Raw genomic sequence first — 143,656 nt, forward strand, 5'->3', positions numbered from 1 at the left:
GGAATTCTTATTAAACTATATATAGATATAACAGCTGTAATTCTTTGTTGGGTTCTCTTTAGTACACACAGCTCGTAATGGCTGATCATGTTGGCAATTCTAAAATGAAACAACAACCAAATATATGACTTGTAGGAAGGTGCACGGAGAATGAGCAAGCTGATCAGCAAAGGCTTATAGTATGTTTTATTTAGTTGTTTATTTAGGGCACAATCCTATGTGTGTTGAAGTAGAAATGACTGAGCCCTACAACTCCCAGCATTCTGGAGCCAGACTTGCTGGCGTGAGACTGCTGGGAATTGTAGGACTTTTTTCTCTCTCTAAGCATGCATAGGAGTGAATCCTTAAAGCATTTTTATCTTGCTCCTCAGCTAAAAATAGCTCTCCAACAGCAGCTTATGTCCAATCAGAAAAAGAAAGACAGTCCTTAACCAATCTAAAAAGCTACGACAAGTTAGGAAAAAGGGAGGCAGGAAGAAGAAGAAGAAGGGGGGAAATTAAGTAGATTGTTAGCCGGGGGGGATTTAATATTAATATATTTTAGCATTATGCAGTGGAGGCTGGTGGCTCTGAAGTCAGTGAGCCGGTGAATCCGCTCCGAGTTCCAGTCAGAACTAATCAGAACTCTAAAGAAGCACCATTAGCTAGCTTCCACTGGTATGATATGGTTTTAAGTTCTGTTTTGTGAACCACCCAGAGAGAACTTTGGTTACTGGGCACTATAGAAAAGTAATAAATAAAATAAAAAACCATGATTTCATACTTTCAGCCATAATGATGAGGACTAGGACCTTCCTTTTCCAAATGAAATCCGTTCCCCCACAGGGTAAACCCCCAAACCTGGTGAGCCATGCACGAGTGCTCGGGAAGTGGTGTTGTGTGCTACCTTGCCGAGAGAAGAGCGCCCACCCAGTTCTTTTGTCACCCTTCTTTCGTTACCTCTGCCTTTCCTTCCTCTCTCTTGCTTGGAACAGATTCGACATGGCTGAGCTGAATGTCAACTCCTCTGCAGTGTCCTCACAAGCCCTCTCCTCTATTTAGTTCAGCTCCTGATCACCAGGATTAGGCCTTTCACAAGGCACCTGTCATCCTTGTGGGTGTGACTAAAAATTCCCCAGAGCCTTCGGTCTAAGCGATTTGGCTGAGTGCTGCGGAAGCTGCCCATGCCCTGAGTCTGTGTCCCTTTCTTCGCTTGCATCCAGGAGCCATCGGGTGATAAGGGCCCTGGACAGCAAGGGCATCAAATAGAATAGCATTTATTTATTTTATTTATTAATTAATTACATTTCTATACCGCCCAATAGCCGGAGCTCTCTGAGCGGTTCACAAAAATTAAAACCATTCAAAGTATAAAACAACAGTATAAAACCATAATATAAAATACAATATAAAAGCTCAACCAGACCAAAACAGCAGCAATGCAAAGTTACAACTTTAAAACACCAAGTTAAAATTTATTTATAGACTGTTAAAATGCTGGGAGAATAAAAAGGTCTTCACCTGGCGTCTAAAAGCATATAATGTAGGTGCCAAGCGAACCTCCTTAGGGAGCTCATTCCACAGCTGGGGTGCCATAGCAGAGAAGGCCCTCCTCCTGGTAGCCACCTGCCTCACTTCCTTTGGCAGGGGCTCGTGGAGAAGGACCCCTGAGGATGACCTTAGGGTCCAGGCAGGTACATATGGGAGGAGGCATTCCTTCAGATAGCCTGGCCCCAAGTCATTTAGGGCTTTAAATGTCAATACCAGCACTTCGAATCGGGCCCGGACCTGGACTGGCAGCCAATGAAGCTGGAAAAAGACTGGCGTGATGTGGTCTCGTCGGCCAGTCCCTGTTAGTAATCGTGCTGCCCTGTTTTGTACCAGTTGAAGTTTCCGGACCATTTTCAAAGGCAGCCCCACATATAACGCATTGCAGTAATCCAAACGAGAGGTTATCACAGAGCATGGATAACTGTAGCTAGGCTATCTCTGTCCAGATAAAGGCATAGTTGGTATATCAGCCTAAGCTGATAAAAGGTGCTCTTTGCCATTGAGTTCACCTGTGCCTCAAGTGACAGTTCTGGATCCAAGAGCACCCCCAAACTACAGACCCGATCCTTTAGGGAGAGTGCAACCCCGTCCAGGACAGGGCAAACATCACCTCGCCGGACAGATGAACCACCTGCTAACAGTACCTCCGTCTTGTCTGGATTGAGTCTCAGTTTATTAGCCCTCATCCATTCCATTACCGTGCCCAGGCGCTGGTTACATGTGATAACCAGTGCCTGGGTTCTACTGGTTATCATGAGAGTTGTTGAATGGTGTCGTGTTGGCTTTATAGCATGCAATATAGCATGCAATTTTGTAAACCGCCCAGAGAGCTTTGGCTATTGGGCAGTATAGAAATGCAACAAATAAATAAATAAATAAATAAATATTCCAGTGGATGCTGGTGCCTCTGATGTCACGGTGAATTTTCTCCGGGTTTCCGTCAGGACTCGAAAGGAACTATCCTTGGTGCCCCTTGGATAGCTCCCTTAGAGTTCTGGAAGAAATCCAGCGAGGATTCACCATCCCACTGAAATTGGAGCCACCAGCCTCCACTAGAATAAATAGGTTCATTTTTAAGTTAGTAGATTAATATAACCAGGTATCAGCTCATTTGGAGGATCGGTAAGGGCAGCAGGCCAAGCTAGAGTGACAGCGAGCAGCTTCTTTGTGACTCTCTGGCCCTGTTCTGAAGACGCCTTAAACTACCTGGGAGAAGAGAAAGGTCTTTGCCTGGTGCTGAAAAGATAAACAATGAAGGTGCCAGGTGAACCTCTTTGGGGAGTTCTTTCCGTGAGTGGCGTGCCACAACTCTCTCTTGTAGCCAGCCACCCTTTTAGCTTCCTTTGGAGGGCCTCTGAAGATGGCTTCTTTCTTCAGTTTTTTGGGGGCAGGATAGTTTTCCCTTTGGAGAGGGTGCACGAATCTTGATGACGGGGCTTGAGTTCAAATCCTAAGGAATGAGTCCGGAACCTCAAATGCCAAATGTCTTTTTTTTCCCCTGAAACAAAAATAAATGTGATAGATTCAAATGTTTGCAGTTTGTTCACGTTGAGTTGGAACACACCATCTCACTTCTCTTCTCATCCTGCCAGGCTACCCAAACACAACCCCCCAGGTCTGCCTGATGAGCCTGTCGCTCGGATACTTCATCTTTGACCTTTGCTGGTGCATTTCTTTCAAGAGCGAAGATGACCTCATGCTCTTCCACCACATGTTGAGCATCTCGGGCATGGTCATTGTGCTGGCCCTGGGCGAGTCTGCCACCGAAGTCAACGCCGTCACCTTCGTGAGTGAGATCACCAACCCTCTGCTGCAGATGCGATGGTTCCTACGGGACATGGGGCGCTACCACGGCTTTGTCGGGGATGTGGTGGATTCTCTGTTTGTGGTGCTCTTCCTGGGGCTACGGATCATTGGAGGAGCGTGGATCATGCACTCTGTGGTGACTTCACCCAGGACCATCTGGATGCTCAAATGTGGAGTCCTAGTTATGTACATGGTGTCCTTGGGATTTTTGCTGGATATCTACAATTTTGCCAGGAGGAAAGTAGTGAAGAAATATCACATACGGAGGAATGAAGGAACTGAAGGAAAGAACCCCAAGGCCAATGGACACCCGCCTGCATGTTAACTTGACCATCAAGTGGGACATCACGCCCAACCTAGCAATAAGCAAATGGAGCCACAGACCTTCAGAGCTCATTCCAGAATAAGGTGTCTTCAAGCCCAGGCTACCATCAGGCATGGACTGAATACTGGGCGGGTTTGCTTCTTGAAGAGAACTTGAGGAAAAGAATGGCAAAGCCATGGAGAAAATATTGATTTCTCCAGAAAGTCAAGTAGCCTGCAAACCTAATAGCAGGTGGACATCAAGAGGAATCACAATGAATTGTGGATTTGAGGCAAGGATTGCGTTGTGGCAAGTAAGTGTCAGACAGGGCAAGAGTAGGCTCTGGTCTGGTTCAGAGGTGACTGCAGGCAATTCCAGCAGGAGAGAGGAGAATGGAAAGGGGCCGTTGCTCAGTGGTTAGAGCACCTGCTTTGCATGCAGAAGGTTCCAGGTTCAATCACCAACATCTCCAGTTAGGACTATGAAAGAATCCTGCCTGAGACCCTGAAGAGCAATTGCTGCCAGTCAGTGTCAACGATACTGGGCTAAATGGACCCATGGTCTGACTCTGTATGTGGAAGTTTCCTATATTCCTATGTGATGCTACACTTTGGGTATTTATATCTGACATGGCCAATCCACACCTACTATCTACCAATCACAAGGGCTGATGTTGGCTAACTCTGGGTCCCTGTTGTCCCTGAAGAGGATGCAATTCTGGATTGCTTACAAGAAAAGCTCCTAGTATTAGATCCTGAGGTTGCAGGTTCAAGCACTAGATCCCTTAACAGGAGCAACATGATCTCCTGGACCTTTGGGGATGGAGGACTTGGGGTCTTCTGGGATTGCTGGTTCAAGCACTGGATCCCTTTACAGGAGCAACATGATGGTACACTGATGGTGCTATATACATAATCATCATCATCATCATCATCTCCTGGACCTTTGAGGATGGAGGACCTGGGGTCTTCTGATTCCACCAACTAGCCATATGTGTCTAATTGGATCATCTAATCTACATTTTCCATTTGAAAAAGCCACAGAGATTGAGATAATGATGTATTGTTCCTGGCTCTGTCGCTGGCATCACTGATGCATTCCTGGTTCATCCATCCAGTTTAGCATGTAGGGCTCCTACCATGGCCCAATCCTGCCACTGAAAAACTCTCAAGTCAAAAGGATGTGCCAGGCATCGAACTTGAGGCCACCATGCATGCTTTGTCCCTTTAGCTATAGCCCCAGCCCTGGCAACAGCACCTGGACTAATTTTAAACCAGCCAGCTCTAGTGCTGGCCCAGTCCAGGTTAGTCCAGTAGGGGATTTTAATTTTGCCTGCATCTGTTTGCAAATGGACTTATTCTCCCATTCCATGAGGGTAAATCCTTCTTCCTTTCGAGTTGGAGGTCCCTGAACACCCTTGCAGCTCAACCCCCCAAATACTGTCTAGCAACTAGCAGCTACATCACATTTTTGTTTTTACTCTAGGATAAGTGCAAGAGCTGTCATCCAGATCTGAAATGCCCCCCTCTTCCCCATGCTAGGGTCCTGTTCTGGATCCAAGGCCCCTGTGCCTACTCTAGAGTAAAAATGGGGAAAGCATATAACTGCTAGACACATATTGAAAGCAATGTCCATGGGGCCATATCAAGTGTAACTTCTTAGCAATGCAAACTCAGTGGGTTTGAACTCCCAGCTCTTGCTCCAAAAATGGACGTTAGCATTCCAGGAGGAAAGTGCTTCAGCTTTCCCTTTGCACTGCTACAAATTCCCGCTCGATGATGTCAAGGCAATGCTGGTGCTTCTCTTCACACTGAAGTCACTTGGGAATCTCCGCAATAACTATTTTCTCCAGACAGAATGGAGTAAAGGTTGCAGTTGTTGCGCTATCGATTTTGGCATGCTACTTTTTACAGGAGAGGGGTGTGGGGGGGGGGTTTACATTACTGTGTGCTGAATCTGTCATCCAGAACTCTCTCCTATGATCAGGGGGATAATTTGTCCTAATCTTGCTGTGCTCCAGAAAGCTGCCCTTGATCTTCCAGGGCTACACCTGAGACTGCTTGAAGATTTTAATGCAGCTGTAAAGTCAGCTTTCTTTGCAAGGTATTTCCAAATGCCTGCCTCGAGTTAGGTGACGGAATGCTGCCAGCAAGCGACTGGTGTTTTTGCTTCACCTTGGACTCTACCAGAGAAGAGACATGCATCAGTTCATGCATGTACAGGTAGATGACATACCTACCCTTCCCTACCTCACACTAACAGTTCAAAACTATGGCCCTTTTCAGACAACACACTAAACCAGCGTTCCTCAACCTGGGGCGCTCCAGATGTGTTGGACTGCATCTCCCAGAATGCCCCAGCCAGCAGAGCTGGCTGGGGCATTCTGGGAGTTGTAGTCCAACACATCTGGAGCGCCCCAGGTTGAGGAAGGCTGCACGAAACCATGCTGCTTAACCACAAAATGGTTAATATGCATTCCGTTAACCACTTTGTGATTAAGCAGCATGGTTTAGCGTGTTGCCTGAACGGGGCCTATGTATGTTGACTGGAAAGTCAATCCTGTTGATTTCAATTGGCCTTACTCCTAAGTGAGTATGCTGTAATAATTGTATTTATTTACTCGTTCATGTATTTATTAATAAATGCAAATCTTGATCTTCAGATATAAAAAGATCAGGTCAGTTTACAATGTTCTGTTAAGGCAATATCATAAAACAAATCAAAAACAAAGCACAGCCGTATAAATATAACCACAGATAATGCAGCATCAGGCCTGTAGCCAAGGGAGAGCTAGATTTTCTCTGCTCTTCCTAATCTTGTTTTTTTACAATCAAATAACTCAAAAATCAGTTTACATCTTTGTCTGCCCCGCTCTGCTTTTTTGATTACCCGCCCTCCCTATGCAAGGCTCATACCTGGAGCTCCAACTCCACTCACTTGCCACAAGGTACAACCTCCTAGCAGCCCTTACTCCCATGTTGATGACGAAGACCAAATCATGTTGCTTTTCAGCTCTGCAGTCCCAGGCAGCAATCAGATGAAGCTGAGAGATCTCTCTGGCAAGGAGGGACAAAGCAAAATTACTCACCACAATAGTCATTTAGTCTTCATGTCTCTTTAAAAAATTCACAGTGTTTCATTGTATCTTGTCTCCTTTTTCCTTACAACAGCCATGTAAGGTAGGCCATGTAAGCCTGTGTGCCCCAATTGCTGGGGAACATGGGTGGGAGGGTCCTGCTGCACCATGTCCTGGCTTTTTGGCCCCTGGTCGATGGCTGGTTGGCCACTGTGTGAACAGAGTGCTGGACTACATGTGACATGGACCCTTGATCTGATCCAGCATCAGGATATTTTTTATGTTCTTAAAAGAGTGGGGTGCATAAGCGAACTGCAGTTGCTATAAATGTAGCACGGCTCAGTACAAGCACTGAGTATCTCTTGTGATATATGTATATAATGCTCTATTTATATATTTATTGATATTTTCTTGCCTCCCAATTTGCTACACATGTGACAAATATTTTTAAAAGAACTCGATCTCTCTCAAACCAGCAATAAAAAAATACACTGGTTGCTCATCTAAAATAAATTCATTCCTAGACCTCCGGTGGGGGGTGGAGTGGATGTGCTTTGTTTCTTTAAATGTGCTTGTGTTTATTTGAATAAAATAATAATAATAATAATAATAATAATAATAATAATAATAATAATAATATCATCCCACCTTTTTTCCTCCAAGGAACCCAAGGCGGCATATCTAGGGGGATTCCACATGTCGTACTGAGGCTGCTTCCATGCGGCCCCAGTGCGACCCCAAAGCGATCGTGTAACTTGCCTGGCAAAGAGACGAGGAAGAGGCGTCCTTGCTGCCGCCGCCGCTGCCACCCACCTACCTCCTCGCCTGGCGAGGAGGTAGGTGGGTGGCAGCGGCGGCGGCCTCTTCCTCGTCTCTTTGCCAGGCAAGTTACACGATCGCTTTGGGGTCGCACGGAAGCAGCCTCAGTACGACGTGTGGAATCCCCCATAATCCTCCTCCTCTTCATTTTATCCTCACAACAACAACCCTGTGAGGTGGGTTGGGCTGAGAGTCTGTGACTGGCCCAAATTCACCCAGTGGGTTTCCATGGCCAAGTGGGGACTAGAACCCGGATCTCCCGACTCCCAGTCCAACTCTTCAGCCACCACACCACACTGGCTCCACTGCCTCTAGCAGACACCTTTACCTGCTATGTTTCTCTGTACTAGGCTGCAATTAAAGGCGTAGGAATAGAGCCAGGAAGCAAAGCAGTCAGTCCATTTCCTGCTGAGGAAGGCATTCAGCTATGTCAGGATTGTGCCGCCTTGGTAGTCATTCATGGGTTTGCATATAGAACAGTTCTGGTGACAGCCAATTGCTGTCATCAAGAAATCAAACCAGACATTATTGTCTCCAAACTGACTTACCCATTAGGGAAAATAAATCTAATTGTGCCTGACTTAAAATAAATCTAATTGTGTCTGAATGGGAAGACACCTTAAACCACAGCTTTAACCATAGTGGTTAAGCCAGAAAGCCTTAGTCACCATGGTTAAAGCCATGGTTTAAGGTGGTTTAAGGTGTCTTCTGAAAAGGGCCGTTAAGTGGCACAGCTGTAACTCTTCCCAACCTTTTCTAACTACGGCTCGAAAATCAGGAGCAGTGCTGTGGTTGGACATTTTGCACTGCAGGTGCTCATCTTGACAAGTCTCCATAGCCACGCCCTCAGTTCTTTGCATTACAACAGAGAACAATACATTGTTCGTTTCCTCCCAGCTGCTGTGGGGATTGCAGCTAAGCTCAGAAGAAGCAGGAGAGCATGAGTGAGGTGACTGAGGATGCGAATAAAAAGGTAGTGTTGGCCCTGTGAGCCCTGGCTGCAGCACACCACCCTGGTCAGGGCTGCATGCTCCAACTGTCTGAAAACATCTGGTCATCTGAAAGTAACTGGTATTTGAGTTATGATGGTCCTAAGCTGTCTACAGGTTTAGTTCACTACGTACAGGGGAATGATGCAGAGGAACATTCAAAGCGTCTCTCTCACATCTGCTGTATGACGTGTGCAGTCACCCAATCACCTCATGATTCTGCCACGTCATTTAGCTGCACATGTCGGCCAGCCCACGCAGAACAGCTTTCAGTCCTCATCTAAACATGCTCCAAGATTGCAGAATCCTGAATCAGGTTACAGGTGTGGGTGTGGGTGTGTGAGTGGGGGGTGGAGTGTTCCCTATATAAAAAAAGACACAAAGATCCCTCCGTTTTTAAAAGGTTGCAGCCTAGCCTGCTTTCTGCTAAGCTAATTTGTCCACTTGCAGGGAGGTTTTGTTGCAGATGTTGTTTTAAAGGTAAGGAAATATTCATAGATGTGATACTCTCCTGCCTACAGTCTAAAATGGAACAGTCTGCTCCACCACTTCAGGGCTCTACCACCTTTTGTTTTTTTTATCATTTATTTATTTATTTATTAATAAATAAATAATTAAAAAAAATTTAATGCATGTTTACTTAAGGCATCCATTCTTTCCTCTTCTAGGTGTTTTTTTCTCTATGTAGCTGGTCTACTCATGCAGCACAATGAGATTCCTGAGATGGCAGATTGCGTGAACTACTTCAGACTCCATTCCCCCCACACACACCATTAAAAAAAAAATCTCCCAGCAATAATAATAATAATAATAATAATAATAATAATAATAATAATAATGAACAGCATGACTTGGCAAAGCCTGTCATGTCTATGTAATAAAACCACCAGGAGCAAGAAAAGAGAGATGAGGATGAGGATGAGGATGGGGATGATAAAAATACATCAGGGAGAGGGCTGGGTTAGAACATTTGTTCTTGAAGTGCTAGATACAGAGGTGTTTATTTTGTTCATGGGGGGACGGACGGACATTCAAACATGTGATTTCCACCAGCTGCATCCTGAAGTGATACAGTCCATTCTGAGGACTGTAGCAGCACCTTTTTGACTCATCCTGTGTCACGTGTACATCAGTCCTTAAGTTGCTTCCTGAGTTGGACAGGGAGAGAACTGGAAGGTGTACACGTACTCAGTCCCACAACGTGACCCATGCCAATTTCTCTTTATTGTGGAACTTGTTTCTTAGAACAATCATGTGCCCATTATCGTAATGCATTTGCTCGCATCTAGCAAGGCACGTGGATGGCAAAGTTATGAATGTCTGAACTGTCAGAGTCTGGAGGTAATCACTGAGCCTGACTCATGGCGTGATCATGGCTAGTTTTTTCTGGAGGAGGCAGATTTATAACATTAGAGATAGATTAACGACAGAGTAATTTCAACATATGTTTAGAGCTAAACGCTTCAGCTTCCACCCTCATCAGTAGTTGTGATGTTAAATAAACACCAAGAAAGATGTCCTCCAGCTCCCAGCCAGACTTTCCACCCACCATTGGCACATTGATAGAATCAGGTTTTTCTTTTAACAGATGTACAAGAATTTTGTTCCACTTGTGCAAGTGCCAACACCCATTCGTGCAAGTTCAAATTTGCCCCAATCCCCCTAAAAGTAAACAAAACAACTGTTCCACAAGCCTGGGGAATCCATGAAACTTGGGGGCGAGGTGGGGGAGAGAGCCACAGGTTGGATTCATAGAAACACAAACACATTTGAATCTGGAGTTTTTCGACATCCTCAATTGAAATTTTTTGATGATCGACACACACACACCCCGTGACCCCTCCAGACTGCAACCATGGCTCTCGTCCTAAGATGGGCAGAGATAGCCCAGCTACAGTGATCCATGCTCTGATGACCTCTCGTTTGGATTACTGCAATGCGTTATACGTGGGGCTGCCTTTGAAAACGGTCCGGAAACTTCAGCTGGTACAAAACAGGGCAGCCCGTTTACTAACAGGGACTGGCTGGCGAGATCATATCACGCCAGTCCTTCTACAACTTCATTGGCTGCCAGTCCAGGTCCAGGCCCGATTCAAAGTGCTGGTATTAACATTCAAAGCCCTACACGGTTTGGGGCCAGGTTATTTGAAGGAACGCCTCCTCCCATATGTGCCTGCCCGGACCTTAAGATCATCCACAGGGGTCCTTCTCCGTGAGCCCCTGCCAAATGAAGTGGGGCAGGTGGCTACTAGGAGGAGGGCCTTCTCTGCTGTGGCACCCCAGCTGTAGAACGAGCTCCCCAGAGAGGTTCGTCTGGCGCCTACACTGTACTCTTTTCATCGCCAGCTGAAGACCTTTTTATTTTCTCAGTATTTTAACACCTAATTTTACTTAAATTTAAACTTTGTTATTTTAATCTCATATTTTAACCTATATTAATTTTTGCTGTGCAGTTTTATTCTGGTTGTGCTTTTTATATTGTATTTTGTATGTGTGTTTTAAATTTGTTGGTTGTTTTTATGCTCTTCACGGTTTTAATTTTTGTGAACCGCCCAGAGAGCTTCGGCTTTTGGGTGGTATAAAAATGTAATAAATAAATAAATAAGTTAGGCAGATGTCCTTCCAGGAACACCTGTAAAGGTAAAGAGAGGCTCCTCCAGGTACAGATCCTCCCCCCCCCCCGCGCCCCACATGCACCGGGCGCGCAGCTCCCTTCCCAAGTGCGCCGCTTTCACCCCGCCTCCTCTGGAGGTGTCCGCCCCCCCCCGCCCCTTATCTGAGCCATCTCCGCTCATTTTTCTTAGTCCAGATTTTATCGGGGGGAGGGGGAGCTTTCCTTCTCCTCCTTTCCCTAATCGTTACGCGCGCGGACGGGTGTGTGTGTGTGTGTGTGTGTCCAATTCCTCCTCCTCTCCCAGGCTCGTGCGCCCCGCCTGGGGTCGCCAAGGCCCCGGCCCCGGCCCCGCTGCGATCTGTCCTCCCGACCAGCAGGTGACCCTAAGCCGCCTTCCTCCCCTCCGCCCTCCCGCTGCCATCGGCGCCGCCTGGAGCTCGGCGATCTTCCTAAGCGAGAGACGCCTCGTTGCCAGGGGGCGGAGGAGCCCGGGGCGGGGGGGGATCCCGCCCGCGCGCCCGCGGCCAGGCTGGCGCTTCGGTGGCGCTCCGGAGCAGGTAACCTCTCCAAGAGCGCACGCGGCTCCCCAAAGCGCACGAGCCCGCTCGGCTGGGGAGGGGGCGCACGCGGGGCGGGGCGGGCTCGCGGGTTCCGGGCTGGCGGGGGGCGAGCAGGGCTGCGCGTCGCCTCCGCGGGGGCGCGTTTGGGGGGCGGAGCGGAGCGGGGCGCGCCGTGGCCGCCCGGGCGTGGAAAGCGAGCAGCCCCGCGGGGCGCAGCCCGGGATCCGCTCTCACGCGCAGCAGCGGGCTGCAGCCCCTTCGACGCGCGGCTCCACGCACGTGCGAAGCGAGCCACGACATCGCCCAGGTCTAGAGTTCAGGGGAAGGGCAGGAGCCCTTCTCCGGACTTCGGGCCATCGGGCGCTCGCTTGGCAGTTCTGCTTTTCTTCCCTCTCGGAGAGGCCCCCTTCGCCAGGCTCGCCTCCGCCGCCTCCTGACTGAAATGGGGTCCCAGGTTCGATCCCGGGTATCTCCAGGTGGAAGGACTCGGGCAACAGGGTGGAAAGAAAGGAGCGTTTCTCCCTGAGGACCATGGAGAAGTACTGGCAGGCGGAGAGTAAAAATAAATCAGTCCTGATCTCCGTGGACCAATGGTTTGATCCACTGGAAGGCAGCGAGGGAGGGAGGGAGGGAGGGAGGGAGGGAGGGAGGGGGGGGGGGAGAGAGAGAGAGAGAGAGAGAGAGAGAGAGAGAGAGAGAGAGAGAGAGAGAGAGAGAGAGAGAGAGAGATTCCATATCTGACTGCTTTTCTGAAAATGCATCCCAGGGGCAGGGGCATGGTTCCCAAGTTTTGCAGAGAGAAAGAAAATGTGCAGTTATTAATTTGACCAGTGTCCTGTTCCTCCCCTTCTGCTGCGTAAGCTGCTCACTGCTGCTGCAGCTTCTTTAAAAGGTTTGGGTTCCCCCAAATCTCAGCAATCGGGTTTCCAGTAAAATATATAACCTGGACTACTTTACTAGCACTTCCATGCGGTTGTTCCCAGTGGTAGAAGCATTTCACCTTGTGTGGCAGATGTCTTCTGTTTCTGGCTCGGGGCTCACTTGAGTAAGAGTGACTTCTCCAAGCCATGCAGCGATTCTGAGGCTAAGCAAGGATTTTGAATGAAGGTGCCCAGGGATGCCATCTAGCCAGGATTTCTTGGCCAGTTGCCAGAAATGGAGGGAGCAAAGCTGGAGGTGTGTGTGTGTGTGTGTGGAATCCATCTGAGCTGTTAATGTGCATTTCTTTGCTGTCACAATTTATTTATTTATTTATTGCATTTCTATACAGCTCAATAGCTGGAGCTCTCTGGGCGGTTCACAAAAATTAAAACCATTCAAAGTATAAAACAACAGTATAAAATCATAATATAAAATACAATATAAAAGCTCAACCAGATCAAAACAGCCGCAATGCAAAATTACAAATTTAAAACACCAAGTTAAAATTTATTTACAGACTGTTAAAATGCTGGGAGAATAAAAAGGTCTTCACCTGGCGTCTAAAAGCATATAATGTAGGTGCCAAGAGAACCTCCTTAGGGAGCTCATTCCACAGCCGGGGTGCCACAGCAGAGAAGGCCCTCCTCCTGGTAGCCCCCTGCCTCACTTCCTTTGGTAGGGGCTCGCGGAGAAGGACCCCTGAGGATGACCTTAGGGTCCGGGCAGGTGCATGGGAGGAGGCATTCCTTCAGATAGCCTGGCTCCAAACCGTTTAGGTCTTTAAATGTTAATACCAGCACTTCGAATCGGGCCAGACCTGGACTGGCAGCCAATGAAGCTGGAAAAGGACTGGCATGAAGTGGTCTCGTTGGCCAGTCCCTGTTAGTAACCGGGCACTTGTGCACTAAAATATCTTACAGGGAAATGACAAGTAAGGTCTGCAATATTTTCTTGCAGATTTATAAATGTTGCAGCCTATCCTCACGTGGTCTTGTTCAGGGTTCCAATCCTGGAACTCTGTTTCACCCTGCCCTTTTCCAACAGACATTCAGGATTCTGTAGCTGCTGAACATACTCAGTTCTCAGGCTGGTGGAGCGGGACTGGGGACAGGGCAGTGGCCCAATGTTGTGTTTTCAAAGGGGCTGGCACTCACTACCTGAGTTCGCTATTAGAGGGAGTGATTAGTGGCAAGGGGTCCTGCACATGAGCCATGCAGTTGCTTGCAAAATCAGGGAGATTTAACCCTTTCTCCTCTTGTTCCCTTTCCCATCACAGAATGGTGGTCACCATAGTACTCCGAGTGGCCTTCAGCCTGATTGGCTGGTTCTCCCTCTACAGCTGGTCTTGCCACTGGTACAAGAACCGCACCTACGAGTGGAGCTGCCGACTGGTTACTCTGACTCACGGGGTCTTTGCCACCTGCCTCTCGGGTTACATCTGTTTCATTGATGGCCCGTGGCCTATGTCTTATCCAGGTATGCTATAACCATTCTGCCTTGGACTGGATGTTGGTTTGCACTCAAAGGCAACTCGCAACTTCCGTTAGGGATTATTAGGAAAGGGACTCATAATAAAACAGCCAGTATCACAATATGGCTATTTCAATGCGTGGTGCAGCCACACTTAGGATATTGGGCCTAGATGCCCCATTTTGAAAATGATGCATCAGAGGTGGGAAGGTATGAAGATGAGTGTTCCAGATGAGCAGGGGGCTGAAGCGTGGTCCCTCTGGGAAAAGGCTAAAGGCACAATCCTAGGCATGTTTACACCAAAAAAAGTCCTATGACTCCTAGTATCCCCCAGCCACCCTACAAAAGTTGTTGGACTTTTTTCTGTCTAAACATGCACAAGATTGCACCTTAACAGGGGGAAGGGGAACACATGATGGAGATTTATAAAACAATTATGTATATTGGATCAAGGTAATGTTGCACTGAGATATTAAAAGAATTCATGCACATTAATGTATGCATTTAGCTTAGTACATTTGTGAATTAGTAACACCTTGCTAAATTCAATAGTATATTGATGTACATGGGGTTGGACCCAGACTTAGTAATGCTTAGAGTAGGCCCATTGAAATCAATGGGGCACAAGCAAACTATGAAAAATAAGCAAGTCATGTAAATTTTCTCAATGTGCATTCCTGCTAGACATGACCAAATCCAGCTCTTTTCTTTGACATTTGTTTTCTCTGTGCATAAGTCTCCTTCTGCTTGTTGTTTTAAACGGGGGGGGGGGGAGGGATTTAAACTCTGCTGCTACCCCACGTGAGCTGTACCACATGAATCTGCTGACTGTGCGGCTTGCCTCTTGGGTCAGGAGCAGGAATTGACACCTTCTGCATTGTGCCCCTCTTGAAGCTACTTGTTGCTGGTCATATGGGCTGAGTGGAGGTTGACTTCATAGAATCATAGAATCGTAGAGGTGGAAGGGGCCTCTGAGGCTATCGAGTCCAACCCCCTGCTCAATGCAGGAATCCACCCTAAAGCATCCCTGACAGATGCTTGTCCAGCTGCCTCTTGAAGGCCTCTAGTGTGGGAGAGACCACAACCTCCCTAGGTAACTGATTCCATTGTCGTACGTAACTGATTCCATTACCTCCCTAGGTAACTGATTCCACTTGATTTGGGCCTTTCCTTTCAGGGTCTCCAAATACCACGCTCCAGGTCCATGCGCTGTGTATGAGCTTGGGCTATTTCCTCTTTGATCTGGGCTGGTGCGTCTACTTCCAGGCAGAAGGGGTGTTGATGTTGGCCCATCACACCGTCAGCATTCTGGGCATCACGGTCTCCATTGCCCTGGGCGAGTCAGCTGCGGAAGTCAACGGCGTCATCTTTGGCAGCGAGATCACCAACCCGCTCCTGCAGGCCCGCTGGTTTCTCCGGGAGAAGGGTCTCTATCCCGGTTTCACAGGAGACGTGGTGGATTTCCTCTTCATCGTACTCTTTGCTGGGGTGAGGATCGGCGTTGGGGCTTGGCTGATGTTCTGCGTCTTGGTGTCGCCCAATCCCAAGTGGTACGTCAAGATGGGCGGCGTGATCATGTATGCGGTCTCTTGCATTTTCATGGTGAGCATCTGCCGATTTGCCCGGCGGAAAAGCATAAAGAAGTATCACGCCTGGAAGAGCTGGTGGAGCAAAGAGAGGAACTTGAATGCCAACGGATTCTTGAAGAACCATTGACGCCAAGCCAGGCTGGGTCCGTGTTCCTGATCTGGCAGTGAATGTTTCCCAGGGCTTGGCCCCCAAGACCATATCTGAAAGAAGAGCCACATTGGAGCAAAGAGCCGGCGTGGTGTAGTTGGTTAGATCACTGGAAAAGAACTGGGGAGACCCACTCTGCCCCCAAGCTCGCTGGATGACCTTGGGCCAATCGTGTTCTCTTAGCCTAACCTACCTCGCAGGGTTGTTGTAGGAGTAACATGGGGAGACTCACATTGATGCTGCCCTGCGCTTCTTGGAGGCAGGATGGGATACAAATGTGATAGGTCGACAGGCAGTATCTCGTGCTGCTGGACTGGAGCAGATTTTATTCCTGTCTTAACTTGAGTGACGTTTACATGGTGGCACGTGCTGGGACTGCTAACGCAAAGCACATTCAGTAAGAGAAAAGGGCTTTGCTTACAAAATTAAATCTGTTTGAATCCCCAAGCGTGTGAGTGCATAGAAGAGGGGTGCAAAAGCTCTTTCGCCCCTCAGGGCCAAATCCCATTCCAGAGACATTCTCGGGGGCTGCGTCGCACTGGTGGGTAGGGCCGAAGGCAAGAGGAGCCGGGCCATAATAAAAAAATAATTTAAAAAATGCCAGCATATTGGAGCTTAAAGCTCTCACAGCCGGTAACTGAGCCCAGGAGAGACGTTTCTTCCATTTAGAATGGGGGAAAGAACAGGCCAACGCCGGGATACCAGCAAATGATCAGCAAAGAAAGGCTGCCTGAGGAGCTCCAGAGGGCCTGAGATACAGCACCGTTGCTCTAGAATATGCCTAAGTGGTCACGCAGCAATTAATTGGGTTTGGTTTTGAAGATAATGTCTGGAACACCCCCTTGGAATTCCGGGTAGGGTTATCCCTCTAGGACAGCCTTCCTCAACCTGGGGCGCTCCAGATGTGTTGGACTGCATCTCCCAGAATGCCCCAGCCAGCTGGCTGGGGCATTCTGGGAGTTGTAGTCCAACACATCTGGAGCGCCCCAGGTTGAGGAAGGCTGCTCTAGGAGGTTCTTATTTTCTCACAGCTTGATGTTTTCATTTCGATTACTATTTATTATATACATTGATATTATATATATTGAGATCAGTGTTAAGGCGTTGCTGGTAGTTGGGTGGGTGTTCCTCCATCGCCAGTCCTGAGCTTTCCTCGTCCAGCTTTTCTGATGCCTCTGAGCTGCAGCGGACCCTAGCTTGGCCAGCACTGGTCCCAGTGTGTCTTTGAACAGCATCACTCGTGGGGCAGGACTGAGAATGTGTCTACATTTCTTGCCCTTGGGCACAGGGTCTCCCAGTTAGTGTGCTGAGCAAACCATCCCTGGGGGTCCAAGCACGGTGGGTCTTGAGGACTGCAGCAGCAGGAATCTCAATTGCCCAGGACTCACTGAGTTAGAAACGGACTTAGGAGTTAGAACTGGTAGGAGCCTCTTGGGTTGTAGTCGATCTCTGTGGAAGGAAAGGTATTCCACGTGTCCTGTCTGATGTCGTAAAGCCAGGGCAGCCCACCTGCCCTCTCCACCACCCTTGGGAATTTGTATGGCTGTATTATTATAGAATATATCTGGTGGAGACTATCAACACCGATTTCAGTGGGGCTGTGAATTCATAATGGGTTTCAGTCAGAACTGTAAAGGATCAATCCAAAGTGCCAACCCTTACCCCCCAAAATGGGCTCAGGACCTTGGATAGCTCCTTCAGAGTTCTGTCTGGTTCTGACTGAAACCCAGAATGGATTCACAGCCCCACTCAAATCAGAGCCACCAGCCTCCGCTGAATATATCATATATCTTTTTAAGGATGAACCTGGTAGCTCCTACTGAGAATCTCAGCTTCATTTTAAATATGAAAGGAGCAAGTTTAGTCTGATCTCTCTTCTACTTATGCAGAGGGAAATCAGAGACAAAAACGTAAGCAATTTCTTATGCTAGAAGTGAAGGAACCAGGTTTTCCTTAATGTTGGCCTGAGTTCTTGCTTCTGCCTTGTGTTTTCTTTATCCACAGATGGGACTTCCTCATACAAGAGAGTTGCTGGTCTTTGCCCCCACCAACCTGAACAAAGCAAATCTAGGCTCTCCCAACCCCTAAAGCCCGAAAAGTAAATGCAATAATCATTGTGTGCGTTTGTGAAGTTTATTTACTTATTTATTTAGACTATTCCTAGACCCCCCCTTTAAGGGCAAAAGCTCTGCAAAAGCAGCTTACATAATCAAATCCCATACTATCATAAAACAGCAAAATGCATAAAATCAAGTTATGCAAGTCTGGATGGAGCTCTTTGTTAAGTTTTGGTGTCTCGGTACATTGTGTGTTGAGGGTTTTTAAAAGCATAGATCTCCCCCCACCCCCCCCCCAAAAAAAACACACCTCCCCACCCTGCCCCCAGAGTCTGTGAGATCTATGTACATTAGAGGCATGCAGGATGGAGGTCAACGTGCACAAGGAAAAGGCTGAGCCAAGTTCTTAACTTGACATAATCACTAATCCACTGGCTCAGAGAGGTCACTTGAGCTACTCTGATGCTTTGGAGTGGCAGGACTGAATCTGTGACGTCTGGTTGCTGCCTCCCCTAGATAAGAACAGCCCAAGTGTGGCCAGGTGCAAGAGAGCAATCTTGCAAACATAGAATCATAGAATAGCAGAGTTGGAAGGGGCCTACAAGGCCATCGAGTCCAACCCCCTGCTCAATGCAGGAATCCACCTTAAAGCATCCCTGACAGATGCTTGTCCAGCTGCCTCTTGAAGGCCTCTACTGTGGGAGAGCCCACAACCTCACCAGGCAACTGATTCCATTGTCGTACTGCTCTAACAGTCAGGAAGTTTTTCCTGATGTCCAGCTGGAATCTGGCTTCCTTTAACTTGAGCCCGTTATTCCGTGTCCTGCACTCTGGGAGGATCGAGAAGAGATCCTGGCCCTCCTCTGTGTGACAACCTTTTAAGTCTTTGAAGAGTGCTCTCATGTCGCCCCTCAATCTTCTCTTCTCCAGGCTAAACATGCCCAGTTCTTTCAGTCTCTCTTCATAGGGCTTTGTTTCCAGACCCCTGATCATCCTGGTTGCCCTCCTCTGAACCCGCTCCAGCTTGTCTGCGTCCTTCTTGAAGTGTGGTGCCCAGAACTGGACGCAATACTCTAGATGAGGCCTAACCAGGGCCGAATAGAGAGGAACCAGGACCTCACATGATTTGGAAGCTGTACTTCTATTAATGCAGCCCAAAATCGCATTTGCCTTTCTTGCAGCCATATCACACTGTTGGCTCATATTCAGCTTGTGATCTACCACAATTCCAAGATCCTTCTCATCAGGACTCTGCACTCACTGCCATTGTTCCTGAAGGGCAGGTAGACCACAGATATGGCACAGGGAGCCACGAGACACGGAACGAAGGCCGCTTTACCCTGCAAGTCAGGGATGGAACATTTGCGCATAGGCTACAAGACTGTGCTCAAGACAGACAGGGAAGGAGGGAAGAATTAAGCAGCACGGCAAGCAAGCAGGCTTTGGATCCTAAAAGGACACAAAGGCTAAACTGCAACAGACCATTCTACACTGTTTAGAGCATTCACAATTTTAAGAACACGCAAGATGGAAGAATAAGGAGTTTGGCAAATGAAAAAGAGGTGTTTTGTTGTTTTTAAAGCATGGCTGGATGGGGAATGCTAGGCGTTGTAGGGTTTTTTTTTCTGTCTAAACATGCATATGAATGCATCTGGAGAAGGCAATCCTCTGATCCCTGGGCGAGTGTCCCAGGGAACATAGGATGGCTTAGAACACCTCTCTGAGGTCGGAGACAACACTCTGAACTCGGAAGAGGGAGTTGGAGATTATTATTATTATTATTATTTATTTATTTATTTATATAGCACCAACAATGTACTTGGTGCTGTACAAAATATACAAATAAAACAGCGATACCCTGCCTAGAGGCTTACAATCTAAAATCACATTAAAACATATGAAGGGGGGGGGAAGAGGTTCACAAAGCAGAAATAAGAGAATAATCATAGTAATAAGAACAGTAGATCAAGCTAAAATACCAAAAGCTATTGAAAACAAATGAGTTTTCAAACACGTTTTAAAATCTACAATGGATCCACCCCCTTGCAGTTGCTACAGAAAGTATTGCACCGGCTGCCTTCAGAGGTTGGAAAAACAACCTCGGAGGATGAGGAAAGGGTCGTTCCAGTGGGCAAGGAGAAGAGGAGACCAAAGAGACCAGAATGCTCCAGCCTTCTTCCTTCCCCCTCCAAAGCTACATGGCTAGACAGGCTAAAAGCCCATCTAGCAAAATCAAGAAAGACAGAGGATAGGGAGGGGAAGATTGCCTCTGCTGCTCCTCCTACCCAGCTTGCTTCAGCCCTGCAAAGCATAGAAAATGTGGGAGCCTCTAAGTTCAGGGGTTTCCAAACGGCAAAGGTGCAATCAATAGGCCCTAGTGAATTCAGAGACCCAGGTAAGTATGTTTAGAATTGCAGGCATGATTAGTAGATTCACTTGCCTACGCCTAGCAGACTAGTATATTGGTGAGAAGGCTGAGTTAAAACATGTCTTTGACATGCTAGATTTCCAGAGACAAGGAGTTTGATTTAAATGGAGGAATGTTCAACTATTCGATGTAACTACTACCACCACTTGCAATCTGAAGTTGTATATTTCAGAACGAAGGTTGTCACATACTCTTTCGGGTCATGTAGTTTGGCTCTTACCCATGAAAGGATCCAATTCTATAAACAGAAAGCAAAGGATGGATCCCTCTTTAAAGGGATGGGTAGCGGTCAAAGGAGTTCATGCGTTCACTCTCCAAGAAAGGCTAACCCACACCATCTGGATACTGTGGGCTAAGGGTAACAAATACTATGTTTTGAATTACTGTGTAATAATCATTTAATGTTCCACCAGTGATGGGTGTAGCAGATTTGTATTATATTTTATAATATATATATAAAAAGAATTGATGTATGTTAGAATGTCATAGCGTGTGTGTATCTTTTCTCTACCTCAGTGGCATATATATTGTTGGAAGTCTATGATTATATCTGTGCTGGTTGGGTATGATGGGAGTTGTAGTTGGAAGGCACCAGGGAGAGGAAGGCCGGTCATGACTAGTAGCCAATGACAGCCATGGATTTGTCAATTCCTTCTATAAAGCCACCAGAGCTGGTGTGGCTATCCCATCCTTTGTAGCACCAAATTCCATAAATTAGTAGCATGTATGATGAATACTCTTGCCTGTCCTGGATTTATAGCCAATCAGGTTATATTCCCTTTAGTTCCAGCCTCTGATAATTTTGGTTGCTCTTTGCTACACCTTTCCCAGTTCTGCAATATCCCCTGTTTTAGATGGGATGCCCAGAGTCGTAAACAGTAGTCCAAATTTCCCACAGATTTATATAACAGTAGCATTCAATGAATCTGTGGCATGGCAATTGTGCAGTGCTCCACGTGGTTCCGAACTGTAGTGTGTGACTACAGCACTAACAGTGCAACCCCATGCAAGTGTACCGAGAAGTAAATCCCAATGGGTCCTATCCCCAGCTGGGGAAGGCAATGGCAAACCACCCCACTACAAAGTCTGCCAAGAAAACGTCAGCGAAAGCAGGGGGCCTTCTAGGAGTCAGCAATGACTCAAGTGCTTGCACGAGAGGTTCCTTTCTTTTCCTTCCTATCCCCAGATGTATCATCCCAATTTGACAAGGACAATGTACATATATGTTTTGCTTTCCTTAGGAACATAGGAAGCTGCCTTATACTGAGTCAGACCCTTGGTCCATCTAGCCCAGTACTGTCGACACTGACTGGCAGCAGCTTTCCAGGGTTTCAAGCAGGATTCTTCCCTAGCTCTACTTGGAGATTCCACAGATTGAACCAGGAACCTTCTGCATGCATGGCAGATGCTCTGCCACTGAGCTATGGTCCCTGGGTCTCCTTCTGGATCCAGTTCCCCCTACACAAACTGGATACATAGAGAGCCAATAGTCAACACACACACCATATTCAGTACTCTGGATTGTGTTGTTGTTGTTGTTATTATTATTATTATTATTATTATTTATTGTATTTTTATACCGCCCAATAGCCGAAGCTCCCTGGGTGGTTCACAAAAACTAAAACAATTCAAGGTGTAAAACAAACAGTATAAAAACATGATATAAAATACACATTAAAACGAATTAAAACACACCATACATGATTAAAACATCCTGAAAACATCCTAAAATTCCACTGGATAGGCCTGCTGGAATAGATCAGTCTTTATTGCTTTTTTAAATTCTAAAAGACTGTCAAGTTGACGAACCTCCTCCGGCAGGCCATTCCACAGTCTGGGAGCAGCGGAAGAGAAGGTCCTCTGGGTAACAGTTGTCAATCTAGTTTTTGGTAGCTGAAGTGGATTCTTCCCAGAGGACCTGAGTGTGCGGGGCGGATTGTACGGGAGAAGGTGATCCTGCAGGTAGCCTGGACCCAAACCATGTAGGGCTTTAAAGGTAATAACCAACACTTTGTACTTTGCCTGGAAACTAATCGGCAGCCAGTGAAGAGATTTTAAAACTGGTATAATGTGGTCACCCCTAGGTGTACCGGTGACCAACCTGGCTGCCATATTTTGGACTAATTGAAGTTTCCAGACTAGGCACAGAGGTAGCCCCATGTAGAGTGCATTACGGAAGTCGAGCCTTGAAGTTACCAGTGGTAACTACCATCTTTAGGTCTTCCGACTCTAGGAAGGGGTGCAGCTGGCGTATCAGCCGAAGCTGATAGTAGGCACTCCTGGCAGTCGCATCTATCTGGGCTGTCATTTGGAGCGACGGATCCAGAAGCACCCCCAAGCTGTGAACAGGATACTTGACAGGATGCAGCCTATGATTGCCTGTAGGATTTTAACAAACCTTTTCTACCATCAGCAACTATCACGGCGGCTGATGGCATTTACTTTTTTAAATCTTCTCTTTCAATTAACTATGGTCCACACACACACACACACACACACCATTGAATAGTGCATGGCATAATTGTATTTCCATTATACACAGGCTGATATTGTGCAGTGGCCAAGACTTTCTTTTCTTCTGACGGTGGCACAGACGAGGTTTCACAAACGGAACCTTTTTTTAAGTTTGGGAAGTCTAGAGAAATACCAGCAATGTCAGCAAGTCTTTTCCTTGGCTCCAAAGATGAGAGAACATTTAAAGTCTCATGAAAGCTCTAAGCATGCTCCTAGCCTCTCTATATTGCACGGTGGCGGTAGGGGCATGGAAAGGTAAAGACTGCTGCCATTTCCAAAGAACTCCAGTAACAGAGGACAAAATAATCTTTGGCAGATGTCTTTAATTTCTGCAAATCTTGCTACTTCAAACTTTTCAGTCTAGACAGGAATGTATGTTCTGTGTGTGTGTGTGTGTGTGTGTGTGCATGCATGAGAGAGAGGAAGAGGGGGGAGGGAGGGAGAGGAAGAGAGTGTGCAGGTGCAAAAAAGAGTGTTGAACTGGATTTGTGAAAGACAGGCATTACCATATCTATGAGTCTTCGCACCTGCATCCATTTTGGAGTAGGAGAGATTCTTTGCAGAGGGGCGGCATAGTTCATTGGAATGAGCATGAACAGCAGAGGTGCAAAGCCTCCGCCCCATGAGCCAAATCCACACACACTCACACACACACACACTCACACACACGACAAATAGTCAAGTTTAAAATGCCTCTCCTAGGCTTAGTTATCGGCAGCAAGAGCTAAAATATAGTTGCATCACTCCACCACACTGGCAATCTCATGGGTGTGTATAAATTCTCTAACCCAACAGAGATACAAAATACTAGTTTGAAGATAGGCAAAATATCGTCTTTGATGGAGACATACTAAAATAAATGACAGAGAATAGCCATTGAAATATTTCATTCAGAACTTTGCAGCTTAGGGTGCAGGTTCACAATCCTTATCTGCAGAGGTCACCAGTGAGGGAGGAAGCAGCAGCTAGGCACCTCTCCATCGTGCCTGGGTCCAGCTCCAGCTGAGAGCCCCCTCCCTCCTGCTACCAACTGTCTCTGCAGAGGCCACCAGTGAGGGAGGAAGCAGCAGCCAGGCACCTCTCCATCGTGCCTGGGTCCAGCTCCAGCTGAGAGCCTCCTCCCTCCTGCTGCTAACTGTCACTGCTGAACTTTGCAACTAAGAATGTAGTGCCTGAATTTGCTTTGCTTCCCCCCCCTCCTCCCTCCCAATCCCCTTTCCTTTTGTGTCATGTCTTTTAGATTATAAGCCTGTGGGCAGGGACTGTTAAGAAATATTTTTGTAAGCCGCCGTGACAGCCTTTTTTGGCTGAATGGCAGGATAAAAATGCTTAAATAAATAAATAAAATATATTGCCATTTTTTTTAAAAAAAGGGCCCTGACTCACTTTGCCTTCAGATCAGACCTGGCCAACCTAATTTTGGGAGAAGGCTTGTGTAAAGATGACTGCAAGTACTGTTTATTCAGCATTTGGAATGTTGGAGAATATTCTATGACATCACAGCAGTTTAGCCAACTGGAAGCAGGCAGGCAAGCAGAGTCTATTGCTATACGTATAAATTGTGCAAAACTGCCAGTTCAGCCTAGTCCTGCGAATGAAACCCATTTTTGGCAGCAAATAGCTTAACAATGATAGATTCTTGCATGAGGTAATGAAAGAGGTGAGGGTTGCCAATAGATTATCTGGCAAGCTGAAATAAATGGGCTAGCCTCCCTTGCAAACGGTTCTCGCTTCAGCCTATCAAGATACTTTTCTCTAGAGATCTAGAGAGATGCTGAAAAACTCAATAAAAAGTTTGCAGTCCTTTTGTCCTAAGTAATTACCAATCAATTTATCATTGGGAATTTGGATACTGCAACCATTCAGCTCAACAATTCTTCTTCACTAAGTCAATAAATTGAGTGTTGTTCCATTTCGTTAAGTGTCTGGGCGTCATTTCCATGAGAACTATAATAATAATAATAATAATACACATGCGCAAACATACTTTTTGTGTCCAAAACTATTGTCTGTTTTAAAGTCTAAACTATTTCCTGAGTTGATTATTTTGGCATACATTTTTATTTTTTTAAAGCTTTCTTAATAATTTAATGACCCAAGGGGGGGACGGACAGACCTAAACACTGCCTCTCACACACAAAGACAGAATTATTTCCCATCACCTACGTTTGTCTTTAGTCTATGAAGAAAGTGATCCACAGCTTCTAGGAATTTATAGATTCTAATTTACAGAGCCCCATATATGCTTACAGTGAGGAGCTGGAAGGCTGAGTAGAGAACATTCTGTGATTGCCAAAGAATCAACCATCAATCAGTCATTAAAGAACAACAATGTAGTCCTCATGGTCTACATTATATAGTTAGTGCTGGTGTGGGGCACCTGTAGCTTTAACTGTTGTGATGAAGGGGGAATTTCAACAGGTGCTGCATGCATTCAAACGCACCTGCTAAAATTCCCTTTTCTATAGAATTGTTAAATATACAGGATCCCTGTCCTCCTTTTCATATGGTCACCCTATTTATTTATTTATTTATTTATTTATTTATTTAAAACATTTATCTCCCGCCCTATATCACTAAGATCTCAGGGCGGCGTAGAGATAAAAACATACAGTATAAAACAATAAATATACACAGTTAAAAACAAATTAAGCGTGCAGTGCTATGTATGTTACTTCCAGCATTCCTCTTGTACGACTTTTTTCCTGTCTAAACATGGTTAGGATCACACCCTTATTTCCTTAGGGTGCAATCCTGTGCATGTTGGGAGCTGTAGGGCTTTTTTCTACCTAAACAGGCACACGATTGCACTCTTATTTATTTGGGGCACAATCCTATGAAAGTTTAGACAGGGAAAGAAAAGTCCTACAACTCCCAGCTGGCTGGGGAATGCTGGGAGTTATAGGACTCTTTTTTCCCTATCCCAACACACACAAGATTGCACTCTTATTTATTACGGGCACAATCCTATGAAAGTTTAGTCAGGGAAAGAAAAGTCCTACAACTCCCAGCTGGCTGGGGAATGCTGGGAGTTATAGGACTCTTTTTTCCCTATCCCAACACGCACAAGATTGCACTCTTATTTATTACGGGCACAATCCTATGAAAGTTTAGTCAGGGAAAGAAAAGTCCTATAACTCCCAGCTGGCTGGGGAATGCTGGGAGTTATAGGACTCTTTTTTTTCTTATCCCAATACGCACAAGATTGCACTCTTATTTATTTGGAGCACAATCCTATGAAAGTTTAGACAGGGAAAGAAAAGTCCTACAACTCCCAGCTGGCTGGAAAATGCTGGGAGTTATAGGACTCTTTTTTTCCTATCCCAACACGCACAAGATTGCACTCTTATTTATTTAGGGCACAATCCTATGAAAGTTTAGACAGGGAAAGAAAAGTCCTACAACTCCCAGCTGGCTGGGGAATGCTAGGAGTTATAGGACTCCTTTTTTCCTATCCCAACACGCACAAGATTGCACTTCTATTTATTAAGGGCACAATCCTATGAAAGTTTAGACAGGGAAAGAAAAGTCCTACAACTCCCAGCATTCCCTAGCCAGCCATTGGCTGGGGAATGCTGGGAGTTGTAGGACTTTTCTTTCCTATCCCAACATTTATTTATTAATTGCATTTCTATGCCGCCCAATAGCCGGAGCTCTGGATGCATGGGATTGCGCCCTTATTTACCCAGGTTACAACCCCATGCATGTCTTAGCCAGGGGGAAGAAGAGGGGGGAACTCACCCAGGGCTGCAACTTGACGCTCCGTCCGGAAAGGGACTCCTTTTCTTTCCTCCCTCCCTTTTTCCCTACGGCGGCGGAGGCGGCGTGCTGTCACGCCAGGAGCGGTTCCAAAACGACGTGACGCGTCCCGGCGGAGGGATCTGGGGGGGGGGAAATGGGGCGAGAGGCGGGAGAGGGGGAGGAGCCAGGCGAATTCCTGAAGTAAAGAAGCAGGGAGGGAAGGAGGAGGAGGAGGAGGAGGAGGGAGGAAGAAGAAGAAGTCCCGGAACCGCCGGAAGTGGCCGAAGTTAGCCGAGCGGAGCCGAGCCCGGGCCTGCCGGCGGGGACCGTTGGCCTGAGGAGAATCTCGTCAGGTTCGGGGGCGCGGGTCGACGGGAAGCGGCGGCGGCGGCTTCGGGCCCTGAGGCGACGGCGAGGGGCGAGGAGCGGCCCTGAGGCGTTTGTTTTCTCCGCCTCACATTCCGTCGGCGGGAAGGCTCTTTTTGTGTGTGTGTGTGCGTGTGGTGCGTGTGTGTGTTTTCAGTCATCCCCTCAGGCGGGGCGGCCTCGGGGGCCCCCAAAAAGCGAGGTCCCGAACCGGGCCGAAGCGCCGCCTGTGCTCCTGCTTCCGCGGGACGGACGGAGGGACGGAGGGACGGACCCTGTCAGGACTTCTTGGCTGTGCGCAGAGGAAGATGAAGCACTTCGGGGCCTAGAGAGGCGGATCCGGGGCTCGGGAGGAAACAGCCCCCCCAAAAAACCCCACCCCCCAGCCTAGCTGTGGATTCCTCCTCCTCCTCCTCCTCCCCCCCCCGCTCCAGCAACACGACCAGAAGAGGGAGGGGCACGCACCCCCCACCCCCCCGAGGCGTGACCCCCAAAGTGGGCCACCCCAGCCCCTCATTTAACCCTCTTCTTCCTCCTCCTCCTCCTCCTAGACAGAAGCTGCTACTTTTTGCTGCACTTTTCAGCCCTTAAAAAAAAAAAAGTGAGTTGGGGGTGGTGTTTTTTTTTCTTTCCCCCCCCCCCCTATAAAAAGTGGGGGTTTGGCTTCTTTTTTTTCTGGCCCCCTCTCCTAAAGGTGCAAGGTGTGTTTCCCCCAAAGTGGGGTGGGGGGCTGTTCAAAAGGGGGCACCCTCCCTGCCCACCCCACACTTTCCCCACTTCCTTGACAGTCCAAGAAGGAGAGAGAGAAAGAGGGAGGAAGAAAAGGCCCTGCTTTCCTTCCCTCTAACAAGGCCCATAGGAAACAGTCCTTAAAAAGTGCGGGTGGGCCGGAATTGAGCTCGGGGGAGACAGTAATACCCCGTGTAAACCCGTAGAAGGTTTTCTGGCGCCTTGAAAAAAGGAGGCCGTAGTTCCAGCCTTGCAGGCGGTGGGGCCTTGGGAGGCATCTCCCAAGGGTGGGGAGTTGACTCCACAAAGAGTTTCTGAGTAGGGTTTTCCTGTCATCCCATGGGGTAGTAAGGGTAGAAGGAGGCCAGCAGCCCCCTTCCTCCCTGCCCCCCCATTTCTCTCTTTCTGTGGATGAGAATTGTGACTCCGCTGCTGCTTACCCTCTTCTTCGTCTGGAGTATCTTAATGACTTGAGAAGAGTTCTGGAGCTCTGATGACTGGACCCGAGGTTTGGAAATAACCTGAAGCAGATGTGTCCGTGTCTGACAGTTACCATCTTGTGCTAGTCGCCTCTGAGATGTGTGTTCCTGAGATCTGAGGCGGCAGCAGGCTTTTCAAAGGATTGAATCATGCATCTGAAGGCCTTCTCTGTTTTTTCCTGGAGGATTTTGGCCAGAAAGGGCTCCTTGTGGGTTTCCCTGAGCGTGCTCTGATATGGATCTTTTGGACGATTGGGAAGAACAACATTGCTGACGTTTTTAAGAGAATCTTTTTGGAGTAAAGCTGGATCCGGAACTTGGGTGTGTGTGTGTATGGGGAATTGACAATAACATACTTGAAATAACTAGTATGATGCAGATTGGCTAAAAACCCGTCTCCTTGCCAAGGGCTCCAATGAGTAGCACACAGCCCACAATCACGGACAGGTCAGTATGAAGAGCGTTTCTGTGCACCCTCTGCCCCAGTTTGACTACATGGAATTTGGTTGGATTTAAGATTTAATCTTGGGATAGTGTGAAAGGTGCAAAGGTTGACAGCTCTGAGTAAATGAGGTTGGAATGTACTTTTGGAATTGGCAAGCCCACGTTTGAACTGCTGATGATCGAACCATCTGGGTTAGGTTCGAAAAATGCTTTAGCCTAATATGGTTTTCAAGGGCACTATTCTGTTAGTCCAGATGTGCATTCTGGCATTCTCTTAGGGTGATAGGAGTTCCTGTTGGAAGTATGTCTTAACTTCAGCAAAGGTGTGGAGCTCGTACAAGATTACTGCATCTTAGGGTGCAAACATTTGTGGGTAAAAGTCATCCTGGGTGAAGTTGGAAAGCACATCTAATAAGACAGCTTATTTCTCAAATGGCACAGTGGTATTGTTCAGTCTCACAGTGTCTCAGTTTCTGAAAGCCATAGTACTTACAGTATTGTAATGGGTGGGTTCATATTTGGTTTTCAAGAACTGGAAAATGAAGTGTCTGTTGAGGTTGTTGCATACCCATATTGTTTTCTCCTCTTATTGTTTTGGATCCCATTACACTGCTACCACACCATTTTTCCTCCCAGCAACTGGTGGCTTAGTGATACTAGCAGTCTCAGAACCAAGGAGATGTTGTGTTCATCTGCAGAGGTGAGCAACCTGTGGCCCTGCAGGTATCGCTGGTCTGCAACACCTATAGCGCTTGATAACTGGCTATGCTGGCTGGGGCTGATGGGAGTTGGAGTCTAAAACATCAGCAAGACCAATGGTTGCCCACTTCTGAACTACAGGGTGGAATGTTTGAGTAAGTTGGGTTTAGATGACATGTGTTATTTTAAAGGTCTGATTCTTTACATTTGGTGGTAAAAAAGTAATAATAAAGCTGTCAGGAGCCATCATACATTAGTATTTTGAAGATTGGATACATCACCATAAAGAGAATGATGGGGAAAAATGCATTAAGCAGCTCTTATTCTCTGGCAAATATCTATTACTCTTTCTAATAAGAATAATGTTAGTTTGAATTTTGCCATCCAAGAACAAAGGTGTTACAAGAAATAAAGCAAAGTTTGATTCAAGTGTTTGGCCTTGTGATAGCTGCAACAGTCCAGAAGAGTTTATTTTGCAGATGAGTCATCAGGAATATATCCCAGCTCTCTTGGTTGTCTGAGAGATAATTTTCTGGATTCCAGATTTGGCTACAAAAACATTCTAAACGTGGTAGTTATTTACACTTCTAAAACGATGAGCTTGTTTTTTTTTTTAAAAGCCTCAGCTTAAATGAGAGGCGGACATACTTTATTCTATTTATCATAATTGGATTTTGAATATTGGGAGTTCTGAATGTACTTGGATATTGGGTTCAGTCTCCCAGAAAATAGTATGGAAAAATAATGTTTTTGTTTTCTTCTTTTTGTACAGCGCATGTGCCTCCAGCTCTGATTATTTTTCTACATAATCACTTTTTGGGGGGGTAGCAATTATAACATCAAAGTGCATAGGTTTCAGTAGCTCAGTGGACGACCTTTTGGGCTATTAGTTTATTTCATGTTCTAAAATGAATTTTAGGCAGCTAGTAACTAAACTATCTGAATTCCCCCCTCCCTCCCTCCCTTTCTCTAAGGTTAGAGAAAAAGCAAATGCTATTAAGTCAACCTGTGAATTAAAATCACACTTTTTTTGATAGCTTCAGCTATTTTATTTTGATTAACTGAATTCTTGTTGATGACTGCACATGTTGAGGGCTTTTAAGCATATGACAGGATGTAAAAAAAAGTTTTGTCGGACTACCTAACAATAGGGAATTAAAAATAGAGAATACTGTATCTCTGCCCCCTTTCATTCTACAGTTGAGACACTTGTAGATAGGGTTTCATCTGCTTATAATACTTTTCAGTATTGGATTGCAGCAAATTCAAACTGAGGAAGATATGCTCTCTATAAGCAGGACATCTCTGTTTTGTTGATCTTTCTAGTATTTTCCCCTACTTTCATTAATGTAAAGTGAGTTTTACTGCCCTTTCTATGTCTTTAGGAAGTCCATTCTACAGTTTAACTTTTTTCTTGTTATTTAGGACACAATTCTATACATGTTTAGATAGAAAAAGTTCTACAACTCCCAGTATTCTCTGGTCAGTATGGCTATCTGGGGAATGTTGGAAGTTGTAGGACATGTTTCTGTCTAAACATGCATAGGATTGCACCCTTAATGCTATTGCCCCTTGAGCCATATTTAATACATCTCCTCCACCCTATTTCTCAAGGGTATGAATTCTGTGTCTCTCTTAGCTTCTCTGTAATCTGTATGTATTCATATATATACCTTGATGACTTACTCCTTTGTAATCTTTTCCCTTTTTTCTCAGCTTATAAAAAGTTGTGCCTTTCACTGCAATCCTATTATTATTATTATTATTATTATTATTATTTATTTATTTATTTATTTATATAGCACCATCAATGTACATGGTGCTGTACAGATTACACAGTAAATAGCAAGACCCACACTTCTCTTAAAGTAACTCCTATTGGGGCTTACTTCTGAGTAGTCATCTCTAGAATTGCACTGTTAATGACTTCTAGGTCCGTTCTTGACTTCTGCTAAGTTGATGGGATGACTTAACATCTGGATTTTCATGACCATGATCTTGACAATTGAATAACAGAGAAAAGAGTACTTCTGTCCCAGTATGAAAGCAGGAAAGCTGGCGTTGGACATCCTCTATCATTCCATTAGATGGAAGTCAGAAATATTTAAGATGATCAGGGCTCTGGTATATTGTTTCACAGCAGCCTAGAAACATCTGAAAGTACCCACTTACTAATTGCAATCTAGTTAGTTGTACATCTTTTCATGAAATTTTGCTAATCTTCATTCATATTTTCCTGGCTTTCTAAAGAATAACGCAGAAAATCCTGGAGCAAGTTAGTGTCTACCTTTTTAGTAATTGATATCCATATTCTGTCAAATGAATTTGTTGTATTAAATAAATTCTTATAGTACTCAAGTTCTTGCTAACATGGCTACGAAATAGGGGTGCAGGAGGATTTATGCAATTACTTCCAAGGAACTTTTCATTTCTGCTTTCCCCCATCACTCAATGCTAAATAGACTGAAGTTATATACACACTTACCTTTGTGTAAATCCCATTGAACTCAGTGGGGTTTACTTCTGAGTAGACATGTATGGGATTGGCTTAGATGCGCTTCCCTTACCTTTTGAGCATGTGCCCATGTTGCAAGTGTGATATCTCAGTTGGCGGAAAGTACTGCTGCTGCTGAAGAGTGCAGCACAAATCAAATCAAAAATAAATAAATGTACCCCCCATTTATTTAAGATATTTATATTCCACTTTTCAGGTGAACCTCACAATGTGGTTCACACAAAAAACATCACAGCAGTATGTTTCTATAAATCAGCAAAGATAAGCCATGAAAGGGGGGGGGGGATGTTGAAAGCTAAATTATTCCTTTCCTCAGGGCAAGGTGGTTGTGAGATAGCCATGAGTTGGGAGAAGCCATTTCAGCTGGAAGACTGGGAGCTAAATAGTGGGCAGCTTACTAGACTGTTAAGTCTTTTCTTTGGTTAAGTAGCCCTGTGGTGACAATTGGATCCACCTTAGCCAGTGGTCAATGATAATTCAGGTTGTATTAGTATTGCTTGGTTCTTTTCTAAAAAGAAGGAACAAGCTATGTCTTCTTCTAGAGCAGCTTTCTCCCAAACTGGTGGCCTACAGATGGTTTGAATGATGACTCCTGGAATTCCTGACCATTGCCCATGCTGGCTGGGGCTGATGAGAATTGAAGTTCAAAACATCTGGAGGGCACTAGGTTGGAGAAGACTCTTCTAGAACATCTTATGTTTCTCCTTTAGCACCCCAGCCTAATGTGTGAAGCATCCAGCTGGGTGTTTAATTCACTGGCAGGGGGAAGTCTCAGGCTTGGCATTTCAAGTGGCAAGCCGTAGCCCTTTCCAGGCAAAGTTTCTGTTCTGACTTTGCATCAAACATTACAAAAAATGAGCCCATCTTTAATGAGGGGCTTGCTTTTGCTGCAACTCAAGCCAGAAATGAAGCAACGAGCAACTCTATATGTACAAAATACACCAGCTGGTAAGAGCATATACTTGTAGTAAAGCTGGATGTGTTGGTCATTGCTGTTGGTTAGAACTACCCGTATTTCTTCAATTGTAAGACGCCATCGATTGTAAGGCGCACAGTAATTTCAGTACCGCCAACAGGAAAAAAAACCCTAAGACACACCCGCAATTCTAAGACACACCCCATTTTTAGAGATGTTTATATGGGGGGAAAAGTGTGTCTTAGAATCGAAGAAATAGGGTAGACAGTTATCTACGGGCCTCCCATTTTATTCCTAGCAGATACTGGAGCTTGATTTTCTGGTTCTGAAGAAAGCTGTGGATGCTGAGGTAATTACTTGGGTGGAGACAGGATACTGCCGGCCAAATGTGTGTAATCCTTTCGTTGCACTGAACTTATTATGACATAAATTAGTAATGCTTACAGAGGACTGACTGGTTCAGGGCAGTAATGGATACTAAGGTATTTCTGTTCTATCCAGAACATCATCTTTGGATCTAGCCAAAGCCAGAAAGAAACTGATTAGGGAGTCCTCATATTTCAAATTGGCCAACATTCTGATGACGGAGAGGTGAGAACTTGACAATGGCTGCCAAAGCACTGAAGTGACTTTTCTTTTCTACCACCTCTTTGTATGTGAGAACTGCTTCATGATTCTTCTGAATTTTGTTAAAACCTATGGTTTTCTGGACAGGATTCTGTTAAAGCCCACAATTCCTCCATAATCTTTACCAACTAACAACCTTTTGTAAATAAAGAAGTTGAATTTTTACAAGGGTTGCATTGATGGTGACAGTTTACTTTGGTTTTGAAGTCGGAAACAGGACCAGAAGGGTTTTCAACAACAGTCTTTCCTGTGTTAAAAATTCAATTTGGGAAATACCACTGTAGCTGAGGGAGCCCTGGCTATCCAACATCCTTAGTGGTATTAAACTCTTTTGAGAATCCTGATCAAAAGGTGGGGTGGGGTATACATTTCCAAAATGAATATATAAAGCAAATGGTAACAGTATTATCAACTGGGAAATATGTATTCAGCAGTTTTACACAGCATATATTACTTTAAAAATTCTGATCAGTAGATCACTTTATCTGTTCAAGAGGTTGCTTTAATTTTTGCATTCTTTTGAAGAGTATTTTCCATTGCCTGGGAGCCCTGATAGGATGGAACAGTGGTAAATAAGGACACATTGTCTTTTTGTTTTGTTGTGTGAGGAGCAGCCTGTGTGCACACGAAAAGTTAAGCAATTGTATATTTGCTACTCCTCTGATTTGAAATAATGAGATCTGATAAAGAAAGTGTAGGAGGGGAGGTGCAAAGTTAAAAACAAGGCATCAGAACGTGAGAACTATGAACATACGCAAAGGAATGAAATGAATAAAATACAAAGGAAGGCACTATGTTTTAAATTCACAAATGGGAAGAAGCAGTGTTTACTTAGTGTATGTTATGAACACAAAGGTACAAAAAAAGAAGACAGGAAAAGGAAGTTGACTGTCTCATGTTTAGAATTAGTTTTTTGTTTTGCTTTTTGCATCTCCTGGGAACATCTGGCAAGATCCTGGCACCACGTAAATAACTCTTAGGAGTTTGGCTCATCACACTTGAGCTTCACTTTCAAGACACATAAATCTCCCCTTAAGTACTTGCTGCCATTTTTCATAACCAACCCCAGGCTATAATTCTGAAGTTATTCGTTCAATTTTAGTGTTTCTTCTTATTCAGTCTATAGCCTACCCTAATCCCAACAGCTCTACAGAAAACTGGACCATCCTGCCATCCCAATTCTTGGCCAGTAAATACGTGTCCTGAATTTGTTTGAATCAGAAAGATATGCAGCTTCCTTTTCTTGGCAAATAGTTGCATATTCCTATACTAGTGCTTGATTTAACTTTTGTCTCCTATAACTTTGTGTTTTGATGAGGAAGAAAAACTTTTACAGTTGACTCAATATAACATATGAGCATAGGAGAGCTAGTTGTGTAAACGATTCAGTTTTCCTGTCTGTACAGCCCGCTCAAGTTCATATCTCATATCTGTGTAATCTAATTTGTCTGGGACGTCATGTTTGTCAAGTGCCCTTCAGTGTTTGGCTATTGATTACCGAGGGATCGCTGTCTCTGTTAGAAACGTATTGTCCTCTTTAGGATTGCAACAGGATGTGCTGACTTGAGAGATGCACTTTAAGCCTCTGAACTTGTTTAAACAGCTCAGCAAAATTATGGCTTCTGTCTTATGATCTCATTGGGGGGATGTGGCGTGAAGTGCAAGGTGTGAATTAACTAGAAGGCCTCTTGGTGTGAATAAAGAAGTGGCATTATGTACAAACTGCCAAAGGGAGAACTACCTGGTTGTCTGCTTGTACCCACATGAATGAGGTGTGGCTTTGCCGGGGCAGTGCACTTAAAATAGTTTAATCTGTTCCTTAGCAAACTGTGTGCTCTAAAGAAATCTGGTTTATTTGAGCAATTTTCATTACGGCCATGTGTCTTGGTCTGGCCAAATAGTTCCTGTTTGTGTAGGAAACTAATCTCTAACTTGCTCTGTTCAGAGTCCTGGTTTGTCATGTCACGTGGTAGAGTATTTGGATGGCTTCCAGTGTTGAAAAATTAAAGCTGATGGTAGTCTGTGAGCAGTTTAGACATGTTTTTGTGGAATTAAGAATGAGCCAATATTCTAGAAGGTGCCTGGAGGGAGTGCTCTTGGAGTCTAGAGAGATAGAGAAGGGGCATTTGACCTTCGCAAGAGCACCAGATGTATTTCAGGAATAGGAGGGGGTTGTGTTTAGAAGACTGTGTGTGAATTGGAAGAAATTGCTTGATTGCAAGTTCATCCATGTGTCAGCTGTCAAAAGTAAAACAAACAGTAGTTCTTAGGAATGTATATATTCTTTATACTTTGATTGTTGCCCTTGGGGTCAGTTTTATGCTCACTGCCCAGAGAGAAATAGCATACCAGAAAGGAGTCAACCCATTCTTTTCCCTGGTATACTGACATGCAGGGGGACCCTCCATTCACTGTAACCATTAAGCACATTTTATTGTATACTCCTGTGTGAAGAGATCAAGTATCATCTCCTTGAATGTTTCTTCTCTGCTCTTGGTCCAACTATTGTGTTTCAAAGGTGGGTTACTGAAGCTACCAGAAAATGGGAAAGGACTGGTTAGATGTTAACAATCCAGCTACTTACAAGCATTGGTGAACAAGATAGACACGTTTACAGAGATTTTATTGTCAAGAAATAAGGGTGGCTTCAGTTGCAGGATGCTTAAGGGTTGTCTGAGTATGTAATCAATGACCAGAACAGTGGATGAAGGGTAGGATAATAAATTTAATTACTGTATTTTAGAAGAAGCATGGGGTGGAAAAGAGACAAATGGAAAGTGGTGTGTAGCATTTTGAGTTATTGAGTTAGTGGCATATTTTTTATTTTATTTTTTTTAAAAAGTTGATTCATGCAATGAGGCATAAAGAAAAATCTAAGGAAATTCATTTGCCTGAAGGCCTGGAACTAAATATGAATGCCAGGTTCAAACACAATGGAAGCACCTCAAATCTGCAAGTAGCTGTAAATCTGATGACCTGCTTCTGCAGTCTGTTGAAACAGTCAAGATGATAGGTTGTGGTTTGCCTTCTGCAGTCTTTGTGGTTTCAAAAGCAGAAGTGGGTCTTGTGGGTGATGATCTGATCACAGTTGGCACCACATGTGCTGTTGCTTCTATTTCCACTTCTATTGGCTCATTGAGAAAGGCATTAACTGAGGGTGGCTTTTATAGACTTGTCAAGGTATGTTTTTTAGACCACATTGAATTAAACTATCCAGAGCTCTGTCACTGAAGTTGTTGAAACTTCTTCTAGAGACAGACGTACCTACTCTACCGCTAAGCCAGAGGCCTGGATTGTCATTACAGTGATTTAGAGTAGGAATATAGAAAGCTGTTTTGGGAACATGAGTGGGAGGGTGCTTTTGTATTTATGTCCCACTTGTGAGTTTCTCATGGACAGCTGGTTGGCCACTGTGTGAACAGAATGCTGGATGAGATAGACCCATGCTCTGATGTTGACAATGGGAAAATGTTTTATTGTTGGATTATTTTAAAAGCAAATAGTGGGTAAGTTAATATCATGGGGATGTAACCTATATATCTTTGCTATAGTATAGAAGTAAAAAATACTCTCCAAAGTTAATATATGTTGAATGGAAATATTTTAGTGTTCAAGATAACATATAGGTATGAAAAATGATTTTTAGAAACTAATTATAAGTGCAACCTCCCTCCCCCACACACACGAGATGTAAGCCTTATCTACCACACACAAATGCTGTCTGCAGTTACCGTTTATGGTTGATGTACTGCAGAAGCTACCATATCCCTTGTAAATTACCCTTCACCCTCTTACTCCCAGGGTTCAAACACATCTTGATTGTAGCAAAATTTCTCTTTTTGTTGCAGAAGAGTAGCAGTTTGAGTCCAGCTTTGGAAATAAGTTTACAAAGTTACTAGCCCACATCTCTCTCTATCTTTCTATTTCTTTTTTACTAGCATGCCCTATATTAGCCATATTGTGACATATCACTAGCCTGCTGAAAAGAATGAAAACAAATCTGTTCCAGATTTTAGCTGTGGATAATACATTCCAAGTACTTACCTTTTATCTTGTACTCTGAATTTCTTCAGTTAATAGGAAAATGTCTGCAACCCCCCCCCCCCTCCCAAATAGGGTCTTTTACCTTGCCTAAAGTTCTACATGCTCTTTGGAAAAATCAGGAAACTATATTTTCAGTTTTGGGGTGGGAAGCTAGCAAAGATAGAGGAGCTCCCAGCTGTGATGATTCAGAGCTCAGCCATGGTGAAAAGTGAAAAGCTTTTTGGAGTTGTCTGAAATCCTTTTACAGGCTGACATCCTTTAGCACTTGGTGTTTTTCCTGATGTTTGCTGGCAGGTGTTGAGGAAATGTGGAGAAATGATATGTCGTAAAAGGTCCTATTTGGAGCAGCCCTACTCTTTTTCAGAAGTGTTCCTCGGTCACTGATAAAGTAGCAGATAATTAAACTTGGTTGAAAAAATAGCTGCAACAAGTTGTGAGTCACAGGCAGTTTGCTGTTCTCTCTGTTCTCATCTGGAAGACAGCCAGTTGACAAGAATCCCATTTCTGTCATCAGTACTTCCATAGCTGCTGGAAGCTCTTCATCAGGGCTGTTTATTTACTCCACTGACAAGAACATCAGGGTGCCTGAGAAGCACTTTTAAAAATTTCCCTCTACCTATCACTTGTTTGCATTGCAAGGAAATGGTTCTTTTAGCTCTACACAGTGTTTCCTGAGATTTTTAAACAGTGCTTAGTCTTTGGACCAGCTGCTAAGCAAATCGCATTGGAAGTTTGCAGAAGCTCACAATAATGTAAAAAGAAAAAGAAAAGGATTTTGCTCGCCTACTCTGCCAGAGTAGACAGTGCATCTTTTTAAAATTCACTTCATCAGTATATTCATTTTAATACTGAGGTTTTCCCCCCAATACATGGAATGGTAGCTGTGGGCTTCTTATTTAAATTGGATCGCTGATCAATTTAGTTTCATCCAGCTGTTGCAAATTAGCAAGGAGGACAAACAGAGCAAAGAAGCTAGCTGTCAATGAGGTAAAATATAGTTGAGCTATGGGTATGTGAATTGTGCAGTGAAGAGAGCGGGACTACTCTTTTCAAGGAAATGTTGTTGCTCTCTGCTCTCAAGCTACTGTAAATAGTCTTTAAGGGGAATAATAATTAGCTGTACTAAATTTGCTGGGAAATAAGTGGCTACCAATTCTGTGTATAGCTACGTTATTGGTATCTGGTATTAATCCAGGGGCTGGTAATGTGTCTGCATCTATCCATACACTAGATGGTGTGTGTGCGTCTGTGCATGTGCATGCACATGCATGTGTGCAGGGGCATCTCCGTGTTGGGGGTATTTTTGAAATTGTTAGATTGCAATATGCAGTTGATCTGTGAGTATGAGTTCTCTCAGGGATGTTGTGCAGACTTAAGAGAATTGTGCTGCTGTAACAGTTTCCTTACTATTTTGCTTTCTGGCACATTGAATATAAGCAGGAAGCATGACAGACCAAACACCCCTTGGTTCACATTTTATGGGTGGGGAGAAGGCTTCGAAAGTATTTGTGTAATTATGTATGGTACAACTAAATTGGCATCTTAGTAATCCTCCCTCACTTGTTTTGAAGCAGTTAATGCCTGGGATTTTGGTAAAAACATATTTAAATCCAAGTATTTGCTCAAATTTAGGAGGCGCCCCCTTCAGTTCTTATCTCCAAAATATTCAACCTAATCTAGATTCACTGAAGCTGAAAACTTCCTGATGTGAAGTTTAGTGAAAATCCATTAAAGATTAACAATGTTCCCTAAGTGTATGTGGTGTTGGTTGCATTTACAGTTTAAAAGAGTTTGGGGATTTTGCCCATTAATTCCTGTAGAAAATGGACCATGGACTATCTTTTATCTTCCTAGCTGATATCAAAAAGAGTTGTAATTCTAGAAGATCACTGTGTGTACCTTTTAGTTATAAAAGTGTGGTTGTGTTACATGGCAGACGCTATTTAGGTGTGATCAGCATATTAAGATAAGGGCAATGCAGGTAATGGTGATGATGAGGAGACAACAAGGTTCCTGATTTATTCTGGTATCCTTGGCTCTCATGGATGATCTGGACATCCGTAGAGATGGGTGACTTCCCTGGCTCATATTGGATTGGATTGGGAAATAAACTTAAGCTAGTTCTAGCACAATTGGACATAGCTCTACTTATTTTTCAAAGCTTGTTTGACTTTGGAAGTTCCTACCCCCTTCCCTTTAAAAAAGAATTATTCAATCACTGGGGTAAGATTGCAAGCTTCCTTATTCAAGTGTTCCATTATTGTTGGTTCTTCCTAGCTGTTTATCTAAAATCTCTATAGGTATTTGTGAATCTGGATCCACGGTAATTCACATCCATCAAGCTATAAAGTGAGGAGGACTCTGGCGGCTACTATTGCTTAAAGATGTAATTTTCCTCAGACCATTTTTGTTTTGCAAAACAAATTAATAATTTAAAAAAAAGGTTGCAAATGTTCCTTTCAGATAGTATTGATACAGAACCTTTGTTTCTACTGCAGTAATCTGATTATTTTTTCTGTTCAAGAAATCTCTTGAGGGATGGAGAAAGTTTCATTCCCAAATAAAACTGATTGCTGGCTTGCGGATCAACACTAGTGTTTATTTTATACACATGCCCCATCTTGTAAAGTGGAATTTTATATATTGATCTGTAGTGTGTAGTTGACATTTCTTAGTTTGTCACATTACCTATCAATTGCATTCAAAAGAACTAATTATCAAATAGTAACCAGCTGACTTTAGTTTGCTAAGTAGCAGAGAATTGTTGAATTGTTGAATAAATAATGGAAATGAGCACCTGGACAGTGTAATGGATATACAGTCAGACTCCTGGGTTTAAGAGTCCTAGTTGGAATTCCAGTTCTGCCATGGACTCAAGTGTTGCTGGGTCATGACTTGCCTTTCAATCTTTCCCTCTGTATAAAAGTAGCCCCACTGATGGGGATTTTCTGAAACATATTTGAAACAACAAATAGAGCGATAAAAAAAGTTAACCACAATGAGCTGTTAAACTATAACTCTTATCTCTCTTCCCCCCCCCCCCCCACTACTTGACTAGAGGCATGTTAGTGTCAAACATAACTTTAGGAAAGGAAATCAGCAGGCCTGGAAATGACTATTGATTATTTATTGGCTTGGAGGCAGTCTGGAATGATCAGTGTAGTAAAAAGTCAATAGCTTAATCAGTGACAAAAGACATGATTAATTTGAGGTGGTTGGGAATGAGAAGTTCTGTTGTGCTTCTCATACACTGGATTTAAACTTTGGGTGCTGGGTCTATATTTCTGCAACATTGAAGAGAATGAGTATTTGAAGCTGCTTTAGAGAATGGATCTTTGTGTTTTCAGAAGCTGGGAGAATGAAAAAAGGTATTGTTTTTGATTTTGCATCTGTCCATTCTGATATTGGGTATGTTTAAATCTAGACTGAAATGTCTAGATGTAGGCATTTTAAATACACTTGGAAGTAATTGGTCCATTCAGCAATGCCTTAGAGCAGTTATCTTCAACTGGTGGGGTCACGACCCAGAAGTGGTTCGCAAGATCAGTCCAGATGGGTCACTGCAAAGCTGTTGCTGCCATGTTGGACAACTGTAAAAATGGGTCCCATGTTGCAGGTTGGGAGTCTGAGGTGGATCTCGGGTCTGGACTAGTTGAAGACCACTGCCCTAGAGTGTGCTGGTCTGTTATGGAAGGTGGCACAGAATAGCTTGTGGGACTCATTCTAAAATGCATTTTGCTTGTCACAGTACTGGACTTGTTTTCCTATTGGATCCAAAAGTATTAGTACTGAATGAATTTATACTTTTCAAGTAGTTTATTCTGGGAAGATGCTACAGTTGTTTTAAGTGCTACCACTTGTATTCACCTTGCTTTCTATTTTTCCAAATATTTCAGTTGGTGGTTATTAAATGGAAATCTTAGTATGTAACTGTTGGTTTAGCCTTCCTGGCTTGTGAAACTTGTATTGGGACTACTAAAATACTTCAACCTTCCCTGGTCTGGAGTGCTTCTTTGCAAATAATGCAGCATTGGATTAAGTGATGCACAGGCAGTGCTGATATATTTTCAGCTCAGCAGCCTGTCTTGTAAGAGGCTTGGTATGATGACTTAATACTTGGCTAGATGAAATGTCTATATTGTTGGTGCTTTTTATTTATCTTGCTTATATACTGTTTTCCTTCATGGAGATCAGTATAGTATATATGGGGTTTCCCTAAGTTATTGACTGGTCACAAACCTGCCTAGATCCAGCAAAGTTGCTCCATCATGTTCTTTTCTTCTGTGTTCTTTGGCTGTGATATTTTTTTAAAAAAATGATATTGTATTTTTATACGCATTGCTGCTATTGTCTTGTTGCTTGGCTAAAATGTTGTAGATTTTAAGAGGGGCTTACAAATAGTGCTTTGAGTTGCCTCAAAGAATCCTCCGATTTTTTTGAGCTGTCTCTCCCCCTTATATTGGCAGTTTCTCTGTTATGTAACATTTAAATACAGCTGTTAATATCAACATAATGTCATGCATCTTGCCAGATGGTTTAGTAAATTAAAAGTAATCTCTAGCATTGTATGGCAGTGTGGATTAATTTTTTTAAAAAGGTTTATTTAAATCAAGTTTCCCTTTGATGCTTCATCATATATTTTCTAAATCAAGGGTAAACAACCTACATCCCTCCAGATGTTGTTGGACTCTCAACCCCCGCCAGCCTGGCCAGTGGTCAGGGAAGACAGGAGCTGGAGGCAGCAACATCTGGACAGCTGCAGGTTGCCCCCTTCCTCCTTATGTTCTCTATCCAAAACTTTGGTGCAGATCGGATTGAAAAAACAACCCATGCTAATTTACAAGTAAATCTGCAATCCTGTATCTAATTACTTGTGAGTAAATCCCATTGAGCGCAGTAGGATTTACTTCTGAGTAGACTTGCATTGTAAATAGAATACTGTTGCCTTCATTCTTACAGTCAAACTTTGCATCTCTTTGTCATGCTGCATTCAGTTTTCATGCTTTCCTTCCTTTTTTTTTACCTATGCAGGCAGTTTCTTAAAATATTTCCATATTGGGCCGGTCCTACAACCAGTACCAATGACAGTTTGTGAGGGCAAGTATGGGAGTACAGGGACTTGTGTACTGGACTATTTTGTCTTCTATTCTTCTTTTTAATGTTGCTCCTTTCTGCTTTACTCTGCCTTGATCCAGCCTCATCCTTGCAAAAATTGAGGAGCAAACAAAAATGAAATGCCCATAACTGATTGCTCAAAATAAGACCCGATGGTTACTAGATAGACTTAGAGCAGTTCGTTTTCATTAGGTAAGAATAAAATTCCTATATTTGATATGTAGACTGTAAATACTCATTTGATCAAAATGTTTCTTCATTTACATAGAAAAGCTTCAACTCAATGGCTAGGTTCACATGTCAAGCTAAACCGTGGTGGGTGGCAAGCTATGCTGGGTAGGTGGTTATGTAAACAACCTACTGTCTGTTAGATGATCAGGCAAAAAAAGCTACGCAGAGTAATTTATTTCACACACATCCCTCATCCCTCCTCCTCTTGTAGCCCTCCCGCTCAACTGGTCAGGTATCCCAGCTTCCTTTGCAATGGGAATAAAGATTGCTTGAGAAGAGAAGAGCAGCAGCAATATTTTTGGCTGCTCTTGCCAGGCAGGTGATCTCCGTAACCCATGCTAGTGTAACAGACAACACACTAATCCTAATCCACCATAGGGAAAATAACATTTACTGCAGACCATGGATCCTCAGGAAGCTTATTCAGGGGGAAATAACCCAACATGATGAGGGAAGAATATCCCACAGACAACACACTAACCCATCATTGGTTGTTCTGGAAAGTGAACAATCATGGGTTAGCATGTTGTGTGAACCCAGTCAATGTATCTGGCGGAGGAATTGATTCAGTTTCGAGATTGACTGTAGAACTATTATTCTTATAACAAAATTATGTAATATAAACCTAGTTTTATTTAAGAGAAACAAGGTATTTACATTTTTAAAAGGTAAAAGCATTTTTAAAATAAATTTTAAGTAGAATCCCCGCCTGTATTTTAATTTATGCTGCACTGATTGATTTCACAAAGAGAAAAAGATTTTTAATCCTACAGTTAAGAATGACACTTATTTGATTTCAGTGTGACTTAATTCTGAGTAAAGGATCAGTCTGCAAATCTCATCAGTAACACTAGAGAAATTCAAAACAAGATGCACATCTATTTTTAAATTTCCAGAACCTGTAAACAATGGTACCTTCATCTTTACTGGGAGACTGGAGCTTAATCCAGAGGTCTTCCAGTGTCACCTTGTGGAAATGACCTGACAGGAAGGAGTGAATCTACTGTAACACCATGTCACGCATCCCCATTTGAGCCAGGTGATACAGGAAGTTACAATGGTCAATAGCATTGATTCTCCCAGATCTCTTGTTCAACATTCCCTCGTTTATTTCCCAGTTTAGGTCATCCATCTGACAACCAAGGCAAACTTCAGTATCAGACATCTCCAGAAGCCAAATTGGAACGATTCTAAGTAATCAGTTTCATCCAAGAATATAAGCATAACTCAAGTTTATTTCTCTCATCATGTGTTGGAAAATCAATGTCTGATTCTGAATTTTTCGCTTTGAGAGTTGCAGGTTTGGAAGGTTGGCATGAGTGTTTTAAAAACTTCTCTTTCACATGTTCATTTATTTTGTGTGTCTGTATTTTAAATCATCTAGCAATTTATTTCATGATGCAGAAGATGGAGGAATCTGAGGTCACTGAAAAACAAGAGGACTTGGAGGCTGTATTGCACAAATGCTTTGCCACCAGTGTAGCAGAAAGAACATGTTGGGCAGATGCCTAGCTTGGCCAAAACACCTCAAAATACTTTGCATACTGCAGAATTTGAAATCACATTCCCATTATCAAATCTAAGGGTTCTGTTATATCTAGTCTGTCTTTAAGCATGGTAGCTTTAGCTGCTAGTTTGGTAATCCAGGCAGACATAGTGGCAATGATTCATCACTAATGTTACTGTTTCTTAAATCTTGGCTCTAAGAGTTTTGCAGAGTATCATTAACTGCAACAATATTAATTTGAAATACTACTTGAATAAAGCATTTTATTCATTCTGAAAGAGACTGGTCCCCCTCCCAATTTTCTCTGGAAAAATTGAGAAAAGTGGGAGGTGGAATCCTCCCTGCCTGTTTTCATATTACACACAGGAAATAGCTTACGTGGACATTTGCTAGATATTTGCCCTTCTAGCTATGCTTTTCCACCTTAGTCTGTTGGTGTGGAGTACTGAATGCTTATGTTTAAACTCTAATTCTTAAACTTTTATTCTAGAGTTAATATAGACCTCTTATCATGGCCTGATGCATTAAGAAGCTGAGCTTCTCCAAGGTTGCTTGGCAGTCTCAGGCTGCTCATATAGTAGTACTGATACAAATCCCTGCAGGAAAGAAACGAGAGGCTTTTTTTATGACCCAGCACTGTACTCAGTCACTAACTTTCAGCTTCCATCAGTGATGAGGCTTCTGTTCCTTGAGGACTTCTCCATATCCGTTGTGTAGAGCTCTGGGAAGCTGCTCATTTCCCATGCCTGGCTCCTTATTTGGGGTAAAGGTCTGTGCATTCCACATAAATATTTATCACATCTTGTTCTAACCAGCAGGAGAGCCGCTTTTGTTGTCATTTCAAGAAGCTCAGATTTGCTTGGTTTGTTCTTACAGGGGATCATGCCTCTAGTAAGTTAAAACAGGAAAGAGTTTCTTTATCTGCAAAGGTAGTGTGAAGAAAAGCAAAGGCAAAACTGTAAGTGCAAAGACTCCAGAACAGGGACAGCAAAGTGACAGGCAGGATACAAGGAATATGTTGAATCAGTTGACAGTTTTTATACATGATTTACTTAGATTTGAAGAAGTCCAGCAAAGCTGCCTTACTGTAAAATAGACTTCCCCAAGCTGGTGCCCTTAAATGATTTTGGACTTAAACTTCCAGAATTCCTGATCATTAGCTACGTTGATGGCAGATGATGGGAGTTGAAATCCAAAACATCTGGAGAGCCCCAGGTTGCAGAAGGCTGCTTCAAAGTATGATAGTGCATTTCTTTTGATTTGACAATCTGTTTGTAATCTGTTTTAACTATTTGACATTCTTTTGCTAAAATGCAAATATATATTTCATAAAAACAACTTCCCTCTAAGGTCATAGAAATTAAGGTAAACTGTATTTGCCATGAATGCTCCAGCCACTTAATTTGTTACCTAAGTGAACAAATTAAATTTGGGTTATCTTACACTTGCAATATTTTCTTTTTACTGCGTGATAAATGTATTGAAGAGTGCACAAACAATATTTAAAGTTACAGTTTCATTTGTGCCTATATTCTGCTCAGATTCCCATGTTTTTGAGCTCATCCATTTGCCTGCAGAGAGCTGCAACCTGGATTTTTGCTCCCGGATCCCTTAAGGGATGCCTTTAAATTGTATTCACTCAGATTTCTCCATCTGTTTGGTTTTCAGTCATGAGGAGTATAAACATCCATCATGTGGTACCTTGAAGTGTTTAGGATTCATGATGCAATAACATAGTGGGATGTTAGAAAGCTGCCAATTCAACACAATGCCTATGAAATACATAGCTCACAATGCATGTGGCCAGAGAGCCAGCGTGTTTACACTCCTCTGCAACACAGCTGTACCTGGAGTAGCCAGGAATTGAACATGAGACTTCTTGCATGCAGAGCATGTGTTCTCCCATAGTCTTGTTACCTGGTATGTTGATATTGAGTAGCAGGAAAGACATGTTTGTGTTGTTTCATAGCTTTCAAAATTGCAGTAACGAATCTGCAGTAACAATGCTGAGTTGCAAAGTCTTTTTGTGCAGACCTGAGCACTGCATTGTTTACTCCACAGGTAATTATGATTTGATAGTTTAGTTGATAAATGGGGTAGTACTAATGTGTTGGGAACTCTGTTAGCTTCCTGGGCTAGAAGATATTTTTGAAACCATTGCTTGCTTCAAGATAGTATAATCCGTCTTTCTGCATTGTACCCAAGGTACCTTGCACAAGTCACGACAATTAAAAGCACTAATCTAAATAACAATAGCCATAAAAATGTACAATAATACTAGATGGTTAAAAGTAGGCATGTGGGCTTTTAGGCTGCCTTTTTAAAATTAGTCTTGTTTTTAATGTCAATTCTTATGTTTTATCTACTGTGCTGCCTCACTTTCTGGTTTGAAATTGTTTAATTTGCTTGTGTAGCATTTTTGGGATGCTAGTTGCTTTGAGCACTATTTTATAGTGATAATTATTATTTAATAAATAAGAAATATAAATGTTTTACATCACCTAAAAGTCAAGGAGAAGTAACACTGGCAAGAGTTCCATTTAATCCTCAGATTCAACAAAAGGAAGTAACAATATACCTCCTTACATCAAGAGGAACTGAGGTGATTTGAGTAATCAATGCACTAGAGAAATGTAAAGAATGAAGAACAAATCTTCCAGAATTAGTTCAGGTTTTGTTCCTCATCATGATATCTGTGTCATATGGGAATGTGCATGAGATGAGGACGGGATCTTTCTAAAAAGCTCTAGGAGTGGAGAAGCTCCAACCCTCTTCTGACAGCCATCTGCTGTGGGTACCATATAATGAAGGTAGGTTAAGAGATATGATGCCTAGGGTTAATTAGTTTACCACTGAACTGAAATTTAAACCCAAGTCTCCTAGATTTGAGTTCAGTAAGCTGAAAAAATCTGTGTGCTTTTGCCATGGCAATGGGAGAATTTCAGACTGGATTAGACCCCTTATTATCAGCATCCTAGCAGCCATGGAATTCATACTTTACATAGTATAGTTGATGTTTCTAATTTATTTTTGCCTTGTGATAATTTAAGGAGTTTACATATTAATTGTCGGGTCTTCTACTTTGGCTTGGATACATGGCTTGTCTGTGATGTGGAGAGCAATGCTCTTGTTCTATTAATTGCTTCAGATTGCTTTTTATCTTTAACTGTTGCAGACTGTAGATGACATGATATTGGTCTTGTAAAATTTAGAAAGAGTGTAAAGAAACATTGTGCCCTCTTTCTCGTATTTGCTGTTGAACATGTCTATGTTCCACCCACTTCTCTTGTTCCTTAAAGCTGTGTCACAGAGGGTAGATTATTTCAGGAGAAAGTGACAAGAACGTTCCTCACCCCCTCTTGTAGTTTTGTTTCCGCTGTATTCAACTGTATGGATGCTTGTTAACAGAGCTCCAGCCATCGTGTTGCCTGGGGCATGGTTAGAGCCTTGGGAAGATTTACATTAATCAAACACAAACAGACAGTGTAGCGTGAAGAAATTTCTCTCCCGCCAGCACTGCTCACAATCCTAATTAGGTTTATTGGGGCAGAAAAAGAAAACAGCCCCTCCACCACTGCCCTCCTTCCCCAGGGCTGAATCAGTTGTGTTACTGGAAGAGCAGTGAGCTAGCTGCTCTCTCTGCTGACCTCCACTGTCCTCTCTTGTGAATCTTGTTGGTAATGTGGGTTATATTTGCTGGGAAGTCCTTGCAGGATCAGCACTCCAATGGGCAAAAAAAAAGCCTGTCAATGAAGGATTTTGGTAGTAACCCAGCAGAATTAGATGAGAAAGGTTCATGAGAAGGCTGAAAATCAGTCCAGTTGAACATGATGTAGACCTGAAGTAATAGCCAGGTGTAGCAGAGGCATCAGAGAGAAGATATTGGGCAGTGAGGAGCAATACTGGAGTTGGATGCAAGCTAGGAGATTCACCCAAGCAGGGGAGCCATAAACAGGCTGATCGGGAAATCTCATAAAAAGGAATAAAGTGACTGATAGGTGAAGAATTGCACATCCTCGTGGGTTAATGCTACAACACTATATCCACTTATCTGGGAGTAGGCCCCATTGAACTCAGTGGATATGGAGATATGTATAGGATTGTGCTCTTAAGTATGATAAGCAGTCGCTGGATTCAAGGATGCAGATTCAAGGTATTTCTCTGTGTCTTCTTCTCCAATCTATATCTCCATTTCTATACTTAAAGGTATGTTGGAAGCTATGATTTTGAGGGCGAAAACTCTAGTACCTGATTCCCTGTTGGTGTTAGTATATTTGCACAGTTATAAGGTCATACCTTGGTGTTTTTAACAATATGAAGCCTTTATTAAACTGGGAGGTACAGGAATGGCAGATCTGAAGACATGTTAACAATCACATAACCAATTATAGAACATGGATGGTATCACATCTGGGAAGTGAGAAATTAGGATATCCTGAGATGTGAACATGACACCCCACAAAAAAATTAAAAAAATAAAAATACTGCTCTCACTCATTTCATGATTTCAACATTAATGCATTCCTTGCTTACCCCTGCCTATTTTGTGAAAAGGCTGAATTCAGTTTTTAATTCAGTTGATCTCTAAGACCGCTTGAATGCTCAGATTTAAACACTCCTTACTAGTTCTGGTAGTAGTACTTTACAGAGGAATTATGTTGATGCTGTATGCTGCCTCTCCATTAGCAGCGCAGTGTTGAGTCTTCACTGTGATAATGGCTGGGAGGGAGGTATGAAGAAACTCCACCTCTTTTTGCCTATTTCCCAAGTGAACCGACCAAATGTCTGTTCAGGAATATTAGAAGAGCGTTTTTAAGCAGCCACCGAAACCAGATTTGGGATTTGGCCCTGATTGGAAATAGCCTTCGCTGGCTAATTTTGCCCACCCCTTTTCAATCCAGGTAATCTCTGGAAGTCTTTTGTTTCCTTGTTCTATGATGTGGTTGAAGGGATAAAAAAAATAGCTTCACTGGGTGCAGTATAATAAAAGGTGAAATGTTCTTTGATGGAAAACAATGGACAAGGGAATGTTATATGCAGCTGTGTTGAATTTGTGCATTTGCTCTTTTGTGGTCTAGCTCCTACTTTCTGAAAGCATATTTCAAGAAATCTGTGCTCAGCTTTGGTTTGAGAACAAAGGTTTTGGCAGCCAGAAAAGATGTCTTACATAGAGGAGGCAGGCAGCAACACTGTCCTTCTTGATACTGAGCTGAATGCAAACCTTCAGCCTGCTTTTCAAGAACCACCTTGGACAGCTTTTGTGATTTAGCTGTAGGTGAGACTGGGTAATATTCTATCAGTAGTTATTGTTCAATGCTTTCTAGATCATCCTTGTAGTGGCTCTGTATATACAGCCCCCTCCTTTCTCTCTGTCTCGTACATGCAGCAGTATAATAAGAAGAAAACGACTGTGCTTAACAACAAGGCAAATTAATATGAATGGATGGAAGGGATAGGGTTTTTTCTGTCTTTCTTTTACTGTCTATGATTTATTTAAATTTTTCACCTGTTTTTAAAGCAGACCAATGGGGCCATTTGACTGCTGGCAAGATCGTTGTGTTGGAATACTGTTGCTCTCCCCCCACCCCCTTCTTTAAAAAAAATAGGTTGGGGAGTTTGGCAGTTTGTATTCTGAAAAACATTGCTGCTTCAGAATACACACAACTAATTTGGAAGATTCAGCTGTCGTATTCTCAGCATTATTATGACATGTGTGGAGAAGCTGCTGTGAAGCTTTGTGAAAGGATGGCGAGTGTCTGTATCCATTTGCAATCACGTCTGTTAATATGGATGTTGGATTAGATGCAATGGGCGGGGGATTCTGTGAAACAATTTCCTTGAGGGGAAACTGCTACAAAGGAAGCCGTATTTTTCATAGGAAGACAGTGTTCTAGCTACTCCTGTCTTAGGGTGCAGCTGTGTAAAATATATTGTGCTTGACAAGACGAGGCTTTCCAAGCCTTCACCTTTCTCTGAACTCGGTGAAAGCTGGCAGCTTTTTGTGGTGAACAGGATTGGACCTTTTCATGTCAGTAGTGGTTTAGCAAAAATCTCTAGAAGCAAAAGCTCTGGATTATCTACATTCTTGCAGCAGAGATCTCTGAATATATATACCAGCAACCAAACGATTATATAATTAATCATGCGTTAACTTTAGGTTGTTTTACCCATGAATAGCCCAAAGTGTCTGGGTTTGCATGTCATGCAGCAGACAACCTGGCAACTCATGGGTTAATTAACCCACATTTTGCTGCCATTATGTGCAAACCTGGTCTTACTTTGGTACCTCAGTAATGTAGAAGGCCTGCCTGCTGAGTCTGACCAGAATGTTAAAATTCTCCAACTTATAAGACTGTTCTATAAAATGATATTATAGGGGAAAGGCTACTTTGATTGTAGTAGAGTCTCGTAATTTGTTATCCACTAAGGCTGGTCCTGGATACTAATCTGTACTGCCATATATTTTGCTGACAAGTTTACATACATCCCAACCATATGCTTGATCCAGGAAGCATTGGTGGTGGGTGTATCTAGTATCCTCCATAAGCCGGACTATCACTCAGTTTGTGATTATTATTCCTAATAATATAGTGGCTTCCTCTTACATATGCAGCAAGAGACGCAGGGAACAGAGAGAATGGAGATTCCACGAATTTATTCTGAGGATTCCTGCATTGAGTAGGGGATTGGACTTGATGGCCTTATAGGCCCCTTCCAACTCTACTATTCTATGATTCTATGAGGAACCTGTATTTTAGACACATTTATACAGTCCCAAATTTCTAAACCATGTTATATCTGAGATGAAAATGTAAGTTTACACACAAATGTTTTGAGTGCCAGGGAAATCAAATTCTTCTTTTCCCTCAGTCTTTGATTTTCTTATAGCTTTCATATTCTTCTGTGTTAAGAACCTATTTCTTGGTTCTTAACCAAGAACTAATCAGAAATATTTAAAGTTTTGAATTTTCTTTATTGTCAATTAAGAACATTTTTGTCAGAGCCTTTTGTAAACTATTTTAATGTGCGGTTGTGTTATTCTTGACTCTATGATCCCTGTTGTGTAGGTTGCCAAAAATCTTCAATAAACATCAAAGGCTGATCTGGATATGAGAAATCAGGATCCTTTCAATTAAGTATTAAAAAATTGAGAATCTGGACTTCAGCAGAAAAAAATGTTTTGTTCCCTGCGATTCTGTAATTATATTAATGTTTTAAAAATGAAGAAGATGAAAACATGATCTGGCCACTTCAGAACATGACCTGATAACCTTCCCGCTACTGTAGCACACACTATATGAGTCTTGCCCCCCAAGTGATTCAGAAACTGCAATTGGTCTAGAATTCAGCCACTACATTATTTTTTCTGTTATTAAACACAGGGAAGATATAGCACTGATTCTATGTCAGCTTCATTGGTTACTCGTTTGTTTCCAGGCTAATTTCAAGGTGCTGGTGCCTATCTTTTAAAATCCATTTATATTCTGGAGTCCGGATTCTTGAAAGAGTGTCTCTTCCTATATCCATCACAAGTAGTCTTCTTACAGCTTCATCTTCTGTCAGTTTGGATGCCACTGCACAGAGGATTTTTTTAAAAGTAGTTCCCACATTATTCAACACATGTGCTTATTAATGCCTGCCAGATTTGGGACCTTGGCCCTTCTAAGAAGGCTTTAAAAATCTGTTTGTTTAGAAAGTTAGCTAACATGCCTGTTTGATTTTATTGTGTGTTGTGTGTCTTGTTTCCCTGCTTAGTGTTTTGTTCAGGTAGTTTTATTAATGTTCCTATTGTATATTGCTGTTATTTCTGTCCTCTGCTTTTAAGAATTTTATTGGAAGACAGACTATACATTTGCTAAATAAAGAAGCAGTCTTGCTGTCCCGTCCCCCCAATAGATGCGTGCCCCTTCCATTCCTTCTCAAACTTCCATGTCCAAATTTATACAGAGATTTGGATTATAGTTGAAAGCTTTCTTTTGGGATTTTTACTCCAGGGTATGTCTCATTTTATGCAATGAAAATCAGCAGACAGATCAACAAATGCTGCAAATAGATATTTTTGGGGACTTTGATGCCTACATCACAGAACAAGTCTTTGGTCAGTATTGCTGTGCTGCCTGTTTTTTCGTTTTTGTTTTTTTAAAAACCCTGCCTTTTCTTCTACGGTACCATATTGTTCTGCTCAATTTTGTAGCTTATTTAAAAGAAAACATATACAGATTTATTCCTGTAATTTCAAATTAGTTTATACAGCAGTAGTTGTTGGGCTTGTTTATTACCTCATTCTTTGGGTGTCTACTGTCACAATATAGGTAAAAATACCTTGCCTGAATTGATGTCCACCAGTGGTGTATTACAACTGAATGTTTTGGTGGCATTATGCCCTCTTCGGAAACCTTATTGCATCTCAAACCTGTAATCAGTCTCTCTTATTTCTACAGGTGTTGCTTCAGGCCAAGACTCCTACAGAAGTTAGATTCGAGGTCTCATTTTAATTAGGAAATGCAAATGCAAGGCAGTATGTGAACAGTGCTCTGTTCCCATTAATTACAGACCTGCCTAAAGTAAGATTCCCATTTTACTGTGGGAACATGCACATTCAATTTCATTGTTGCTTTCTTGGCATTAAGGACTACCAATTACGAATGTTTTGTGACATCTTTGGTCGCTGCAGTCATGTCAAGAACCAATCTTAATTTGTTTGTTTGAACGTTACAATTTTTCTTTCTTGGAAGGCTTTTGTATATCCTTTTATGAACTGAATGGAACAGTGTGCATATTTTGTGTAGGTGCCCTCCCTGTCATAGCAGCCTGTGATTTACTGACCACTGGCTTGACTTTCTGATGAACTAGGAGAGGTTTAGGCTCTGAACCTATGTTTTCATACCGGCTTAATATATTGCCATCTGACAATATCTTTAACAAGGGATCTATTACCTTTCCCTCTATGGATTTTTGAAGCTGGGGGTTCCTTTTAATATGCTTGTTTCTAATTGTGGTATTTTCTTCTTTGTAAATAGACTGTAGGGGCATATGTCATTCAGGGCATTTGAGACCAGTCAATGGCTGATGCTCACTTTCTACTTTATGATTGTAAAGCTCGCCGAGTTGCACAATGCATACGGACTGCAAGTTGCAACCTATTACGTTTCTACTTTTAATAGAGATAAAAGACTACTGTCCTAAGGAATTGTAGGGCAAATAGTAGGAATATATTCCAGTTGTATGTATATTTTACTTAGGTCAGGGTATTGCAAAGTAGGGCCCTTCAGTCCTAGGACAGAACAGTCAGAATGCTTACATGGGAAAGAGATGTAGAGCTGGAGGGAATGGCCAAAAACAGTTGTGTTGGAAGGATTACAATGGGTCATGGACTTCATTTTGCAGTGGTAATTTCCAGCATTTCTCAGAATGGCTTGACAAGAAAGTGGATCATAATGGATTTGTCACAATCAACGAGAGAAATTCACTGAAAGCCTGGGGACAAGGTCGAATGGTGAAGGAGCCCTGCCCTCAGGATTTGTGATCACTTTCTCTACCCCAAACAGAGCAGGGTTAGGGAAACTTTTTTAGCTCAAGGCCTGGTTGCGACCTGGAAACTTTCTCATACACATCATGCTCTCTCTTTCCCTCTCCCTCCCCACACAAACTATTCATACACACCCATGTACCTGTCTCAGCCCCATTCCTCAACTGATCCATGCACATCAGTTGAGGAGGGGAGGTATTTTCTGAGCCCCTTCTCCATGCAGAACAGTTGGGGTGGTATTTTCATCCCCATGCAGAACAGTTGGGGTGGTATTTTCATCCCCATTTAATATTAAATTGTTACTGTTTTGAATTTTATTGTTATTATCTTCCTTAGTGGGTCGTTGAAAACCACTATTCTGAATAATGATTTTTATAGTGTAGGGTAGGGGGCACTGGGCATGCGTTTGTGGAACCAAGGGGGCAGTGACCTGAAAAAGTTTGGGAACCACTGGTTTAGAACTTCTGCTCTGTTTGTTCATAGAATTTGCGTTTAGTCTTGTTCTGAAGGGAACATTTTATCTGAAGAACTTGGCTGATTGCTTCAGGTTCAAGTTTTTAGATTTGACTATAAAACAGTAAGGGATTAAAACAACAACTGTGTTATTTAATATATTTAGGATGTTTCATATTGACAGATAACAGACAACAGCTGCGTCTTGGGCAGTAAAAACATAGAATCTAGAAACTTTTCAAAATGGGGACCTGTGGTACCATAGTGATTACAAGGCAGTAATGCATAAGTTATAGGGATATTTAGCCAGAGGGCATGTCTAGACCTAGGGACCGGAGGGCGAGGATCTCGTGATATGGTGATCGTGAGATCCTCCCCCTCGGTCTACACGTGGCATGCGACATCCTGGGAAGAAGATGACGTTGCGCCCGCCTTTTTGGATTTTTTTTTTGAAGATGGGCACTTGAGCACTCCAGCGAAAAGTGTGTTTTTTAAACAAGCAAACAAAACAAAAAACCCCTCCCGCTCCCCCCACCCCCACGGCTACTCGCAAGGAGGCGGGACGAAACCAGGATGGCGACCCACCCACACCTCCCGTGGTCTCGGGATCATCCTGAGACGTGGGAAAAGTTGGGATAAAAGTGGTGCCTGTTATCCTGGGGAAAGGGAGGGTGCGTCATGTAGATGCACAGGGATGATCCCGGGGCAATCCCCTGGATATTGCCCTGCCTAACCATGCCCAAAGTATTCAGATATAAACTAGTTCTTTTTCACTAATTCAGCAGGACTGCACTAGCTTATGGCCTTAGTTATAATGTACTCATTGTACTTCCCATTGGAGGTACGATAGAATTTTTTTTTAGCTCTTTTAAATGTATGTTTTAATTATGTGGTAAGTCACCTTGAGTCTCCCCACTTTTTTGTTTTTGTTTTGAGAAAGACATCTAAGAAATAAGAATACTAATATTAGGTGCTGGAAATGTTTGGCTGTAAAACATCATTCTTCCTAAGCAGGCAAAATTTCTGCAGCAACTAAAACCACTCACAAGGCTCTGGCTCCAGCGACAGAGTAGCACAATGGCCACATTGAGAGTAGCTGCTGGGGAAGCCCTCCTTCCTCACTGGCCCTGTAAATGCAGCTCTTTCTCTGTGAAAAGCCCTGACATCAGCTCTTGGAAAAATCTGAGGACTTGTGTCATGGAACAGTGCTGAGGAGCTTGCTTGGGCAGGGGCTGAATGGCTGGACTGTGGTTGAAACTTCAGTAGCAAGGCTTTTTACACTTCTACACACACACACACACACACACACACACACACACACACACACACACTCTTCAGCCTTCTTCTAACCCGGCTGCCAAGACAGATATTAATCTATGTGCTTGAAGGCTGGCTTTGAACAAGAGCAGCTCTGTACTTAGTTTCTAGCAATGCAGTTACAATGAATATAAATGTAAATAAAAACATCTTTGCTATTTTTGAATACCAAGGAGTTTTGGAATCTCTTGAAAGAGATCTGAAGCTTGGGGTGGGTTGCATAATGATGCAATTTCATGTGTAGACTTTGAACACAGCACCCAAAGCTGCACCATAGTGGCTGTGGGTTTAGTTCTCCCTAAAGAGTCACATAGAGCATTGATTACATGACGTGACAGTAGAGCTTGCAGCCCAGACTAGTCAGGATGATTAATGAGTAGGCACAGCCACCATGATTGCTTTCAGCCTCTACCGATATTACATGACTAGATTGGATTTGCAGTTAGAGTTACAGCATTTCCTTTCCATGCCGTTTCTTCTCAGTCATCTCAGATCAGATAAGCTGCAGAAAATATCAGGTAACAATAGTTTTGCCCTTTGTGGCAATGCTGGTGTACAAACCCACACCCTCCAATAATTGAAGGGCAAATTCATTGTAGTAGTTAGGGGCTCATATTTGATGTTCACAGGGGGTATCCATGCAGGAGATTATCCACAACTTTGAATTCAGTTTTGCTTGGTTTTTTTTATAGCTGTCTTGACTGTCTCTGCTACTTTAGTTCCGTGATAGTTATGGCAAACAGTGGTTATTCTTGATTTTCACTGAATTGTGCAGATGAGGAAAACGTATGAATTGGTTGGTACTTTGTTGTTTATTTTCAAAACTGAGAAGCACAGGCCAAAGTGTTCTTAGCAGCCCAAATGCTGAAATTCTTAATTACTTGCTTTTGCTTAATATTCTAGTAATATAATAATACTTGCTAATTTTTATTTTTTGTGAATGGCCCAAAGATCTTTGGCTATGGGGCGTTATAGAAATATAATAAATGAAATGAATGTAATGAAATATTCAGTCATGCCTACTATTGAATTTGATAATTCTGTGAAACCTGGAAAAGAACATTATAATTTGCTAAAGGTTCTGATTTTCTTAAATCATAAAGCTTGAATGTTATTGGTTTGAAGCCAGAGACTAGGTCTATTTGTAGAACTTCTAGAAATCTAAAGCAAATAATGCCACGCATGATTTTCTCATGAGTCACCTGTCAGCTGTGTCTGCTGGCTTCTACTGAAAATTATCTTGTTGCTTTGTGTAAATAAGTGTGCAAAAGGTGGCCATTTTCCCTAGGCTCACATGTAACAATCAATTTATTACCAAAAATAAAATAAAATCAGTTATCATTTTAATAGTAGTGGAATCTCTTTAGAAGGGAGCATTTCTTAGGGCAATGCTGTAGTGAGAGCAAGATGGATGAAATTGTACAAGTGTCTTCAGCTAACCAGCAAGTACAACAAACATTATCTAAGCAGCGTGAGAAGATGATCAGGATCTTACTTAAGGCAGGACATGTGTCCAGCTTGATTATATTCTTTTGGCCTTTCTGAGGACCAAGTAACAGATTATTTCTTCCCTCCAGTGCAGCAAACTTTCATAGAACCTTCTTTTCAGTGAATGGGCTAAGTGTCTTATAATACTGGATTGCATCGCAGCAGCGCATAGAAATACGAGTGATTCCCTGTGATCATGACCTACTGCCTGCCCTGCTTCCATTACCCTTCTCCTCCCCTTCCCTTGTGGGTGGGGGGAGAGAGGGACTGGAAAAGCTGGCTTGCAGCCCAGGAGCTTCCGGGAATCTATCCCAGAATCCCTTTGGAACAGTTCTCCCCTTGACACATGCAACATTGTTTGGAAACTGGCATTCTCATGTAAGAAAGACAAGAGTTTGGAGTTTATGCTCCCAGAATGGTATTTCTGAGTGTTTACCTCTGCAGGCTTCAGAACAAGTTTGCTCTCATTTCTGGCAGATGCTCTACTGCAACATTGGGGGCTTAGTATAAATGCTGGTTCTTGTTAAAGAAATCTTATCAGTTTTAGAACTGACTTGCTTGATTGTGTGATAATGTTCTACAGCTTGTAAATGACATTATGTAGGTAGATGTGTAGAATGAAGTGAGTCACCCAATTTATTCTGTGTGCAAATGCTTAAACATCTTTCTAATTGTTGTTTTAAATAGCTAAAGTCACAGTATGTCTGTTATTAAATTCCGATGTGCTAAACTTTGGGATAAATTAACTAGTCACTATAGTTTTTGGGTGTAGAGAAACTCCAAAGGAGTTACTGAGCTATGCTAGTCTTTTAACCTTGTGATTCAGATCTCTATATGTTTAATGCTATAGTACACTATTGGGGTGCCTGTGATTGTACTGCAATTAATACAGTATCTGGAGGAAGTGTTACTTATTCTCAGAAGCAATAAGAAATGAAATATTCCTACAACAGAAGCACTGCCTAGAGCAAAGGTTTATGGATGATGTGCAAGGAATTGGAAACATGTGGACACACAAAAGGGATAATGGAGTAGAAGTCTTCAGTGTTTTTTTAGTTACTTTTGGAGAACTGAAACACTTGTTCAACACCCCCTATAAAAAGATGGAGTAAAATGAATTATGAGGAACAAATTATGAATTTAAATGACATGTTACTTTTGAGTCATCAATCAACAATTTATGCTACACTAATTTTTTCCCCTTTTCCTTTTCAGGTTTCCCCTTAAAAAACCTACAAGGTAAGTTCTTGAGGATTTGACTACTTATATGTGATTATAATGAAAATAACTTTGGTTCTCCCCTGCCCCCGCAAAGACAAATGTGACCTTGGATACTGCTAGCTGATCTGGTCTATATCTAGAGTTCTGGTGACCAGGATGACTTATCTATAAGAGGAGGGAGCTGAATCATGTGTGCCTTGCCTATGTATGGGAACATTGCTTCCTCACACAGAAATAATTTGGAGACCCCAGCACATGGTAGTATAAAGCTGGAGTTGAGGCAAAGTATCACCCAGCATAAAATTCAGAAGCAAAACTGAGGTATTGTAAAATGTGGCCCCTACCCCTTGAGGGGGAAAAATCTGTGGGTGTTTGCACTCGTGATGATTACACCCATATTGTCCTATAGTGATGGAAGACAGAAAAGAGTAGCGCATTTATATAGTCAACATTTCCCCAGCCTTCCTATTGGTAGATGAGAAAGCTTAGGCAGCTGGGCAACTCTTTTGTGTTTTCTGGCACTGTAGAACAAAATGGCTGAGATTCACATGGCCGTGAACAATTTCAGAAGACAAAAGCATGAAGGTAAATATGGGGAGAGGTTGTCTTCGTGCATTTTTTAAATGAATTTCTTGTCCTTTTCTGAAGCGTCAGTTGCAACTTCAACGCCTGCTAAAAAGGTTGCAAAGATAGTAAAATAGTTTCAGTGCAGCTTTATGTAAAGCCATAGGTTTTTTGTTTCGTTCTTTAGAAATGTGGATAATATTCACCACAGATATAGAGAGCTCCTAGGCACATAGAATGACAGTGAAAATTTACCCCTTCACTGGACATAACAGGGAGGACTTGATCAGATTTCCTAGTCCTGCAGAGTTTACAGTTTTATAGACCTTTATGTTTTGTTGATATTCTTGCAAGTATTCAATCTATGGTTCTTTTTGTTGATATTCTTGTAAGTATTCAATCTATGGTTCTTTTTGTTTGGCTTAGGCATGGCAGCATTCTGAGCAGAGAGTCTCCAGCAGACAAGAAGCAGAAAGTTGAGCGCTGCATCAGTGCCCACGACTTCGACCCTACAGGTAGAATCCTCACAGCCACCCACACAACAATACACTGCTTCATAGCAAACCGCACATAGAATTTTTTTAAAGAATCCCCTAACTTTTTTCACTGATGTTACATTCAAAAGCTATGGATGGCTTCCTTTTTCACACTGCTTATATAATATTTTTAGATATCTCTTTTTCGTAAGTGGGGTTGCACAATATTCTTCATAGTTGTGCTCTTCTGTTGTGTACATCTGGACTTGTGTAGTTAGTGTTTTTGTTTTGTTTTAAGCCTAGTTAGAGAGAGGAAGTTATTGGGTATTTACTCAAATGGGTAGTAAATACCCATTTACTACCTGGTGGAAGCAGTGACTTAAAGCCATAGGGCCAAATTTACATGTGCTACATGTTTGAATCTCAAACATTTATTTTATTTATTTATTTATTTATTTATTTATTTATTTATTTACATTTATATACCGCCCCACAGCCGAAGCTCTCTGGGCGGTTTACAACATTTAAAAATAGTAAACATTAAAAGTATACAATTTAAAAACACACACACACACATAAAAACAGTATAAAAACAACAGTATCCATTTAAAAACAACAATTGTAGGGTCCATTAAAAACAAACTTAACGTTGTTAAATGCTGTTAAAATGCTGTTAAAAATGCCTGGGAGAAGAGAAAAGTCTTGACCTGGCGCCGAAAAGATAACAATGTTGGCGCCAGGCGAGCCTCATCGGGGAGATCATTCCACAGTCGGGGGGCCACCACTGAAAAGGCCCTCTCCCTTGTTGCCATCCTCCGAGCTTCCCTTGGAGTAGGCACTCGGAGGAGGACCTTAGATGTTGAGCGCAGTGTACGGGTAGGTTCATGTCGGGAGAGGCGTTCCATCAGGTATTGTGGTCCCAAGCCATGTAGGGCTTTATAGGTTAAGACCAGCACCTTGAATTGGGCTCGGAAACATATAGGCAGCCAATGCAAGCGGGCCAGAATCGGTGTTACATGCTCAAACCTCCCTGTTCCAGCTATCAATCTGGCCGCTGCATTTTGCACAAGCTGCAGCTTCCGGACCGTCTTCAAAGGCAGCCCCATGTAGAGGGCATTGCAGTAATCTAATTTGGAAGTTACCAGAGTATGGACAACTGAAGCTAGGTTATCCCTGTCCAGATAGGGGCGTAGCTGGGCCACCAACCGAAGTTGGTAGAAAGCACTCCGTGCCACCGAGGCCACCTGAGCCTCAAGTGACAAAGATGGTTCTAGGAGAACCCCCAAGCTACGAACCTGCTCCTTCAGGGGGAGTGCAACCCCATCCAGAACCGGTTGAACACCCCCCATCCGATCAGAGGAACCACCCACCAGCAGCATCTCAGTCTTGTCTGGATTGAGCTTCAGTTTATTTGCCCTCATCCAGTCCATTGTCGCAGCCAAGCACCGGTTCAGCACATCCACAGCCACACCTGATGAGGATGAAAAGGAGCAGTAGAGCTGCGTGTCGTCAGCGTACTGATGACAGCGCACTCCAAAACTCCGGATGACCGCACCCAACGGTTTCATGTACATGTTAAACAGCATGGGGGACAAGACCGATCCCTGCGGAACTCCATACTGAAGAGTCCACGGGGCCGAGCAATGTCCCCCAAGCACCACCTTCTGGAGCCGTCCTGCTAAGTAGGAGCGGAACCACTGCAATGCAGTGCCCCCCACTCCCAACTCAGCCAGACGTTCCAGAAGGATACCATGGTCGATGGTATCGAAAGCCGCTGAGAGATCAAGGAGAATCAACAAAGTCACACTCCCCCTGTCCTTCTCCCGACATAGGTCATCATACAGGGCGACCAAGGCTGTTTCCGTGCCAAAGCCGGGCCTGAAACCCGACTGAAATGGATCCAGATAATCAGTCTCATCCAAGAGTGTCTGGAGCTGGCCCGCCACCACCCGCTCAAGGACCTTGCCCAGGAATGGAACATTTGCTACCGGCCTGTAGTTACTAAGATTTTCCGGGTCCAAGGAAGTTTTCTTCAGGAGTGGTCTCACTACCGCCTCTTTCAGACGGTCTGGGACCACTCCCTCTCGTAGAGAGGCATTAATCACCTCCTTGGCCCAGCCGGCTGTTCCATCCCTACTAGCTTTTATTAGCCAAGAGGGGCAAGGATCCAGTACAGAGGTGGTTGCGCGGACCTGTCCAAGCACCTTGTCCACATCCTCGAGCTGTACCATTCTGGTTTGATTTGATTATCATCTCCTGAGGCTGCACTTTTGATTGGAGCAGTGGCATTGTGGGAGGAGCCTCCCCAGCACTGATGTTCCACTCAGAATTGGAGTCCCGTGCGGCTGCCTTTTGGAAACATTGAGAGATATGATCAGGTATCTTTTGTATATGGGCCCTAAAGCTTTAGGAAGCAATTATGTAAAAGAAGTGCAGTCTTCTGTTTTGCTGATACCAGGCTTGCTGATTTGGCATACCTGACAACTGCAAGCTGCATAAGGATTATGTTGGCATGTGTGTCCATATTTCCACTGTGCTAAGGAGCAGATAAATGACTTGCAGTTAGCACAGGTGACACAGTGCAGATGAAGGGTTGCTGAGGGTTTTGTTGTGCAAAACCCTGCACAAAGTTGTATCAGTCTTTCTCTCTTTTCCTGGTAATTCCTGCTTTAACTATTTTTTAGTACACGATTGTTCAAACGTCACTGTTTGGGCAGAAGTTTTCTGCCATTTCCTTCTTAATATCTAATGCTGAATGCTGACAGTAACAGGATGCACGGCTAGATCAGTCATTTTTTACTTAAGTACAGCCATTTCTGTGGAGCAAATATTAAACAGTGGGAGCTGAAGAATGGCCTTTTCAGTCTGCTGAGTGAAGTTGCACTCAAGCATTTTGTATTTTAAATACATTTTAACTGGACATGGATGTTCACTTTCTTTCTTTTTCCCTATACTTGTAGACCATCTGTGTTGCATTCCGAGTCTAGCGCTGTCTTGGAAATTAGTCTGCATGTGAAGGTTCCACCCACCCCAACCTACTAACCCAGTGACTGCTATGTGCTCCTAACTGTGTGACTGGCTTGCGGGTGAGCCTCTTGGCCCCATGTGGTGTGTTGCTTTTTGTCTGTGCACTTTGCTGTTTAGTCTATTATTCTCCAAGATCGTGCAACAGGTGAGAGCTGACTGAAGGCTGCAGAATGTGATATGCAACATTGCATATTTACAGAGGAGATCCAAATTACTGTGTTTGGACCAGATGGGTTATACCATCCCTTTTGTTAATACTTGCCCACGGGGTAGCTTGTTGGGCTTGAACTTGATGTATGCTGGGTAGTGTTTCATTTCCCCATTTGTAAAATGGAAAGAATACTTGTCTCACAGTTTGGTTAGGAGGGGTGGATGAAAAGTGGTACCTGTCTTCATCTCTAGAAATGGGGTGGGCTAGTTACATAAAAATGGACAGTAGTTCTTTACGGTGCCAAATAAATACAATTTAAAGGGGCATTGAAAACCGACTTATTTAAGTGGGATACAGCAACGAATAAATATTTATATTCTCTTTTGTGGAAGCCCAACGTGTTAATCTGCAACTATAGTATTCTGAGCGTTCAGGATCCTTTGACCTTTGTGTCCTAACTAGTGATGGCAGTCTGTTCAGGACAGCCATGAAACATCATGTGATTTCTGTCTTCTCGAAGGATATTGGGTAGCAGGGCTAGAAAACAAATATTTCCCCGCCAGCTAGATTCAAGACTTGCCCCTATTCCTGCTATGGCTGGGAACTCATTTCATAGAGCAACGTCAGTCTACATGGTACTTTACAAAGTAGGGCCTGCATGTTGATCATACATAGAACTTCTTCTTCAGTTCACTATTTGCTGTAGAAAAGAGGGAACTTGATTATGGTATCATTTTCTTCCAGAACCTTATAGTGTGCTGTTTACCTGTATAGTTCAAACCTCTGGTATTCACATTCTGATTTCAAATGTTATCACCTCTGTGTTTGCTCATACCTTGTTTTGTGTTTTGCATGAATTAACCCAATTATACAAATCATTCTGTTTTTTATGAATTTTTCTCCCTGTTGCTCTCCATATTTCCTATATCTCTTTCTCCTTTTCTCCTGCTTTCGTGCAGATAGCTCCTCCAGGAAGACAAAGTATAGCTCAGAGGAGAGTAGATCCGAGACATATGGTAAGCTGAAGCAGTTGCTGCAGCCTTGTGTCTTTGTTCAGTGTGCTCCATGCAGATGTTCCGTGTGCCCAAGGCCTCTGCCCTTTTCCTGCCATGCACGGCTTACTCTGCAGCAGGGGAAAGGACTCAGCTTTTAATGTGGCTTTAAATGTGCAAGCTTGCTGATAAATACTAACCATCCTGTAGCAAATGTCAGATGTCTTCTGTATTGTCTTCCATTCTCTGGGGGAAACCTTTCTTTGAGTTGGAGTCTTATCAGGAATCAGCAACTATTACCTAGATCAGTGGATATGGATCCTACAGGTTTTAGTACTGATGCAGGTGTGTTGGAACTGGCACAGTAACTTCACTTTCTCACTTCTTACCATCACTTGCTGAATTTTCCATAGTGATCTCTCCTTACTGTATGTAAGATGAAAAACTGATAGCATAGAACTGTGTAGCACGGTTCCGTGTGGCTTTGTAGCTGTAAATATCTTCCCTGAATTTCTGGCCTGCAGCTATTTGTCATGTGAATGAAAGGTTTAGTTTAATTTGGTAAACATGAAGTTGTAAGGTTCTTCCATATCAGAATTCCCAGTGCTTTCCCTGGATTCCCCCCCCCCAAAAAAATCCCCCCATAAGTCACTCTTTTTCAAGGGAAACAGAATGTGCTATAAGGCAGATACCTATTCTGTTTTGGCTCCACAAGCTCATTAAGTTTGTTATGCTAGGTTTGCACTGAACCTTCTAATGATAGACCCAGTATGGGGTGACTTCACATGTCATGCTAAACCACCTTGAGAATAAGTCACTGTGGGTTGGTTGTCTGTTGAACAGCCCATGTTACTCCCAAAAGATGATCAGGTGTGAAGTAGCTTGGCTTCTTTCCTCCCTCAGTCCTTCCATCTGCTCTCAGCATGTATCCCAGCTGCCTTTGCCACATAACCCCTCTCAGATCCTCATATTCCCAACAGCTGAGAGCTTCCCCCCTTCCCTGATTGCAATGTATCAAATCTATAAGCTGCAAAGCACAAAATCTCGGAGCCTTGTATTCCCTATGGAATCCAATCACTGTTCCTTTTCTGTGCAATTTTAATGTTGGCAATCCTCTCTTTTTCAAGGCCTTCAGGTTTGTGAAAAAGGGGTCAGTATTGTAGTTTAGCTTTCAGTCCTTCAAATTTGCACAAATGTTATCAGTATTTTTTTCCTTCGGACCTTTGTAAGTGCACAAGTGCACCTCATTCACATGGCTACAGTTTACATTCTTAAGTATGACAGCAGTTAGTACAGTATCCAAGTGCATTGGTATGACCTTTGCACATCTAGAAATGCCACTTGTCAATTTCCCCCTCATAATATCTTGAAATGCCAGCTGTCAAATACCTCCTCCACTTCAGCACTTCCCTTGACATCAAACTCTGAAAGGGGCAGCTGAACGAGATGGGAACGTTTGGTGTGGGTGTAATTACTGCGAGAGCACGTGGCACTTATTTCTGCTTTGCCAATTTAGCAATCAATGAAGCATGTGAATAAAATAGGAAAATATGCCTTGCTCCGGTCCTGTGAATGTGCACCACTTGTGCAGGACCGAAGAGGGGGAGAAATCAAACTCACCTGTGCAATTTTTAAGGACTCAAAAATAATTATTAAAAGGGCTGCCAACCTGAAAGGGACATTGCCAAGTGTCTATGCAGTATTGGTGAAGGGTGGACACTAACAGCAGAGGAGGAGGGTAGATGGCAGTGGAGACACTAGCAAGATTGCAAAGGATTTTTTTGCCATTTTTGCCAGGCTGCTCTCTTGGCATTTTAAACAATGCATGCTGAAGTGACTCCCTTTATTATTATTATTATTTATTTATATAGCACCATCAATGTACATGGTGCTGTACAGATTACACAGTAAATAGCAAGACCCTGCCGCATAGTTTGGATGTCACAACAAGCAACACTAAACCCCTCTACAAGCCATGGGTTCTCAGGGTGACTTATTTGTGAAAAGCAACTCCTGACACAAAAGCAGGTCCGAACATCATACTAAGCCACCCTGCAACAACCCTTGATGACAACCCACTGTGGCTTAGCATGGCATGCAAAGCAGGTCATTGAGTTACTTTTTTAAAGCATCTAACTTCTTTTCAAAACTAGATCATACTAGTTTTGCTCTTTCACTTGCTCCCTAGCTTCCAGGGAGTGCACTTTGGAAGAAATCTCACACGCTTCTAGAAAAACATTGGACGACAGAGTTGAAAGGGAATAGGGCCTGATCTTGTTATGAATTCTGCACTGGCTTGCGAACTAATTGTTCTCTGCCACAGAATCATCTTCACTGAAATGCTCTGCAGGGTGGAAAAGATGCCTAACTGGTACCGAGTCTTCCAAGTCTTGATAGAATGTTTTTATTACATAATAATTACAAGGCATATGCAAAGTTTTCAGAGCTAGGAGCATTTTCAAGATGAAAAGTTCATAAAGAGAGTTAAGTAGCAACTAGAGTTATGGCTGCAGAAACCCCCTAAAGCAGCCTTCCTCAACCTGGGGCGCTCCAGATGTGTTGGACTACAACTCCCAGAATGCCCCAGCCAGCTGGCTGGGGCATTCTGGGAGATGCAGTCCAACACATCTGGAGCGCCCCAGGTTGAGGAAGGCTGCCCTAAAGGACAGCATACCTATCTCTCTGAGGAAATGAAAGCTGTCATTTTGGAACAGAGGAACTGGTTTTATTGGACTGGAATCTCATTTGGGGAAAATATTCCCCTCCTCTGCAAGTATTTGCATATCCTTCTGCTATATACAGAAAGACGATCACGTATTTTGCATTTTTAAAAAAAGTTGCAATGCTATCGTACTTAATATGCCTGATATTGGTCTAAGTGCCAGTCATAGCTTCCGTGGTAAAAACTCTTCCCTAGTCTGCTGTTGGGAAATCCCAATGCCATAAAGTTTCCTGTGAAATAACTAACCTGGCTTGATTACAGGAAATGTGTTGTGTGCCTGTTGGAATTTTTCTGTAGTTTGTTTCCTCTGCCTGTACTGTGCCCTGGCTTTTCATATATGTGTAATGAGACATGACTTCCTAACGCAAGGCTTTTTTGCTTCCGCTCAGACTTCCTGCTGAAGCTCTGTCTACAGTTAGGATTTAGCTGTGTGGATTCCATGCCTCCTTCTTTTTCAGTGGTCTTTTGCTTTGCTGGCTCTCTCGCCCCTCCTCCTTATCTGACTGGTCCTGAAATCTGTGTGGAAAAGGTTTGCAGTATTTGCTTTGGATGGGACAAGCTATTTAAGAACCTGCAAATAGAGAATGCTGTGCTTTGTGTTGCTGATGACTGCAGTCTTTTTGCTTGCTTTTGGACATCAGGGAGGAAATATCTTGAAGTGGCAAAAGTTAGTGATTAGAGGTGTGGCAGTTACCTTTTTGAGGAGACTGCTGTTTTGATTGAGAATTAGGTAGAAAGTCCTTGATTGCTTATGAATGAAGCTTGCTTCTTGGGGCAACGACAGTACTCTAATAAATATGTGAAACAAGTCTTATACCTGTTTCATCAAATTGCTGCATGACATTGAAAAATGTTGAATTGCTTGAGTTCTACAGGGAGTGTATGAGCTATTGCTAATGTGATATATCCAGAATGCTGCAGTACTGATGAGATATTGCTGCTGCACCGGGTTGAGTTTTGTTTTTTCTCACAGAGTGAATTAATTAGAAGTTATTTCACCTATCACAGGTGCTGTTCTATGAATAGCTGGCTGAATTGATAGATATTCAGTTAGTGAAGTTTAGATGGATCCCTTAATTGTGCTTTATTGTTACATGAATTGTACTTCAAACTAGTTGGCCAATTAATTGAAACAACCAGATCTTTTCATTTCAAAAGAAATGTTCCTACCAGTAAATAGCTAGACCAAAGCTGAGTCTTGGTTATATGACAGCTTCCTAATGCACACCAACACTTTGCAACAAATACCAAAGGGCAAATACACTTTGTGACAATGTTATTTAAAAGAGAACAGGAAGGAAAAACAAAGGCTTTTGTACAAGGCAAAGTCCTGATGTCATTTGTTATTGGTGGATGAAGTCCACTTCTGACTGAAGCCTATGATACAATTCCCATTGATTTTGAAAGACTATGACTAAAGTTTTACAGTAAACTAGAGATGTATACTCAGAAAGATTTAAATTTTGTTGCCTACTGAAAGCACGTGTGCAAATGGTCGTATTTAATACTGCCTTTGCATTTAACAACTTGCCTGGTCTCCATAGGTGTTTAGAAATTCCCTGAAGGTGAATGAATAGACTGGTGGAGGAGAGTTAGATTGTTTTGGCCTGCCTCCGCTGGCCCATTTTGTAGAAGGCGATTTTTAAAACTAGCCTGCTGAGGAGTCAATAGTTTGTGTTTTCCATACTGGCCACAGAAGAAGGGGAAGTCTCTTCCCCTGCAACCAGCATGGACACACAGCGTAGTTTAAAAATATGCAGGTTAGTAACTTTTGTGGTCTTATTTAAAAGGTTAATTTGATACATTGATGTTACAGCTTCTAATACGTTACCAAATTATTTCTGTTTTGAAAGGGTGCCTGTTTTGATGTGTGGTTTGTTCAGCCAGTCTGAATATGTAGAAAATGTGATCAACTTCCATTCCTCAACCATTCTGGTAGCTTATTGATGGTCATTTCCATAATAGTGAGAAGTTGCCCTTAAACCCTACAAACCTGAAGATGGTGAATCTGTGCACAGCCTGGAGTGGGAGGTTTTATGTTCAATGTGTACGTGCTATATAGAAAACCGTAGTTCTGTAGTAAATGTAGGTGTTATATAGACACCTGTGCAAAATGACTTAATAGCTCTATTCTTTCAAGGTTTGTGTTGGATTAAAATGTGGCTGATGTACCACAAGAGTCTGCCTCTCTCTTTGCTATACCTCTGTGTCACGTGACCAATGTTGTAAGCATGACCAGCCTGATGACGTAATTTCCTTGCTTCTGTTCCCCTGTCGTTGGTTCTCTTCTCCATCTGTTTACACCCTCCGCTTTGCTTTGCACACCGTCTCCATTCTGTAGGCTGTGATTATCTTTTGCCAGGATGAGGTTCTGGTCTGCTGCCTACACCTGTGTCTCTTTGCCTTGCCTCTCTTTCCCTATACAGGTCTTGTTCAACGTTGTGTTATTATCCAGCGGGATGAAAATGGATTTGGGTTGACAGTCAGTGGAGACAATCCAGTGTTTGTGCAATCCGTCAAAGAAGGTAAGTAGGCGTGTTCAGGGCTATTTCATGTTTCACATTTTTAGTAGGCACACATTTAGCAGGCATATTTAGTCTATCTGTACAATATGAGACGTAAATATGTTTGTTTTTACATGTATTGTACTGTACAAACGTGCTGCATAGAGTTGCATATTTCTGCAGTGTATACCTGGTGAAATGAACACAATCATTTTATTGTATGTTATGGGTGTACAAGTGGATCACACAAACCAATGCATTCTTCCAAAAGTTAAAATGTGCAGCATAACACTAACGACCAGTTCATGTTACACTTTCTGTGCTTGAAGCACAATATCCAAGTGCCAAATAGTATGTCGGATAGGAAGTGTGTAATATTGACTTTCAAATGGGAAGCATAATTTGGACATCATATTCAAGTCTATAAATCTGTTGTGAAATGACCCTAATTATGCTATTGAAGAAAGAAGAGTCTAGCAGTTATGCTTGTTGTAGCCACTACAGGCCTGCATGAGGCTAGATTGTAAAGTGGGAGAATTGTGCAATTCCAAAGACTGAATTGGTAAAAGTGCTTCCTTATCTGTGCTATGGAGGAACTTAGTTATTTTTATAATACGTTGTGGATCTAGTTGCAGTGTCAAATCGCATTAATTTCCTAGAATCTTAAAGTCTACACTGTAGACTCTACAGACTCTTGAAACAGTAGCTTCAGATGTCTCGCCTCTATTGATATATCTGCATGGCAACCTCCCACATTACAGGTTTGCTGTGCAATCCTATGCATAACTACTCAGAAGTAAGTCTCATTGTTTTGAGTGGAGTTTAGTGTGTTAGGCCAAAACTAGAAGCATTGTAAGTAGACAAAAGTGTCCTTTTGTCATTTTATGGAATCCAGCAATGTCAACTTGTGGTCTATGCTGGTCTTGCCGTTGTCTGTCTGTGGGGTAGAGGGACAGGGACAAGTGAGGGACTTGCATGGTCTACAGTAGCTTGTGCACGTGAGTCCAGAGTCCACACGTGCTGTGTGTGACAGTGGCATAGTGCTCGCACTCTTTGTAGAGAGTGGCTCTTGCATTACCTGATATAGTGTGGCTCTTGCTTGGACACCAGAGAAGAAAAATGCTGGAAACGATGTATTGACTTCTAAATGGCTGGTTCTTCCCTCTAGATGGAGCAGCCATGCGGGCTGGGGTTCAAACTGGTGACCGAATCATTAAGGTAGGAACACTTGCTGTCGGAACAGTAAATCACTGTTGGAGAAATGCTTCAGTGCCCCCCCCCCCAAACTGCGTCAGTGTTTTGCCCAGACCTACCTCTCAGGAACGTTTGAGGCGCTATGTATTTTCCTATATTTAGAACTGGCAGTACGCGAAAGTTGCCTGTTGCCAGATGCAGTCTAGTTTCATAACCTTGCTTTGTAAGCTTATGTAAATTACACAAGGTTTCAATTACATGTCCGCTAAAAGGCCTTTAAGCATGGTGTGCATGCGTGCGAGTGAGCGTACATGTAGGAAGGCAGAGCTGCGGCATGGCTGCACAGTTTAATTCATTTCTCTTTCTCAAATAGTTCTCAGAGCCACCAACAAGCAATTTGGCTGTAAAATCCCTGCGAAGAAAATCCATTTCAGGTTTGGTTAGATCAGGGTAGACAGCCTGGTGCCTTCCAAATGTTTTGGGCTGCAAATCCTATAATCCCTGACCATTTGCAATACTGTTGTGGCTGATGGGAATTGCAGTTCAAAACAACTGTAGGGCACCAAATTGTTTACCCCTGTAGCTCTTTCAGGGCATTCTTGTCTAACATGGCAATAGAGCGAAATTCTTGTTAAAGGCATGCAGGAAATGAAATCAGCTTAGCTTCTTAGCACAGGAGACTTTTAATGTTGTCCTCTTAAATTCAAAAGCCAAAATTTACACAGTTATCTTTTCATAGGTGAATGGGACTCTGGTAACACATTCAAACCATTTAGAGGTGGTGAAGCTGATAAAGTGTGAGTAAACCCTGTGAGAACTGTGTTTATTCTCTATAGAGTCCTTGAGATATGTGTGGGATGATTGATGGAGGTCGAACTGTCCTGATGCAGCCAGGAGGCAGTTAGTAATTGGATTTTAGCCATGCTATTGATCTATTACCTGTCGGAAGACCTTGGGGTGCATTTCTGGTATGTGATATGATTTTGAAACACCCTCAGGATCTAGGGGAAAGTTAAGCCTGTTTTGACTGATGGGCAGTTTCCACTGCTTGTTTTGTTAACAGAAGTAGGAGGGGGGGAGTTGTTATCTGTCAGTCCTTCACACTTAATTCTTCCTGTTGTGTTTGTTATTCAGTCCATGATAAGTCTGTGTTTAATGCACTTACTACCTGACCTGATGCACTACACTATAGCTGAAGAAGGTTCTCTGAGCAGGAAGCATTTGGCTCAGGTCAACATTGTACTCACATTGCTCCCTGTACTATTGTGGACATTGTTTAACATTCAAATGCAGAATTATATATATGGGTTTGGTTCCGGACACCTTTGCAGTGGTGCTGCTTAGATCCCCAACCAATGTGCAAACTGACATGTGTGCTTGTAGTTTGAAACCATCACTGAGGAAGTGCAGGCACTTAGGTCTGTTCCTGAGATATCATTAGCTTTTTGCCGATACCTTCAGACAGAAAAGTGATGCTGCTGCTTCCTCCTGTTGCACCTCTTCTGCTGCAGATATATTCGACACAATATCCGAAATGCTTGACACTTCAGAAATCTTTCGCTCACACTTTATAACGAAAGGGTGGAGGGTTGTTATTTTTTGCTTCCTTACCATGCCTTCTCTTAGTAACCATGGCAGATTTTAGTGAGGAGCTGGTTTTCTGACTGATCCTGTCTAGTCCTGCCTTCCCCCTCCCCCTCCAAAAAAAACACGTATGGGATTTTGTCTTTTCTCTGCAGCGGGTTCCTATGTAGCGCTCACTGTGCAAGGGCGCCCACCTGGGTCGCCCCAGATCCCACTGGCTGATTCTGAGGTGGATCCAGCAGCGTTTGGGCATATGTCTCCCATCATGACATCTCCTCACTCACCTGGAGCATCTGGAAACACGGAGAGAATTACCAGCCCTGTGCTGATGGGGGTAAGATGATGATGATGATTTATTGCATTTTTATACTGCCCAATAGCCGAAGCTCCCTGGCGGTTCACAAAAACTAAAACAATTCAAAGTATAAAACAAACAGTATAAAAACATGATATAAAATACACATTAAAACGGATTAAAACATACCATACATGATTTAAAGGGCTTTGGGGGCAAATGGGTTAGATTATGTGATAGGAAAACGCTCTTTATCTCATTCTTCTGGTTTATTGGTAATCAGGTCATACGTCCTGAAATGTGTCACACGACAGTACAGATTTCTCCTAGCTGAATCTCCATAGAACTCAGTCATTTTATTTATATGGTATAAGGAAGTATGAGGAGACAGCTGGGCTGGGCTGACATTGTGAGGGTATTGCAGTTGTGGGCTGATCTGCTGCTCCTTTGTATAGCCTTGTATCCAGCACATACAGCAGCCATAAATTTGATTTTCTGTTGAAATGCGGGGCAGCAGCATCACATGGAAATTACGATTCAATGAACAGATGATTTCTGATAAATAGAATTATGTCAGTGCATGTCTTCTTGGAAATGTAAAATGGTTTGCGTATGGAAAATGTAGAATGCTTTTAAAACACACTTTGATTTAGAAGATGTAGATAAACTGTTGAAGAACAAGCAAACTTTCCTTATTAGGTAAACATTGGTTATTCCTTTTCTTATCAGGAGGAAAATAATATTGTTCACAGCCAGAAAGTGGAGATTTTGAGGAAGATGCTGCAGAAAGAACAGGAGCGCCTGCAGGTACCAAACAGGGGGGGATTTTGGAAGAAGAAAGTTGGAAATGAACTGCTAGAGTGGTCATTTACCCTGGCGTAACGCTCTTGTGTCCCAGGCCTTGCTCATCAATGGGGCATCTGTGTAATGTGGAAAGTTGTAGGATATGTACCAGGTAAACAGTGCTAAAAATTGTCAGCATGGCTCTATATTTGAAAGCTCCAAGTTTGTAGTGAATGTTTCTCAAGCAGGCATTTCCCTGTTATGCTAGAGGAGCAAACAGTTGCTGAACATCTGGAAATGAATGACAGTGCAGTTTGCTTTTGAAGATTAGTTTCAAGTTAATTTACTTTCGGGTGTGGGAGGCACATCCACTCCTTAGCCTAGCCACTACATGGAACTTGCCTCATTTTTGTATCAACATTTATTTCCAATAAGCACATTTTTGTACGCAACAGAACACGTTTACCGTTTTAATTAATTTATTTTCACAAGGCCCAGGGCATTCCAATGACTTTCAGACCTTCTTGCCTCACAACGCTATCTCTGCTTCACTGACCACTAGCGTGGTAGTGGTTTTAATGGTAATATAAACAGTAGCTTCATCAATATAGGGAATTGTGTGAAGCCTGGTCCATAAATGTAGCTGAGGGACCATCACGATGAATGATTTGCTAAATCTTTAATTCCTCTTAGTCCTTGCAAGAAGATTACAACCGTGCTCCTTCTCCCCGACTGCTCAAGGAGATCCAGGAAGCCAAGAAGCACATCCCTCAGCTGCAGGAGCAGTTGTCCAAAGCAACAGGCTCCACTCAGGTAATGCGAATGTTTGCACTCCTAATCAGACTATTCTAGTTGGGAATGTTGTGTGGGAGCAAGCTGCTCCCAGCTGTGTCTGTGCCAGTTTGCACAAGCCTGCACAGCCCTCGCAAGTGCAGTAAATTAAAGGACGCACAAGTAACAGCTTGGTCTCTTTTCTAATTGAGCCCACAGAAACTGATGATTGATGGGGAGAGCATTATATAGAAAAATGAAAGCCTGGTAATGAGAAATTGCAGAGTCTCTTTTCATTAATAGCGCCTGTTAAGGGGATGCGTAGAGCTCTGCACAGATGCCTGAGCTCTGACCCTTTTGTGCAGGCTTTTTTGTATTCCTTCAATTAGAGAATGAGATAATTTTTGCAAATAGCCATCTCAGTAGAGACCTGCAGAATTTTAGACGGTATTTTTTATGAGACAACTCACTTAATTTTGTTGTTGTCAAAGCACCATGTTATGGGATACTTGCTGCTTCTTACTGAGCTTTGTCTGTTTTCAGGACGGAGTTTTGTCTTCCAAGTCTGTGATGGAGTCTCTGCAGATCAGTGAGGTAGAAGCTGAGAGGGGGGATGCGCTGAACAAAGGCGACTGCGGTTTTGGTGACAGCTCGCAGGCAAATAGTGACACAGCTGAGGTGAGCTTTTCACTTGAAGCAACGCATCAGAGGATCGGTGAGGTTTGTCTTGGCCAGTGTCCTATTTGTAGAGAGCAGAGCTCCCTATCTGTAGCTCCTGACAGAATGGGAAGACATATAGAGAGGTAATCTTCTGGTTTGACACATTTGTGAAGGTTGTAGTATCCACTGTCACTTGATAACCCTCCTTAAATGCTGCTAGTTTTACTTTTTTTAAATCCCATTTCTATCCAGAGAGCTATAGGTGGCCCTTGTGTTCAAAGCAAATCCAATGAGTGGGTCAGAGTGAGCTTCCGGAATGACCAGGAATTTGAAGCTGCCCAGCTCTACGTTTGTCTCTGTCATTCATGAGTTTTTTTTTGTTCTATTCTAATTACTCCTGTCCACCTTTAAGTGCAGATGGTGTTTGTCAACATATTATGTTTAGCAAGGAGGTTTGAGGACGAAACGCAGTGCTGTGAAGTAGCTTGATTCATGGGTCTCCCTTGGCAGTCTGGAAAAGGAGTGCCCTGTTTTTCAGAATGAGGGTTTTCTGGCACACACCCTGTTGCCTGGCAGAGAAAAGCAACACTGGCCTCTCCTAGAGAACTGAAGGGAATAACTGTACCTTTCAGAACATGTTAGAATCTATTTTGTGGTTAGAATGACTCAAACTTGTAGGGGCACTATGCCACGAAAAGGGAGGGGGTGGGAGCCTGGTTCCTGCCATAGACACCTCCATCCCTTTCCAGCTGTTAAGAGCATTGTCTGCTAATTGAAATATGTGGGTAGATACTAAGAGGTCCCTTTCAGTCTAGGGCTCAGGCAACTAATCCCCCATAACCATTATGTGTCAGCTCTAGGGTAGCCGATCTTCTGCTGAAGCATGAAAAGTAGGGCTCAAGGACATACTCAAGGACATACTGTACTGTTGACTTGGGGTTTTGGGGGGGATTGTGCCTCTTCTCACTGCATAATATTCATATTTCTGACCTTTCTAATCTGTTGCACCGTTGTGAAATTAGCTGTTTTAAAATATTTTGGCATTGCAATATAAAAGCTGCTACACAAATGTACATTAGTAGCAGTCCATGCTTCCAGCTTTAGATTCCTAACAAAAGTCAACAGAAGCAAGCATTTTAAGCTGTTCCCTTAAAATGTGCGACATTTCAGTTATTTCAAAATGCCTTTCCATAAGGAGAAACTGGGCTTTTGAAAGGGTTTGGCATCTGTAAAAGGAGCTTGTAGGTGAGGGAGCAGCTGCTCTTGCAGACTTAGGCTCTCACTGTCTAGGAAGCTTTCAGGTGCTCATTACTTAGCAATCAGTCTTCCCACCCTTGGTTTTTTTTTAGTGAACTAGGAGCCTTCATTCTCTGTGGGGCTGTAGCCCCTCTGAGCCAAACTTGGTGAAATCTGTTACCATTGTAATATAATAGATAGCTAACACTGTAAACAAATTTGAGCAGGAAAATATAAATTCTGGTAGATTGTGATTGTAACTCTTATTCCAGTGTAACAGGATGAGATTTTTTTCATTTTAAGGAAGAGTTAGGCTGCATGTGTACTGTGGGCAGAATCTAACAGGGCATTCCCACCCCTACCAAGTCTCTTACGTCCTGCCAGTTCTGGAAGGATGCAGGTCAGCGGAGCTCACAGAAAGGAGCTTCGCTGACCTGCCCCGTTTCAGAAACAGTCATTTTTGCTCACTTCGGGCCTTCTCCAGGAAGCGCTAAATCTCCCTCATGTAAGTGGTGGGCCCTGTTTTTGCAACGGAATTAGCGGGACACCACACTTGCAGAAGGGAATCGGTGGCGTGGAACCGACTCGGCAGGGGTAAATGTGCCCTGCTGAATTCTGCTCTATGTTCTGCTTGATTCTATTTATCTAAAGGAGCTGTGGATGTTTTAGTAGGAAGTGTTATTTTTGTGACTCATGCAATGTCCATAAGCAGGAAACAGTGAGGGGGAAAGTCTGAAACTCAAGAATTTTGAACTGCATGGGTGGGTCGGTGGGCGCTTTCCCCTTACTGTTTCGAAATATTAATGCTGTTTAGTGGATTTTTGTAGTATTTGTATATAGAAGCATTTTCTGCAGCCTCAATTGTAGGCCACAACTCAGCTTTTTTAAAAAAAAAATACTTATGAGACCATTTGGAATTTTCCAGAAATAGAGTATTCTCCTTACTTTGAGAAAGTACTTGAACAAATATTTGCCAAAACTTTCAAGGGTGTGCACACACCATTTCTGTGAATATAAATTAGAGGGAAGATTGAGGATTTTCTAAGAAAAAAAATAGAAAATAAAGAAAATCCAGATGTTTAAAACACACATGTGCACACACAACATTTTTACTTAATTCCTTTGGAGGAAAGCTCTGTGTGTGTATATATGTGTCAGTCCATACATGCACATTCACAGAGACATACAATTTCTTCTAGGCCTCTCATGGTCAAGGTGGTGCAAATATATACAAATATATGGTAAAAATAGTGGATCATGGCATCAATTGGCTGCTTTTCTTTGCACATTGTTATTTGAAGCCAATATGCATTTTGGGCTCCAATCCTATACACACTTACCAGGGAGTAAATCCTGTTGAGCTCAATGTGCTTAATTCTGAGTCCACTTCCTTAGGATTGTCTTAAGTTAGTTGTCTGTGAAAACAAGATGATAAAAGGAGAGGCCGGCTAAACATCAAGAAGGCACTTTCTTTTTAAAGAATTAAGATTAGGGTGATCTTGTTCCTCCTCCATGTGTTAAGGCCAAGCAATTTTGAGGTAACGATTTGGTAACATAGAAGATATTATGCCAGTCTTGAATGTTTTATTTAGCTTTTTTACATAGGTTCTATTATAATATACAGGACAGTAAGCTTCCCAAGAATCTGATTGCTGGATAACCCATATCTGTACTGCTGGTTTCTAGAATTTCTGGAATTCTTTTACTGCTGATATATACTTCACACATTTGCTGGATTCACTCACATGATTATCCTTTCCTTGCTGGTTCTTGCATTTTGACTTAGTGAGCACTGAGCAGAAATTCTTTTTCTCTTTTTTCCCAGAGTCCCCGGAGTGGCCTGAAGGAGCGAGTCTACCTGGATGAGAGCCCAGAGAAGAGTGAGAATCAAGATACGGTCAGTATACAAGATCTTCTATGGCTATCGGTTTGTCAAAAGCATCTCTTCTTCTTGTATGTTGTTCTTCAGGTGCCGATTGGATATTTGATCTTCTGGATGTCATTTTAATCTTTAATTAGCTAAATGTTGATAAAAATTAAGGCTCTTTGAACATTAAGAAATTCAGATCTAGTTTTTGTAGGTATTTTCTTCTAGTCCAGGATTTTGTGTTTAGCAGAGCAACTTTCCCATTGCAATCTCTTGAAAATAGCCCCTCAGCACGAGCTCATGGGGAGAGGCACATAGGTCATTGATAGAGCTCTTGCAGATATTCCTAGGTTCAATACCTAACATTTCTATTTAAGGGAGTTTTGGGCAGCAAGGCTGGGAAAGACCACTGACTGTCACCCTAGGGAACTACTCCCAGTCAGTTGATAGTAATAGACTAGATGGACAGATGCCTGCTTACCCTACCCTGTGCCTGTTTGCCTTCTCTTCCCCTCCTTATTGTTTTATCATGGTTTTATTAGAATGTAAGCCTATGCGGCAGAGTCTTGCTATTTACTGTTTTACTCTGTACAGCACCATGTACATTGATGGTGCTATATAAATAAATAATAATAATAATAATAATAATAATAATGATATGATTCAGCCATGTGTATGTGCACTGAGCAATAGTTATGCATATGTCTGCCTGCTCTGTGTGCCTAAGTGTAGGTGCTTTGTAACTTACTATGCGAGGATTGCAGTATGTGGGTCTGAATGCTTTCTGCTTTTCCCTGGAGTGCCTTGGAACTTGAGAGGCAACCTCTGCAGCTTTGCTTGGGCCAGTTCTGACTTCACATTAAGGAAGAGAATCCATAATTTTCGTCTGAGGAAAGAGAACTGGCACAAACAACCCATTGGAGACTTCAGAGTTACCTAAATATTAATTTAATAGCATGATGCTGTATCAAGGAACTAGGGGTGTGCTTCAGGTTAAGCTGAATCCCAGATATAGAACCAAATCAGGCTGATTCAGACAGACTTGGGAGATGCCTGTATTGAATGAGAGCTACTGCAGACCAAATCTTAATAGGAACACTTCTGAAACACTGCTTTGGATTTGAAGCCACAGACTGTTTCCAAGAAATGGTAATTTCTCCCCAAACCTCATATAAGAGGGAGGGGAAAGAGGAGTAGGAGCAGGTTTGTGACTGGCAGCTATAGCTTCTAATAACAGAGAATGCTTTTACCAGAGCTCTCCAATCCCAGGACTTTGTGGGAGGGATGTTGAAATAATAGATCACAGGATTGATTCAGTGCTCAGTGTGCTCTGCTAGTTCCCCCTCCCAGGAACAGGAATGCTGAAGCTCTCTGGGTGGTTCACAAGATGCATGGTTAAAGATGCATAGCACAAAACCCCCTGCACCTATTTGTTGCCAATACACAGGTGTAATTTCCCCTTCAGAGGCAACTACCCTGTTTCCCCGAAAATAAGACAGTGTCTTATATTAATTTTTGCTCCCAAAGATGCGCTAGGTCTTATTTTCAGGGGATGTCTTATTTTTCCATGAAGAAGAATACAGTACACATTTATTGTTGAACAAAAAAAAAGGTCTTATTTTCGGGGGGATGCCTTATATTACAGCGAGAGGCAAAACTGAAAGTAGGTCTTATTTTCGGGGGATGTCTTACTTTCGGGGAAACAATAAATATGTCTGCAAATTTAAACCAATTCTAACAAACAGGATATTTCTGTATTTTGATTTCCAGTGACATTCAATGGGAGGCATGAAGATTTGAATTTTCAAGTCAAATTTAGGAGCCACTGAATTGGTGTCCAAATTGTATGTTGTGGTTACCACACATCCTTACAAACACCGTAACGTATACTACAATATACATAACATAAAATACATAAAACAGTCTGTAAAGGTTTCATTGAAAACGGCTTTTAGTTCATTCCCTGAAATTCTATTATTTTTGGGTAGAATCTAGATACCTGAACTGCTTTTGATAAGGAAAGAACCCTGTAATCGTGCGTTTAAAAATGTGCTGGGTGCATTTGTGCGCCTATGTTCAATGACTGGTACTTCTATGTTGCACGTAACAGTTCCTCCTTTGTCCCTTTTCTTATTTATTAAGTTGGACACCCTGCTTTTCAACTGCAGTATTCAAAGCAGCACACAGCATTTATAAACATACCATGGGTTCACATGTAAAACAAAACCAACCCGCTCCACTCAAGCAGCGTCTTGCATTGCATCTGATGTCCTTTGCTATAGGGCAATTGGTGTTAAGTCCACCTGGGGTGGGGGGACAGTGGGTGGGGGGAGAGAACAGTCAAGCTGGAACAAAACCAGGTATTGTCTTTGTAAAGAACAAACATACTTAATGTTTTCTTTAAAATGTTTTTATTCTGTTTTTAAAAATTCTTTTAAATACTTAATTTTTGAATATTTAAATTGTGTTTAACTGCTTTGATTTTTTTTTCTTTTCTTCTCCCAACAATCCCAGGACTCTCAGTCCAGTATTGGAAGTCCCTCGTCTCGTACAGCACCTCCAATCATAGGAGCGGAAGATGATGACTTTTATGGTGAACAGGAGCAGGTAAAATATTAAATGCTTTCTACTGACAATACTTGCTGACTATAATAGAAAAATTGTATTATGATTGCTTCCTTGTGCTTAAGTAGCAGGTCGGTCCTTGTTGGGTTAGGGGAGAGATTTCCCCTTGGGAAAGTTCTGTTGAAACTTGTTAGAGGATTCACTGATTTGGTTGACCTTAACTAGAGAAATGGGATTTTCCTCCTATACAGAGGCTGTGCTGAGAGCTGTTTTTTCCTACACCCAATTTGTAACCTGGCTGAAGTTATTGGCCTTAACAAATTTGTAGTTTATTTAACTTAGAGTAACAGCAATATTTCTGCCCAGCTCTTCAAAGGCATTTTGGCTGTCTGGGGATTTGTAATGGGGTATTTGTATTATGGGGAGAGACATTTGTGTGGAACTGCGTTAAAAGTTCAGGCTGGCATGAAAAGCACAGGCAGCAAGACTGTGTTGAGTTTTTCCTTAATGGGCAGAATGGGAGATGCAGGAAACACCTTTCTCAAAGTGCTGGATCTGATAACATTTTGTCTCTTCGTACAGATCAACGGGCAGTGTAGCAGCTGTTTCCAAAATATAGAGGTGCTGAAATCCCGTCCAGCTCACCTGGCTGTCTTTCTCCATCATGTTGTGTCTCAGTTTGACCCGGCTTCATTGGTAAAATGTCACTATTTATTTATTTATTTATTACATTTCTATACCACCCAATAGCCAAAGCTCTCTGGGTGGTTCACAAAAATTAAAACCATAAGTACAGCATAAAAAACACATTGAATATAAAAATGTAAAACTACAGTATAAAAGTACAAGCAGCATTAAACTTAGCATTAAAACGTTTATATGGAGTTCTGTGTTGTGTATCTAATGGATTTTGAAATACTGTACTGCATGGATCCAGGTGGAGGAAATGCATTAGTATCCTTTAAGTCCAGGAGTGAAAACTCTTAATTTTGTTTTGAGATTATAGATTCTGTGCAGAAATTCGGCCAATGCACAAAGCAAAAAGCAATCTATTTATTTATTATTTACAATATCTGCATGCCACTCCACATCCAAAAGATTTCAAGTAGGGTAAAGGGAATAAAACCACTATATTAAAATAATTGCTATTTTAAAAAAGAAACAGAGTTCTGATAAAATGGTATCAATTTAGTCCAAGCTGGAGCGTGTTCAGAGGAGGGCAACCAGGATGATCAGGGGTCTGGAAACAAAGCCCTATGAAGAGAGACTGAAAGAACGGGGCATGTTTAGCCTGGAGAAGAGAAGATTGAGGGGAGACATGATAGCACTCTTCAAAGACTTGTCACACAGAGGAGGGCCAGGATCTCTTCTCGATCCTCCCAGAGTGCAGGACATGGAATAATGGGCTCAAGTTAAAGGAAGCCAGATTCCAGCTGGACATCAGGAAAAACTTCCTGTTAGAGCAGTACAACAATGGAATCAGTTACCTAGGGAGGTTATGGGCTCTCCCACGCTAGAGGCATTCAAGAGGCAGCTGGACAAGCATCTGTCGGGGATGCTTTAGGGTGGATTCCTGCATTGAGCAGGGAGTTGGACTCGATGGCCTTGTAGGCCTCTTCCAACTCTGCTATTCTATGATTCTATGAAAATCGAGTTCTGATAAAACTGCGGTGGGTCTTTCAAGAAAGGCTTCTTGAAATAATGTTTTCGAGAGGCGACGAAAGCAACACAACGTTGGTGCCTGCCTGACCTCCATAGGAAGAGAGCCACCACACTGAAGGCTCTCCTCCTGGTGGACTCCGTCATGCCATTGGTCCATGTGGAACCACCAGGCACATGCCCTCTGAGGACTTGAGTGACTGGGCAGGTCAGTAAGGGAGAAGGCATTTTTCAGGTGTCGTGGTCCCAAGTCGTTTAGGGCTTTGCACACTACTAATAGGACCTTAAACCCGGCATGGTAGCGAATAAGCAGCCAGGTTTAAAGTTCTAGCACTCAACCCATTTCATGCTCCTCCTCTTACTAGGTCTCGCCAAAGAAATTTTATCCTCTAGAAAATCAGGAAGAAACATTCCTACGTAGAATTATGTGTTCTCTTTTAACTTTCTTAGTTGTGTTTATTTCCACATAGCTTTGCTATCTTTTTGCGGACCTGTACAAACAAACAAACTCCAAAGAGACTCGTCGTGTCTTCACTGAGTTCAATCAGTTCTTCTTGGATCGAGCTGCAGTAAGTTCCAAAACAGACATACCATTTCTCTTCCTGTATTGCAACTAATGGGCGTTACCAACCTTCGCTTGATAGTCTTGGAGAGCCTGTTTTTGTTGTAAATGCTCTGTAACTCAGTGGGTCTGATCCAGGGTATACCTTCCACAAGAGGAAGGCCTCCGCTCTGATTTTTTGGGAAACCCTTTCCCACACACACACTACAGCTCAGAATCTCCTGTGTAGTATTTTCAGGAGGCTGGAGGAGCTTTTGAGGGAGGGAGGGAGGGAGGGGTGGGGAAGTCCACTTTGGCCAGTGCGGTAGATCCAGGGTAAATCTGAATCCAACCTTGTGTTTGTATTTGGGTAGAGTGGAACTCATCCCTCAAACGTCCAAGGTAGATTAATTTTTAGATGTGGTTCTGAAGCATAATTGTCTTGATCCAAGGAACTGAGCCCAGGAGATGGTTGTATACCTGGTAATTAGTGTGTGCGCATACGCCTGTTTCCCCCCTATAGCCTTGTCTTTTATTGTTGCAGAATCTGAAAGTCCCAATTCCAGATGACATTTCTTTAGATATAGGTAAGATTACTTTAAATCTGGCATAGAGATTGCTTTTTGAGAAATCCTTATACTGAAGGAATTTGTGTCCACACTAGACCCTTTGATACCAGTTTAATTTGGAAGACAGACAGAAGTTACATTGGTGTGTGTGTAATGCAGACCTGCTATGGAGCTGCTAAACCCTTCTGTCTTTGCGGGGGTGGGGGTGGGGGGAGGATATCCATGCTGCAGGTTGACCTTTCTCCCTTTGCTTGCAGAAAAGAGAAGGCTAGATTTGATTCCTGAAGAACTGCAACGCCATTATATTCAAGCTATGCAAGAGAAAGTGTTTCCAGAAGTCCAGAGGCACCTTGAAGATTTTAGGTATACGTTGTTCATCTGTTGATCACGTGGCTTTTTTTTACTTAATTTAAATAGTAACTCTGGTGTGTGTGTGTGTGTGTGTGTTTTGTGTGGTCATCTCTTACCCACCAGTTCTTCTGCCTTTTATCAACAAAGGCAGTTTACAATGTATTGCATTATATTTGCTGAACTCACTAAGGTTCAAAAGGGTGTTTTGTGTTAGCGGCGCTGCAGCTATGTCATTATGCATTTTATCTCTATGAAGTATGTGTCAGCTTTGCCTTCTGCAGCTTGAGACCATATAGCTGGATATTTATTTATTTATTTATTACATTTCTATACCGCCCAATAGCCGAAGCTCTCTGGGCGGTTCACAAAAAGCTCTCTGGGCGGCTATGTTGCCCTGTGGGCTCACATTGCCTGCCCAGAGTAATGGGTGCGTATTGCTCCAGTTCTCCTCCCTCCCCGCAATAGTCTTCTTCACGGTGCTGTTCCCCTTCTGTATTTTCAGACAGAAACGCAGCATGGGGCTGACCCTGGCAGAAGGGGAATTGACAAGGCTGGACGCAGAACGCTTTCGTGACCGGACCACGCTGGAGAAAGAGAGAGCATGTGCAGAGCAGATCATTACCAAAATCGAAGAAGTGCTGTAAGTTTGCATGTTCTGGACGATGAGTCTTTCTCTTCTCTGCCGTAAGCAGAGAAGGTAACTTGGTGATGCGTTGTGTCACAACTGCATTCCATTGTGACCCGATGATGGGAGGAAGAAGTTCTCCAGGCCACACACGGCCCAAAACTTCGTTGGCCTGGTTCAGACAAGACGCTAAACCATAGCATGGTTTAGCGTCTTGCCTGAACCAGGCCATTGGCTTAGAGCCACCATGAGTCCTGCTTAGTTTTAAGAATGAGGATGGAGTCCCAGCAATATCTAATCCCTTCTGGCGGTAGATTGCCACAAGATACAGCTGGGAGATGTTTTTGTGTTGGGAGGCAGGCAGGTAAGCAAGAGAACTGGCAAATATGTGGTGGGTAGACCTATTGGTAACCACTAGCCATCTTAGCTTCAGGCTCAAAGGCTCCGATGACCAGGCGCTGGTGCTTCCCTTGTCATGGCCAGCTTGTGAGCTTCTTTGGGACACCTTGCTGTCCAGCGTTAGGGACGGAATGCAGGGGCTAGATGCACCATAGAACTAATGCGTGTTATCTCCAGTTATAACCAATAGTCCAAGCATTTAAAAACAAAACCACACACTTCAGAAAACTTTTGAAAAAGCCATTATATAACAGTTTGATCTGATGCGCTGCCCAGCATTTCTCAGGCATCAACTAAGGAGAATAAAGACAACTGCTACTAATTCACTTCTGCCGCTTTCCTTTGCAGGATGACGTCTCAGCCCTTAGAAGAGGAGAAGAGGTAATCAAAAGGAAGGTTGTTGTTTTTCAGTGTCACCATCACAGTCCTGCTAAATCTTTTCAGGACATCTGTGGCTGCTGAGCTGGTAGAGAGAGAGAGCCCTCTCCTGGCCATGCAGGCAAATTTCACTTATCAATTCTGCCTATGAATCACCCTTGTCCATCCAGCCCCGGGCCATCTATTCTGACTGATGGGGTCTCTGTAGAATGCCGGGCAGGGGGCTCCTTCCCACGCCTGCTGCATTATATCCCCCTTTTAAGAGAGATGCCAGGAATTAAATTTCTGACTTTCTGCATGCAAATCACATTCTTTATCACTGAGCTATGATTCCTCCCCTTCTGTAGATTGGGAGGCATTATTATTATTTCTGCTAGTATTCAGTGAAGTCAGAGTTTAACAAGAATTTGAACAGATTTTTATTTTAATAAACTTGTGATCATGTTACTGCATAAAATGTCTTTCCTTTTCCAGTTTCATCAACCTTTTGATGATGATGTTGATGTGTTGATTATTTCAATAGAAGGAACAGTAAAATGCTAGGCATAAAGAGGGGCATAATCTTTGTTTAGAATGGTAAGACCTACCTCTTACGGCTCATAGCAATATAGGTCATTGCCCCAATGACAGAGAAGTACTTGGGTAAAGAGAGAAATAAACATTTGCCACTGCTGCATTGAAGTAACCCAATGCTGCTTCCTGTATAATTTAAATATATCTTATCTGTTTCATCTCACCTATAGTTCAACCATACAATACGTTATTCTCACCTACATGAAACACCTTGGTGTGAGAGTCAAAGAGCCCCGGAGTCTAGATCAGAAGCGAGGGCGGATTGGATTCCTGCCAAAGATAAAGGTAATGGTGGCACATCTTTGGTTGCAGAACCCTTCCAGGTGGCCGACAAACTAACACGAGACAAACATTGACCTTAACACAATAGTGATCTTAACTGAGGCTAAATGCTTCTGCCATTGCTTTGGACATATCTCAGTAGAAGCCTCTTGGATTTCTCGATGGTCAGCAGAAGACCTAGCTGAGACTGTACAAATTGTCTCTGGATTGTGCAAGGGCCTTTCTGTATTAAATGGAAAACAAGTTGTTTGTGCATGACCTGAATGATTGCGGCGCCAGTTCAGTTGTGTAGCCCACATATAGTAACTCCGCTTAGCTGCATTGGTGAGGAATCCCTGCAAGCCTAAAAGGACACGGAATAATGGGCTCAAGGTATAGGAAGCCAGATTCCGGATGGCCATCAGGAAAATGTCCTGACTGTTAGAGCAGTACGACAGTGGAACTAGTTACCTAGGGAGGTTGTGGGCTCTCCCACGCTAGAGGCATTCAAGAGACAGCTGGACAGCCCTCTGTCAGGGATGCTTTAAGGTGGATTCCTGCATTGAGCAGGGGGTTGGACTCGATGGCCTTGTAGGCCCCTTCCAACTCTGCTATTCTATGATTCTGTGATCTGGACTGCAATAGTCAGAAGTACTCAAAGCAACGTATCTTGTCCCCTAAAAGAGAACTGTAAAACCTCTCCTTTAGAAGCTCTTTCCTCTGGTTCTGCCTCTACCTCATGGTACAGCTACATCAAAGTAATGGAAAATAGCAGTTTTTGGAACCAATTAAAAGCATCAGGTGCAGGTCCTGTTGATTTCAATGTGGCTTGCTCAAGAAGATTTCACTGGATTGGGCTCTCAGATTGATTCATGGGAGAGGACATGCCATTCAGATTTTCTGCCTCAGACACTAGATGTTGTGAGCAGACCATGCCTCTGCCTGTATCGATCTCCTGTTTTCCTTCATACTTAAAATGTTAGTAAACCATTCAGAACTAACCGAAAGACACTGTGAGACTATTTGCCTAGATCTGTGGTTTTGAACAATTCATGGAAGTTTCTTTTTAAACGGGTACATGTGGGAGGACTGCCTTAACAATTGCTCTCCTTGGCTCCTTTTCAACCGTAGCAAAGTATAAAGAAAGAGAAGGAAGGAGATGAAAAGAAGAGGAGAGTTTTCCCCAATATCCTGGGACCCCCAAGGAGACCAAGCCGCCATGACAGCTATGCAAGTATGTCAGATAGAGAAATATGTATATATATATATTCCTTTTCTGCCAGCCAGACCATGTTATTGCAAAGCCGAATGTTGCTAGTCTGTGGTGGATTATTTTAGAAATAGTGCTTAAAATGAAAGTCTCTTGCTAACTATAGTGGCGTTCAAAGAGAGGTCGGTGTTCTGTCCTGACTTTTCTGAGAAAAGGCTCACTATTTGGGTGAGAATAATTTCCGCATACAGCTGATTGCTCCATGTCTATCTAGTAGGCAAAGCCATGGAATTACAAAAGCAACGCCATCTGAAGCACGTGTCCCCACCTTCTTCTGTCAGTCCGGAGCCACCGGAATCTGTCAAGATGCGCCTCAGCGGGTCCAGTGATGGCACGGATGCAGCCTACCCATCTGCCAGCCTCATGTCTCCGCTAGCTGCTGGAATCTTTTCTTCCCAAGAAGGGAGCAAGGACAGCGAATCAGGTGAAAAGATAGTCCTCATTAACAACCGCACCCCAGGTAGGATGTGTTTGCTATGCACTCCTCAGAGTCAAGACCACCACCAAAGAGTTAAACCTCCACCAAAGTTTCTTGATGTATTGGGCTACATTTCCTTTGCTATCGTTGCTGGTTCCTGACCACTGAAGGCCTAGTTATCTCTTGCTAGAGATGAAGTGCTATGGGGAAATGATGAAATGATGTTGTGTGCGATTGTTCAAAGTTTGAGACATGCTGTTCTAACTCTCCCCCCCCCCCCTTATTTTTTTAGGGCCAAAGCAAGTTGGAGAAACTCTTTCTTCTAGTGACTCTATGGATGGTACACCTCGTACATCTAACACCATCTTTGATTTCCCATCTCCTCCGCTGGACCATTTGCAGGAAGAGGAAGGAGAGTTTGACAGGCAAGTCTTGGCCTCAAAAATGGACATCATCAGCCTTTGTTCTGGGATAATTTATCTTTTTAGAAACATAGAAAGATAATGGTCTTCTAAATATTTTAACTGTACTCTAGCTTTTGGTGTATTCTGAGGTGCGCTCAGATCATAAACACCGTGCTGTTCCATTGATAGGAGGCATGCATCCTAAATCACAGTCCAGAAAATCTGTACTAGACAGTAGCGTAAGACTGGCTCGCTCCATCAACCAGTGTTTCATAACAATTTTTTCCCCCCTTCTAGATTAACAGAATCAGGAACACCAAAACCTTTCCGCAAGTGAGTACAAGTATGAATGTGTTTAAGAGTAGATTTTGGCACTGAAATCTCTTCTCATAGCTTAAATCTCTCTATGCCCCCTGGATAGGCAGGGCTACAACTGCCAACTGCCTCCTAGCAGACTCAGGCTCCCAGCACAGAACCAGCTCACACACCCCCAGCTGCAACAACTTTTTGGGACTGGGAGCTTAAGAGGCAGGGTCCTTTGGGGGTGTTGTGTATTTTAAACTTTTCTTCTTTTTTTTTTACCTTTCTTTTCCTATGTTTTAAAATGTATGTTTTAAACTTTGTAATACCGCCTTGAGGCCCAGTATTGGGCAAAAGGCGGAATACAATTATAATAATAATAATAATAATAATAATAATAATAATAATAATAATACAAAGTCAGATCAATTAATACCCAAATACAGTGGAAAGCAGGTGCATCTTGCTGCCAATAGCATCAGTCCTACTTCTTGAAAATTGGTGGATTTTTATATCATGGTGCTGTCATTGAGGAGCGAGGTTTCCATCCCTTTTTGTTGGACTACCCTTTATCATAAATAAGTCACATCCCTCTTCACCCAAAATGTAAAAAGGAAGACTACTAAGGACTTGCTGGCAATAACTGCTGAGCTTTGGTCAGTAACCTTTATCTGTAGGCTATCTACCGAATTTCATTTCTAACCCTATGGCATGCTTTGATGATAAAGTCTCTAGGGCATTTTATTGGTTGTTTGCTTTTCTTATTCTTTTCCAACCTGCAAAGTTTCTTCCTAAATTTAGAAGGGATTTCACTTGAACCTTCCCTCCTCCTAGGATTGACAGTGTGGGTGCTGGGGACAACCAGAGTGAAGATGAGCTCTTTGATTTTGACATGGAGACAGACCCACCCAACTGGCAGCAGCTTGTGAGCCGTGACGTGCTGCTTGGCCTGAAGCCCTCTGAGATTAAACGCCAGGAAGTGATTAATGGTACATAAGTGGGGAGGATACCTTGTTTATGTTCAGCAGTTACCAAAGTTGCTTTATACTGGTTGGAAACCTGTCGGCCTTTAGGACTTTAGGACTTTTACACGTTTACACAAACCTCAGGTTTTGAAGTCCTTGTGCGCAGGGGTTGATGGAGAGATGGAAGCTGGTCTGGCTCACCTCTCAGGTTAGGATCAAATGCAGGGGGCAGGTGTGGTGGTGACCTAAAGGGCAACTTGAAGACTTTCAAGACTGATGAAAGGCAGCATACGTTTCTTAGAAAGTCACGATCTTGGTGTTCTTAAGAATACTTGTTCATCTCAAGGCATGCAGATCTGTAATCCATTTTGTCTTGAAGGAGTTAACGTGCTTCACAGGATGAAGAACACAGTTCTTTTCTTATTTAGTCACTTGTGGGGTGCAGTTTATAAGGTGTCATTGAAGGCAGGCATAGCATAACTGGAGATTTTTCACCGACATAAGCTGCTGCCCCTGCAAGCTGATTATCTATTACTGGAAATTGCTTAAGCCTTTTCTCACTGACTTCCTGACAAATTGTGTCCCCCAGATTTTAAATGCTTTGATTTCCTCCCATTGTATGAAGGCCATTACTGCTATTTTGTTTCTCCTCCTTATTTTCAGAGTTATTTTATACCGAGCGTGCTCATGTCCGTACACTGAAGGTTCTGGATCAGGTCTTCTATCAGCGTGTGTCCCGCGAAGCGATCTTGCCTCACGCAGACCTGCGGAAAATATTTTCAAATCTAGAGGATATACTTCAGCTCCATGGTTAGTGAGGGTGCCTGGGTCCGCTTTTCACTCTTCGGAAAGAGCAATGACAAAATGCCCAGGCTTCTTGTGTGGCTATGTAAAAGGAAGAGCAACCCTGAGACAACAGACATTTGTGCGTCATTCTTCAAGCAGCGTGAGCTAGCAGCCCAATACCTGGATATCTTCTCACCGCAAAACTGTTTCCAGGTTTCACCTTACCACTTCGCTAATCTCCCATCTCTAGCTTCCTCCAGTTTGCATAAGTGTAGGCAGCAATATGTTCAGCAGTGATTATGAATCCTGAACAAAATTACCCCAATTTAAAGATTAAAACAATAAAGAGAATGAGGGGTTAGTTTGCATCTGACCTCCGAAAGAGAGGCTTTCATACGATTTAGAATTCCGGTTCCCAAACTAAGAATATTTTCTTGGAAAATATCCTCTAAGGGTCTGTCTGTCTGTCTGTCTCTCTCTCTCTCTCTCTCTCTCTCTCACTCACACACACACACACACACTTTTTTTTTCTTGGTCTGCAGTAAAACATCAATTTCTTCTTTTGGAGTAAAGTTTATCCAAAATATTTTTCGAAATGCTGATTTCCTATGAACCAGTTCTCATGCTTTATTCTGAAACTGATCCTTCAGAACGTGTAGAATGTTTTTGTGTGTGAGTGCATGTTTTTAGCAAGGAGGGCTGATGTCTGGTAAGGAGGGGCAGTGGGAAAGAATTAGGATAGGAATATGATGGAGGAAAGGAATGGTATCTAGATGTCTGGAACCTTTTGCAGGTTTCACCCTAATCCAAAAGCAGAGGTCTCTGCTACAGAATGTTCCCTTGAAGAGGCAGCTCAAGGGAGACAGGCTGAACTCTGAGCCAGGTGACTGGCTAATGTTGGTGTTAAAATGGAATTTCTTGCACCCTAGAGCCTCCCAAGGAGTACAATAGGTGTCACTGGATTGGGGCGACTGCCTCAGTAGTTCCAAACCTGGTGTTAATTTTCTCCCTTTTCTGTTATTTGCTGCCTAGCTGGAATGAATGAGCAGATGAAAGCAGTGAGGAAAAGGAACGAGACTTCTGTTATTGATCAAATTGGAGAGGACTTGCTAACTTGGGTAAACTACATTTTATTTGCTTTTTATTTTTCCTTCTGAAAAGGAAACTGTTTCGAGAAACAAAAGATTGGCAGTGAAATAGCAAATTGAGTCACAGGTCAGCCTTGGCAATTTGTCTTGTCTGGGAACCTATTATCTGAAATTCTTCATTCCTGAAAGAATGACATTGAACTGGGGGAGTCAGAAATGTGGAAGATGAAGGGAGCTCAGCATGGTGTACGTGTTTCACTTCTCTTACAGCGTATTTATCTAGCTGAGTGCTTTTTTTATTCAATTAACAATAAATGAATGAGTCATTTAGCTTAAAGGTGACCTGCAAAATCAGGGAGGACTTGTTTTTCTCTCTAAAAGTTGTCAGTGAAGTTAAGAGAGGACAAAAGTTGGATATGATGGGAAATGAACCATCTTGGAAATTTTCAGGCTATAGCTTCTCTGCTTAATTTATTCCAAGATGGTGCAAGCCCTTATTTGGTTATTAAAACCAATTTCAGACTCCAGTCCTCAATAATTATTTTTTAATAGGAAATGCTTTTAGATTATGTACGCACTAGAGCAGCCTTCCTCAACCTGGGGCGCTCCAGATGTGTTGGACTGCATCTCCCAGAATGCCCCAGCCAGCTGGCTGGGGCATTCTGGGAGTTGTAGTCCAACACATCTGGAGCGCCCCAGGTTGAGGAAGGCTGCACTAGAGTAATGGCATCCAGCATGCTACACTTGCGCTAAACAGCCCACGATTCCTCTCAAAACAGAGTTGTTCCCATTTCTGGTAGGCATACATTTGCTTTGTACATTACCATTTATCCAGAGTCTTGGGAGTTCTTCATGGGCCAGAATTGAAGGCACAATCTGAATCGCTGCTTCTAAATTTTGATGTAGGAAGATAGAAAAAGCAGTAATAAAATTGCTTCAAGGGCCAGAGGGTACTGGTCAGCCCTATTTTTGATACATCTTTGCCCTGAACAATTCCTTTGCTACCAGAATAATAGCACATGCAAATGTTTGTGTTGGCATACGACCTTCCGTGTTTTATGTTCCTTTTTTACATTTGGTTCCCTTGGATTCTTGTCTCAGTTCAGCGGAGCTGGGGAGGAGAAACTGAAACAAGCCACTGCCACCTTCTGTAGCAACCAGCCCTTTGCTCTGGAGGTGATCAAGTCTCGGCAAAAGAAGGACTCTCGCTTTCAGACTTTCGTCCAGGTAAATCTTTCTGAGTATTAGATCTAGCTGACGCCCAAAGGGGGACCAGAGGAGGTTGTAAGTGATGGATTGTGTTGAATATATTCATTTGGATGTGGATTATTTTTGACTGTCGTTCTTGGGGGAAGAGTCTTAATCCTAAGAACCATGGAGGATGCTCAAAGCTGTGATTTCAGGCCGAATGGGAGCCAGTGTATACAGCAATGTGACTTAACAGCTGACCTTCTCTTCAAGGCACTCCCATAGTGAGCACAGCAAGCTTAATGGGAGGGCTTCTTAGCCTGCACTGGTCCAGCTCATCAGCACGCCCTGGCAGAGACCCTCCGAATGCACTGGAAGAGTCCACACCTCTAGCTTGCAGTAATTGAAGTTCTCGATCCCCAAAAATGGGTTCCTCAAGAAGCTTGTATGGCATTCTTCTTTAAGGAATGGTTCTCTTAAATTAGAATAAATGCAATGCTCCTTGGTGAGTCAAGAGGGACAGGTGGCTTTCTCATGGTGGACTTAAGCCCTACTTTACTGGGGAAGGGAAGGGGTTTGCAAATGGGCCAAGATCTCTGGTAAGCTGGTGTTCTGAAATGTAGCACACTTTTTCCATGACACGCAAGATGTCTCCTCTTAAGTTGGTGACTGAGATTGATTGCTGATGATATCAGGACCGTATGAAGTAATGAGGGGAGGAAGCCACCGCCAGTTTTTGTGATGAGCCTTTCGTCTATGTAATTGCCCAGTACAGCAGGACTGTGTTGTCTGTCAGATAAATCTTGCCGTTCCTTGACTTGCATTTAATTGGCAGAAATGTGAACCACTGAGACATTTATATGATGAATAGAGGGTATGCATTCAGGTAATTATGGTCTGAATAAAAATGACAAATGCAGTTATTATGCTGTTTAAATTTAGGATGCTGAGAGCAATCCGCTCTGTCGCCGACTGCAACTGAAAGATATAATTCCCACTGAGATGCAGAGGCTGACCAAATACCCCCTCCTGCTGGATAATATCGCTAAGTACTCAGGTACCATGGAGCTCTTCCTGTTAGTGGTTGGGTAGGTCTTTGGCAGTGGCAAAGAGTAACCTGGGCTACAAAAAGAACCCTGTTTCTATGCTTCTGATCAAGAATGCCAATTCCTACCCAGAAACCACGTTCTCTTGCTCATTGAGACCTAATGCGAAAATCAGTTTTCGCGAAAGAATTGTAAAACTTCCCAGTGAGCTAATTGGGGGAAGAAGAACTGTAGGTGTTATGTTTTGCCATTGCTCTGAATTGTATCCTTAAAAAAGGGGTATATTACCTCCCCCCCCCCCCCAGTTCCAGATCCCCTACTTGGGCCTCTTTTGAGCAAGGGAGCTATTTCCATAATTATCATGAGATTCCTGAAGCAGCTGTGTAGCTGATATTTGAAGCCATCAAACAAGTTAGAAGATACAGGAGCGACTTCTTTGCTCACTTCATATCTTTAAATTGTGACGTGGGCCTGAGTCCCAGTAAATAGCGAATGGAATAGACACATCAGTATAAAGCTCTATTTTTAGAGGTGCTAATTGACTCAGGTGGAATAGGACAACTTCCATGTCTGAGATTGTGGGCTATACTGTGAAGACCACTGCCTTGATCACTTCCTTATCTTTAGAACAATCTGAGGAGAAGGAGAAAGTGAAGAAAGCAGCGGATCATTGTCGGCAGATCCTCAACTTTGTGAACCAAGCTGTCAAAGAAGCAGAGAACAAGCAGGTGAGAAGAAAAAGAGTTACCTGGGTTTGCAGAAGCTAAAGTGGGACGGTTGGCAATGGGGTGTAGCATCCATAGCAAACCGATTGAGAAAGCTTGTTTGTAGCTTTCCTTCTTGATCAAATTCTTCAGTGCTGCTGCCTGGCTACAACCAATTGATGTGTAATTGGCTTGATTTTTTACTTTCATGTGTAGCATTTGGAAGACTACCAGCGTCGGCTTGATTTGTCCTACTTGAAGCAATTGGAGGGACCTATGCTGGATGAATTGAGGGTGAGTGTAAAAGCTGTGACAAGAGAAGCTTTTTGTTAAATAAGTTTTGTAGTTCGTTTTGGTGCCAGTTACCACCCAGAATGTTTACACCTGGATTTTTTCCCCCTAAGGGTTGCCCCTGCTTATTTTTGTAACTATAAACCATGGTTTGTCATTATGTTTATGCAGCACATTATAGGAAACCTTGCTCCCCCCAGTCATTGTACTCAGGAAACATACTGTATTTCTTCAATTCTAAGACACACTTTTTTCCCCATATAAACATCTCTAAAAACGGGGTGCGTCTTAGAATCGCGGGTGTGTCTTAGGGTTTTTTCCCTGTTGGTACTGAAATTAGTGTGCGTCTTACAATATAAGAAATGCGATAGCTATACTAAATGTTAACAATTTGACATCATAGTGTTACAGTCTTTGCACAGGTGACAAAGTGAACTCTGTGGCCCAGAAAAGCCTATGCCACATTACATTTGTATAGTCTTTTCAGGTGCCGCAATATTCTGGGTTATTTGGGGACATGCACGTGTGGTGGGTACTCGTGAAATAGGTCTCTCTAATTAGGTGCCACTTTCTATTTTCACAATGTGAACGTTGACTGTTGTATTTTGAAAGATTTCTGCTATAAATCCCTCCAGTTTGCATTGGTGAACCTCCTGGGAATATTTCTCTTTCCTCTGTATAATGTTGCAGAATTTGGATTTAACCAAGAAGAAGATGATTCATGAAGGGCCTCTGACCTGGAAGGTGAATCGTGACAAGACAATCGGTGAGTCCTGTGCGGTCTGCTGGCTTTCAGTGAGGTTTGTAGCAGTGGGGAGGTAATAGGAAGTGTATCTCCGGAATGAGTTACCCTGCTATTAAAGATGATGTATGTAGGTTTCTTGGAGCTGATTAAGCTATTTTTGTGCATTTGGAAATGGTCTGGAGGATCATTAAGGCTGTGCAAGGAGGACACAGCGGTGGTTCTCAAGATTATTCAGTCCCATCGGTTGTTCTGAGGTGAATTATTTGCATACCTTACTGAGAAGCCACACTGCTGATGACTGTGGCTGTGTGGGCTGCAGTCTTCTGCGTGCCACATAGAGTAAGTCTGGCTGCTTTCTTGCCCCCTGCAGATCTCTACACACTGCTTTTGGAGGATATTCTGGTACTGTTGCAGAAGCAGGATGATAGACTGGTGTTGCGATGTCACAGCAAGATCCTGGCCAATGCTGCCGACAGCAAGCACACATTCAGCCCAGTCATCAAACTGAATACTGTGTTGGTTCGCCAGGTGGCCACAGGTTAGTGCAGCCGAGGGCAGGTAGTCATAAAACAAATCTTCTTTCAGAAAGACAGATTTGTCTGATGGGACACCGCAGAAGTGGCAAAGGATTCACACTGGACTGGAGTTCCAAATCTGATTCCAGTCAACTTGTACGTCCTTTAACAGGACCATGCTTGGATGGAGCAGGGAAACTGATTCACTATGAGAACTATTGCTCCTCTCTGTTCTCCACAAGCAGTTGGCAAGAACCTAATGTTATGTCAGGCTGCCTTTGAAACATTGCCAAAGCATGCCTGCCTCAACTTGGAATAAGCTCCTCAGGTTGCTGCTCGCTACATCTGTTGTGATGCATCTGTCATTGAAATAGGACTTCCACAGAGTACTACTTGGTTTTGTCTGTTCCCACAACAGCCATGTGAATAGGTCACTGGTGTTCCAATTTTACGTACGGCAAATGTAGACCAAGAATTACTTTCCCAAGGCCACATAATAAGTTCATTGTAAAATCTGTTCTCAGATTTTAACTTGCTCTGTGTTTTCCCCAGATAACAAAGCATTCTTCGTCATCTCCATGTCAGAAAACGGAGCCCAGATTTATGAACTGGTGGCACATACGGTTTCTGAAAAGACTGTGTAAGTGGCAGCCTCTGGCTAAGGCATGAGATGAATCTTGTGTTCCAGAACTGTGGAGCAGCTTCCCACTCAAAATAGTGGGGTTGCTTCGGAATCCCCGACCCCGGATAACCTATTAGTTAACTCAGTAAGACAAGAGTGGGCAACTTCATAGGCTGCTAAGGAGGCCACACATCACATATACCCATATGCATTCATACACACACACACATTCTTCCCCCTCAAAATCCTGCTGCAGATTGCTGCCAGGGAGGGAGGCTTTAGTCTTGCCAGTATCCCAGCAATATTGAGTAGTATTGTTGTGATGGAGGTGAGGCCACAGACAGCACCAAGGTGTGCATAAGGATGTCTGCCGTCAATGAGACATAATGCTGGACAACTGGTTTTGCTTCTCTCGGAAAATAAATGAACTAGTATGAAGCAGGGTTTTTTTCTTCTTTGTGGCCTGCTGTATTTGTCTCAAGCAACTCAGAAAAACTGCACAGGAAAAAAATTCCAGAGGCTGGTTTTGCTGACACTGCAATACTTCATTTGTTATGTCTGCTGCACCGTATGTCCACCAGTAATTATACAAGGTTAATGGGAAGGATTGCTGGCTTCTCTGTGCAAAGGTGTAAGGATACTCGTACGGTCCAGGGACTTGGTAATGAGCCAGGTCACCTCTTGCTGCTGCTTTGAAGTAGTCCTCAAGTCTCCATGGCAGTTAATTGCCTTTTCATCTTACTGCATAATGTGTAATTAAAGGCTTGTTTAGAAGCTCCGTGATTCTAGAGGCAGCTGACAGGCATTGTTACACTGAAATGAAAACAAAAATACTAACTTGAGAAACAAATTTCAGGACGTCTCATACATCTTCTTACTTACCTGTGGCAATTCTGTGGCTGCTGTTTGCTTTTACTGAATTGTATTTCCTCCCATTTTTATAGACTTTTTGTATAAAATATATTGACAGTATTCCAAAATCTTCTTTGTAATAAGTTGAAAAATCTCATTCTGTTACATTCTGCTCAATACTGCATTGAGCCGGGGGTTGGACTCGATGGCCTTGTAGGCCCCTTCCAACTCTGCTATTCTATGATTTTCAAAGAAATCTCCCTAGCAGACCTCGAAACTGGTTTGGAATGCTCAGAACTGGCCCCCATGCCTTGCTGACAGACTTTCCTATTTTAATACTTTCCCATTTCTTCTGTTTCATGAATTCTAAACCCCACTACAGACTTTAGGAGGTGATGACCCTGCTATTGTTAACAGTGATGCTTTCTCCTGATTAAAATACTCCACAGAGTCTATTCTTTCAGATACTTGAATGTCAAAGCAAATCTGATGCTGGAGGGGGAACTAACATTACAAGATAACTGTAGGGAAAGGCCATGACTTCCTTTTCTGCATTTCTATCCATCAAACTATTAATCCTGAATAGCATGTTTAAAAATTATGTTGCACGCTAGACAGATTTGATGACTATAACAGAGAAGATTTCAATTCAGAAAGCATTTGTTATCACACTGTTCTATGTATGCTGCAAACGTTCCAGAAAGAGGCGAGGGGTATTAATTATAAATTTGAAAAGTTCACTGCAGAAAGAGAAATGTGCAAGTCTTTTTTTCCCCCTGCAGGCAATCTGCAATTAAAGTGACTTACTCATAACAAAAGACCTCAGCAGCGTAACAACTTTTCCCCTTTCAACTACTTGGCATCTCAAATGGGCTATTAAGTTCTGAAGTGCAGGCATTGGAGTGTGTGTTTGGGAGGGATGTCTGCAAATGTTCTCGTGCATTAAGATTTCCTAATGCAAATGTTCATCGTGCATTAAGATTTCCTAGAAGCGCAAACAGAGACCAGGGTCCTTCATCGCAGGGTGGGAGGGGGAGCCATCATGGCTTCTCTCCCCACCCCCACCCCTGTGCGTGTTGTGCATGTCACCATGTTTGGCATAATCACTGTTGGAAAAGGCTGCCTCCTTGGCTTCTGCTAAGCTTCCTTCCCCACTTCTTCTTCCATTGCTGCATTTGGACATTTCCTGCTGAGGGCTTTGGTTTTGAGTTTCTGTGTGTCCACTTAGGGATGTGGTAGGATCAGCCTGTTTTTGTGTTAGTGTTGCCATCGTGCATATGCTATAAATGCCTAGTGAAGCCTGCAATCCCAGCTGCATCCCAGTGTCCTCTCCACCAATTCCTCCTTGCAGGTGCTTTACTTCCAAAAATTTTTCACATCAGCTTCCCATGATGTCCTTCATACTTCCTCACCACTGTTCCTGCACTCCACCTCCACTAGCCACCACCTTTGGCAAAATAAGTACAGATCTACCCATAAATGCCCCAGCAATAAATACCCATATTCCTTTCTTGGTCTGTATCTGTGCATGCAAGCGAGAGACTTTGCACACAACCTCAATTGCTTAGCTGTACTGCTGATAATTCACAGTCCCTTCTTGTTTCATGTTTTGTTTTTCCTGTTTTCACATTGAGCAGTTTATTGTTGTCGTTATGTTAATTAAAAAAAATAATAGGCCGCTTTAAGGATTGAACCTTGTTGTTGTTGTTCCAACCAGCAACCCTGAGAGAAGGACGCATTTCTAACACGCACAAAAAACTGGCAGAGGTTAATTTAGGCCAATAAGGGGGAGACTGAAATTAAATTTGGCAAGGGTTGTAGGCAACGCTTAAGTCTTCTGTCCCCATGTCTAAACTCCAAACTGCTGCCATAAAATAGAGCTGTGGAGAAGAAATACAGGAAGGCCTTTAAAAACAACAACCCTCTTTAATGAGAATACCTACCGACAGTTGTGTTAAAAGTGGATACACTTTTGGTAGGATGTGGTTCTTCATGTTTGTTCTTCTCACCTACCTACAGGTGGCAAGACCTCATCGCACGAATGGCAGGAACAGTGAAAGTTGGCAGACGTTTCTTTCCATTCCCTTCGTCGGGACCCCGCGAGTACGTTCTTTACATATACGTCTATATATTTACAACTATATGGTGATTTTGGTGCTGCTTTTCAACGGCATATATTATAACTAGGGCTGTGCTCCGCTTCGCTTCGGACCGGAGAAGCGATAGCGAGGCGGCCTGAGTCACCTCTGACAAAGGCAGAGATGGATCGGGTCGGGGGAGCTGCAGATTGAGACGAAGCGGATCCTTCGCCTCAATCCGGAGCTCCGAAAAAACGGTAAGTGGGTCCGTGCGGCTACAGCGGCAGAGCCAGGTAAGGGGGAGGGCAGCTTACCTGGCTCCATCGCGGTCCAGCTGCGGCTTCAACTGAGTTGAAGCCGCCGCCGGACCACGACAGAGGCAGGTAAGTTTTTTTTGGGGGGGGGCTTACCGATTCGGATCCAGAGCTCTGCAGCGGAGCGGAGCGGAGCGGACCATAGGTGGATCGACGCAGGGCGAAGCAGACCCGATCTGGAAGTTGCGGATCGGGGGGTCCGTGCACAGCCCTAATTATTACCAAGCAGGACTCTTTTAAAAAAGAGTCATTTAAAAAAGAAATAAGTTACAGATGATGGCACATCTGCATGTGGTTGACTTGTTCTCGCTCGTTGGCTTGCAGGGAGGACCACGAGGAGGAAGACCAGCAGAAAGGGAAGGAAGAGCAAGCTACTCCTGACAGCAGCATGCAGAGCCCAGGTAAAAGTTACATGCAGTGTTTGTTACTAGGCTCCAGCCACTGTTGTGTGTGTACTAGAAGGGCCTCTTGGTCTTCAAAGGTTTTCTTGATTTAGAAGGGCTGTTTACAACCACTGCGGTGGGTGGTTGGCATGCGGTATGAAATTCAAGAGCCACGTTCTGCTTATTTCTTCCAGGTTTGTATCCTTGAATAGCCAAAAGTATGTTAAAGGCTTTCTGTTTTCTGTCCCCACCCCCAGATTTAGAAGCAGGAATGCATTTAGCATATTTAATAACTGCTTTTATATTTAATAACCTCTATTATATTGTGATAAAATTTCAATCTTGCATTGACTTTGTGATTGGTGGCGTTTTTTTATTAGATAAAGACGTGGGATCAGAGTCTCCTCCGATGCAGAAGGCTCAGTCTCCTTTGACAGCCATGTCTGAAAAACTGGAGGAAGAGGAGCCCCTGGAAGCCAACAGGCAGTTCGGAGAAAAACCTCCAGCAGACTTGCTGATCAAAGAATCTTCTGAGCACTGTTGCCACACAAGCCCAGAGCCCCCGTTCCAAATCTCAGAAGATCGATGGGCATTGGATGCACTAAGGAACTGTAAGTAATCAAGATGTGTGGGGCACAACGGGTCCAGGAGGGACTGACTGATAGATTTGGAGTCCTCCATTGTTCCTTGTACCCATATGAGCATCATCTACCCTTCTCAGTAGAAAGATTTCACAAGACAGGGCTAGGCACTGACGGATCCCATGGAATTGCAAGCTTTCATGTTGCACAAGTCACTTAACTGACTTTTTACCACTTAAAAACGGGTGCCATACTGATCTCTGAGACATAGTTGAGTGTGTTTCTGTAAAATGCACTTTAAGGTGGAATAATTCTTCCGTCCCAGTTTTGGATTGTGATAACACATTTGTTAGAATATTTTTTTTTCTTTACACAGACAGTGAAACCTACTGTTTGAAGAAGAGAACTGATGATGTTTAAAAGACAGCATAGTTCTTTAAAAGAATTAAGCAATCTCCTCCTCTCTCTAGATGACCAATCTTGCAGGATATACACATTCGAGAATGAAAAATAAGTTTATGAACTTTTTCCTGCACCCAAAGACAGCTTATACCGGAGAGAGGTGTTAGGAAGGCGAGACTCAACCATCACAACCTGCTCTCTCAGTAAAACAGTCCCAGAGCACGAGAATAGGAAAAGAAAGGGATAGGACCTCATTACTCAAGGTGTCTCGGGATGGCACCTCTCCGGTCTTCAGCTGTCTAGGCTGGAGAATGCTGAGATTTGAGGAGGAGGTGGCAGCTGCCGCTTCCATCCACCGTAGAGGAGCATGTGGCCGTATTCCGGTCAGAATGCCAGTCTTGGGATTAATGTCTTCTCTTTTGGCTCTAGCCTTCCACAGCCTGGTGCCCTCCAGATGTCTTGAACTATAATTCTCATCTTCCAAGACCATTGGCCATTCTGGTTGGGGCTAATGGGAGTTGTCATCCAAACAACTGGAGGGCAGTAGGTTGGGGAAGGCTAGCTTACATCTTTCACTTCCTCAGTCAAGACCGTGAGAGCTGGCTGCTGAGTCCGCTTCTTCTCAAGAGCATTACGCTCTCTTAACATTTCTCCGCTGATGTGCACAACCCTGGGTTGCAAGAGGTAACCTAACAAGATCTGTGACTATTTTGTATTCCCTTTCAGTGGGCTTATTGAAGAAGTTGCTGATGCAGCAGCTGGGCATGTCTGAACAGAAATCCCTTGAAGACTGGCAGCATTTTTCCAGACATAGGACAGTTCCCCAGGGGACGCAAGTGGGGAGTGGTGTCCAGCGAGGACTGCAACACTCAGACAATGACCAGACATCCGTGTCTGGGACCAGTAGGACACTCTCTGGCACGGGCACAAGTAATTTTGGACCTAATTGTGGTCACCGGACTTCAGGTGAATTTGTGCAGCCAGGTGACACCACGTCAAGTAGCAGTCACTTAACGGACCCCTTGAGCACAAACCCAGACACCCCAACCACTGAGCTGGAAGGGATGGGTACTGAGGATGGGGGAGAGCACTTCTTTGATGCCCGTGAAGCCCACAGCGATGAGAACCAATCAGAAGGTGAAGTGGCAGAAAGGAAAGAGGTAGAAGAGGTGCAGTTGCGGATCTCAGGTGAGTAAATCCCACAAATAGGTACGATTGGGACGAAATATTGCTGCAGCTGGGGTAGAGCTCCAAAATATCTGCACTCTATTGGCACATATAAGGCTTCTTTTGAGCCATGCTCTTTATGCCACAATATAGACTTTAAACATCTTCAATGGTAGTCAAGAGCATGTGTTGCTGTATTTCTGTGGCTCCCAGAGAACATTCCAAACCTTTGGGATAGTGCTTCCCCTGGACAGCAGCCAAGGCTTTCCCACCAGACAGTATGGAGTCTGAGATGCAGTGGCTGAATCAACTTGGCTACTCAGAGGAGGTGCTTTCCACCTTTTTGCCCTAGAGACCAGGGGCAGGCAGAAGGTAGATCAGGAACTACTGGAATATCTTTGACTAGGTCTTGGCACAGATTTGCTGTCCAGTTTTGGAGTTTGGGATTAGAATCCCTGGACTGTAGTAACACAGGTGTAGATTTATATGCAGACTCATGGTGTGGGTGTGTGCATGCAGCAGCTAGTTGGCTCCACCCCCTGAGTCACCATTTTGAATCTGGTTTCACCCCAACCATTATTTTGCACTTGTCTCTGGCTGATGGACCTCTGGGTTATAGTAAAAAAAGAAAGAAAGTAGATCCCACAAGATTTCAGTTTGTTGTATTATTATTGGTTTTAAACGTTTGAATTCGTTGTATGTATTTTATGGTGTTTTTATTTGTGTTGTATCCTGCCTCGATCCAGAAGGAGAGGCGGGTAACAAATAAAATTATTATTATTATTATTATTATTATTATTATTATTATTTACTTTTATATATCGCCCCATGGCCGAAGCTCTCTGGGTGGTTTACAAAGATTAAAAAGAGGCGTTCCATCAGGTATTGCGGTCCCAAGCCATGTAGTTCTTTATAGGTTAAAACTAGCACCTTGAATTGGGCTCGGAAACGTATAGGCAGCCAATGCAAGCGGGCCAGAATCCCTGCTCTAGACAGGACTCCACGAATATGCCACCAGAAGGCATATATTTTCAGATGGAAAATGTAATAAATGTAATAAATAAATAAATAAATAAAATAAATAAATGGAAAAGCCCAGGAAGTGTACTTGGAGTAAGGATATACAGGAAATTCTCGAGTACCTGCAGGGTGGAAATGATAGATGTTGGGGAAAGGGACCCAAGAGGTGGTTTTCCTTAATCATCCCATGGTGAAACCTTAACTGGATACTTAGTACTCACACGTGAACCGCCCAGATAGCCTCAGCTATGGGGCTGTAATAGAAATACAACAAATGAAGTGGGTGCTCTGTTCAATCCAGTAGCCACATCTTTCCTTCTATTTCTCACTCCACAATCTTTTTAGTTGCTATTGCTTCAACCAGGCACATTTCTGATCTTCTGACCCACGGCTGTGTGTTTTTCACCAAGATAAAGTGGTTCTTTGAACTAACACAATATTTATCCTCAAGCGAATTGTGTTTCTCATAGGTCACAAGAACCTGTCTTGCCTTCATTTTGTCTGAACCCTGTGCATCCCCAAGAGAGAGACTGCCACGGGCTCTCCATTTTTATTTAGATAGTATAGTTTTAGTTAGGAAGACAAGAGAGTTATTTGTTTCGTTTCATGACAAATCCTTGGCAAGGAAGATGTCTGCCTCCACTACATCTTTCTAGCTTGGATAATACATAGCTTTGTTTTATCAGTCACTTGGAAAGACACTAATGCATTACTGAACACATGCATTCAGGGGCAGGGTGTGCGGAGGCAATCACCTCAGCAGCCTTTTCAGAGGCAGAGCATCCGTGGAAGAAGCGTATAAAGTGGCCACGTACCGCCACAAAGCAGTATAAACTTCATTTGTTCTCATTTGTAGAACTTACCTTCAGCAGGAGGGTTCTGCTAAGGATTTATATTCACCCATCCTGGTCCATTTGGAGACCTGCTCTGGGATACTACATGCTCTTATACATCCCAAAAGTCTGAAATGCCTTCTGGGAGCCAGAGGTAAGAGAGAAACTTCTACCTCTGGGTCTCCTGGAAGGCATTCCACTTTCTGCTAGGTATTCAAACAGACCAGGATTGATTTTCCTCATGTTTACCTATGAAGCATATAGGCAGGGATTCCTGGTTAGTCCCTTTCTGTTTTCTTCTCTGTCAGCAACGGGGGGGGGGGGGGTGTTTTTTGGTTGCTTACACTTGAGTCGGCACCAGTTAACACTTTAAGTTATGTTTGTTAAGTTTGGGGGATTGCTTTTTGCTCTTCCAGTAACGCCTGGGAGGGCAGGTCGGCTTTGTCTGTTTGAGAAGAATCATAGAATCATAGAATCATAGAATAGCAGAGTTGGAAGGGGCCTACAAGGCCATCGAGTCCAACCCCCTGCTCAATGCAGGAATCCACCCTAAAGCATCCACCCTTAGCAGAACCACATGACGGGGCACTGCCTGCTGTCCAGGGAGAGGTGCTATCCTAAAGCCCTGGGATACTATCAGGGAATGTAGAACAGTAAGAAAACCTGCCTATCCCAGCAATAGGAAACTATAGGCACCTGGAATTAGGAAGAAGAGCCTCTGGCCATGTGTGAGCCCATAGAATTGTAGAGTTGGAAGGGGCCTCTAAGGCCATCGAGTCCAACCCCCTGCTCAATGCAGGAATCCACCCTAAAGCATCCCTGACAGGTGGCTGTCCAGCTGCCTCTTGAAGGCCTCTAGTGTGGGAGAGCCCACAACCTCCCTAGGTAGCTGATTCCACCATCGCACTGCTCTAACAGTCAGGAGGGTTTTCCTGATATTTATTTACTTCTTTATTACATTTCTATACCACCCAATAGCCGGAGCGCTCTGGGCGGTTATCCAGCCGGAATCTGGCTTCCTGTAACTTGAGCACATTCTGGGAGGATCGAGAAGAGATCCTGGCCCTCCTCTGTGTGACAACCTTTCAAGTAATTGAAGAGTGCTATCATGTCTCCCCTCAATCTTCTCTTCTCCAGGCTAAACATGCCCAAATATTGTGCAATTAAACACTGAATACATCTGAACTTTTTGTTAAATGTTACAGCAGTTTCACACTTGCGTGGCACATTCAGACATGGGGGGAGATGCATAAAGTCCTCACACCTAAGCTGCATCCTTAGGTGAGCTGCTCTTATATGAATTTCATTTCACAGGAAATTATTTGATCCTTGATGGATATGGCACAGTACAGGAAAGTTCTACCGATGAGGAGGTAAATTCACTGGTTCTACAATGCACTGCAGGCAACAGCAAAATGGACTCTGCCCACCAACCGCCAACCTCGCTGCAGGACGCCCAGACAGACAGAGCAGACTTGCCATTTGCAGAGGAATTAATGGCCTCCCACTGGGAAGCTGCTAAGGAACCCTGCTCAGATGTACTAAGACCTCCGTTCTCTGTAGAATCACGTACCCTGATAATGCATTACATCCAGGAGATAGAGGCCAACCTTGAACACTTAAAGGTACAGTGTGTGCGTGTGTAAATTGTGCAGATTCCTTTTGGGCTGCTTTCTTTCTTTCTTTAATGGTTGGTAGAGGGTGAGGAATTGGGAATTAGGAGGCTTGCTGGGAACAAGGCGTGCTGAGGATGTGTGTGTGTGCAGCTGCCCCAGCGAAGAGCCATTTTTATGTTTCTATAAGAGCCGTCTTTATAATAAAGGTGCCTTAAAATTTCCATGGTACGTTTTCAAACTGGTGTTGGGTTTTGTGCCATAAATCTCAAGGCGAGGAGAAGTAGATGCGCTGTAGAATATGTGACTATGTGTGCCTTTACGTATTGGATTGCTCAGGGTTTAAAGATTCACTCCAGCATTTCATTGATAAAAGAAAGAAAAATGAAAACTTTGGAGTAAGCCTGGAGGAAGAGAAGCCTTCATTTTGTGGAGAATGTGAATGAATGCCATGAATGATTCTAAGGTCAAGTACTGCTGTATTATAATGGCTCACTAAAAAGCCTAGGTAGGAAAAGGAAAGGAACCTCTCGTGCAAGCACTGAGTCATTACTGACTCTTGGAGGGACGCCAGCTTCCGCTGACATTTTCTTGGCAGGCCTTACAGCGGGGTGGTTTGCCGTTGCCTTCCCCGGCCGTGATTACCTTTCCCCCAGCTAGCTGGGTACTCATTTTACCGACCTCGGGAGGATGGAAGGCTGAGTCGACCCGAGCCGGCTGCCTGAAACCAGCTTCCGCTGGGATCGAACTCAGGCCGTGGGGAGAGTTTCAGCTGCAGAAACTGCTGCTTTACCGCTCTGTGCCACACGAGGCTAAAAAGCCTAGGTGCTTTTGTTTATTTTGTTTTCTGGAGAGGGGAATCTAAAAGCTGAAGCCAGGCTGTCAAAAGTCCTTAAGGCCAGAGTTTAAGGCAAGGACCTGTCTGAATCAAAGAAGCTTGAAGAAGGAAGGGTCAGTGTTTTGTTTAGGGGGAAATCTAGGTTTAAAGTTGCCAAGTTGGGGGATTCAGCAACAGTGAGACTAAAGGCAAGTACAGACGTCAAAGTCGGGGGAAAGATTTGAGGAGAATACAGTGCCGTGGAAGGAAGGGCTGGTTGTTAACATGACAGCAAGAAGACTAGGGATGTGTTATCAGAGGCAGTCTAGTGGGTCTTGTAGCCGACTGGAGCCCTCTTGTTGCAATCCTGAGAAACCAAAGACCCGGGAGCGGCTTGTGCCAATTAAATATCAGGCACATAACAAGAGTTTAAGGTCTTATTCTATGAGGCCCACATGGTGGGCAGCTCCCGTTGCCTCTTTCCATTGCAGCCCCACTGAATAAGCCTGATAAAGACTAAACATTCTGAAATACTGGGGAAAAATACTGTTGGTTTCATCAGACTAGGGCAGGGCTTCCTGCTATATTACAGATCGGCATGAGGACGCCATTCATTGGTTGCATTTTCTAGGCACAAGGCTCACAGATTACTAAGGGTGCAGTTTGTGTGGATAAGATGTGACTGTTCAAGGAGCCTGAGGCGGGCTCTGACCCATCGGAATGCAACGTGGGGTTTGGCCCGTAGTCATCCTGTGTCTCTTCTGGGAAGTAGGCTTGATGACTCTTGGCATGCAAGATGCTGGGAACCACAGGCTCTTGCGATCACGGTAATGGCTGCATGACAGTTGCTTAGGGGAGACACATGAAAGACTGACAGGCCAGCGCAAATGGATGCTAAGTGGGGAGCAGGGGAAATACTCCTGTAGTGCGACAGCGATGTTCCTGTCTTCTGAGGCTTTGCCTTTCTGACCTTGAAGGAGCCGCTGTATCAGATGCTGCCAAACCTACAGGATTGATGCCAGAGCTAGAGAGAAACATTGGTGATTAATGGCTGAAAGGAACTGTCAGTGTTTCCCCCCTCAGCCCCTGGAGTTCCCAGTGATATCTTGAGAATGGAGAACTGACATTACTCCAGAGCTTGGCCAGTCACAGTTCCAATGAATTTACATTAAGTGTTTCTCTGTAAAGTGTTTCTCGGGCCACAGATCAAACAAGCGTGGCGGTTTGTGTCTTTCAGGAGGTGGAGGAGAACTACGCTACTCTTCTTCAGCAAAGGCTGGCTGGATCATTCCCCACAGACGAGCACTCAGGTATGCCTTCCCTGCTCCCCACGGCACCTTCTATCTAGTCACGTGATGTGTTGATAATCACTGGGCCTTGGGCGCCAAGTGAAGCCCGTTGTTAATCTTTCCAGTCAAAGCCTCCAGAGCTTTCATTACGGCTCCAGGTTTTTCGAAAGAAGCTGCTGGCTGCAAAACACTGTAAATCAATGCTTCGGTTTGCTGACAATGCGTTCCTTCCTCTAAGTGAATCACGTGGCATTGGAGGGGCTCCTCTTCGCTCAGCGTTCGCCTTTTCATGATGCATACAAGCATATCCATTTTGATCAGCCTTCCTCAACCTGGGGCGCTCCAGATGTGTTGGACTGCATCTCCCAGAATGCCCCAGGCTGGGGCATTCTGGAAGATGCAGTCCAACACATCTGGAGCGCCCCAGGTTGAGGAAGGCTGATCTAAATGGACTGATGGCTCTAATGCTCCAACAGAAGATCAGCCAAGAGCTGTTCCAAAGTTATGTTTCCATGTTTAGATTTTCGAGATGAGTGCAGCAGCTACACATGAGTTACCTTGACTGTACACTTGCAATAGAGACAAATGCAGAAACCTTGGTAGGAGCACATCCCATAGCTCCATTCAGCTATGTTACATCCCTGAACTCTCCTGCGTGTAGGATATGTGGTCCTTGGCTCCTTTTGCAGTACTGTTCTCTACTTCTTTTCGCCCTCAGATAAAAGTTAGTCCTGCTTCCTGTAAGTGGCTGAAGACTGCACAGAAGCAGCAACCTTACATCAGTGCCTCCTGCTGTCTTCCGCCTGGACTTTTGTGGCACAAGGCCTCTGCGTGGACCATCCAAGTGCTAACGGTGTCCCAGCAGAGCGGAGGGGTGGGCAGTTATCTTCCCAGCCGCTGCACTAGCCTGTCAGGGAGGGGTGGCGATTTTGATGGCCTCCTCTTTCGACCTGAAATTCTTTTTGATTCCGAACAGAGGAAAAAGAGGAACAGAAAGAAGAAACCAAATGTAAAAAGCTTTGGGTGTAGGATATAAAAATGTATTTAGACATTAAAAAAAAATCAATGTATTTATTTGACTTCATTCCGTGTACTGAAAGCACACTTTAATTTGTATTTTATTTTGCTTAAAAAAGAAAAGTATAGTGCCAGTTTGTGGGCCCCCAGCCTCCCTTTGCTCCTGAACTCATTCAGGGCTGAAATGCATGTCAGGGTTGAGAGTATGTTGATTTTTTTTTTTTGCTGGATTGGATTCTACCAGCAACCTGTTCACCTCTGAAAAGAGCTGTTACTTCCAGCAGTGTGTGAACAGGCCTTCCTCTTGTGCAGTGACAACTCGCCATGCTCTGTGTAGCCAAAGCACTTGCAAGTTGGCAAACAAGTTCCCCTTTCAGACCTCCTTCACTGACACATGAGTGTTGGACAAGGAGAGGAAAGGGGTGGGATATTTCATTCTCCCCCCCCCCCCCCAGCTCTGGTTTGACCTTGATCTTGGATTTTCCTTTCGGAAGAAGCAACTTTTCATTCACGTCTTTTGGGGGAGGATGGGGGAACAATTTTCCAGACCTGGGCAATCATGTCAAGAATATTTCAGAGCCATGGTGTGTCTGCTGCTTCACTCCTGGAGTGAGCAGTGGCTGCCCCTGGAGTTAGCCATTGCTACTTCTGAATATATAGGGCCAGGGATCTTCAGTACCTAGAGGCATGCCTCACTGACTATTTTGTGTGTGTGCAGAGGGGGAACAAGGTTTGCTTTGGGGTGATACTGATTTGCACTGTTTGCGCCAAAGTGCTCTGAAACCACATTGATAGCATAGAAACATCCAAGGTAGAAAAAACAACAACCCACGGAATAGCTGAGAGGAGGTTCTGCATTATTTTCCTAACTGTATTCTGACACCCTGGTGTTTCAAACTGAATCCGGTCTGAAAGTGGAAATTGAAATCTCAGAGCACAGATGTAAAAACACTGGACGCTCCATACTAGGGCAAGTGGTAGCCCCATGAGAGAGACAGTTCAAGAGGCAGCTTCCTGCTTTAGAACACTCATTGCAAGTGGCAACTGGACACTGCTGATGCCTTTGTTCTGCACCAAGCACCCAAATTTTGGGCTGTCTTTTTTGCATGTTTTGACCAGCCAGATCTAAAAGTGCCAAACCGTAGAAATCCCCCCCTTTTTTTAAACGACTATTATTTTTAGTCGTGCTGTATGCGCTGCAAAGTGTGGAGAATCGTTCTCTTTTTTCCTTCTTCCAGCGTGAAGGTCATGCTGCCGGCTCCATTAACACAAAAACATTTTCCCTGTAGCTATAATGGCCAAGAATAAAAACAGTTGTTTCTCAGTCATGCGAAACACCAACCTCTCTATCCCCTCCCAGGAAGAAAGCTGTACTAGAATGGACAGACTGAGCTGGGTTATTATTACTTTTATCTTCATCCCACCCCTGAACTTTTAAATCCATGAACTGATGCATTTTGAAATTCAGAGAGATTTTCCAGAATCTAGATATGCTGGTCTTCATCCTTCTTCAGTGGCAGGAAGTCCCTCCAAGTCAAAAGCTCAAGATCCCTGTTCTCGGTGCCAATCTGAGCTTGGCAAGATTCTGCTAGTTCCCATTTCTAAACTTTTTCAAGTAAGGAACCCCAAAATTTTAGCTGTTTTCCACATTAAACTTACTTTGCCTTGGGAAAGCATGTGCCTGTGTTGGTAAGGTAAACATGACCTTTAGTATCCATTTCTTACTTTAGGTGGCTTTTTTCTGGCTTCCTAATGGTGATGTCATACTAGTGGAAGTTTAGCCTCCCTTGCCACAAGCATAGGTGTGCATGTCTGGAGCTCTCAAATCACACTCAAATCCTAGATCTCTCCCTAGCATGAGTAGTTTTTAAGGAGTCTCAATTTCCTTTTCAGATCATTGCTGCCAGTCCCTTTGCTGCTTTTGGGGGCAGGAGTCCCAAGACCCTTGTTTGTTCTAGTACCTTTGCTATAAATTTCACTGCAGAACAGCAGAGGGTGCAAAGACAGGTGTTCCTTCAGCATCCTTAAAAGATGTCTGGGGGGGGTCAGGATGCAGCATCTTTTGTGAGAATCAACCTCAAAAGCAGGGCAGCAGAAGGTCAGAAGGCTTTTTGGTCCTCCAGGGTGGGCATAACCACCTTTTTATTTTCTTCTGGGAAGTGAAATGAGTGCTGTGCTCTTGTCCAGTTGGTGAATTTGTTTTGTTTTCGTGTGTTTTTTTAGGCTTGTCTATGCCATATATTATGCAATCTCCTGTTAAGGGCATTATTCTGCTATAAGAAAGAGAAGGTGGTGAGAAATGGGGATTGCTGAGTGCTCCCAACACCGTGACCTAAAATCACTGGGGACGTCTTAACTCCCTGGTGCATCTACTGTACAACAGGCCCAAGGCACAGGTCCTTTTTTGTGACGAGGGTCAACACTAAAATGCACTTTGTGGGGCTCCCATTGGTTGGGGTTGTATTTTTAATGTACTAGAATAGCCATGAGGAATTCCAGCCAAAGAGTCCTTTCCTGTCCTTCACTACTGGCTGTGAACATTCCCTTCTTTGGACTGGACAGTAGGATGGAGGAATTCTCCCTCCCCCTTATCCTCTTCCTTCCTCCCCCAGATGAAAATATAGGTAATGAAAGACTTTATCAACGGGACAATATCAGTATGTGGGCTTTTTTTCTACAGTATTACTTAGGAAATCTTAGTTTGTTTTTAATCTGGATTTGTGGAATCAGTTTATTGGGGGGAGTTAGGTTCAAAAGTCAAGTCCTGAATCCCAGGTGACAGCTTCCTTTGCAGCCTACTTGTATGTCTTTTGGGTAGAATGAGCTGGTGAAATACTGAGGTTGGCAAAGAAGTCTCTTTGTAGTGTTTCTCCCCCCCCTCCCCTTTCTCTTCAGGGTTGTCTGGGACCACAAACAAAGAAACGTTACTAGCCTTCCTCAACTTGGGGCGCTCCAGATGTGTTGGACTGCATCTCCCATTCTGGGAGTTGTAGTCCAACACATCTGGAGCGTCCCAGGTTGAGGAAGACTACGTTAGACAAAGATTGTGATTTTCTTCATAGGGGACTCCAACTTTAATGAGAACAATGAGGGCCAAAGCAACCTTTCTCTATTTGCAGCACTATTGCTTTTTATCTGCAAATGACTCATTTGTTTTGATTTCTACTAGTGATATTTTTGCTCGAACTAAATCAGTTCTGAACAGCTGCATCTCAGGGCCTGCCAGGCTGCAGATGGAGGGTGAGCAAGGTTGATCATGTTTTGGAATGCTCCCCCCCCCCCCCAGATCTGCCCATGCCTGCACCTTGCAGAGATAGTTTTGTGCTTGTGCAAATGCAGATCTGTGTTTTACACGGGGCCATTCAAAAATATGACCCCCACCATACCTTGCAGTTCACTTGTAACGGTAGAGGCCATTCCACCATTTCAGGACTCTATCACCTCATCCTCACCGTGTTTTGCTGCATGTGTTGATCAGATTTCAACTCTAAAACACTGAAGGAAGAGGAGTGGTGGAAAACAGTACTTAGGTTTTCTGAACATAATTTTTGGCACAACAATCCTGGGCCAGTTGCCTGTTTTGCCTGTGCCACCGAGCGCTAATCTTCTCTTCCCCATTTGGACTAGCAGGAACGACGGTGGGTGGAATCCACACAGGTCCCATGTCGCTTGCAGATGTTAGGTGTACTGGATTGGTTTGCCATATTCCTGGGGGAAAGCCCTGGTGGCTCCCCAAGGCAGACTTCCCTAATCTGGTGCCTTCCAGATGTGCTGGATTGCAACTCTGATTATCTCTCAATCACTTATGCTGGTTGGGATTAGGGAGAACGGTCCAACGTATCTGGAGGAAGCCAGGCTGGAGAAGACTGTCCCAAGGAAAGGGGACCATAAACCAAAATTTGAGGAAAAAATGTGCATTTGCTCAGATGTCCCCTGCGTCTTCTGCTCTGCCCTGTTTTCATACGAGTAAATGTTCCAACATCTTTAAAAGCTATTCTCCTTTTCTGTAGAAGATTACTGTGTTTTGTTTGTGCTCTTTCCCCCATCTAGACTACCAATACTGCTTGACAGGCATATTTGATGGGTAAATTTTACCCCTCTCTGCCCCATTCCAAAGAGATCTCTTCCTCCCCCCTTTCACATCCAACCCACGTGCCAACTGATAAGCAGATGTTCTCCAAAAGGGATGCTGCAGCCAGGACACTATTTGCTCTTAAGAAAAAGGAAAAAAAAGAATTGTTTGAAACTCTCTAACTAACTAGAAATGCGTTTTTATTTGCTCACCATACAATCATTTACTCCTTTTAACAGATTTTACTTTTAAAGAAAACAAAAACAGCTCAACCTGGAAATATTATTTGAAAAGCAAAAGGCAAACAAAAAAATGCCTTCATATTAATTATCTTGTATTTTTAACTGATCATGTTTGAATGTCTAAGAAAAAAAAGAATTTATTGTTCTAATTATCCAGATGTATGTATGTTTGTAAAATAGCTCTTATTAATTAGTTGATAAGATTGTATGTTTTTGGAACAAATTATTGGTCATTTGAGGGGGGAAGCATTTTGTTGGGTTTTTCTTTTCGTTGGAATCTGGGAAATAGAAAATTAAAGCATTCAAATATCAGTAAATAAGCTTAAAGGAACGAATTGTTCAATTGTGGTGTTTATTTTTAAGTTGCTTGGAACTTGGCGGCACAAACGGTTTTATGCGGAGGACCTTGACAGGCAGGTAAACCTGTGTAATCTTCTTCAGATTCAACAGTTGACCTTAGATTAGCTCTTCCCTCCCAGAGTTGATGCTTTACTTAATACATGGAGGGGACGTAGCTTGATGATTCAACACGAACTTGGCATATAGATGGCCCCTGGTTCAGCTCCCTGCATCTAACCATTTAAAAGGATCTCAGATAGCCGAGCTGAATCTGCCTGAATCCTTTGAGAACAGCTGCCATTCATAATAACTGGGCTAGATGGATCAATGCTTTGACTCATGGCAGCTCTCTGCTGAAGAGGGCTTCTTCCTGGCACCTTTGGCAAATTAGGCATGAGGTATAATCTCCTGTTCTTCAGTACTGAATATATCCCAGGGTTCTATAGAGGTCAGGTAACATTAGCAAAAAAGGGGAGGGACCCAGCCCTGACTTGTCTCTCTTGGGCACAGAACACTTTTCCCCTCCTGCAAATTGGAAGGCTCCTGCCAGTTTCTTGATGTTCATTGTTGATCCTTGAAACAGGAAAACGTTCAGAGCAGATCTGAAAGATCTTCTAAGATTGAACATGCATATTTTCTCCATCTGTTGTATCCACGCTCAAAATTTCTTCATTGCGATATACCAATAGATGTTCAATATGATTTTTAACGCCTATTTATTTTCCCGAATAGGCTGTCCAAATGAGAACGGGTCAAGAGAAACCCAGGTTTTATCATATGCATCCTTTCTGTTTAAAAATACGCAAGGAGGCTTCCAGCATGAAAAATAGAGAGCAATCTTCCAACAAAAACACATATTGTAATTAAGAACTGAAAAGGGACACAGCCAAGTTTGGCAATGAATGTCAGCTCAACAGGGAGTCACAGCGACCCTTTGTCTGTGAGTGTGCCGGCATCACGCATGTGTCTTTATCACTACCAGACTTTACATTTTTAGGGAAGTAGCTCCTGGATCCAAATACAGCAAATAAGACAACACATGATGCCTGGCACAGAAACTTGAGTGCAGATGCTGGCCATTAAAAATGCTGGCCACTTTCCTCAATAGGATTTGAACTCCGTCATAGCAGAGGAAGACGGGGGAAACAATTAAAATATGCAAGAATAAGCAGAAATGAAAAATTCAAAGCCGATAAGCACTGTAGCCAGCGTTCCGTTATGCAGTGTTTTTCACTGCAAACATTTCCACGGGTTTTTATGCACGCCTCTTATTTTTATTTATTTATTTACAACATTTGTATATCACTCCACATCCAAAAGATTTCAGGCATCTTGAAAGAAAAAAGGGATAATCTCTGCTTGAAGTTAGGACGTACTAGGGTAAATAAATGGAAACTCGGATTTTCTTCTTTCCTGGTATGTGACAGCTGATGTGCCCAAGCAGAAGTCACCTATTTTATGGATGGTAAGTGGAATTGCCCCATCCATGTATGGAGTCCTTCTCCTTTTTTGGTAGAGGGTGGGTTTAATTTCTTGTTCCCTATTTGCCTTTCCCCCACAATTCTGAATATGGTCAGTCTGTATGATTCCATCCAGCTTATAACACCCAATCTCTAAGACTGTCAAAGCCTTCATAATCCTTTCTATGCTCACAACATTCATGTAAAACTCTGCAATTTGCCTTTATTGTAATTGCTAATTTGAGACCTGCTGTGCTTTCCTAGTAATGGGTTTCCCCCCCTTTTTTCTTTTTGTTAATGTCAATAATGTCAACAAATGCATGTTGTGTTTTTTCCTGGCTACGTGGGTGGTAAAGATATTTTTTCCAGGACAAACTCATTCAAGTACTGACTTCTGGATTTCCCAGAAGCTAATCCTCCAGACCTAAGACAGGGGGGTGGCTTTAGACAAACCGTTCATGGGGTGATCATCTCATTGCAGGAAGCACTTCCCCTTCAGGGCCCAGCCCAGCCATGCTTAGACAGCAGGGTCCTGATAATGGCTCATATCTGGATTTCTCCCACCCCATTTGAATTTTATTTCATCAACTTATTTCATTTGGAGAAGACAGGAACACTTTAAGGCAGGGAATTGGGCCATGTGAAGAATTGGCCTTCCTCCCCCAGTGCAGTTACCTGGGCATGACTTCTCCCCTTCCCAGACAGAGTGGGAAAATGGCCAGTACCAAAGCAAAAGCGGCTGGCTAATGCCGCCTTCTGCCTGGGTGTCAAGGCAAAACGACAAAAGAACATTGCCCCACGCCACACAGTCGTGACGTCACAGTGCGGGCCCTTTTCTCTCCACCCTCACACTGGGAAGATTGGAGGGGGGGAGAGACAGAGGGACCACCCAAGATCAAGGGCAATGCCGTGAGCCATTCCACTCCCTGTCCTCCACGTGGCCGAGGGGGAAAGAGTTGGCACACTCAGTGGCATCAATGCTGTCTCCTCCTCCTCCAGCAGCAAGAGTCTATGAATACCAAGAGAGCAGTGAAAGGGCTAGAAGCAACACTAAAACGGGTGGGCAACTTGTAGCCCCTTGGATGTTTTGGCCTGCAACTCCCATCCACACTAGCCAGCGTAGCCGCCAGCATAGCCAAAGGTTCGCTGTGTCCTTTCCTGATCGCCAGGCTTTTTAAACTTCAGAAATGTTACCATGGGTGGCAGTGTTGCTCTAGTCTGCCTTTTCGCTCAGGGCCTCCACACGAGAGAGCAGGCATGTGAGAGGAGGAGAGGGTCTCTCAGCCCGTCCTCTCCTGGACCAAGCAGGCGCACACATATGCCATTCCATTTATGAGTGTGGGCAGGTGGTGATAGATGGCCCTGTTTTGCGTGGGGGTGGGCATCCAGCTGGAGTAGGCCCCATGGTGATCTTTGCCTGCCTTCCTCCCCTCTCTCTACTGGGATCCTACCCACAGAGCTCATGGTGGCAATGGTCCTATGTGGGCTGGGGAAACTCTCATTCGAATCCGAAGCATTTGTCTGCCTGCCCCCCCCCCTGTGTTTTTCTAGTTTCCACTTCTTGGGTCCGAGTGGCTTTCTTCCAGTCTTTGGGCATGGTCTGGCCCCTGAGGGGAAGCCACTCGCCTTGATGTCATTCCTGCAAGAAGTCCTGTCAATTTTTTGCATGGCAAACCATGGTTTGTTAGTGGGTTTGGGTTCACACAACATAACCCGTCAGGAAGCCAGATTCTGGCTGGACGTCAGGAAAAACATCCTGCCTGTTAGAGCCTTTAAAATTCTACAGAATGCCAAACTCCTTTTTTTCAAATATTAATGAAGGTTGCTCAGCAATGAAAGCTGGCTGGTGCTTGATAGTGGGTTTTGCCAGCTACTCTGATTTTTTTTTATTTTACTAAGTGGATGCATCATCGAAGAAACAGACCCAGCTTTGAATGTCTCCCAATTTTTAAATGCTATTAAATATTTATACAGAGAAAACGGCCCAAAAAGATGGATAAGGGCGGGGGTGGGGGCCAGGCACCCAAGCGCTCTTCATTTTGGTGTTGGCAGACGGGAGGCCTCAAAGACGAGTGGAAAAGAGAGGAGATCAGGCAAAGACACTTGGGCAATGCAGTTGTGCAGAACTTTTGCCTTTGGCAAAATGACCTTGAACCACCTGGAGAGCTCCTTTTGCAGCCCCACAGAGAAGCACCAACCTTTCTCCCTCCATCTTGCACCGGTTCATAAAGCAAAGCCATAAACCAACAGCCTGAACACTCCTGTTGGTTCTTCTCTCCAGCCTCAAGCAGCTGTGGCTTTACAGCTGCAAACCATCACTCATGCTTTCCAAGGTACAAAGCACTCCTAAACCTCTCCAGTGGTTGCCAACAAACTGATTTGTTTCCAGAGGTCTTGATTGAGGCTTATTTGACACGAAGAGCCTCCTTCTCTCAATGTTTTAACCTTCTTGTTGATACTTTTTCAAAACAACAATCAGCTTCTGCAATAAGGAAATCTGAATTTCATGAGCAGAATGAATAATGCAAGCTTGCATCTATTGCATGATTCTGATTCTGCCAATCATGGGCATTGGAGAAGTTCTAGAGACAGTGGAGGCCTGTGGGCAGCTGGAAAGCCTCAGACCTCTCTGGCTCTGAGATTTTAACTGGAGATTGTGCAGCCACTTCCAAAGCCATTTTCACGGGATAAGGACTAGAAACATCAAGGACTAAACTAAAGACACTGAAATTACCCTGATATCTGTTGGGAGACCATTACTGCCAAAAGCGGCCCTTCCAAGAAATTCCTGACATGTGTGGGTGATAACTTTCTCCTACAGAAAGTGGTGGAAGGAACTAGAGGATCGGCAATCCTTGACTTGTTATTGACCAATAGGGATGACTTAGTGGATAAAGTTGCAGTTACGGGAACTCTGGAGAAAAGTGACCACGTCATACTTGAATTCTTGATTATAGAGGAGGCAAAAGCTGAGTATAGCCATACACGTACTCTGGATTTTAGGAAAGCTGATTTTAATAAACTCAGAACCATGATAAGTAAGGTCCCATGGCAAATGAGCCTAATGAGAAAAGGAGTGCAGGATGGGTGGGAGTATCTAAAAAAGGAAATTTTAAAGGCACAGTTACAAACAATTCCAACAAGGAGAAAAGATAGAAGACAACAGAGGAAACCAATGTGGCTCCACAAAAAGCTTAGAGATGACCTGAAAACAAAAAGGGATACATATAGGAAGTGGAAGGAAGGCCAGGCTACAAAAGCAGTACAGACAGGTGGCACAGAAGTGCCGAAATGGCGTCAGGAAGGCTAAAGCTCAGAATGAGCTCAGAATTTAGCTGATGCTAAAAGCAATAAAAAGGCTTTCTTCAGATACGTGAGTAGTAAAAGACAGAGGAAAGAAATGGTGGTTCAACTGCTTAATGAGGATGGCAAATTGATAACAGATGACAACGAAAAGGTTGAAGTGCTCAATTCCTACCTTGCCTCAGTCTTCACCCAAAAGTGGGTCTATGATCCCCTTGGAAAAATTGAAGCACAAATTGAGGGGAAAGGATTGCAGTTTGAGATTGATAAACAAATGGTCAAAGAACACTAATTTTCTTGAATGTGTTCAAATCTCCAGGGACCGATGAACTGCATCCTAGAGTAATGAAGGAGCTAGCGGAAGAACTCTCAGAACCTTTGTCTATTATCTTTGCAAAATCATGGAAGACGGGTGAGGTGCCGGATGACTGGAGGAGAGCTAACGTTGTCCCTATCTCCAAAAAGGGCAAAAAGGAGGAACCTGGGAACTACAGACCAGTCAGTCTGACATCCATCCCTGGGAAAATTCTGGAGCAGATTATAAAGAAGTCAATCTGTAAACACCTTGAAAATAACGCAGTGATTACTAGAAGCCAACATGGATTTGTAAGGAACAAATCCTGTCAAACTAATTTGATCTCATTTTTTGATCGGGTAACCTCCCTTGTGGACTGTGGGAATGCTGTGGATGTTGTATAACTTGACTTCAGCAAAGCTTTTGACAAAGTGCCCCATGATATTCTGATTAACAAACTAGCTAAAAGTGAGCTAGATGGAACAACTATTAGGTGGATTCACAGTTGGCTACAGAATCGGACTCAAAGAGTACTTATCAATGGAACCTTCTCAAACTGTGGGGGGGAGGCAACGAGTGGGGTACTGCAGGGCTCATTCCTGGGCCCAGTGCTCTTCAACATTTTTATTAATGATTTGGATGAGGAGGTGCAGGGAATGGTTATCAAATTTGCAGATGACACAAAATTGGGTGGGATAGCTAATACCCTGGCAGACAGAAACAAACTTCAAAGTGATCTTGATAGGCTGGAGCACTGGGCTGAAAACAACAGAATGAAATTTAATAGGGATAAATGCCAAGTTCTACATCTAGGAAATAGAAACCAAATGCACAGTTACAAGATGCACAGATACTTGGCTCAGCAATACTACAAACGAGGAGGATTTTGGAATTGTTGTAGATCACAAGCTGAATATGAGCCAACAGTGCAATAGGGCTGCAAGAAAGGCAAATGCTATTTTGGGTTGCATTAATAGAAGTATAGCTTCCAAATTGTGTGAGGTACTGGTTCCTCTCTATTCAGCCCTGGTTAGGCCTCATCTAGAGTATTGTGTCCAGTTCTGGGCTCCACAATTCAAGAAGGATGCAGACAAGCTGGAGCGTGTTCAGAGGAGAGCAACCAGGATGATCAGGGGTCTGGAAACAAAGCCCTATGAAGAGAGACTGAAAGAACTGGGCATGTTTAGCCTGGAGAAGAGATGATTGATGGGAGACATGATAGCACTCTTCAAATACTTAAAAGGTTGTCACACAGAGGAGGGCCAGCATCTCTTCTCGATCCTCCCAGAGTGCAGGACACGGAATAACGGGCTCAAGTTAAAGGAAGCCAGATTCCAGCTGGACATCAGGAAAAACTTCCTGTTAGAGCAGTACAACAATGGAATCAGTTACCTAGAGAGGTTGTGGGCTCTCCCACAGTAGAGGCCTTCAAGAGGCAGCTGGACAAGCATCTGTCAGGGATGCTTTAGGGTGGATTCCTGCATTGAGCAGGGGGTTGGACTCAATGGCCTTGTAGGCCCCTTCCAACTCTACTATTCTATGATTCTATGAAAATGGATGCTGTATTCCATATGCAGTCGACATTCTGTGCTTGCTTGTGTGGGATTGCAGGATGCCTGTGCACCCTGCTGATGTTAAAAGGTGTCTCATGGTGATCCACATCACAAGATCATGTTCCTGGCCTCTTCTCTCTCTCTCTTTTTGTAAGTGTGCTTTTCCACCTGCACAGTTCAATATAATATGGTGCAATTTCTGTGTGCATTTCAAAGAGGCTTTTAAAAATGACACTTTTAAAATTTTCATGGCATAAACAAGGCAGACAGAAGTAAACATCTTTTGATGAGGTAATTACAAGCCGCCAGCGAGGGAATAAGAAAGATTTGTACAGATGTCAATGTGGAAAGTTATTTTGCAGCCAACCCATCTCAAAGAAATGAACATGTGTTGTCTTTTCTCTACTCCAAGAACTTGTAACTATGTTAAAAGCCTGGAGTTCAGCATGACAATTTCACCTGTGACTTCAGGTGGTCCCTTAATACTTCTGCATCAATTTCTGCACTATAGGTGATGGAAAGAGAATGCTGCTCACCTTGTACACAGAAAGAGAGCACAAACTGTTCCCTGCCTTCAAATTGTAAGCATTGGGAACTCATAACTGAGTGTGGTTTTTTTAAAAAAGTATAATCGCTTCCCTGCATGTAGAAAACTAGCATGTAAGGAAGAAACAGTTTAGCTTGTTTGAGGAATTTTTTATCCTCCCTTAAATAAATAAATAAATAAATAAATAAATAAATAAATAAATAGCCTGGTAAGGATGTGGGTGGCTAAGGCCCATTGGATTGCTCCTTAAAATCTTTCTTTAAAAATCTATCAATCTAATTGATCAATCCATTAAGAGTGCTGGGAATTGTAGGACATTTTCCTGTCTAAACATGCACACTAAATGTCACAACACTAAATATAAGGAGTTAAACTTCCATCCTGAGTCGATGGCAGGGATCCCAAATATAAATGAGTTTTCTGGCACCTCCTTTTTGGGAAATTGAACATTCTTCACTCATCACCCTTTACAATTAACAAAAGAAGAAAAAGAACTTATCACTCAAGCCAGTCTTCTGTAGTGCACCAATCAGTGGAGGCTGGTGGCTCCAATTCTGGTGGGGTTGCAAATCCATTCTGGGTTTCAGTCAGAACCAGCCAAAACTCTAAAGGAACTCTAAAGGATCACTCCAAAGGAAGTGAGGCAGGTGGCTACTAGGAGGAGGGCTTTCTCCGCTGTGGCACCCCGGTTGTGGAATGAGCTCCCCAGAGAGGTCCGCCTGGCGCCTACACTGTACTGCTTTCGTCGCCAGCTGAAGACCTTTTTATTCTCTCAGTATTTTAACACTTAATTTTACCTTAAATTTAAATTTTACTGTTCTAAATCTGTGTTTTAATCTTATATCAATTTTGCTGCATGGTTTTATCCTGGTTGTGCTTTTTATACTGTATTTTGTAATTGTGCTTTTAACCTGTTAGTTGTTTTATTATGGTTTTAATTTTTGTGAACCGCCCAGAGAGCTCCGGCTATTGGGCAGTATAAAAATGTAATAAATAAATAAATAAGGTGCTCCTTTAGAGTTCTGGCTGGTTCTGACTGAAACCCAGAATGGATTTTAAACACCACCAAAATTGGAGGCAGCGTCTTCCTTTGGACTTGTAAACATTTTCTAACCTTAACTTCTGTTGACCCTGAGAAATCATTTGCTTGCTTCTCCAACCACCATCCTCAACTTGGATAAAAACCACTGAACCATTCCCCCCCCCACACACACAAAAAAGCTCTTTCATGCATGCATTCAGTCTTCCTAATTCAAACCAGCTAGCTCAACTCCGAGAAGGACACATAATTAGTTGGTATAGAGGGTGGGAGAAATGAGAGAGGATGGTTTACAATACCCATTATGTACTTCACTGCACCACAATTGTTCCTGCAAATCTGCTCCTGCCTATAAAATCATGTCAATTGGATATGCTAGCAAGAAATTGCTATGAACATTACAGGCAGAGGGTGGGTGTCAGAAACAAAAAAAAGCCAACTCAGTGTCTTGTATACAGTAGATAATATTTCAATCTGGGTGCTTCCAGATGGGAGGGGTCCTAGCGCTAACAGTCAGAAGGAAAAAAAGGGAGAGATAGGTGTGCAAAATGATGCATGGTGTGGAGAATGTGGAGAGGGAGACATTTTTCTCCCTCTCTCAAAATACTAGAACCCAGTGGGGTCATCCCATGAAGCTGATTGGTGGGAGATCCAGGACAAATAAAAGGAAGGACTTCTTCACACAGCGCATAGTTAAATTATGGAACTCACTACCACAAGATGTAGTGATGGCCATCAATTTGAGTGGCTTTAAAAGAGGGTTGGATAAATTCCTGGAGGTGAAGGCTATCAACGGCTACTATCCCTGATAGTTGTGTGCTATCTCCAGTATTCAAGGCAGTAAGCCTATGTCCACCAGTTGCTGGGGAACATGGGTGGGAGGGTGCTGTTGCACCATGTCCTGCTTGTTGGTCCCTGGCTGACGGCTGGTTGGCCATTGTGTGAACAGAGTGCTGGGCTAGATGGACCCTTAGTCTGATCCAGTATTAGGGCACTTCTGATGTTCTTAAGGCATTGTGCAGCATTTTCTCCTTAGTTGATCTTCTGTGGTAAGAAAAACACGGGAGTATTACAAGCGGATTCTGAAAATGGCATCTGGACTCCCCACAAAATTAAAAGCTTTGTTTGGGAGCACCCTCAAATGTTATCCTTGCCCATGTTCTGTGGTCTACTTTCTTGTGTGAAGCCTCATGGAAGACTATGAAACCATTAGATTTTTAAATATATGCATTCCTGGACACCTCTTTGAGATAGGGAAGGAAGTGGAAAAGTTTACAAATGGAGTGAATGCAAGCTGCCATCTTGTCTCAGAAGGAAAGATGGGCTTTAATTTTTCTTGATCATCTCAGTAATACACCAGAAGCAAAATAGCATCAAAAAAATGACCACACGTGTCCTCAATTTGAAGCCCTTTTGATGAATCAACTGACAACCCAATCCTAGTCAAATTTTCTCGCAAGTAAGTCTCACTGTAGGCAGGTTCTCCAGAAGAAGTACATTGGACCCACCTTTCCCCATAACCTCCATAATTATAAGAGTCCATCAATAAGTGCAGGCAGCTTTTATTTTTAAGTCTTTGCCTCCAGTTACAGCAAGCATATAGACTTCCAGCTCAGGGCAAAGAATTACACCTCTCTTCCCCTCCTGTCTCATTTTAAATTACAAAAATGTCCAACTCTCCCCTTTTGAAGTCCCAGCCTCTCAGGTGGCAACCCTTCACCTAGTTTTCCTTCACAGGAGGTTGTCCAGTCCTAGGAAGGCCGCTGTCCAGACCAAGCAATGGGTGCCTCAGAGAAAGATGCAAAGCCCAGGCTTACGCTTGAGGTCTTCCTAGGGCTGCCAACTGGGAATTTCCAAGTCTCCCATTAAAGAAGCCCTGGGGGAGGTGTGGCTGCAGGTAAGGCCCACCCCCAGCATCCACCTTGCCAGAGAGTGGCTGCCTGTCCTCTATGTAAGCCACTGTCACCAACCGGTCTTCCCTCCTTCTGCCCTCTCCTCTTTCTGCTCCTTCATGGAGCTCTATTAGCAGCACCTTGATGAGGCCCAGCTGTTGCTGCTGAGGCCTCACTCTCCCACAGCTGGCCTGGGATGCCTTTATCAGCTCCAGCCCTTGCCAAAGAGGACTTCCTTTTAACTTCCTACACAGTGTCCATCTGCCTGCTGCTTCCCTGCCTGGGAGTTTTAGAAAGAGACAGAAGATGACTTGGTTCCGTGAGTCCTGGCAGGCTGTTACACTCCTAAATTGTCTTCAACGGCACTTGCTCCCAGGTAAGTGATTGCAACTTTAAGCTTGAACCGCAAAGGCCAAAATCTTCACTGCCCTGTTAATAACAGGTATGAATCTCAGAGTGACTCTTAATCAGAAATCCACCCCACCCACCCATCCCCTCTCTCTCTCTCCCCAGTGCTCTTTGTTCTGAAAGTCCAGCACGAATTCCTTGTTCCATTATTATTAAAGCACTCTGGTATCCTTGTCCTGCCCTATCTGATGTTATCCCCCATACATTAAGCCTAAAAATAATGTTAAATATTTGTGTGTGTTGTTACATTTTCTAGTCCTTAGGACTGAGAAGATGTGGCCTGAATGTTTGTGGGCAATGTTTAGTGGACTCTTAACAGGCAGACAAAAATGGGTGGATAATTTAAGGCCTCCCAGCGACTAGGGGGAAGCTAGGGTGGGGAACCTCTTTGATCCAAAGGGCCGAATTCAGTTTTGGAGAAACTCGGGGGTGGGAGGAGGAGCATGTTCCAGTGGTGGGCGGGGCTACAGGAAAGACTGACCAGGGCCAGAAATATTTGAGCTTAAAGTGCTCACTGCCTGTAACGAAGCCTTAGGCACGGCTTTTCAAAGTTGGGGAGGGGGGAATGTACAAAAGCTGGGGGAAATGGGTGTGGCCAAGGGAAAAGGGCGTGGCCATTTGGGGAGTCTTGGAAGGCTGGATTGAGACTTTAGAAGGGCTGAATTTGGCACCCAGGCCTGAGATTCTCCACCCCTCCCGCCCTGCCTGGCTGAACTAGGGGCTGGTATTTCAGTGCCTGGTATAGCTTATTGCCTTTCATTTTGCAAAATAAGTAGTTTTTGTTTTGGATGCAAATGTGTCCCACAAGGGTTGCAGACTGGTGCGGAATCCAGATTGCCTTGATGCAGAACTCAAACATGGTAAGAGTGTTTGAAAGAAGTGTTGTTGTTGTTGTTTTACTTGCATGGAGCTGTTGTCCTAAGAAAAGGATGGGTGTGGATGCTAGCCCGTGTTTCATATGGATCTTCTGAGAATTTCATCTGCTGTAGAAGAGGTCCTTCCCCACCCTCACCTTTTCCCTCTCGTTTCTCTGGAGGCTGCTCCGTCTTCCTGGCAGCCGGGAGCCCACGTAATAGCTCATTTCTGTTAATGCAGGAGTCCAGTTAATTGAAGGTTTAAAAGCTTTCCTTTCCTTGCTGTTAAAAGAGTGCACGAGCAAGCCAGAGAAACTACAATAGCCTGTGGCAACGTTTCAAGGCAGACTATATCTCACAAAAGGTGTGTGGGGAAAAAACATCTTTTACAACCATCCATATCATCCCACATTTTAGGATAGGTACATATTTGCTTGCTGACCATTGGTTTGGTCATGCTGGCTGGGGCTGTAGTCTGAAACATCTGGAGGGCACTACGTTTGGTGTGTGGAGCAGCTAGGCCTCTCCCAGGATGAACTTCTCATATACTACACTCATTGTCTAAGGCCCTTCTCCAGGCCGGCTCGGAAAGGGAGAGGGCCTTCTCAGTGGTGGCCCACCAATTATAAAATGAATTCCCCAGTGAGGCTTGCTTGGCACCAGCATTGTTGTCTTTTTGGTACCAGGTGAAGACCTTCCTCTACTTCCAGGCATTTGGCAGGACACAATATGTTTTTGATCAGTTCATGGGATACTCTTTGGATGTGTGTGTATGTATGTGTCTTGTGTGTATGACTGGTCTGTTTATATGTTCGTATCTAAACTGTTTTTATATTGTTAATCATATTGTATTTTTAATCTTTGCAAACCGCCAGAGAGCTTTGGCTATTGAATGATATCGAATCAAATACTTTTGAAGTGTCAAAATACTTCAAATACTTCAAATACTTAAAAGGTTGTCACACAGAGGAGGGCCAGCATCTCTTCTCGATCCTCCCAGAGTGCAGGACACGGAATAACGGGCTCAAGTTAAAGGAAGCCAGATTCCAGCTGGACATCAGGAAAAACTTCCTGACTGTTAGAGCAGTACGACAATGGAACCAGTTACCTAGGGAGGTTGTGGGCTCTCCCACCCTAGAGGCCTTCAAGAGGCAGCTGGACAGCCATCTGTCAGGGATGCTTTAGGGTGGATTCCTGCATTGAGCAGGGGGTTGGACTCGATGTCCTTGTAGGCCCCTTCTAAATCTGCTATTCTATGATTCTATGAAATATAATAAATTATATATTAAGCTGAAGGGGAAAGAGTCCAGAAGCCAGGGGGTGTGGTGGGAGTTGTATCAGTGCCCCCGACCCTCTCTTTTGACTGGGATATGAACAAAGAGGAAGTGGACATGATGTGTGGAGAAGGAAGGTGACATGGATGCCAACATTTCTTCTGTGGACTCTATGATAAGAAAACATATGTTAATTGGAAGTATTGATGTTGTTCTTTATTAGATTACATATGGTTGTTTTCAGTTGCTCTGGGATGTTTATGGATTTGTATAGGAAGCTTTAATGGAACGACAGGCTTGCTCATTTTATAAATTGGTTTTATGTCTTCAGCTCTCCCTTGCATATCCCCCCCTTTTTTCAATAAATTAAGTGAACTCTCTATATGTATATTTTATGGGCTGCTTCCTTTGTTTTGTTTTTTTATGATTTTCGACTGCATTAGCTGCTCTCCTTTTATGTGAATTATTTGATTGTGCTTTCATTGTGCTTTCATTATTGCATTTTGAATATTGTATACCACTCTGGATATTTTTTTACAGCAAAAAATAAAAAATAATGGCATATACATATTTTTAAAAAACCCAGGAGCAGGTCCCGTAATATATATTTATTGGACTTGCTCGTGGGTGTTTAAGGATTATTTTTAATGTGTAGGAAAAAAAATACAAAAATACAAAACTGAGATGGAATTTTAGAAAAAGACCACCCAATATGAAAACAAAAAGTAAACCACATCTTGGTCCATCTAGACCAGCATTATTGACACTGACTGGCAGCAGCCATCTAGGGTTTGAGGCAGGGTTCTTTCTTTGCCATACCTGGAAAAGCCGGAGGCTGAGCCTGGGATTTTCTGGACAGTATCCAACTGAGCTGTTCCGTTAGCAGTGATGCTGTTGCAGTAGTGGAAACTTGGTTCTGAACTATGTGCAAAACAAGAATGCAACTTAAGTTGCATTTGCGGAAGCGTGTTTGTGGATGCAGTTCTGCGTTCAGTTTGTGCAACCTGTTGCACATAACTGTTGCCTGCACGTTCCAGTTGTACTACCAGTTGTGCAGCGGAAAGACTCAGTGGAGCCCCACCAGCACTATTTGAGTTTGCGGGATGACAGTATTAGATGTTGCCCTCTGCATACAGAGCATGAGTTGTACCACTTAGCTATGTCTGCTCCTTACCGGGAGATAACTTGGCATGGAAGCTGAGAACTTTTTCAGGCACGGCATGTGCCCCTCTACTGAGATTCCCTATTAAAATAATGCTACTTAAAAAATAATAGTAACACCCGTTTTCTAAGTGGATGTAGGTTTCCAAAGATGCAAGAAAAGAACAGCACATACTGAAAAGAACATGCTGAAACATAACTCTCAGGATGCTGGAGTGTGGGGATGTGACATCTCATGGTTTGGCCACGGCGATATTCTTCAGCCAGAGCTGAAGGGCTGTACAGGAAGGCCTGGTTCTAGATTTTCAGGAGAAATAAAATGGCTCCGTCTTCCTTTCTTGGTTGGGTAGATGGAGTCCTCGTGCGTCGTCATTAGGAGGAATGGGGGAAATTCCCTTTTGGAGCTCTGCCCTCCATTGCAATTGGACCCATCAGTTCTCTCTAAGGATGCCATCTTATGCATGTTTAAATGGGGGGGGGGAATTCCCAGCATGCCCCAGCCATAGAATGGTACCCTAAGGCAGTTTTCCCCAATCTCTCTAGATCTCATGAAATGCCATCCTCTGCCAGCGTGGCCACTGCTGCTGGGGAATGATGGGAGTTGTAGTCTAGCACTTCGGGAGGGCACCGGGGGACCTTCTCTTCTGCTGCTCCCAGACTGTGGAATGGCCTGCCGGAGGAGACTCGTCAACTTAACAGTCTACTAGCATTCAAGAAGGCTATAAAGACTGATCTCTTCCGGCAGGCCTATCCGGTGGAATTTCAAGATGTTTTAAATAATGTATAGTTCAATTTTATGTATTTTATCGTTTATTGTTGTTCCCTGCCTCGAACAAAATGGAGAGGTGGGTAAGAAATAATAATAATAATAATAATAATAATAATAATAATAATAATAATAATAATAATAACAACAACAACTGCTGCTCTAAGTATTTCCCCCAATCCCTTCCGTTCCATCCTTTGGAATAATGTTTTCCCCTTTCGCTGGCCACCAGGGGGCGCCCGTAGCTCTCTTCCCAAAGGCTCTGCTAACGCCTCCCCCCCCCCCCCGGTCTGCCATAGGTGACTTTCTGGAAGCCTGCAGCCCAAAGGGGCAAGCAGGGGTCAAGGAAAGGGGTGGCCTCCCTCAGGCCAGCTGTATCTGCAATGGTGGTGTTGATGACCCCCCCCTTCTGCACTATACAGGGCCGAGCAGTGGTGGCCCCGTTAGCATCTGGACCCTTGAAAGGTCGCCCGCTTTCCTGCCTGGCCTGCCCATCTGCGGTGGCCCTTTCTTTGGGGGTTGCTGCTTGTGTGTGTGTGTGGCTCTTGTGTCTTTAAGAGCTGTGCAACAGGCAGAAGTTCAGCAGGAAAGTCTCCCCCGCCCCCTCATACACCAAGAGCACATACACCGCAGTGGCGTTTTTACCTGTTTGACCTGCAGCTGGTCAAGGGACAGCAGCCCTTTGAAAAGCTCTCGCAGCTCTTTCTGCCGGCAACGTTTCGTGGGGAAGGGTCTTCTCCAGCCCCTTAGGACTGAACTCCCCTCGTCTGCTCCCTTTTGAGGCTCAGCAGTTCACCCTCAAAGCACCCTGCTCCAGCTTTCGCCCTCTGGGTGTCTTGGACTGCAAGTTCCATCATCCCCAGCCAGCATGGCCCGCCACCTCCCAACCTGTCACCTACCAGCTGTCTTGGACTGCAAGTACTATCATCCCCAGCCAGCATAGCCAACAGCTCCCCTCAGCCTGGCTCTCTCCAGATGTTGTTGGACTGCAGCTCCCATCATCGGCCATGGTGGGTGACGGGAGTAGCAGTCCAAGACGGCCAGAGAGCGCCCGGTTGGTGGAGGCAACCCCCCGCCCCCTCATAGCTCACCCCCTCCCTTTGCTCCTCCTGTAAGGTCCCCAAGACAGTTGCCAACTTTCCCCACGGCTTTCGCTTCTCTGCTCTCCCAGCAGTTGGAAACCCAGAGATTTAGCAGAGGGAGGTGTCTCCCCAGCCCTTGCGAAGGGGGGGGGGGCGCTGCTGCTGGGGAAAGGGGAGGAGCCAGGGGCACTGGAAAAGGAGCCCCGCCCACATTGGGGGTCGTCCTTCCCCCCAAGTATTTCCCCTCTTCTACTAGCATCCTCTTTGCAGCTAGGGCCCCTAGTAGTAGTAGCAGTACTAGCAGTAGTAATAGTATTTAATATTGTTAGTATTATTATCCCTTCTCCTCTCTATCCAGCCGACCCCCCCCAACGACCCTCTCTCTCAGCACCCTCCTGTACCCCTCCAAGCCCACCCCATCTCTCCCTACTGCACCCCAACAATCTCCCCTCCCCCTCCTACGACCCCCCTTCCCCCTAACGTGCCCTGTGCGCAAGTAATTATTAACTGTGGCTCCGGTTATGATTAAAAGGGGGGGGGGGAACCCCGAGCCTCTTCGTGAAGCCGCGGTTCCCTCCTTTCCCGTCTCCGACGGGGCTCAGTTTGACACCATTTGGTTCGCCACCAATTTCAGGGGGGGGTCTCAATTTGAATGGCCCCCTCTCCTTTTGGGGGGCGGGGGAGGGCCCCCCGAAGAAGGGGGCTTTAGTCGTTTATGTCATGGGCGCCGCGTTCCTGTGACAAACAACGTCCCCCCCCCCGCAGTTACCCTGCTCCCCCTCCCACGTTGGAACAGCCCCCCCACCTCACACCACGAATTCCCTTGCACCGCGCAGTTCCTCCGTTGGCCATCGGGCGGCGTCCTTCTGCGCTCCCTCCCTCCCTCCCTCTCTCTCTCCCCCTCCCCTCCCCTCCCCTCCCCTCCCTCCACCCCGGTGCTGCCGGACGCGGTTCCGCCGGCAGATCGCTCGTGCTCGTCTCTGCCCGGGTCGCCTCGCGGGCAACAGCAGCTGCCAGAGCCGCCCGCGGAGACCCAGCGAGCGGAGACCCAGCGAGCGGGCACCCCCCTCGCCCTCCCAGCCCCGCGCAGCCACTCAGGTAGGAGAAGCCGCTGCTCGGGCTCGCTCGCTACGACGCCTCTCTCTCTCTCTCTCTCTCTCTCTCCCTCCCCCCCCCGACTCCCGGGCACCTTTAAGCCGCAGCCCACCCCCCTCCCCGCAGGAGCTTGGCCCAAGCGCCCTCTCTGGACCAGGCGCCGCCGAGGAGGAGCTGCTGCTGCTGCTGCATCCTCCGCTCGCGCCTCCAGGGGGTCAATAAGGGGGGGTCGCTGGCCCCTTCTCTCCCCCCCCCCCCGGATCCATCTCTCCCGGGCATCCTCCCTCCCCAAGCCAAGGTCCTCTGAGCCCCTTAAAAGAAGGGGCGCAGGGCCCGCCCACCCGCCTGCCTGCCTGCCTCCGGGCCCCCCTCCTCCCTCGGTGCGTGCGTGGGGCTCGGACGAACTGTCCCCGGGTCCTCCTGCTCTTCGTTTCTTGGGCGAAGGCAAGGCAGCCTCTTCCCTGCCAAGACTCCTTCGGTCAGGCGGGGGCGGGGAGGTGCCTGTGCCGTGGCGGGACTCCGCCGCTCTTCCCCGCCACCCCAGAAGGGCGCCCGGCTGCTCCTCGCCCCCCCCAAACTCTTAGTTCCTTGACCGCCCACCCTGGGGGCCCCTGGACCCCAGGCAGAAGGGCCGTGGCTTCCTTCCCCGTCTCCGGACTGCCTGGGTGGGTGACACCCCTTCTCCCCCAGCGCAAACTTCCAGGATCTCATGTCATCATCCGCCTGTACCACAGGATGCCGGCTTCTCTGCCGCGGCTCCCAAGCCCCCCGCTCGTCTGGGGAGGGGTCCCTCTCACAGCCCCTTTTGACTCGATTGTGTTTCGGTGTGGGACCCCCTTTCTGACCCCCGTCCCTACCTCCTCCGTTGCCCCTGGAGCTCAGCTTCCCAGGTAAGATAGGAGGGCTTCGGGGGGGGGGGCGGCGGAGGGGGGGTTTGCTACGGGGAAGGGGGGAGAGAGAGACCCTGAGCCTCCCATCCGTACGTCCACCAGAGAGGCGTCTCGGGAAGGCAGGAGCTTCCAAGGAGCTTGCATGGGTTTGGCTCCCTGTTTTGAACGGCGGCAAAAAGGCTCGGGTGGGTCTGTCTCTGGAGTACGTGAAATGGCTACGATCTGGAAGTGTGCTTTGTGGGTGGGTGTTTAAACGCAGGATAAAATGCTTGTTTGGAGAAATAGGCACCGTGGATTCTTGTTACTTCTTTTGGAGGTGGGGGCGGGGGGGCGCGCGGAGGGAACTGTGCTAAAAGGGAAGAAGTAGCCACGGCAGTAGGATAGAGCGTAAAATGGTGTGGCAGGGAACGAGGAAAGAGAAAGAAACGGGGATAGATCCTGCCAGGAGGATTCGTTGTGAGGGGCAGGTGTTTGGGGGGGGGGGGTGATCGCTGGTAGGAGAGGATGGATGGGGGCCGTGAGTGATGGATGTCTCGGAGGGGAAACGATGGAGTTATGGTGGCTGGTGGGTGGAGGAGAGGATGACAGCAAGGGAGATAGATGAACAGCTTAGGGAAGGAAGGCGGGCTTGGATAAGTTATGTGCAGTTTCTCAAACCTCCCTTAAATGACTCCCAAGTATTTCCTTCTCGGTGATGGTGGTGCTGGCAAGCTGAGCCTCTCCACCTGGCTATTATAAGCTGCTTTGCCGGTTTCTGTTTTCCCAAGGAGGCCTTCTGAAATGTCACGTCGTCGTCCTGATCCAGGAACAACTGAATGTAGAGACAGGCACCTTTCTCTCGCGGAAACACAGCGTCGCTAGGTGCAGTTAGGACTTGCGCCTGATCTGAGCAATGCTTGAAATTGGCTGCTGTGGTACCTTTCCGTTTTCTGCTTTTTGCAAAGACCGCGGCGTCGCCTCATCGGTTAGTTTTTGCAGTTAGTTCTCTGTATTTCCTTGAGTTGCTGTTGTCTGGGTCTGTCGTGCTGCCGGACCTCAAGAGCTGGAAATAACGGGGTTCCCATGCCGACTTTGAGCAGGGTCAAAACCCAAGGAAGAAACGTGGTGGCTACCGGGATATTTCAAATACCGGGGGTTAGTGCTTCAAAGTATCAGTTCTTCTTCACAAGGTTGTCTTACAAGGAGGGATAGAGGGCACCTAACCCTGGCACAGACCTGGGCAGGGTTTGCAAAGCCGGTATCCAAGAGCAAGAAAACACACTGGCGGTTGTTTTAATACTTTCCCGTTTGGAGAAATTAGACTCTAAAGGAGGTGGATGAAAATCCAGATGTCACATTGCTGGGAGACTTAGTAAGGGCAGCAGGTTAGACAGATTAGACAGAGTTATGCAAGTTCTCACTGGCTTGCAGCCTAACACAGTATAGCACATCCAGATACTACATGTTGTTGGTAGGGAAGGGAAAAAATCAGAGGCATGTGACTTTCCTGTTATGTTACTAAAGGCCAGCTTGTGTGTGTGTGAAACTGAGACGCTGCTTTATGAACCAAAATGACTACTTTTCATACTGTTGTCTGAACAGGTATTCTCTTCTAGAGATTTGCAGGTGGGTCATGTCTTTGTCTAGACAGTAAAGAGAATTAAATTGGGGGTTCACTTGGCATAAATAGTGTTTGATCCAGGAGTTCCTCCCTGTGCTGCAAATAGGAGGTATGTTATAAGAACCTGCTGATATAACCAGAGTGCAAACATTTGCCCTGTTGGATCAGACCAAAGGTCCATCTAGCTCAGCCTCCTGCTTCTAACAAGATGGAATAACCTCACAAGCGGAGTTCAAAAGCTCCCCCTGGTTGCTGTTCCTCTGCAGCCGGTATTCAATGGTATACTGCCTCTGAACATAGAGGTTTCATTTAGCTGTCATGACCAATAGCCACGGGAAGATTGATCCTCCACAAAACATTTGTAGAGCCCCAGTCCCTTACGTCTTCACAACAGAGCAAGCGCAGGGAACTTGTGGTCCTTCAGATGCTGTTAGACCACAACTCCCAACAGCTCCAGCTGAAATGGACAATGGCAGGTATGATGGGAGTTGGAGTCCGGCAACATCTGGAGGGGAATAGAATTCCTCCACCCTGCCAGAGAGGTTTCCCTAAGGCCACCCAGTGAGCTGAGATTTGAACTGGGGAAGGGCTTTGGGGTCCCTGCCCAGTCCCTTCAGTCACAACAGCTCTTGCGTGTGGGGAACGCGCGCTCCGGCCAATGGCAGCAGCAGCAGCAGGCGTCCTCCCCGTCCCAGTCTTTGCTGCAAGTGCTTTGCCTTCCTGCTCATTAATCAGGTTTATTCTTTCCCCAAACGGGCAGCAGGGTTTGCCCTTCAAGGTCGTGACCCTGGGGAGAGTTAATCTCGCATGCAAACATCACACCGCTGCTGCCGGGGCTTTGTTTAATTTCCCTTCCTTTCCTGTGGAGAAGCCGGCTCTGATGCCAGGAGAGGCCCGGAGCTGCCTCCCAGCTGTCAGCAGGAGACGGCGTGCCCTCGCCTGCCTCCTCTTGCAGCCGCGACCCGGTGGTGGGAAAGTGGTGGCTGACAGCATCCTTTTGCGTGGAAGCCCTGGTGAGCGCTGGTGTGTGGGATGAAGCGCAGCGGTCAGAGATGCTGAAGAAGAAGCATCTTGCTCTGGCATTCACGGCACAGTACAAAGAGAACCTGTAGGGCGCCCTTCCACAACCTGGTGCTCTCCAGATGTGTTGGCCGTGTGGCTGAGGATTGTGGTCCAGCACCTCTGGAGGGCGCCAAGTTGGGAACAGCTGGTGTAGGAGAGGACTGGGGTTGAGGAGGACCCACAACAGAAAGTAGTAGCTGTAACCAGCCCTGAGCTAAGCGGTTCTTGCTCAAACCTTGGAGCCAGCACAAGACCCTTGGATAGAGCCAGGACCAAATATCTTGCACTTGACCACCAGCCCTGCTCCACCAGTAACAAGGCTGATTAACCATGCAGGATTGTTGTGAATATGTGTGTGTGTGTGTGTGTGTGTGTGTGAGTGAAAGCGAGGGGGGGGGAGAGAGAATATCACTCTCGGAAAATATCTATATTTGTTTTTAGCATTTATTTATTTATTTGATTTATTCCCCATTTGTCTACCAGGAAATGATGCTCAAGACATCTATGGTATGAGCATAGTTTCTTTCTTTATTGCATTTCTATATCGCCCAATAGCCGAAGCTCTCTGGGCGGTTCACAAAAACTGAAACCATGAAGTACAATTTAAAGTATAAAACTTAAACCACAATATAAAAATGCAATTTAAAAGTACAACCAGAATAAAACCAAGGAGCAATGCAGAGATTTAAAATACAGATTTAAAACAGCAAAGTCAAAAGACTAAGGTAGTAAAATGTTAAAATACCTGGTGTCGAAAAGAGTATAATGTACATGCCAGGTGAACCTCTCTAGGGAGCTCATTCAACAGCTGGGGTGCCTCAGCAGAGAAGGCCCTGCTCCTGGTAGCCACCTGCCTCACTTACTTTGGCAGGGGCTCACGGAGAAGGACCCCTGTGGATGATCTTAAGGTCCGGGCAGGTACATACGGGAGGAGGCGTTCCTTCAGATAACCTGGGCCCAAACTGTTTAGGGCATTGAATGTTAATGCCAGCACTTTGAATCGGGCCCGGACCTGAATTGGTGGCCTGTGAAGCTGGAAAAGTACTGGTGTGACGTGGTCTTGTTGGGCAGTTGCCCCCAAAATGCCTTGTTCCCTGTTGCTCCTGAGCAACAGGACTACAACCAATGGGTGGGTTTTGGTGAAACACTGGCAGAAAAGAGTCTTAATGGCAGGAGCTTTTTGGCAGTGGTGCGGTCTCCCTTGGGAGGTGGTGGCCTCTCCTTCACTGGATGGATTTAAGCAGAGCCTGGGCAGTTGTCCGCCAGGGATGCTGAAGCTGCATTCTGCACTGCTGTTCCTGCATTGAGCAGAGGGTTGGATTAGATGCCCTCCAAGGTCCTTTCCAACTCAATAGTTCTATGACCTTTACCAGTTCAAAATTCCACCCTTCTCTAGATGACATAATCTGAAATAAATATGTCTGTCTCTGCTCCTGTTTTCTCTATTACTCATCCTTCGCGTTTCAGAGTTCCCGAAATGAATGAATATGGATTAAATGTAAAGAGTTGTCTCATCTTTAGGACTGAAATTAATCCCAATGTCACCTGGAAAAAAATGGATCCCTAAGAAATTTGCACAGGATTTATCAGTAGAGAAATCAGCTTTATCCTGTAGATGGAGTCTTAGGGGGCAAAGAAAATGTTGGGGAGATTTAGACTTCCCAAACTTTCCTACCATATATAAAACTTGGCTAACAGCATACAGCCTTGTTCTTTTTTCTTTTAAGTGGAATAAATTAGGTGAAGTTAAACATATTTGCATATATTTAATTAGTTCAATTTCTTCTGCTTCCATGAGTCTAAGGCTTTTGTGCAACTGGTAAATTTTTTTGGCAAGGGAATGGAGTGTACAAAGACATCTTGGAGACATCCCAAGTTATTCGGGGGGCGGTGAATTAACTTGGAGCATTTTCAAACGTGTGTAAAATAATCTCATGACTCCCCACCCCGCACCCCATGCCGGTGATTCCAAACAATCAGATTGTTGAGTTTGCTCTTTGACTAGCAAGGGGTGAGGCTGCATCCTCACACGTGTAAGACATTCTGGGCAGTGGTCCTTCCATGGCTGATAGACAGGTGGACAGTCTGACTTTGGATCCTGAGGAGGAGAGCAGAGGTGATGCCCAAAGCTCTCCTGATGGTCTTTGGCAAGTCACATAGGCTGTGCTGCCATGAACTTCCCAGGTCCTACCCAGGCTGGTAACGCTCAGCACAGTATCCTTTCATCTCATTTTCAAAAGCATTTTATGATCAGGGGCCAGCTGGCTGCACCGCTGTATGATGCTTATTTTATTATTTTTACTTTAAATATACAGCCTCCCCCACAAACACACACACCCCAGAGGAAAAATGGTACTTATTTACATGTAAATGTGTTTAGCATCAGGGCACCAGAAACAAGCCGTGGTGGTGTTATGATTTAAGAGAGTTTAAAATGTGAAACTTCACATGCACAGGGTGTTCCTTTATCCTTTTTGGACAGGGTTGACAACCAAGTTTGTGTTTTGTGTTTTGTTTTGCTCTAATGTATCAGGGATGTAAAAGCAGCAACCATCGCTTGAGATGCAGACTCTCTGCCCCCGCCCCCTACACTTTGGGACTACTCTGACTACTTTGGCCCTATGAAGAGAGACTGAAAGAACTGGGCATGTTCAGCCTGGAGAAGAGAAGATGGAGGGGAGACATGAGAGCACTCTTCAAAGACTTAAAAAAGTTGTCACACAGAGGAGGGCCAGGATCTCTTCTCGATCTTCCCAGAGTGCAGGACACGGAATAACGGGCTCAAGTTACAGGAAGCCAGATTCCGGCTGGACATCAGGAAAAACTTCCTGACTGTTAGAGCAGTACGACAATGGAACCAGTTACCTAGGGAGGTTGTGGGCTCTCCCACACTTGAGGCATTCAAGAGACTGCTGGACAACCATCTGTCAGGGATGCTTTAGGGTGGATTCCTGCATTGAGCAGGGGGTTGGACTCGATGGCCTTGTAGGCCCCTTCCAACTCTGCTATTCTATGATTTATGATTCTATGAATTCTCAGGCAATGTCACCATTTCCCCCCTCCCCCACCACTTGTCACCAAAGGAGGTGACGTGGAAGGAAGTGAATGCAGTCACTGAATTTCTCTAAAGCAGACTCCCTCAAGCACCATTATCCACAGCCAGTGTGGCCATTGGCTGTGCTGACTAGGGGGGATAATGGGAGCTGGAGACCACCAGTTTGAAGGAGGCTGCAGAAGTAGCAGAGCTCCTGCTGCTGAAGCAGCTAATTCCAGGCATGTGAAAATCCCAAAGGGACCTTCTGTGGTCCGTTGACCTTCTCCCTTGAAATGTATAGAGCCACCCATCTTTTAGAGCAGGGGTGGCCCCCGAGCTGCCCCCGGGTACCCAGCCTTGACCTGGTGTGATGGTGGCTGCCTTGTGTATGACATGACAGATTCTTGGGTTTCTGGAGAAGCATCACTAACGTTTGAGGGAAATCTGTCTCCGGGATCAATGATGAATGGAGTGCAGTCTTTGTGGTTGATTCCATCTCCACTTCCATGGAGGAATCTCTGGAAGGCTGTTTTCCAGTGACCATGTCCTGGAACCTTAGGGGGATGAATGCCCCAATTAGCACTGTTTCTTTTTCCACCAAAAAGAAGCTTCCTTTAGCCCACCTCTGGGTGTTGGGCTGGATCCAAGCCCCCTTGCCTCAATATAGGGGTGATGTGGTCTACCTTTTTTGAATCTAGAATTCTTGCGATCCCACAATCTCCTTCAAACAAACATGGTTCTGTTTTTAGGGATGCCCCATCGCTCAGTGGCAGAGACATGTGCATTGCATGCAGAAGGTTTGATCTCCCTCTCCTGCGAGGAGAAATGATCTCTGCCTGAAACCCCGGCCAGTTACTGCAAGCCAGGGTAGATCAGGTTGCTCAACCTGATGCCCTCCAGGTGTCTTGGACTACAACTTCCAACATGCCCCAGCCAGCATAAGAGTGAACTCTAAAACATAGAATCATAGAATAGTAGAGTTGGAAGGGACCTACAAGGCCATCGAGTCCAACCCCCTGCTCAATGCAGGAATCCATCCTAAAGCATCCCTGACAGATGGTTGTCCAGCTGTCTCTTGAAGGCCTCTAGTGTGGGAGAGCCCACAACCTCCCAAGGTAACTGGTTCCCTTGTCGTACTGCTCTAACAGTCAGGAAGTTTTTCCTGATGTCTAGCCAGAATCTGGCTTCCTGTAACTTGAGCCGGTTATTCCGTGTCCTGCACTCTGGGAGGATCGAGAAGAGATCCTGGCCCTCTCTGTGACAACCTTTCAAATATTTGAAGAGTGCTATCATGTCTCCCCTCCATCTTCTCTTCTCCAGGCTAAACATGCCCAGTTCTTTCAGTCTCTCTTCGTAGGGTGCTCTCGGGATTCCACAAGTCATTCATTCATTCATTCATTCACTGCATTATCCCGCTTTTCAAACAATTATCATCTTCCAGTGGCTCACATCCATAAGAGCGAGAGCGAGAGAGCCAGGCCCTGCTGTCAGGCTTACAAACTAAAATGGCAAAGGCACACAAGGGAAAGGGAGTGGAGGGAAAATGAAGAGGAGGCAGATCACATTTTCAAGGCCAGAACAAAGTGGGGAACTAGAAGTGACCATTTCAATGCTTTTAGGGCCAGGCTGATCTTCCTTAACTGGTGTTCTTGCTTGAATTAGGATGACGGATAGGGCCAGGCTGTTCTTTCCCCTTAATTCCGCAGTCCCAGCGAGGCAACTCTCAAGTTGCACTGAGTGTTCTTTCCGACAAGAAGGGAGGACGGAGCTCCCGGCGGCTGTTCCTTCCCTGGCGAATGGATGGTAGTTCCGCTCCTTGGCTCGTTGCCATTCCTGGGAAGCAGCGTGTGCAGGCCACTCCGTGCCTCCACCCCGAACGTGCTTCCCTTCTGCCCTCCAGGCCCAGGCCAACTCCGTTTTGGACTCAACAGACTGCTGGGAGGAACAAAAGTGTTACTGACTATGATCCTGGATTTGCCCTCATGGGACGTATATTCTTTTCCTGCTGCAGAAGCTTAAAGGGCGACGGAAGAGCCTGATGTCGTGGGAGCAGAGCGACCTGAAAGTGATGGCGGCGGGCGAATACTGGAGAGGAGTAAATACACGTTTGGAATTAGTTGGTGCTGAGGGCTTCTGCAAAGGGGAGAATTTAATAGGAGAAGAAATCAATAACGGAGGACGAGCAGTTTAAAATGTAGAGGAAGCCGCCACCAGTCGAATAAGTTAATAAGAGAGTTTAAATAATAGGGCCAGTTATTGAGCGAGGTGCTTAAGCAGCGTTGCCGTGGGCCTGGCCACTTTTGGCCCTGCTTGCCAGCAGGGGAGCAGGATGAAGAGGCTCGAGTGTCCACAGGATGGGGAAGGATGGTCAAGGCTCACCTCAGAGCTGGAGCACATGGTCAGCAGCCGCATGTGACGTGCCCTGGTGTTGGACTGGACCATTTCAGATGACAAGGCAGGGAGAACAATCTCTGGATCCCCACGGCCACCGGGGTAAGAAAACACCCCTTGTTCACACAAAATTTGCCTGTCGAGGAGAAGCTGCCCCAGTATGTTTTATATTTGCAGGTGTCCTGTGGGGGCGTTCAAATGTCCCCCCTGTCCCTGCTTTCAGTCTGAAGTGGTAGAGTCCAAGAAGAGGCATGTCGTGTGATGCTGTTGAGCGTAGGAAGCTGCTCAACATGGAGTCCGGCCCTTGGTATTGTTGGCATTGAGTGGCAGTGGCTTTCTTGGGATTTAGGCAGGGTCTCCCTGCCCCCGCCCTACCTGGAGAGGCCTTGAGAGTGAACCTGGGAGCTTCTGAAGGCCACGCAGGTGCTCTGCCATTGAGCTACTTGCTCATTGAGCTATGAAGAACAAGTAGTCCTCTACTGCTCCTGCTCCTCACCACCTGCCTCAGAGTGAGAGGCAAAGAGGAGGAGCGACTCCGGGGGGCTCTTGTCTGTGGGTCCTCAGCACACACACCCAGCATGCTCACTCTTGATAAAACTAACGTCCCCTAGATCATTGAATCCCTTCTGAAACAGCCATCCATACCAGAGGCTGGTGTGACATCTTGTGGCAATGGATTCCGTAGGCTGACTGCATGCTGTGTGTGAAGAAGTATGTCCTTCAACTTGCCATGGGTCTTGTTTAATTTGACGGACTCGCAAAAAACCCAAGTCCCACTTCATTGCATTCCTAGTGGAGCAGGTGACATGACCAGCTGAGCCAATATATGTTATGAGGGGAAAGGAGGAACTCGGGATCGATGTGAACATTGTGCTGCTTTAAGTTATCCCAAATGGGCTCTTCTTGGCCATAGAATCCTTGGCATGTGGACCATTGGCCCAGTAAAGCTAGTCTTTGGGGCCCGTCCAGTGGTTCTTTCAAATGATGCTTGGTAGAAAAGGAAGACTTGTGAGGTTGTTCTGGTGCAGCAGAAGAGACCATGGAGTCCAATTTATTTGGTCATAAATCCCAGCTAATGAAAATATTATCCTAATTGTGGGAGTTCAGCACAGAGCTTCGGACCATGCATAAGGAAGTTGGCGTATTACGAGAGATTAGAGGAGTTGCAAAAACTACTGCTTATAATGAGCTCTTTTAACTACCCTGATATTAACTTGCGGCATGGTACGTTGGGCAGGGATTGGAGGAGCAATTTATGATGTTAATAAGAGCTGCATTTTAGGAGGGCTTACTTTGGTGCCTGTTGAGCAGTCGGTAACTCTACATTTCATTGTTTTTTTGGGGGGGGGAGTGGGGAAGGGAAGGGAGGGGAAGGGTGCATGCAGAGGAGATGTGTTGGTCTAGAATGGTTACATTTGCTGCCAACTCATGGCAGTAGCAGAATGTAGGGATAACAGAAGCTTTTGTGAGGCTCCCACGATCTTTTATGAAGTGTTTGGAAGCTTTTGTGATGCCTGTAAGAACATCAGAAGAGCCCTGCTGGATCAGACCAAGGGTCCATCTAGCCCAGCACTCTGTTTACACAGTGGCCAACCATCTGTCGGCCAGGGACCCACAAGCTGATATACCAGCTGTGCCCTTATCTGGACAGAGATAGCTTAGCTACAGTTATCCATGCTCTGATAACCTCTCTTTTGGATTACTACAATGCATTATACGTGGGGCTGCCTTTGAAAACAGTCCGGAAACTTCAACTGGTACAAAACAGGGCAGCACGCTTACTAACAGGGACTGGCCGACGAGACCACATTACGCCAGTCCTTTTCCAGCTTCATTGGCTGCCAGTCCAGGTCCAGGCCTGATTCGAAGTGCTGGTATTAACATTTAAAGCCCTAAACGGCTTGGGGCCAGGCTATCTGAAGGAACACCTCCTCCCGTATGTACCTGCCCGGACCCTAAGGTCATCCTCAGGGGTCCTTCTCCGCGAGTCCCTGCCAAAGTAAGTGAGGCAGGTGGCTACCAGGAGCAGGGCCTTCTCTGCTGTGGCACCCCGGCTGTGGAATGAGCTCCCTAAGGAGGTTCTCTTGGCACCTACATTATATGCTTTTAGATGCCAGGTGAAGACCTTTTTATTCTCCCAGCATTTTAACAGTCTGTAAATAAATTTTAACTTGGTTTTTTAAATTTGTAATTTTGCATTGCGGCTGTTTTGATCTGGTTGAGCTTTTATATTGTATTTTGTACTATGGTTTTATACTGTTGTTTTATACTTTGAATGGTTTTAATTTTTGTGAACCGCCCAGAGAGCTCCAGCTATGGGGCGGTATAGAAATGCAATAAATAAATAAATAAGCAGGACATGGGTGCAATAACAACTTGTTCCCCAGCAACTGGTGGTGTGGGAGCATCTGAGAAGCCTCTCCCATGACATGGATGGTGTCAATTTGGGTGCCCCTCCATGCAGCCACGATGGTGCCACCTTCACACAGGGCGGGAACTCTCATACCAACCTTAAACCTTGCGTTGCAGCCTGATGAGCACCTCCTGAAAGTAGGAAGCTGCCTTATGCAGTGTTGCACCAGTGCTCCAGCCAGCTCTTAGCAGCACTCCAAGGTTTCAGACAGGAGATTCTCCAGACCCTTGGTTGAGATGCTCGGGATTGAACTTTGGGCATTCTAGAGGCATCACTGAGCTACAGCCCCCTCCTGCGGCTGGTTGTGTTGATTGTTCCACATGATTGTTCCTATGCTGGGGGCAGGCAACCTTATCCCTGGGGCTCCAATCTGGCCCTCTGGGAAGGGGGGGCGTTGCCACGACACAGGCTCTGAACACCAGACCTCACGTCTGCCACCACTTCTTATGGGGCGACACAGGCTCTGAACACCAGACCTGGCCGAGGCTGCTCCCTGCTCAAGCCAAGCACCACCGCTTGATACGCCTGAGGCAAGGGATAAAGCCCACCTTCCTCCAAACTATGTGGAGAAAGGGGTTTAAAATGGAGAATGGATTTTAATTTATATAATAATGCGCCGTGAGTTATATCTGCTTAGGTGAATGATTGTCAGAGTGGGTGCTGAATGTGTAAACTTAAGATGATAAACGCCAAACAGACACGTGGGATTTTTGTGGTAGTTTTAAAACAAACAATCAAAATTTATTTTTAAAAGTTCATAAGCTTTGTTTCAAATAACAACATTTAAAAACATTTTTGAAGCCTTTCATACAATCCGGTCACTCTCACATTCGCGCTTTCCTTTCTCTCACACAATCACTCTTGAACTTTCTTTATTATCAGTATTGATTAATATACTTCCACTACGTGCACACCACACTCTAAAGACACCACTCACTACACTGACCCTCAAACTTCCCAGAACTTAAGTACTCTAAATACAGAGAGCACTAAAGACTCTAAGAGTACCTAACAAGTCTCCCTGAAAAGTCTTTCTGAAAAGATCTCTCAATCCCCCCAGTCCTTCCCTTATATATCACTCCTCCCCCCTCCCAAGACCTTCTAACTCCGCCCACTCAGGCCAACATTCTAAAAACCACAGACTTACACACTGCAGACATACATTTGGAATTGACTTGTGGGGTGTAACGCCACAGGCATCCCCAGAGCTCCATGCCCCCTTCCCCTTTCTCCAGACCACCAATACTTTGGTGATTTTCTGGCTTTTGCGCAATTTTCACTCTACTCTAAAAGGTTGAAATGGCCTTTCCTAGGATTTAGCTCCTAGCAGCATGAGCTTTAAGCTACAATATGCTGGTCGTTTTTGTAAGTTCAGCTCCACCATTTTGCTGTTGGCCTTGCCCACCACAGGAGAGGACCACCAGAGTGCTTTGCCAAAACTGAATTTGGCCCTCAAGAGGGAAGAGGTTCCTCTAAGCCAGCCTTCCTCAACCTGGGGCGCTCCAGATGTGTTGGACTGCATCTCCCAGAATGCCCCAGCTGGCTGGGGCATTCTGGGAGTTGTAGTCCAACACATCTGGAGCGCCCCAGGTTGAGGAAGGCTGCTCTAAGCCATTGTGATGGTCCGGCCAATGTGTTGAGGGGAAATCTTGATCAAGCTATTGTGACCCATCAGTCATCCAAAGTCAAAGTTGCTCATCCGAGGGTCCACCAGCCTGTGCAAAAGCACCTTGAGTGATGTGTTTCCCACAGCCTGGCCGTTAAATCCCTCTACGATCTTGCTTACAGGCGATTGATTAACCAAAGCACCACTTGGTGTATGTAAGATCTCTCATGAGGAAATCCATTTTTCTCCCCATATCTCAAGTATGGAGATGAATGGTGTGTTGTCTGGGACGTCATCCTAAAACGCATTACCCAAATTGGATGATGTCTGTGGATGGTTTACAACCATCCGGCTGGCGCTGAGCACTCTTCAATGGGAGATGGCGCCAATTAAAGTTTGATTAAAAATCTGCATTTTGGAAGCCTGATTAATGAATGAACGGATCGATGGTGCCAGTAAGTTGGTTAACATTTTCAGCCTTATTAGTCGCGTTGCCACAAACGGAAAGGTTAATTAGGTGCAGAAAAGAGATATTTGGCGAGCGGCTTTGAATAACACTTGAAGAATCCTGCCCACCTCTCTGAACTCCTGAATCTGCGTCGAAAGCAGGCTTGGTTATTTGGATCTCACTCCAGATAGTCACTCCATTCCCATCCTGATGCAACTTGGGCCTCATTGGGTCGCTGCCGCCGCCGCTGTAGGGTCCTTGGAAGTTAGAGTTGGGTATAGCTGTATCTCAGCGTGAGCTACTCACGTGCATGCAAATGTTTGTGCATGAGCGCTCAGGCTCCCTGGAGTGCACAGCCTACCATTTCAGTGTGCTGCAGCTTCTGAGGTATACTTTGATCTGTTGATAACATGTTGCAGGGCAAGCCTGTTTTTCTAGTATATCTTTAACCTGGAAAACAAACGCTTTCTTGGTTTTTAAATCAGTGGAAGATGGGCGATTGCAGAGTAAATAGATACAGCTGGCACAGAAGAGTCTTCAGCAATGTGTAATGGTGTGTGTGTGCGTGTGTCGGATGATGATCTGTGGTATGAGAACACAACTGCTCCAAGCATGGTCCTCCCAATTTTCCAGTTGGGAAATGACAGGACAGTTAGGTTTATTATACAGGTTGCAAGACTGGTGCAAGACTGCCACCACTGGGGGTGACCATGAGCTGCTGCCATGTACTGCTGTCACGGGTGGGGTAGGGACACGAGCCACTGTGTGCCACCTCTGGAGAGGGGAGAGTATGAACCATTGTGTGCCATGGGAGCACAAAATGAAGCTAGCTTCTTCTCTCTGTTTTGCTGAGCGTCCAGCCTGATCAAGAGTCGTGGAGAACTTGAAGGCTTCCTCACCATGTAGTGGCATCTCGGTTGGTCCTGGTAAAGCGATTGCCTGACCATGAATTTTGGAATTTGTCATATGCCGAGCAAAACTTCCTTTGCTTTTTTCCTAAAAGAATAAGTAGATCCAGAGTAGGCAACCTGGACTACAACTCCCACTAGCCTGAGCCAGGATGGGTAGTAGTCCAAAACATCTGGAGGGCACCAGATTGTCTCCATCTGAAATAGATGGTGATTGGTCT

The 143,656-nt window shown here is 44.3% G+C and overlaps 3 protein-coding genes across 5 annotated transcripts in view; all 3 read left to right on the plus strand.

The window, feature by feature from the left end:
• Positions 1-3,861, plus strand: part of LOC134407401 (TLC domain-containing protein 5-like) — a 7,793-nt gene extending 3,932 nt beyond the window's left edge. Inside the window, exon 2 of the mRNA XM_063139163.1 lies at positions 3,123-3,861. Coding sequence (XP_062995233.1) covers positions 3,123-3,661 — 539 coding nt within the window. The 3' untranslated portion in view covers positions 3,662-3,861. The remainder of the gene's footprint in view (positions 1-3,122) is intronic.
• Positions 3,862-13,893: 10,032 nt separating this feature from the next.
• On the plus strand, positions 13,894-18,441 carry LOC134407232 (TLC domain-containing protein 5-like). Of its 2 annotated transcripts, XM_063138878.1 has the most exons (3): positions 13,897-14,095; positions 15,267-15,577; positions 17,831-18,441. In XM_063138878.1, exons 1-3 carry the CDS (start codon positions 13,897-13,899, stop codon positions 17,912-17,914), a joined length of 594 nt encoding a protein of 197 aa, XP_062994948.1. In that variant the 3' UTR covers positions 17,915-18,441. The 2 variants fall into 2 exon arrangements, with proteins under 2 accessions (XP_062994949.1, XP_062994948.1); XM_063138879.1 differs by lacking the exon at positions 17,831-18,441 and having other exon boundaries at positions 13,894-14,095; positions 15,267-16,039.
• An 8,994-nt stretch (positions 18,442-27,435) lies between these two features.
• On the plus strand, positions 27,436-112,346 carry ARHGEF12 (Rho guanine nucleotide exchange factor 12). 2 transcript variants are annotated; one of them, XM_063138980.1, is made up of 41 exons: positions 27,436-28,587; positions 58,241-58,264; positions 59,237-59,325; positions 63,424-63,480; positions 68,605-68,703; positions 69,851-69,900; positions 70,616-70,673; positions 71,616-71,794; positions 72,485-72,562; positions 73,232-73,351; positions 73,853-73,987; positions 77,031-77,102; positions 79,587-79,679; positions 80,220-80,333; positions 81,767-81,865; positions 82,382-82,424; positions 82,664-82,769; positions 83,260-83,397; positions 84,130-84,162; positions 84,903-85,017; positions 86,125-86,227; positions 86,478-86,687; positions 86,974-87,106; positions 87,383-87,418; positions 88,220-88,374; positions 89,014-89,160; positions 90,169-90,254; positions 91,326-91,451; positions 92,355-92,469; positions 93,086-93,186; positions 93,379-93,456; positions 94,144-94,219; positions 94,569-94,736; positions 95,266-95,353; positions 98,207-98,290; positions 98,904-98,980; positions 99,343-99,573; positions 100,672-101,133; positions 104,280-104,590; positions 106,633-106,705; positions 107,403-112,346. In XM_063138980.1, the coding sequence occupies exons 1-41, from the start codon at positions 28,556-28,558 to the stop codon at positions 107,411-107,413; spliced, it is 4,605 nt and encodes a 1,534-aa protein (XP_062995050.1). In that variant the 5' UTR covers positions 27,436-28,555; the 3' UTR covers positions 107,414-112,346. The 2 variants fall into 2 exon arrangements, with proteins under 2 accessions (XP_062995050.1, XP_062995051.1); XM_063138981.1 differs by lacking the exon at positions 63,424-63,480.
• The last annotated feature ends 31,310 nt before the right edge of the window (positions 112,347-143,656 follow it).

This window comes from Elgaria multicarinata, chromosome 12, assembly GCF_023053635.1.
Source record: "Elgaria multicarinata webbii isolate HBS135686 ecotype San Diego chromosome 12, rElgMul1.1.pri, whole genome shotgun sequence".
Lineage (NCBI taxonomy): Eukaryota > Metazoa > Chordata > Lepidosauria > Squamata > Anguidae > Elgaria > Elgaria multicarinata.

Coding starts and splice junctions, on each gene's coding strand:
- LOC134407232 (XM_063138879.1), top strand. CDS start 13,897: ATGGTGGTCACCATAGTACTCCGAGTGGCCTTCAGCCTGATTGGCTGG. Junction 14,096..15,266: donor GTGGCCTATGTCTTATCCAG/GTATGCTATAAC, acceptor CTTTCCTTTCAG/GGTCTCCAAATACCACGCTC.
- ARHGEF12 (XM_063138980.1), top strand. CDS start 28,556: ATGAGTAGCACACAGCCCACAATCACGGACAG. Junction 85,018..86,124: donor GATTCCTGCCAAAGATAAAG/GTAATGGTGGCA, acceptor TTTCAACCGTAG/CAAAGTATAAAGAAAGAGAA. Junction 104,591..106,632: donor CCAACCTTGAACACTTAAAG/GTACAGTGTGTG, acceptor TGTGTCTTTCAG/GAGGTGGAGGAGAACTACGC.